The 117,158-nt window shown below is 39.9% G+C and overlaps 5 protein-coding genes across 21 annotated transcripts; 1 reads left to right on the top strand and 4 right to left on the bottom strand.

Moving 5' to 3' along the window:
• Window positions 1–377: 377 nt before the first annotated feature.
• On the bottom strand, window positions 378–25,981 carry GKAP1 (G kinase anchoring protein 1). 2 transcript variants are annotated; one of them, XM_075740332.1, is made up of 12 exons: window positions 25,786–25,981; window positions 19,514–19,777; window positions 17,234–17,377; window positions 11,303–11,380; window positions 9,586–9,709; window positions 8,485–8,507; window positions 7,612–7,764; window positions 7,111–7,212; window positions 5,138–5,201; window positions 3,621–3,691; window positions 2,631–2,708; window positions 378–686 (listed from the first exon to the last, which is right to left on the bottom strand). In XM_075740332.1, exons 2-12 carry the CDS (start codon window positions 19,724–19,726, stop codon window positions 639–641), a joined length of 1,098 nt encoding a protein of 365 aa, XP_075596447.1. In that variant the 5' UTR covers window positions 19,727–19,777; window positions 25,786–25,981; the 3' UTR covers window positions 378–638. The 2 variants fall into 2 exon arrangements, with proteins under 2 accessions (XP_075596447.1, XP_075596448.1); XM_075740333.1 differs by lacking the exon at window positions 25,786–25,981 and adding an exon at window positions 25,493–25,692.
• A 2,314-nt stretch (window positions 25,982–28,295) lies between these two features.
• KIF27 (kinesin family member 27) lies at window positions 28,296–61,857 on the bottom strand. Of its 3 annotated transcripts, XM_075740149.1 has the most exons (19): window positions 61,577–61,857; window positions 59,857–60,251; window positions 57,555–57,755; window positions 55,229–56,187; window positions 43,123–43,266; window positions 40,552–40,758; window positions 39,828–40,003; window positions 39,336–39,469; window positions 38,641–38,796; window positions 38,205–38,342; window positions 37,373–37,578; window positions 36,320–36,517; window positions 35,860–35,973; window positions 34,658–34,834; window positions 33,863–34,078; window positions 32,678–32,884; window positions 31,665–31,863; window positions 31,037–31,201; window positions 28,296–30,349 (listed from the first exon to the last, which is right to left on the bottom strand). In XM_075740149.1, exons 2-19 carry the CDS (start codon window positions 60,164–60,166, stop codon window positions 29,886–29,888), a joined length of 4,371 nt encoding a protein of 1,456 aa, XP_075596264.1. In that variant the 5' UTR covers window positions 60,167–60,251; window positions 61,577–61,857; the 3' UTR covers window positions 28,296–29,885. The 3 variants fall into 3 exon arrangements, with proteins under 3 accessions (XP_075596264.1, XP_075596262.1, XP_075596263.1); XM_075740147.1 differs by lacking the exon at window positions 38,205–38,342; XM_075740148.1 differs by lacking the exon at window positions 38,205–38,342 and having other exon boundaries at window positions 43,123–43,263.
• A 156-nt stretch (window positions 61,858–62,013) lies between these two features.
• Window positions 62,014–70,487, bottom strand: QNG1 (Q-nucleotide N-glycosylase 1). Of its 3 annotated transcripts, none has more exons than XM_075740367.1 (5): window positions 70,337–70,487; window positions 69,867–70,217; window positions 68,432–68,691; window positions 63,978–64,173; window positions 62,014–62,675 (listed from the first exon to the last, which is right to left on the bottom strand). In XM_075740367.1, the coding sequence occupies exons 2-5, from the start codon at window positions 70,201–70,203 to the stop codon at window positions 62,443–62,445; spliced, it is 1,026 nt and encodes a 341-aa protein (XP_075596482.1). In that variant the 5' UTR covers window positions 70,204–70,217; window positions 70,337–70,487; the 3' UTR covers window positions 62,014–62,442. The 3 variants fall into 3 exon arrangements, with proteins under 3 accessions (XP_075596482.1, XP_075596484.1, XP_075596483.1); XM_075740369.1 differs by having other exon boundaries at window positions 70,347–70,487; XM_075740368.1 differs by having other exon boundaries at window positions 70,352–70,484.
• A 1,037-nt stretch (window positions 70,488–71,524) lies between these two features.
• HNRNPK (heterogeneous nuclear ribonucleoprotein K) lies at window positions 71,525–91,235 on the bottom strand. 12 transcript variants are annotated; one of them, XM_075741158.1, is made up of 16 exons: window positions 91,103–91,235; window positions 88,275–88,353; window positions 88,095–88,170; window positions 87,176–87,273; window positions 85,771–85,827; window positions 84,238–84,281; window positions 83,272–83,344; window positions 82,589–82,702; window positions 81,771–81,899; window positions 81,051–81,358; window positions 80,654–80,708; window positions 77,178–77,228; window positions 74,396–74,417; window positions 74,236–74,318; window positions 73,592–73,761; window positions 71,525–72,803 (listed from the first exon to the last, which is right to left on the bottom strand). In XM_075741158.1, the coding sequence occupies exons 3-16, from the start codon at window positions 88,141–88,143 to the stop codon at window positions 72,770–72,772; spliced, it is 1,287 nt and encodes a 428-aa protein (XP_075597273.1). In that variant the 5' UTR covers window positions 88,144–88,170; window positions 88,275–88,353; window positions 91,103–91,235; the 3' UTR covers window positions 71,525–72,769. The 12 variants fall into 12 exon arrangements, with proteins under 12 accessions (XP_075597273.1, XP_075597268.1, XP_075597274.1 ...); XM_075741153.1 differs by having other exon boundaries at window positions 87,176–87,286; window positions 88,096–88,170; XM_075741159.1 differs by lacking the exon at window positions 91,103–91,235 and adding an exon at window positions 90,798–90,922.
• Window positions 91,236–91,285: 50 nt separating this feature from the next.
• RMI1 (RecQ mediated genome instability 1) lies at window positions 91,286–96,337 on the top strand. Its single transcript, XM_075741152.1, has 2 exons — window positions 91,286–91,428; window positions 93,552–96,337. The coding sequence occupies exon 2, from the start codon at window positions 93,580–93,582 to the stop codon at window positions 95,440–95,442; it is 1,863 nt and encodes a 620-aa protein (XP_075597267.1). The 5' UTR covers window positions 91,286–91,428; window positions 93,552–93,579; the 3' UTR covers window positions 95,443–96,337.
• The last annotated feature ends 20,821 nt before the right edge of the window (window positions 96,338–117,158 follow it).

The raw sequence follows: 117,158 nt of genomic DNA, 5'->3' as shown, positions 1-117,158 counted from the left end.
GCAGCCCAGGACATGGGCTGTGAGCCCACATTGCTGGGTCATGTTGAGTTTCTCATCAACTAACACCCCCAAGTCCTTCTTTGCAGCGCTGCTCTCAATCCTTTCATCCCCCAGTCTGTATTGATACAAGGGGGTTGTCCTGACCTAGATGCAGGACCTTGTACTCAGCCTTGTTGAAATAATGACTGTTGACTGTTTTTTTAAACAGATCTGGATTCAGCAACAGCAAGACGCTTTTGCATGAGCTCTCTCATTTTCAGTTTTGACTTGGTAAAACTTTGACCATTTGCATCCTAAAGCATTTGGATCTTGATAGTCATTAAATGAAGTCTTCTCAATTGAGAAATTCTGTGAAAGGAAGAATTCAAACAAAGAAATGGAAGAGTAAATTTTATTGATGATGAAAAACTAATTGCATTACACAGTTTCAGCTCTGCTTGAATACTAGTTTTCTAATTTTTCTGTAGCAGAAAGTGCAACAAATCAATTATTCAGACTTGAAACAAACTAGTAATTGTTAATTTCTCTTCAAAAACTGCATAGTTGAGCAGTTGTGCAACAAATACATAAATTTCTGCAAAACCCTGAAGAAAGATCTGATGGTAGTTTTTTTTCTTTGAATCTGGTAGCAGAGGACATCACCTGCACTGGTCAGATTCTGAGTGCCTTTTCCCTTTTTTCCCACTCTGTAAGAAAGAATTAAAACAAATGTTTAGTTAATATACTAGACATGACACTTTATATCTGCAGTTATTTTGTATATTAAAGTTATATAAATTAACAAGAAAAAACTCAGGAGTTAAGTTGCATACTTCTGTTAAATTATACAACTACTATGGGACACAAACTTGTCTTAACACGAAATATTGTTGTATAAATTAAAATAGTCAAGACACTTATACATAACTGAGATGTTACAGCTAGGGATAAAAACCACTCTCGCTTATTGCCTTTTTTGTTGCTTTTTGTTTCTTTGTTTTTAATCCACAGATTTTGGGGGTTTTTTTTTCAAAGGCATCCTTGTGTTTCAAAGCAGTATTCCATTAAAAAAAAGTGCCTTGTTAATCAAAGACAATGCCACAAAAAGTAGTAAAAGAAGAAGGGTTGTCCTAGTCAGCCTGTAATATTACAGGAGAGAATAATAAAAGCAGAAATAACAATGCCTGCAAGGCAGACGAAACAGCTTTCCTAAAATAAAACACACCCAAAAAAAGTAGTTAAAAAAAAGTAAAAACCCAACTGACCAAAAAAAAACCCAAACAACAAACCAGCCCTCAGGGTGATGAATTAAGCAGGAAATATAGCAAGATGTGAAAAGATAAAAACATTAGCCTGGTGTGGGCTAGTGGAAAGACAGCCACAGAATAAGTGATTTTGCATTAATTACTAAGCATATAACAAAGACCATTTTTTTGTAAATTTTTACTGTTACTCTTTTAATACTGTTTATTACAATTAACCACAAGATAAATTTATCTTATTCAAAAATTTATATTTACAGAGAAAAATACTTAACATGAGCAAAGGCATGGATGGGAGGGGAAAACAAACAGACTGAAGTTGTATGTCAGAACAGTGATGTGAATGACTGAATTTGAGAAAAGATTTACTTTAGTTTCAATTAGTAGTATGAGCACTCAGCTTGTCTGTAAGGGACTGAAGAAGCATTTATATTTGTCAACTACTGCCAGCCAATTTTAAGAAGGAACTTTATCACTTGCAGTAGAGTGACAAAGGGAAAAAGACAACACAAAAAGACAAGAGATTACATACAGAACCCCATGTCATGCTAGCCAAACAATTTAACGTAGTCAGAAAAGATCTGTTACTTCAGAAAGAGTAATTATGGCTTAATGAACCAGTTTTCACAACATTACAGTATTTCAATACAGACAATGTGTTGCAACTTGAAATAGGATAGCTTGCCAAAGACTACACAGCTACCTTATAAGTTTCCATTATATATTACAGGCTTTCCTGGTAACCTGCAAAAGGTCACAGTCAAAACAAAAAAAACCCCCACCAAAACAACAGCCAGAAAACCCAAATGTGACAAGTCACATACAAGTACTAATCCTTATCCGCAAAAACTGTCACACTTCAAAAGTCAGAATGTTAAGCAGCATACTGTTTATGCAAAAGTTAACTGAAATTCACTAGCATGAGTTGCATTAGCAGCCAAGTTGAACAAAACAGCATTTGCAGAGTCAGCAAGACACCAACCTTATCACTCATTTCCACACAACTTGTGAATCTCCTACAAAGATGTGGCCAGAGACAGAACTAAGATACAGAACCAAAGAAACAATGTGGCAAAAAAAGCCATGAAGTCTCCAGTTAGTCCAGTTACACACAGTTAGACAGTGAAACCAACCTGTTGCTTGAAGTATGTTTATTGACTACTTACTTCAGGAAGATTGAAAGTACAAAACAGGTGGTAGACTTCAACTTGCAAAAAATGTGCTGTAGTTTTGCTACTGTTTGGGGTTTTTTTGATTCTACAATATGAACCACTAATTTTTTTTGAACTGAAAAAATTAGAGCTAATAGATCAGTTCAGAGCACATTACCTCATGATAGTCTCAGCTACATCAAGAATGGGTAAACTTACAAACACAAAAAATAAGTACCTGGTATTTTGTTAATTCTGCCTGCAGCAGTTTCACTTTGGATCTTTCTTGCTCTAATGCAGCATGAAGTACAGTTACCTAAAAACATACAGAATATGAATTTATAAGATAGTCTTCCTGTCTGTGACTTTATCAAGTCAATGTTGTTCTCCATTACTACGGTGTTGGACAAACAGGTAATACATGCTGAGTTCAAGAGTGACTAGCACTATCTTTATGGATGATCTGAAAGTACAAGTAAAACATTATGTAATGACTTATTTCCCAAGCAAAATCTACTGGTTTACCTGTATAATGATATACAAAAGCTATAAAGTTACCAACTCTTTTGACTTTTGGACTCTGCATTAGTTTATTCCATAAAACACTTAACTGATGTAGTATTATGCAACACAGATAAGCCTATTACATCACCTTCAAAAAATAGTACTGTGTTATATGCAAGACATTTGGACACGTGAAGGGCTTAGAACTAATAGTTGCTGTGGACCAAAAAACAGCGTAAGAGTGTTGCACGACCTCTACTACAGTGACTGGACAACTGACATGTCTTAAGTAATTTGTAGCTCACTTGTGTTCATCAACTTGATACTAGAAATCAAAAAACCCCAAACAAAACAAAACAATACGAAGAAACCCCCACAACCAAAAACCAGACAGAAAAGAAGCATCTTCTGAAGCACCTTTCTGAGCTTCCTGGTTTCAGTTACCAAAGAATGATATTCCTAAGGTGCTGTTCAGGCCAAAATCATTTCAGGCATGCTGAGGTCTGCTGTCTTTCCAGAAACAGTTCTCAGTGAGTCACAGTGGACATTTACATAATACACATCCTCTGACACACATAGTGCAGGGCTAAGGATGAAATGTAACATTTTGCTTCAAACAAGTTTTTGTTTCAGCTTCCTCCCTCCCCCACCTCTATCACTGCCTTTAAATAAATAGCATCTTTGAAATAGCCATGAAATTTTACATTTAGAAATCCTTCCTTACCTGTACAGTCAATTCATTTTTGATAATTTGAGATTCATCAACCTGTAGGAGTATTTCTGCTTTGTCTTTCACTACAGAAAGAGAAACACACAGCATGAGGATCTTTCTAGATTTACAGGTCTTCATCTGCGATAGCACTGTGACCTCACTTTATTTCATTATTTTGTCACCTCTAAATAATGTCTTCTTCACTAAAAGAACAGTAGATGTTGTAAATCAAAGCCAACCATTAGCTATCAATGCCATTAGTCGCAGCTTGAAAAGTTCTGGAGATTAAACCTCAACCTTGCACTACTTACCCACACTTACCCCATAAGGAGCATGAATTTTAGAGATGTCCATTGTGAACAAACTCCATCATAAAAACCAATATTGGCAATGGATCAAGATTTTGGGATCATAAGTTTCACATACGAGCTCAGTCACAGCTATAGAAACTTCTATTTACTCAAATATGGAGATGTTTAACTAGTGTCTGTGAAATATCTGTGGATAACTTAGAATTCTCAATATGAAGAAATGAAGTTTTTTCAAGGCTCAATTCTGTCATGAACTTTCTTATCCCCAAAATACAGAATACTCAGTCTGTAGAAAAACACAAAATTGCTCATTTTATAGTATGTGACTATTCCACAAAGAAAAAACCTTCAGAACTTCACCTCCTTCCTCTCAAGATGAAAATATTTCATCTTGGCTCAGACACTGACCTGAAGTAATAAAGTTCCAAGTTAAAATTTGCAATGATCAATGACATTATGAACATTTGAACTAGTTTAGACATAGTTTTTGTAAACATACTTTAAAGAAAAAAGTTGAGCTCTTTTTTAGCTGAAAAATTAGCCCCGAAAAGAAACTACATTTCAGAGCTAAATTAAGAAATTGAAAAGCAAAGGCAATTTTGTAACAAAATTAGTGTGGCTAGCATCACAGACTCAAACAAATTCATCAATATTAGTAATATTAAAGGATAACTATGCATAACAAATATAAAGATACTAGGATATTTACATATATATTTTTTTTTCCCAAACTTTGACAACAAACCCTGAATCATAAATACTCTGAACAGTGTTCTAACAGAAGAAAATTACCACACAGTTGCATATATAATCCCATGGTTTAGCTATCCCTTCTCATTGTAGGGCAAAAGACTTGCTTTGATGTAGAATGATGTTTCTAACAGCTCAAAGCACAGCTTGCGAAGATGCAAGAATTGAACAGTTTCCTCAAGTGTGTCTAAACAGATGTTCTGATGGAAATCAGTCTAGAACATGTAGCTATCACTAGCAAAAGAAAGTCTAATTCAAAGAATCATTGTACCTAAAATGTAACTGAACAGTTGGTATTTTCAAAGAATGATCTCAACACTCAACTGATTATTTCATTATATAATAATGGAAATGCAATACTGCGTAGTCCACCAAATTCTGTAGTTCACTGGGGTCATTGCCAATTAATAGTTTCTTAGTTCTTTGTAGCTGTCACTGAGTCAAATCCTGATAAAACTCTTAACTTACTTTCACCTTCTTGCATCATCTTCAGAAGCTGTGCATTTCTTGCTTTTACTTCTTTATACTTTGCCTGTATTGAAGAGATTGAATTATTGCATCTATACTGTATTCTATAAACTAAGCATGACTTAGAGTTTAAAATGTTGACTTCTGCGGAGAATCTAATCACACACAGAATCATAGAATCATTTAGGTTGGAAGAGACTTTTAAGACCATCTATGCCTTAATTAAACCACAGCCAAGGTAAGGAATACATAACAGGAGAAGTGGATTAATAGCTGAGAGTCAAGAAAAAAAGGCAAACACAAGGTTTAGAGCAAGTTAAAGAAAGTTACATCCATGCATTGATAGTGCAGGAACCACCATTCGGGTCTGCCTGAACTATATAGGCCTGTTGCATCAAGGCCTTTGAGGTTCCTGCCCTGAAAAATTACAATTATAATGCACTTTCTAGATACCAAGATGATACAAATAGTTTGCTGTATTACTTGGCAAGTAGGACAAGACCCCACTGCTCTACAGGTTATTTTATTCAGCAGTTATTGTTATTGTGTTAGTTTCTTTCCTTTTCAACTCTTTTCTAGCTGATATCACCACACTTTCTTCCTAAGTCAGTCTTTTCCTTAATTGGCCACCAATGTCAATTCTAGCCATGTATCTTAACTGTAAACTTATTTTTCCTGTCACAAGTCTCTTCATACAGTTTGCTCTTGTAGGCTCTTGAAAAAAAGTTTCATTTCAGGCATACTTTTTCTGTAATAAAAAGCTACTGTTTTCCACTGAGTATCACACCAGTCCTTGAGGATAATTAACTCACGTTTAAGCCAGACCTTTCATGGCCACCTAAATTGTATTAAGGTCTTTGGACAAGTTCATAAAATTAAACAGCAGTATCATCATCCATCACTTCACTAGTATCCTTATGCATCGTGTTTATTCTGTCACATGTGATCAAGTGCTGATAGTGGTAAATATGAATGGGTTTATACTTTAAAGTTAAACGCACAGGGATTCCAACTTTAGTGAAAACAGCTGTTAACAAAGGTCATGTCTTTATTACTACAAGTAAAAGTACTTCTTTGAAGCATCAGAAAACTTGCCAACTGCCAACCTGCTCAGCCTACCTTAAGCAATGAATAAAAATAGTAATAATTTAAAATAATTCTATGCTGCTTTACTGTATTTTATTACAATGCCAGTTGCTCATGCACATTTTGCCCTTTTTGCTCTATTTACTATCCAGACAATGCTAACGCGGCCTGACAACAGGGAGACATAAATATTTTCCCTAGCTACTCCGTTATATAGCAATACCATGTAATTATTAATGAGCAAATATTTTTTTTTCCTGGTGTGTTTTAGCATACGGTGAATTTGATTTCCAATTTCACTTGTATGTAACAGGAAAATATATAACAAAATACAGGACTCCATTCTCGCTACACTGCAGCTTTAAAGGAACTTCTCTTAAAGAAATCAATGAATATTTTGTCAGGTTTAACCACTTCAAACATTGGACTGAATCTACAAAAAAATCACCAAAATATGTAGCTCTTAAATGCAAGAAAAGCTGAGTAGAATTTAACAAATAAATAAGTTGGAAAAGACCAAGAAAGGCTGACTTCCTGCTAAAAGCAGAGCTAACTTCCAAGGCAGATCAGATCACTCAAGATCTTGCTTAGTCTTAGATTACTTTTTTTTTTTTTACCACAAAAACAGCAATACTAGAAAACAAGTAGTGAGTGATATGTCAACTATGAAGTTTACTTCTGGATGCTTTGATTTGATTATTTTTAGATGCTTAACTTACTTACCAAGAATGAAGGAAAGTACTGAAGGAATAATTTGCTCTGTAAATACGTAACCTGGGGCCACTCTACAGCATCTCTACGAATTGGTCACATTTTAATAAATACTTTGTTTCAAATGTATCATTATGTAAAATTTTGTCTATCTGAAGGTATTATCAGCTACATACCTCCCACTGAGTTATTATATTCTTCAGTCGCTCAATTTCTGCATCTTTCTTTTCAAGCTCGAGCTTTAGTCGTGCTGTTTTTCCATCTTTCAAAACACTCTCCTATAAGCAAGAAAATATCACTTCTTAATAATTCAGTCATGTGAATTTGATTCTTGGGAAAGACAACTTACTTATTTGTTAAAGATGAGAAATTTTGATCAGAACTAAAGAGGTATATGTGAATAGATACCAAAAGGATAAGAAATGTAGTAATAAATACTGGCATTTTCTGTGGAGCAAAAAGTATTTCAATCACAAGTGTTTCGTGTTAAAAAAATTAAGTCATTTAAATACCTCTTCAGATAGATAAAAATATTACAGTGTTGTGGGTTTTTTAATTCTTTAAGATTATCATGCTTTTGATTTTTGCTTTCTTCTACTCAGGTGCTCCTTTCTGGTCATTGAACAAGCTTCATGGGGCAACCTTCTTCACTTCAGAATGACTGCTGTTTTACATGCCTGGTTGTGTTCATGAGATGGGCAATTATCTGCTTCACTGTAATCAGTGAGCTGGACTCTCCTTTTTTCTCTCTCCAGTATTCGGTGAACATCATCTTCAAGCCTGTTGAAAAATCCTCCATCACGCAGCGAAGACTGGGAAGAGTTCAGTTCCTGTCAAAAATAAGTACTATAACATATCTTCCTTTGCATGGAAGTTAACACTGAGCTAGAAATCAATATGTTTCAAAAACAGCTTAAGCCATGGAAAAGCATTACATCTAGATACTGTTTAATGTTGTACATCCTGAGAATACTGTAACTTCCACCCAGAGAATATGATACCAACTGAAGAGCTTAGAAATTAACTAACAGTTATCATTTAGTTGATGATGAGATTAAACAAAAGCATGGAGTTTAATAATTTTGCACTATGACAACATTAATTTATGTTTTGTTTCACTGTTAACTATTCTTCCTTCTAAGAGTTTTTGTATTTGTGGACTGCACCACAACATACTAGCATCACAATACTTTCTTATCTAATTTGCTTCTTTTTTTTTGTACTACAATTTGTATTTTTTAACATGCTTTTAAATCTGCAAGTTGCATCAAAGACTATCTGAAAACTAAAGAAGCAAGAGGTAGCTCTAAGAAAGCCAATACTAAGTTCTCAAGATAGAAGAACTGCAGACATACAGGTGTATTAAATCTGCATCTGTAAAAATTTTCCAAATGGAAATCAGTCAGTTTCAGAATGAAAATTGATTGTTGCTACATAAAGTGCCAAAATAATTACCTTCTAAACATAAGAGTTTTTGTTGTTGAGGTTGGGGTTTTTTGTTTGTTTTTTGGGGGTTTTTGTATTATTAAACTAGTTTGAATAAGACTTACCTCATGTTTTTTACCAAGGTTATCTGAAAAGAATAGAAAAAAAAAAAGACATCAGTAAGTTACTCAAATCTTACACAGCTGGCCATTGAAACAAGACATTTTGAAAAGCTTTGCAGGGGGAACCCAGCTATTGGAGTACTTCAACATTAACTCTCCTCTCAAAGTCACAATAAACGAAGTCATTACTAAAGCATTAGAAGTCAAGATTATAAACGATGTATTACATCAATCCCTGTATTTGCACCTTCTCCCCGGTATTTAAGACTATTTAACGAAAAGCAGCATCCCATATTCGTTTGCTTCAGTTAAAGTGGAAGGCAATGTCTTTGGTACAGACACTTAAGGAATTTGCTGGTTTGTTTCTTCTTACATCTATTTAGGCTTTTATAGCACGTATCTCACTGTATACCTGAATGCCTTCCATGCCTTCCAGATTGCTGTGCTTTCAATTTTTCCTTTATGCATGTTATTTAGAAATAACGTGCTTAATAAATATTGTAGATTTAGATAAAAAACATCCTTAGAAGAAAAACCTTAGAAAACAAATTACTTCCTTCCTTTTCTAGCACCTGCCTTGATTTCCTCACTAACATTCAGAACCTCTGCTCAATAGACAGAGATGAAGGAATTTTAAACATACAAATAATGCATATAATGAGTATATATAAGTTATTTCAATATTTACTCATCTTATTAGAAGTCAGTATCATGAAGACAGGCAAACAATTACTTGCTATTACCCAGGAAACAGAGACACTCAGTTACCTGAGGAGAGCAAACTTAGTAAAACAAAACAAAAAAACCTTTGATTTTTTTTAAAAAAAGTCACATTAAGAGTGTTTGAGTCCACCACCCACCCCAGGGATACTACATGAAATTATGTTTTCCTTAACCTCTTCTTTTGTTCCTGCTAATCTAACTAGCCCATTATTATATAATGAACACTTAGCTTTTAGACTCGGTAGGACACACTAACTGCAACTCATTCAGTGTTTGTTTAAACACAGTATTAATGAACAGAGATAGAAGGGCATTTTGCTGTTAGCACACACACTATGAAAATTCCAAGTAGAACAGCTCATATGGTATGATAAGGCATACCTATATTACTGTCTGACTGAAAGTCTTTCAGAGACACAGTGAGAGGTTTGTCTTTTCCTTGCTGGTTCTTTTTCTTATTCACAGACTTTGACTGAGATGAAGTATTTTCAACGTTTTCATATTCCTAGAAGAATAAAGTCCCACTGGTATAATTTTCTTCAATACCCAAATGTTTTTCCCTGAAGCTTTATATAGGAAAAAAAATAATGATAATGTACTAAAGGAGATTTTAGCCTTACAAGTAATTTGCAGGCTTCAGATTGGTTTAAAGAATGCACAAAATATCAGCAATTAAGCATTGATTCTGTTCTCTGAAGTAGAGCATTGCTCTTCACTAAACAGCAAATGAACTATCAGCCTAATACTTCCATAATCAGCTACATCAAATTTTATCCAGAAACTCATAAACTGTGAATATACTGTAGTCAAATTCAGGAAAGCAGAGTGCTACACAATGCAGGTTAGTACTTTCTTTAAGGAAAAAAAAAAAAAAAAAAAAAAGAAGAGATCTACTGTAGCTTCTTCTAATTCTCAAAATATGCTTAGTCATTCAGTAGAAGTCAGAAAGCTATTAGTGTGCAGCAATGCTCTACCAATTGACCTTACTCCTATTGAAATCAGACAGGCTGGTACATGATAGCTATTTGAAGCAGAGCCCCACCTCCCCACACATCTACATTAACATTAGAAATAAACTTAAATACTGATTAATTGAATATTTTAATTAAGATTTAAAATAATCTTAAGTGTTAAATAATCTTAAGAAAAAAACTGTTATCTAGAAAGCAAAGATGGAAATGGAGTGTTTTTCTTTCCATAGAAACAAGATTTGTTCAGTCTACTGTATATTTTGAATATCTAGTATATGTTTTAAATTATACAGAGATAATTCTAAAAAAGTCTACAAGTGATGCTACGCCACTATGCCTAAAGATTGTCTTCACTTTAAAAAAGAACTTTATTATGTCAGTTAAAAATTTATCGTTGGTTTTCAAAAACTACGGTACTCTCCCCCTCAAAAATTACTGTTATACAGAGATATTTGTACAATAGCGCATGTGCAATTTTTATTTATGATGCATAATTATATTTAAATTTACATATCTTCATAACATTTCATTGGCTCCTGATTTATTGCAAAAAAAGAAGCAACTTCTGTTTGAAAGAAAATTTTCATCTAAGCATACTTTTTCAGAACAATTCTTTAGTGTTCCTTAAGAACCACTCAGAAAAAAGCATCCTGGCCAGCTAAGAAAAAGTAAAGAGCTTATTAGAACTAAAATATTTACACTCAAACTAGCAAAAAGATGTTAGCAAAAGATGCCAATGATTCAACCATAACTAACACTTTAAGGCCTAAGGAGAAGTCAGTGCTTTGATTCTCTTATTCTTCAAATGTGCTGCATTTTTTCTGAGGAAGGTCAGGATCTCTTCTACTCTTAAAAAATTTCAGTGCTTTTATATGCCAGAAAATTGAAAAAGTAAAACTAATTTTCCACCTTCACAGGCCAATTAAAAAAAAACAAAACCAAAACACCCAATACTATTATATATGGTTTCTTTCAAATCCAGTATTTCTCTGAACTCTTAGGCATCTGAACAGTGTAAGCAAACAATTTACATGAAGAAAATGGTACTTTTAGGAGGGTTTCTTGCTTTTTAAACTTCAAGGGTCAAACTTCTACAGCTTTTACATTAGGATGAATCCTGCAAATACCTTTTTGTGCTCTTCGTATTCTAATTTGCTTAGCAGCAACGCTTTTTCAAGATCAGCTTCAAACATTTCAGATGTCAGCTGAAGAAACAAAATTAACATTTCATGTGATTAGGTTGTTAAAAAAACCACACAAAACCACTAAGGCCACACTAAAATTTCAGTTTCAATACACTTATCGCTACAATTGCCAAAAAGCTGTTTCACTGATGTGACATATGGCATTATTAACAGCTAGTATACCTTTTTGTACCGTAAGTAATAAAATACCTTGTTTCAGGAAACTTTGTGATGGATATAAGCTTACAATAAGTTGTGCACATCTTTATGTAATACAGTTATCACCTTGATGATTTGTTTACGTGAGATTTCTTTAAATTTTTTTTAGTCTGAAACATGAAAACCAGAGGATGTTAAAGATTGAAAATGGTTACTGCAGACCACCAGAAAGTCTAAGTGCTCATCCATTGCGTAGAAAAGATAGGTTAAGTACACTGTATTTTTTTTCTTAAAAGGAGAGCAGAACTAAGAAAGCCTGAATTATTTCAAGATGTTTTCTCTTCCTTTTCTCAGAAAACTTTTAGGAAGTTTGCATTTTGTGATCTCTAGTATAACAATAACCCTACCATAATTTATTTACCTAGCAGTCATTCAATTCAGGACAAGTCTGCATGTTTGAAGCTGGCTATACAAAGGTCGCTACTTCTAAGCGGCAGCAGAGTTGAGAGCTTTACATCTGAATAGTCTCAAAGCCAGTCATCTCCTCCATAGTTTCCCAAGCATGTTCAGTTCAGCTTCTATGCATAGCCTGACTGTCTCTGGATAGATAGCTATAGGCTCACTACCACTTAAACCTATCCAAAAATCTAGAAGCCATGGGTTCCTTTGCTTAGGTACTGGAAGTGCAAAACCAATAGGCAAGCTCCAGATTACACCTAATAGTTCTAAGAAATTAAGATCCATGCACAAAGCTCTTCCAGTGACTCTCTTAAAAGCTTTGCTGAATAAAGACTGTGTTATTTACATAACAGCTCCATAGTTAAGAAAAATGTTGACAATCCTTTAAAAGGGAAGTGCCAGGTAGTATGGTAATTCGGAGGGTAAATATGAAGAGAGGAACTTGTCATGAACTGGGAGATGCTCTTTGTGGAGCTGACCTCTGTGGAAGGAGGGAGACACGTTTTCTCACTCAGTGCTGAATATCACTACCCCTTGCAGTACACCATTTAAAATTTACCTCTTCATTGTCAATATTGTACTATGGGACAAGTGAAACTGTGGAATTGAGAGGCTAGGACTTCATGCCTTCTGAATATGAAGAATTCAAACTCATGTCTCCCCTCTCAGACAAGCACGTGCCATTTGCAGCTTGAACCTTCTTGTGAATCAGTCTCTCCAACTCAGAGAACAGATACTTTTATTAAATCTTAAAATACAGTCAGCATGACTTTATGAAAAAGCAACACAGGGACAGCAGAACAGTTAAAACCACTTATTGACATTTGATGCAGCCTTGACTAAACAAGGTAATCTGTCAAACCTTTCAATGCCATTTTGTTTGTTTTCAATGCCATTCTCAAGTCTGTTGAATCCATTTTGCAGCTGGTCCCCTGTCTTTCCCAGAACAAACCTACCTTCATTTCAAAAGAATACTTTACCTCCTCTTCCTCCTACAGGGACCTCCTGTAAGTTCTAAGGACCATCTCCTGCTAATCTTAAGTGTGGTGCTATTGTGGGCTTTAAGATAGTTTAACTGATACTTCCTTTAACCCATACCACACTAACATAAGCACGGCTTCTCTCTCTTTACCTTTTTCTCTGTATCTGTGTTTAGTAAACAACTTTTTCTTAAAAAGCTATACATAGACCCTATTGAGTGTATATTCCTGAAGGGGTGGTAATGATATGTCCTGGTTTCAGCTGAGATAATTTTCTTTTAGTAGCCAGTAGAGCGCTGTGTTTCATATTTAATATGAAAATAATGTTGATAACACACAACATCTGTTTTCAGTTGTGGCTGGGTAGTTGTACACCAAGTCAAGGACTTTCCAGCTTCCCACGCCCTCCCAGGTGCACAAGAAGCAGGGACAGTACAGCCAGGACAGCTGACCCAGACTGGCTAAAAGGATGTTCCCTACCATAGAACATCATGCTACGGATATAACTGGGGAAGTGAGCCGGGAGGTGGGATTGCTGCTGGGAAACAGACTTGGTATCAGGTTATTGTTTAGGTTTTTCTCCTTCTATTGTGGTGACCAATTACATTTGTGCATCACTTGGATTTTTATTATTATTACCATTGTTACTCTTTTCCTTTGTTATCCTATTAACCTGCCTTTATCTCAACCCACATGGGTTTTTTTCATTCTCCTCCTCTTTCCCTTGGGGTAAAGCCACAACATGAGATAAACTGGTACATGAGAAATTGCTGATAAGAACTTTAACACCCTCCATGTGAGGCTTCACTGTCTGTCAGAATTCAAGAAGAAATGGGCTGAGAGAGACAGGACCTTGCTGCTAAATGGCCGAGACACTGACTTGAGTAGGGTAATTGCTGCATACACGTGTACCACGCAACACCTCCCAATAAAAGTAAGGCAGCTTCAAGGGGATGAACAGTGCAGATGTAAATCACCCTGCAGCCATGTTTTTGGCACAGTCATAGGAAGGGAAAGAACAGCTTGGAGCCAGATTTTATTTCAAGTTACTTAAGAATTAAACTAAACAGAATCTAGACAAGTGCCTGCCCCACCTCCTCCTGGGTCATTTAGAGATACAACTGAGTGGTCCATGTTTTGAACAAGCGTGAGGAAAAACTACCTGCAGCCCTCAGTCATGTATCAGTTCTGACTCCATGTGCTCAGACCGATTAGACATTACTGCTCAGCAGATTTGCCTTTCAGATCTACTCCAAAGCATGTGCTTTTCTTCGCTCATTACTATGCTCAAAGCATCAAGTCTCTAATACTTGTACGTTGCATCTGTAATCAAATTTACCTTAAGATCACAATTCTTTAAATCAGAATTATCCATGGATTCTTCAAATTTTAGTCTTACAGAACATAACAAATAATAATTTAACAAGTGATAAGCAAACACTGTAACTCATTACTTAAAAAAGTAACCTTGTATGCATATCATGAAATGGAACTGTTACAACAATTTGAGCAACAAGATTACAGACAATAGAACAAGTTATTACCTAAACTGTTGGTGATAATATCAAACAGAAATAATGAAGCAAAGCTGTGGAGATTGAAGGCTCGTCGTTCTTTGTGTGACACTGGCCTTTAATGCCTAATTTTTATTTCAGGGTCACAAGTCCTCTACTGCTGTGTTAGTAGGCTACTGCAGAAATCAGCAGGAGCTTTTAGTAATTCTCCTTAAAAGCCTAAAAATTCATACACCATAATTAAAATAAATGCCTCACCATTTTCACTCGTGTCCTTTTTTCCCCTCTCATATAAGAAAAAACAAGAAAAAGCTAATTCAATGCCTGCCAGTGCTGTAATACATGGGCAGCATCTACAAACAGTGAAATAACAGTTTTAAAAAGAATTGTATTGATTATGCATATTTTATCCTAACAAGACATGCATCCATATTATATACTTTGAGCTATAGCAAACATTTTGATTGCTGTTCTAAGACACGAATCACAAGTAGCAATTTCTTTTTCCATCCATCAGATTCCAATATTCACATTTTTAAGAGTTTCCGGGTAAAGTTAAAAGTAAGTTTGAAGCAGTTTGGGCAATTCTTTGGCACTTTGAAGTCTAAAACCCAATGCTTTAAACCATTCATGAACCACAAATTTTCACTGTAACCTTTATGGTTTCCTCAAAACCTACAGCATCAAAGTCATACCAATAACTTGAAACAAAGTTTAATTATTTCATGTTTACAAAATATCAACACTGCACTCTAACAGTGATCACACCAGTGTCAACCATTTCACTAAATGTTTAGTGTAGCAAAAGAAGAGTTAACACAGGATTTGCTGGAAAAATATTCACAGTCCACACTGTACCTCCATTCTTTATGCTCAGCCCACTGTGACCACAGAAAGCTGTTCAGAACGTAGTTATGCTGCAAAACAGTCTATTCTTCAACCTCAAGAACTGTGACAGCATTTGGCTATTTCTTTTTCTCATAAAAATGGGAGAGAGATGTCTTTTGAACTATAACTATCGTATGTTACAATTATGGTAATTGCTTTAAAGTTATTTTTAAAATAAAAGAATCCTATGGTAACTTCACAGCCTATGTCAGTAAGATCAAAATTAATAAAAATTTATTGTTTATAACTGTGTTTACTTTCTCTGACCATTTCACCACCCAGTAATTACACTATACAATTATTTTTTACCTGAAATAATAGTTTCATACCACACAGAATAAAAAAACCAGCAAGCACTGAACAAAGCAAATCTGTACCTTAAAAAGAAATTCTGAAGTTAACTAGGTCTGGAAATTTTCAAGAGGATTATTAGGCCATTACTCTACTGCTAGGATAACCATCAAGAAGCCTGGAAAGTTAAGCACTTGGCTATACCCTGTTTAAGGAAGCACTATACCAAAGCAGTAGCAACACACAAAAATCAAGGACACTATCCAAATGTCAGTCTTTCATCAATATAGCTTTCTATATCATGTCTTAATTAGAACAAGCAGCAGTTCAATACCATCTTTTTTGGTGAGACTAAGTTGAAAATGTCTCTGTAAAATAAAATAACATCCCAGTAGATGCCACCATAGAAGTTCAACAGCTTCATGAAACACTTTTTAACTCCAGTTGGTGTCACTTATTAGTAATTTGCCTTGGAAAAGTTTTTGGAAAGTAAAATGCTCTGAAGGGCATCTTCAAGCATAACAAGACAGGTCAAAATATTATCCACAGTGAATGTGTACGTAGCAGAAAATTATGTAAAAGGAACCTAGAAAAAAGTGTACCAAAACGTTTCTTTAAGCACTATCTGAAAAAATGCACTAAACCAAATTCTTTCTTTGTTCATCTATGCTATTTTGGCCTAAAATAGTTAAAGTACTGCAAACAATTCATAACATTCATATACTTTAAAACACCATACAATAAACTCACTATACATTCTTCAGTGTCAAAAAGGAGTATTTTAAATGCTGAATTCAAGTCAAGAACCAAAAAGGCCGGTTTCAGCTGTAAGTACTGTTCCTAACTGACATCACAAGAACAGCAAACTATTGTATTTGTTCAAGGTGAAGATTATTTTACTGTTTTGGATTTAAGTGCATTTCAGTGTGTAGTTTCTGTTTGTGGTAGCTTTGGCAAGAAGAAACACAGCGAAAACATTTTATTTGCCTTCATACTGGCACAGTCTTTGCTTTATCTTTCTTTTAGCCTTCAAGTGTTAATGAATCCTACTAACAGTATTATTACCAAAACGATGTTCTAACATTAAAAAACAGAGGTTCCTACACTGATAGAACTACCCTAGTGTGCTAAGAGAGACAGTCAGCACTCAGAGTTCAAGTGCTCTTTGTTACTTAGAAACAAACCAGTTATTTCATGCCTAACAGAACTTACCAAGCCTGGCATACGATCCAGGCTGTATATCCATATATTGCTCCACCAAAATATCCCCAGCTTCGCTCCCACCACAGCATTTCACTATCCTTCCATGGTTGTATTTCTACTTGTTGTCCAAATGATAGAGATTCCTCTTACCACACTCCAGTAATCACAGTCCAGCTATGAGGTATGCAAAGAGCAGCATGTACTGGCTCTAAACTCTATTCGACAGAAGATCCGGCCTGAATTTCCACTGAAACCTTTCCTTCTGTATGGCAGTATTTTGTTGCTTACTCTCCAGCCATCTCTCTTTATCCATGAGACTTAACTTCATGGTGTAACATATTTTAGGAAAGCCAGAGACAACTAAATACAGTAAACTGTACCTGCTCATCTCTTTGTCTCCACTCCTGCCAATTTTCTTCCTGAGAGTCCTTCTGCAATGCAGTGTGCAGCTTTCGTTCATGCTGAGACAGACAGCTTCCATGTGAGGATTTCTGAGGAATCTTTTTAAAAGCAAGGTTTCTGAGCTGAAAAACAGTTATTTTTAACATTCATCAAAACATCGACGAGCATACAGAAACAGCCTTAATGCTAACAAAGGCATTCAGACACAAGTGCAAATAGACACGCATGTGCTTTACCTTCCTCTGTAGTTTGGGATACATGTTTGTTTAATCATTTGTGGTACACACTATAATGTAAATTATGGAAAACTGTGGATCGAAACACCACAGCCACATAACAAAACAATGAAAAAGCAAATATATTTTGCCGGCTGAAAGTACATTCAACAAATCTGAAAAGATAACTTTTTCCAACAGATTTCATGCTGGATCAGATATTACGGTGTGCTCACACCTGACTCAAATTAAATATAATGCCAAAGAAAACGTGGTATACACAGATTTGGCATCAGCAAACAGAGGAGCTAGAAGTTCAGGTAGAAAAAGAACAATGTAGACAGTCCTTACAGTTTGTCAACAATCTAAAGTTGGTGATGTTTTAAGAACATGCATTAAGAATTATTTTTAATCACTGCACCATACGGATACAACAGTGCCATCTTAAAAATACCTTACATAATTATAAAATTTGTTAGTGAACAAATAATCTGCAAATTTGGCAGCTGAAAGACATTCACTGCTCAAGCTTAAGCATTAACTGATACTCTAGTCCTTACCTGGAGTGAAAATAAAGGCACCGATCTACTATCAATTTAGAGACAGGGATTTCCTTAACATAAAGGCTCCCGGAAGGGAGAAAGAAGCTATTATCAGATGAAGAGAAACAAAGTACAATAACAGTGTTCTCCTTAATGTGTGTTTATCCAGTGCCATGACTCCTTCTTAAAATGGCAGCTCAATTTAGCTTAAAGTTACTTAAAATCAGGTAATAATGCAGATACTTCAGAATTGTTTTCCTTCCCCCTGCCCCCCCCCCCAAACAGTCCCTTGTCATACTGCCTTCTGCTTCGCTACTGTCTCTCTTGCTGCCTGCACCAGCACTACAATCCCTTGTTCCTTCTTCAGATTACAGTGCTGGCAAGAACACTGGTGCAGACCATTCTGATTTATAACTTCAGTGGAGTATAGCCATAGACATAGTATATGCTGGGGTGAAGAAAATGAGTCAGCCCTTACTTGCCTCTCTGCCGTCACAAGAATAAGTATCATTTCCATGCAAATGAATTTCTGTAGATATATGCGATGCTTATGCATACACGCAATTATTTTGATGGCGTTAAAAAGTTTTGATGATGTTAAGACAGATATAAAGAAACATCAGGGTATGCTTACTGAAAACTTAACCTTCAATATAAAAGAACAGCATCAAAGCTGGAAATAAAAAAATCACTTAGCATTACTGCAACTACTAAAATTTCAAAGATTTTTCAGGTTAATAGATACTAAAATAAAAGATGGGTTTGGGGGTTTTGTTTAACATATGAAATTTGGTAAGAGATGTGTACAGTTTCAGGCAAAAAGATTATCTCAGATTGGTTGTTCGACATAGCAATCTAGAATTCCAGTTCCCAGAATCTTGGAAGAAATCTTTCAGTTTCACATCTTAATTGCCATTTCATCTGAGGTTTAAGAATCCCAAAGCCAGAAAATCACCACTGTTCTTCACTCTGCCGGCCACCCCCCTGCCCTGCCGCTCCCAATTCACAGGGGGAAAAAAGGAATTAAGGGGCTGGAGTGATGGATAAATCTGAAAATTACAACTTAGGAAACCAGATTTTAAAGCTCTTCAGACAGAGTAGGTAGGCCTATCTCCTAAAAAGACTTGAAAACACCTCTGAATTTTAACATGCTGGCTGTTCAAATAGGCAACTAGAACTGACTACCTACAAACCTCTGAAAACAAGTTGTTTCTTATCAATCACTTTTTAGAAAGGTCATGCCCTTCATCAGAAATTTATTATTCAAGTGGTGCTATCAAAAAAGTGAAACCTAACAATTTATTCTCACTCAAAATTTTCAACTTGCATAGTAGGGAGTATCCTATGTTTATATAAGAATTCTTAATAAGGGAAAGAAAAAAATGTAGTCTCTGTCACTAAATAGCATTTGTTTCATTAAAAAAAAAAATAATGACTTGCCAGGGACAGCAAAAATTATTTATAAAAACCTCACTCACTACTGAAAACACAACTCCTTTACCTCATTGGCCTCACTCTGCTGCTGTTCTTTCTTTTTTCTCCTTTTCTTTCTTTTTTTCTCATTTGCAGATGATCTTCCCCCTGAAGCCTGAGATTTACTGGCACCTCGGCCACTTCGTCCTTTTCCAGGCTCCGAATCAGTGTCGCTTTCGACTTGCAGTAAAGCAAAACGAGATGCAGTGGTAGGAACCGAACTGATTACAGTAGATGCCATTGCCACATCGGAAATTCTACTGAGCTGGTTTCTTTTTAGTTATCAGGTTTCCTAGGAAATTAGTACAGAAATGAGAATGAAAACAGTGTTTGACCGAACAATCAGTAATTCATATCTGTTAGCTACAGGATTAGTATTAAAAAAATGCCAAAACTCAGTATTATTTCTATTTTTACTAAGCTGTATTATCTTAAGTATTCAAACGAGAATAACAAAAGGGAAGAACAATCTATAAACCAACAGTAATTTTAGGCTACTACTTTTGTTCCTGAGAGATTATGTTTGATGGAAAAAAACAAGTAGGAGGCTCTGAAACAAGTTGGCCTTCATGATCTGGGGACGAGGAAAAAAAAAAAATACAGTGTAGTGCTCCAAAACTGTTTCAGATTCCACCCCTTGAGCCTGACAAACATACAGTTTGAGAAAGAAAACAAGTAGGTATTATGCATATGCAGGCTCCAGTTTTGGGTAAACAGGCTTATTTCTTATTTTACAAGTAGTATCATTCTGTTCCCAAGCCACTGGAAATTCAACAAGCAGTTTTCTCCACAGCAAGGCAAGCCCAGCATTGTGGCTAGTACTGCTCTCAAACATTAGGCTCACCTGCTCTTACAGCACAACATACAGGATGAGGGGAGTGGGGAGGCAGAATTGGGAAACACACTTATGGCTTCTGTTGCCCCCTGTAGCTGCAATCAATGTGTATATCCCCATGATACCATTCCAAAGTACAAATCATTTGTCTAGTGTAAAAGTGAAATTTTTGGCATAAGAATATTTGGCTACTTGCAATTTTTCCATGCAAAGTTTAGTGAATTAAGAGAAGATTGAAAATGATGTTATTTCATCAGTGATAAGTTTCATAGAAAACATCTAGCTATGTACTACAATAAAGAGGTGCAGTGAAATAACACATTCTCTTTTGAAAGAAATCCTTACAGTTTGGCAAGTGTGAACATAAGCAGAATGTCTGCTTAGGTGGTCTACAAATGTGTTGCTTGTTAACTACTATTACAGAAGAACATGAGAATCCACAGAAATTTCAAGAGATTGTTTTTATCACTAAATTCCAGACTTTCTCAAGGGCAAACCTGTCTAAGTGCTCTACAGACACTCAGATGTATCAACACGAAACAATGTTATGTTAGAAGTGCTATGGTAAATGGTCACCATTGTGACCATTAACCAAAAGAATTATTACAAAGAAGTATTACATTTCATTTCTCAGAGGTGAATGAGAATCAGCAAGTAAGCTAATACTGTCCTTATTTAAGTTTACCAAAGACAAAGGCTACAATGAACAACATTCTTCTCATACAAAAGTTACCCTACTCTATTTTTCTCAAAAAAGGAGAATTAAGCTGATTGTATGAAGCTGGTTGTATCCTATAAACAAAACAAACTTGATATCAAATTGTGAATCTACCTGATGATGATGTTCAGACTCTCTGATGAGACCACAACTGCAGATCTAAAAAACCCACATCAGTCACATCTAAAACACCATAAGTAATTAGTACTTCTTACTCACTTTAAATTATTTAATAACAGCATAAGTTTGGATTTTTCTGGGTTTGTACACGTTTTTAAATGCATTTTAATACTCAGTCAAGTTGTGCTCTTACTACTTGAACATGCAGTAAGTTGAAACCTGAAACTGAGAGAAAAGATTAGATTCATCTTCACAGAAAAACAGCACCAGACAGAAGTGCTCAGTCATGCTGTAACACAAACTTACAATACTGGATAGTGCTCTTGGCACTACACCAGACTACAACAGTCCTAATGCTGCAAGTTTGTAAATTCTCTACTGTGTTTGGCTTAAAACAAATTAGTGCAGTACAGGATGACTCCAGAAATGCCAAAAGCTTGACATTTCTAGTCTCTATCTACTGTGAAATATTTGAGTTTTCATTCAAACAAACAGCACAACACAGTCTTTATTGTCAGCTGCTAATGGTGCAAAATACTTCTTTTTGCCCATACAATTTGAAAATATTTCATATTTTCAAGCTACAGTGATCTGTTGGAAACACAATTTTAGAGAAAACATCATCAAGATACAATTATTAGACACTTTAGAACAAGAGATAAAGAAAGATGAAAAGAGGTTGGACTCAGCCATAGCAGCTGAAGCTCTACATCACTATGAAATATGGCTGCAAACTCCTCTCTCGCTTTTCAACAAATACAACAAAAATACAACAGGTTTACTTTTCCTGTCTGACTGTAGTTGGCACGCAATCAAGTGCCCAGATGACAAGCATATTAGGCAAGTACTACTCATGGAATTCTGCTGTTATAATTCCCTGAAATACAACATGAAATAACATTAAATTAATTTATGGAAGTTTATTCCTCAATTATATTTGTTTCCACTGAATAGGAAAAAAAAATAATAAAAAAAAGATAGCAAAGAGCTTGTAGAGGAAACTGCAAATACATGAGATTATAGATTATTTTTCAGTTAAGTTTGGAAGACCAGTTACTATTGCTAACTCAGTTAGTAGGTCATTTCAATATAGCTATTTATATTAGAGCAGGATGTAATCATCCCACTTCTGCAACACTTAAGATGGATCCCAGTGATTCACAGAGGCCTACTGCCATGCCATGCTTCACATTTTAACACTGCAACTACAATTACGACAGCCAAATGATACCATGTACCTAATAGTTCAGTTCCAAGATTTTACTGCCCTCCCAACAGGAAACCAATGGACTGATCTCAAAAGCTTTCAGCTAAGCATAGGTGCTTGCCACCCCTTTCACAAGATTATTTTTTTTCCTTTAACAGAGAATTATAATTTGTATTGTTCTTTATTATTACAGGTGTGAACAGTCTTATAAAATTAAAGCACTGACATTCTTGAGCTTGAGGCTGTGCTCAAAGTGGCTTTTTGATCATGCAAAAACAGAATTCAAATACCATAGCGTGTTTTGTAATTCCATGGATCAAACTAGGATCTGAAAAATCATATCAACCTTTACAGTGGTTTCAGGAGTTTGGCAGTCTGAGAAGTGTTATGTATTCATAATAGTCAGATGGCCACAGCCTATCTACATGCAAGACAATTCCTCTCCTTACGATATGGAGTACAGCAAAAATCTCTAAGAGCAGTAAAAGGAAGCAAAGTGTGCTTGGGGCATCTACGGAGCTCATTAATATCTCAAGCAAGACTGCAACTTAAAGCCTAGCAAACAAACATCAGTACTTGGAGTTGTTTCCATGTGCGTCGTGCATTACAGCTAGTCATACGGTTCTGAGAAGACTTTCTCTAATGTACCAAGAAAGTTATTAACCCTCCATTTTTATGTTAATGAAAAGATCACTGATAATGCATTTCACAGGTGCGACATCACTATGGCATCGATACACAGATGGCAACAATAAATGACTCAGTTTTCAAAACTTTGTTTTATAAACTACTAGTTCAACTGTCTCTGCAATCTGTTTCAAACAATAAAGTTTGTGAGAAGAGTTCCTACAACGAAAATGACATATTATTCATACTGATGTATCAACAACATACAATAAGCATGATACACCACATAACTTCAAGGCAACATAAAAGGATTTGTTATAGCTAGCAAGTAGTCATTTTATTGACACTCTACTGATTCCTGGGTCATACTCATCTATAAATCATGTCAGCCTACATGAATGGATTATTTTGGAATTTGATACTAAATCAAGAGAAGTTGGTCCTATTTATGAAACATATAATGTATTACTTTAGCACATTTGATACAGTGATTTGTAAGCAAAAAGTGCTTAGTCTAAGTTCTTGATAAACAAGGAGACATATTTAAAAAGTTTAACTGTGACATGATTGAAAAGGTGTCTTTTTAACTGCAGTTCCTTGAAGTGTACTAAGTATATTCAGAAACAGAAGATCCATCAATGCCCTGAAGAGCTTCAGTCTTGTTTCAGACATGACATAACAAAGATTGCAGTAATAAAAGTAACACACTCATCTGGTGTTACCATAACTTGAAATCCCCTTTGCATCAGTTCCTTGCATTTACCCACCTGGTGCGGGTGAAATAGCTTTTGAAATACTGTTAAAGTTTTAAAAGCTCTACTGTAAACTGTCCAATACGCATACTAAGAAGAGTTTAGCACACATCCACAAGCTTATTTTGTTTGAGCATCAGCAGCTTCCTGGCCTGCGTGCAGCTTTGCACATGTGCATGAGTTACCATATAGCTGGCAAGCGTTCAAGCACCCCTAAGAAGTGAGCAGTACGTCACAATGTAGGAACCTCTGGTCTGATGCCAGTAGTACACCTTCAAGCACCTATGAAATAACCGCATAGCTTTAAATGTGAGGCTTTACTATGTCAAGGAAAACATGCTGAAAAGCCTAAAAATATAACCCGTTTCCTATTTAACCACTTTCATCGTCTAATAAACCACTAATAAAGATGCACATTTCAGAAAACTTTGATAACAGGGTATTGTCATGCTAAAGCTTCTTCCCAAATACAATCTACTTGTTCCTACCACTAAAATGTATATTTATGATAATCTACAATCAATATACATTCTTAGCAAACACCTGAAGCATTGACTGACTTCAGTACTTGCTTGTAAAACTGAAATAACACTGAAATACACAATATACATTTGTAAATGAAGGAACGTGTCCATTCCCTACTGGTGCTGATCAACCTTCATACCTTCTGCACATTACGTATTGATCTTTGCCTGTTTATACGTTTACCACAGCAAGCTCAATCTACTTTTCCTTATCGGTGAATTTACAGGAGGTCCTCTCAGTTGGACAAGCTCTCTCCATTCAAATTGCTTTTGTTTTATGCCATCTGATCAAAAGCTATAAAGCTGCATTAAACTGCTCTAAATCTTTAAAATTACCTAAAGTCAATTCATCAGCTTGTCAATTAGTTTCACAAGTAACTTCACAGCCAAAAAAAAAAAAAAAAAAACCCCAACAAAACCAAACCCCAAAACAAAACAAACAAAAAAAACTATTCATAAATCTACTTGAGAGTTGCAGCACTGGCATACACAGCAGCAATAAACCCTTGGCAGGTAAAGGGCCTTGCACAGTTTGAAAGGGGAATACGGTGAATTTACTACTGTGCTGCGGAAAAACTAATGGTTTTGAGGAACGGGGTTTAAAACATTTTTTTAAACTCAGGATTAAAATGTAAAAGTGACTAGGTAAGTCTGACTTTAGTTTGAGCACAGGGTGCTGAGAAAGTAATACCACCCCCCTAACCCCCTCCCCCCAAAGAAGAAAAAAAAGGGGGAAAAAAGAAGAAAAGAAGTAAACTAGTGAAGCTTTAAAGTTAGAACCTCTATCTAACAAACTTTGAAGTTTCACATTCAATTTACTGTGTGCGTGACTAATGCAACCAAAAATACTAGCATTCTTAGATACCAATACATATTAGTAATCTCAATTAACCAGCGATCAGTAAATACTACGTTCTAGCGACGTTTGGGCTTCTAATTACGACCAGCGCTTTTTTGCTGTAGCTGATTTTTTTTTTTTTTTAAGGAACGCATCTCTCACCAAAACACACAACCAGAAGCAGCAAGCCTTCCTTGTGCCACTGAAGATAACAAACGGGTAGAAAAAGTCACTTTTGGGGAAGAGGCGCCTGTACTCCCGAGGCAGGCAGACACGGCTCCGGCCCCCCCCCCCCCCCCCCCCCCCCCCCCCCCCCCCCCCACACCGTGAGTTTGCCCGACCCGCGCGCCCCGGCCGCTCCCGGCCAACCGCCCCGCGGCCGACACCTGCGCCACGCCGCCCTCCCGGCCCCGGAGCGCCGCTCTCCCGCCGGGGCACGGCGAGGCCCACGCAGAAGGGGCCGCTAGGAGGCACGGCTCCCGGCCCCGGGTGGACGCGCTGCCTCCCCGCCGCCACAGGCCCGCGGCCGCCCCCTTCCCACCGCGGGCAGCGCCGGGCAGAGCAGGGCGGCGCAGAGCCCCGACCGCCCCGGAAGGGAGAGCAGGTGGGAGCGGGGGGGGCAGCAGCCGAGAGACAGACGGACGGACGGAGGGGCGGGCGCCCCCCGCGGGACACTCACTCGGGTCGCGGCGGCAGGGAGGGAGGGAGGGAGGGAGGGAAGGAGAGCAGAGGAGAGCAGCCGCGCCGCGGCCCCTGGGCGGGCGGTTACAACGGGCCGGCGGGGGCGGGGCGCGCGCCGCAGCCGTAGCCGTAAGCACGCGCGCCGCTGGCCGGCGGGTTGATGTCCCTCGCCCCCTGGTTGGCTGGGTGCTGGGCACCGGGGCGCGCGCTGCGGATACGGGGTCCCGCCGGGATCAAAATAACTACTGGGCGCGGGTCGCCTACCCTCAGCCCCCCCCCCCGCCCCCGGGGCGGCCGCAGGGCCGGCACTGCCCGGCACGCACCGCCCGGCATGCACCGCGGGAGCGCCGCCGCCGGCCCCGGCGCCGCGTCGGAGGTCGAGGCGAGCTGGGACGCCAGCTGGTTCCGCTCACGGGGCCGCGCGAACCCTTGGCGTGCCCCGGGGCGGAGCTGTGTCCCCGCGGCTGTCGGTGCGCGGCCGCACGCCCCCTTCGAGGCCGCTGCGGGGGGGGTGGAGGGCGCTCCCCTGCCCGGGGGTCCGGGCCTGAGGGGGGGGCTTGCGCAGCAGGGATGGGGGCTGGGGGGGGTGCGGAGCCGGGACTCGGGGGGGCACGGCAGGAGGGCAAATGGCAGGGAAATGGGGTACGCGCCTCCATTCCCCGTTCGATCCTCGCAAAACATCTAACCTGCGTTAGCCGCGATGAAACGCCAAGGGTTTCTTCGAAGTGCTTCAGAGTACCGCCCTTCAGGGGCACTAACGGTCAGCTGGAGGGCCCGCGTTCGGGCTACGACCGAGACCAGAAAAGGCCAGAAGACCAGAACTGGTTCTGTACGGTAGTGAAGGTTTTTAAGCAGGAGCAAATCGCACCACTGCTCTTTGTGACCGTGGCATCCAGTCCAGCAAAAAAAACCCAAAACCAAACACAAAAATAACCCCCTCACCCTTGCCCTTTGTTCGTTTGCATTGATTCTTTCAGCTAGTGCGCTATCCGTGTGTTGCATCATTACAGATCATAGCATAAATAACCCAGGTAATGAGGCTGCCGTTTGCAGTATAACAAAGTTTCCTGTATTGTGTTTAGTGTTAGCTGTCAAGTAAAAGTTACGTAATACTAGAAATGCATAAAATGTGCATTTGTTGAAGTGATGTCCTGCAAATATATTTTTCTTACAAAATATTTTCAGATTCATTTGTAAAGCCCTACATAGAATAACCTGCTTAATCAGCATACCAACCTTAAAAATCAGAGCCGACACACTGTGTATCAGCTGTGCAATAAACGTGCATTCAAGCTGGAAACTTCCAATCCGTCAGACTGAAAATTGCTGTGCCAGGATAAAAGGTCCCTCACCACACACTCCCATAGTTGGGAGTTTCAATACCTGTTAAATCTCACCTTTCAGTTACTAAGAATGAAACTTCGTTTTGGTATAGATGGGGTAAAACTTCCAGCAACTTACTAAAAGCCAGATTTGCTTCTCAAAGGTGATGCAATTAATGTTTACACAAATCAGAGAACTGCAAACTACTTGCATGGGTAACTCTGCCATTAATGGGCAGTACTAAGCAAAGAGTAATGGAAAGGGCAGGAGTCTATTCTGGAAATGCAGCCATTACAGTGTTCAGATAATCGTAGTACAGAATTCAGATGAGAACTAAAGGTAGTTTATATTCACGGTTACTGGCAAGACAACAGAACAGATTATATACACAGGTTTTTTGTTGGGTTTTTTTAGTTAGTTTTAGCAGGACATAGCAGGAGAAAGACCTGTTAATAAGTGAAATATTGGCATGGTGGATCACTGCAAATTAGCTCCATATTGTTTTTACCCCCATATTGCACATCAGATAAATGTCATTGAAGGCCATAAATGCCAGTGAATAATATCAAGGAAGTAAAATAAAGAGAGTGATAATAAAACCCTATCAGATAAAGTCTTGGTTTTAATTAGCAGAAATAAGAGGAGCTACATATTGTCTGAAAGAGGTAAAACCATTGTGTTTGTTAGCTCTATTAGAGTTACATAAATGAGAACATAAATCACTGTTTACTTTTCCTTACTGATCTCGCCCATTTCTTTGCTTATGTTAGGTTCCTCTCTCGGTCAACAATTCTTCTACTTCTCCAAAGATCAGAAATGTATCTGATGTATTTATCTACATTTGGTGACATAGTAGTTATGTCTTGAAATGGGTATATATGGCATACAGAATCTAATGTTGGAATGACTGCTTATGCTGCAGTGTCACAGCTACAGAAACCTCCAGAGCACCAGCTGACATCTAGTGATTAAGCTGTACTTTCCTACATTTTCCCTTGCTTATCTCGCATCCATAAAGAAGAGGTTTTTCATTTGTGAAGACTTCAGAGAAGAGGAACTCATGTTTATTTATACAGTAGTATGAGGTGCATGATAATGCACAGTATTACCTTGTGAAGAAATGCCTTCAACAATTCCTTCACTTACGACTAAGATGTAGTAAATAAGTACACATTTGAAACTATATTCACTTGTTTCTGTTTATTGCTTTTTCACTGAAAACATTAAGTGAACAATATATACACTAATATTAAACTTAGCATTGGTTAAGGCTCAGTACTTCCATGACAGTAAAAACAATCAAGCCCAATCCAAAAACAATCAAGAAAGACCCAATCCTTATCTCAGAATTCAGCTGAACAATAGCTAATAATTAGGTATACTTGGAAAGATACAATCATTTAACATACTAAGTGGATTATCTATCTGATTAGAATGAAATATTTTGCAGTCTACTCAGAAAACTTAAAAATGTGCTGTAAGACAGTAGTTCCATTTAGCATGCTGTAATAGCATCTTCATAACATGGACAGATTTGAACTGTGCTTGCAGCACAGAAAAATGCCATTGTTTTATACGTATCGCCACACATCCTGTACGTAAGACCTTGCCTAGACAATAGCAGAAAGCAAAAATTCCTTTCCTAAGTACATCTAATAATCTAAGACAACATTTTCAAACATGACTGGCAGAAGTCACCACGACTAAAATAAAACTAACCTTACTTTCCATTCAGTACTGCCACTTTTTATGTAGGAGAGTTATGGTAAGAAGTGTTAATCTCATTTAAATACAGAATTCTGGATTCTGCCTTCAAGTTTGTGCAGCTGTTAAGCATATGCTTCTCAGTGACCACTTTCCTCTTACAAAAAAAGATTTACTTTTTATCCTGAATGCATTACCAACCACAGTATAGCAGCAAACTGAAAGATATGTGTAGTCTTTGCTCTGAAGCAGATATGGAATCCATAATAATAATTTCTCTGTGAAAGAACAGGACTAATTAGTATGAATAAAATAATATATTGGTCCATCTGGCTTACCTACAGGATGCTGAATTTGGTCCTCTGGGTTGTTTTTTTTTTTCCGTTTTAGAAGTACAGAAATAAATACCACACAGTGCAATTCTTTAAAAGCCCAACAAATCAAACCAGAAAGTGGAATAAGCAGTTCTCTTATTTTAATAAATAAGCCATAAAGAAGAAAAAGGAAAGTAAGTTATGTTCCTTTTCAGGGAAAAAATTATCATTAGGACCAATTTTGATCTCAAACATGGCTCATATAAAATGTTTTTAGATAAAAAGCCTAAAGAATCCAGTCATTATCAACACTAGGTGACAGTCTGGCAACTAAATTTTCTAGCTATATATCCAAATAAATTAAATACTTTGTTATTCTTTCTGACCCAAGAAAGTGAAGTACAATATTGTTCTAGGACACCTCAGTTACACACGTGCAGTGTACTTCACAGTGCAATTTTGAAAAAATATTTCTATTTTTGAAGTTAACTGCAAAAAAAACCCCAAAACAATATAAAATAATTTTGTCAGTGTTAAAAGGCCTTTGAATGAAAGTTCTTAGATATTGTATTAATTAAAATCCATCTCGGATTCACTGAAACTGTATGAACATAACACCTAATGACTTGAGAGTGAGCATCAGGAACTAGGGAACTTACTCATTTATCCATGGTTGATACTTCAGAAGACCATGAACAAAGAAATCTAATACAATTGCTTCAGCAGCAACAGCTATTAAAAATTCAATGAAGAGTAACTATGTCATAGTAACACTAGACTTTTTGTCCATTTCGATGGAATCTGGAGCAATAGAATTGACACCAGCTCCAAGGCTTGAGCGTCGCAAAGACAATTCAGAGGGAGGAATATGACGCAGCTCTCGGCGAGATAGTTTTACTGGAGTTACTCCTTGAAGCTGTGTTACGGTTTCTCTTCTCTGGATGACAGAAGGGAGCTGAAGATGAGATTTTGAAGGCTGAGCTTCATCTGTTCCTGTTTTGTCATCACTAGCGCTCGACAAACATTCTTTGTTGCACCCAAAGTCTGAAACATCTCCTCCAAGCTTGTACGAATCCTGCTGTACTCTTAAAATACCTGTTCTGTCTGTTTCTTTTGTTTTTCCTGGTCGACTATTGGTTTCAGGGTTAAGCATTGACTTGAATTCTTCAGAAGCAACTTCTGCTTCATCTTGACTGGATGCCTTGTCACCAGCACTGTTATCTAAAATTAAATTTATCAGGAGATAAATAGCTAAAAGTTACAACTCTTTTGAGTGCCTGCCATCAAGCAATATTAGTTAGTGACTATGGCTTTACAGCATCTGTAATTTGTAGTGTGAACTAGTAAAAAAATATCAGCACCTCATATTTTGTCCTTTCTGTTAAAAAGTTTGTCATCTACAAAATCATCAGAGGTGTTAGATGTTACTTTCCTCTGACAAGGTGCTGGTTATACAAGCCTCACCATTCTAACTTGCAATGTATCGCGGTAGGCAGTCTTAAAACAACTGACCCATATGAATATGAAGTTATTCATATATTCAAAACCAGTCAGCAATTACACTAGGACAACACACAAAACACATTATGCAAATTTTACTGTAATGCACACACAGGGGTTTTATTATTTTTAAAGTTCAGCAACAAATTATAAAATGTTTTTATTACATTGTATTGCAGCATGCCTCAAAATGTATTCAAAATAAAAAGTTAAACCACTGGTATACCACTGCTACAGCTACAAACCAGTGTTGTCTCTCCTTTGAAACTGGGGGAGAGGTGTACTATACTCCTAGAGAACAGTTAGTTTAGTAAAAATATGATTTTTATGTCTCTGATATACTTCTGTTCACTACCCTTCAAATGGTCTATCGACAATTGCATAAATATTTTAAGAAAATATACTTACATTTAGTGGATGCCAATAATTGATGAGATGATTCTCCAAAGAGGCCCTTCAATTTCTTCTTCAGCTCTCTGCTGGTTTTCTTATAGAAAAATAAGTCTTTTTCTAGTTGCTGGAGTTTTACTTCATACCCTTTCAAGGTTTCAGCGATACCTTCACTATCTTGTTCTAGGACAAGTAAAACTAGTTTAAGAACCAAATATCTCTAGGCCAAAAATCAAGATGCCCAGCTAGAAAGAATACATCTTGTACCTTGCTGACAGTTTGCCTGCAGGGTGTACATTTTAACTAGTGTGACACAGGATAAAAAAGGCCATGCCAAACCCGCTTGTCAGTTTTGATAGGAGTATTTAGAAGATTAAGATCAGCAGGACCGGTATCTTTCAACTTTCCAGTAACAGCAAATTTAATACGAAAGTACAACAATTCTGATACTGCTTTAAAAACATATTCAGTTTTCCATTCATACAGACACCATGTGTCTGTTCCTCAGCATCCTGCACAACATCAGAATTAGTAACAGCCAAAATATCTCTCTGAACCTTATTTTTTTTTTTTTCAGTTGCAATATAGTAATTGTCAGTAGTGCCTGACAGTACTTGCTGTACAATCTCCCCCAAGAAGCAAATACCTTTGAAATGATGCAGTATTAACTGTAGTTTTTTCTCATGTTCTTTGTGCTGTAGGGTCAGCTGTCTGTCACACTGCAACTTGACATGTTCAAGTGCAGATTCTAATTCACGTATTAGGTTTTCCTGCTCTATGACCTTCATTTCCTGTTCTTCAATCTGCAGTTGTAATTTACGTTCAGACTGACGTAGGCCAACAATCTAAGAAAGAAATACACTTCTTTTGATTTATCAAACCATTTTAATAAAAGCTTTTACCCTTCTGCTTGATGGATTAAAGCATACTAAAGCAATGGTCTTCACAACCATAAGCTTATAATGGAAACAGACTTGGCCCCTGATACAAGTTCACACTTTAGAAATGAGCTCTGTACATTTTGATCACATGGACTAGTGGATTTTTTTTAATACCCTGTGCAGAATTTAAACTAAAGCAACAGTGGTTTCCCAATTCTGGAAAACTCCCAACTTGCATCCCACAGACAAATTGTTCACAAAATCACCCATGGTTCACCCAAGGTCACAAAGGCACACCATGTCCTAATGCATTTCATTCCAGATGTCAGTATGATTCTTCAGGATCTGGCTGTACACACTACAGGCAGTGTATACAAAAAGAGTTTATATTAGATTTAGGAAAAAAAATAGGAATACTAGCCTGAGCTTTATGAAGCCTGCAGTTGGGAAGAATTTCAATACAACACCACTATTTAATTAAGTTGCTGCTCCAAAAGTTAGCAACACAGCACTGGAAAGGGGCAAGGAAATTTCCAGATTTGCAGCACTTTTTAAGCTAATGACCCCAAAACAACATATACATAGTTAACATGCAAGTATCCTATTTAGGGTAATGTGAAATTTAAAAATACTTGAATTAATAGCAGATCTATGTAACCTGAAAAGTTTTTCACCAAAAGCTTGTTAAATTTATTTTTATTTCTTGACACCATTTCACTTCATTATCTAGAATAGTAACAAAAATAGGATAAAATATTATTCATTAGCCACAACAAACCTTGCTGAAATATTTGAAGAGGATAGCTCTGAGCTCAGCAGCAGACAGGGAAACTAGTTTTCCTATTACATTATTTTCGCTCTGTGAAAGAATCTGAGAAGATGACCTAAGCAAGTGCTGGCGATTCTGAATACTCTCATTCTTGTAATCAATAGCAGCCTCCAGGGCTTCAATTCCTTCTTCCAGCTGGAAAAGGACATGTTCTTCCTACAGAGAAACACAAGTGACATCTTTAAAAAAAACTGTAGAATTAATCTTTCTATACATAAGACATCTTTAACTTCATTCTCAAGAGTAAAACTAAACTTAAGGGCATGACAAACTAGTCATAGTACAGAGAATGGAATGGGAAAAATAAAGAGGTAAGAGTACAAAGTACCCCTTCCATGATACAGAGGTCGATCAAATGTTTCGTAACAAAAACAGAAGTCATGTTTTCCTTTTTATCCTTTCCTCATCGTTTTCCTTTTTATCCTTTCCTCATCATTCCCACAGTTTGACTTCTGCTATTATTTTTTTGGTTATGCTAGTTTTCTGTTGGACTAATGAATGAATCAGGTCAGTAAGGAGTTTGGTGACCATAACTTTTGTAGGGAAGTGGCAGAAATGCATGGCCTGAAGCACTGCAGAAGATTTTGAGCAGTGAGGCAACACATACTGCTTCTCAAGACCTAAAACTAATCTGTGATTTTGTATGAATTTATTGTATCTTCAGTGTAATTATACTGATCAACTCATACATGAACCATCAAGGTAACAGGACTTATTTTTGCTGTAAAAATATGAAGGCTTTCAGGTGAAGTTTACTTTTTCACAGAATGCTATGAAAAAAAATCAAGGGGAATCACTATGCGAGTAAATTGCCTTGTTCTATGTCCGGACATTAAAATATCTGCCTATGATAAACTGATGAACCTCTAGTTTCCTTATTCCTGATTATGTGATCCTTAGGCTAGTGGAGTTTGACAAGGCTGAATTACGTCCCTCGGAATATCAACTGTGTTCACTGGTATGTAAGTAGTGCTATCATAGAAGTATTTTAACATTCCTATTTACAAAAGTACCCAACCTCTGTTCCTGGGTTCTAGCTTATCTAATATTTGGACACATTTTAGGTTCTGACTGGAACACTTTATTATACAACACTACATAAAGCTTATATTAATCTTAGAGGTGCTTACTTACTTCGGTTGACAACACTTTACCATCTTTCAGTTTCTCGTCCACACTATTTCTTCTTCTGAGCAGCTGATCCCTTTCTGCCTGGAGAACCTGAATTTTTTCCAAAATGTCCGTCTTATCTTCAGTGGTGCTGCCCTGAAGCTGCATACCTTTATCACACAGTTCCTGATCCAGCATACTTAAGCGAGTAGACAATTTCATACTATCTTTGTTTAAAGCCTAAAAAAACCACAGGAACCAAAGATACAAAACTGAGAGACAGTTCTGCAGTGAAAGACTTGCCTGCTTCTTGCAATGGGACCCCATTTATTTTGAGTAGACAGCTACCATAAAATTTATTAGTTACTCAAAAAGATGAAAGAAAACAAAAACGCTCAACATGTAGTTTTCTACATACTAAAAATTAAAGGCACTAGCCATTATAAGTGACAATGATACTTCAATTTCTATTCACCTTTGCTACTGAAAAGTCAATAATGTGAAACATTTCCCTGTCATGTTCTCTAGTTTGCAAAAGGACTGAGTCATCTTTTGATACCATATTATTTAATGCTCTGCAATAACAGAACTACACAATTTTTTTGTTTCTATGTTGGAATTTTGGGGAGAAAAAATGAATAAAAATTATTATTCTGTGTTATTTACATTGTAAAAGTTGATTTGCTCAAGCCACACAATAACTTCATGGCAGTGGTAGAGACACAGGTCACATGGCTTGAGCCTCTTTGCTATCTACCTGCCCTCCTCAGTCTTTCAGTCAGCACTGTAACGGTGGTTTCATGTTTTTTCTTAAATCACCTGGCTAGATCTCAGTTTCTTGATTTCCAGGTGGCTTTTCTCTTTCAATAACGCTTCTTTTTTTGCTACAATGGCTTCTCTTTTCTTTAAATCTTCTTCTAGTTCTGCTAACTGTTGGTGCTGTTGGAGAATTCTTTCCATTTCTTCATCCAGCCATTTCTTTTGCTCTTCTAGTTTCTAAAGTTTAAATAGAGATCCAGAGAGCATTAACCAGGACTTTTTGGGTCAGAATTTTATTACTGGGGGTGTGTGTGTGTGTGTGTGTTGGGTTTTTTTTTTAATAACTGATAAAACTGTAGAAGAAATTGACATTTCTAATGTTAACATTAATTCTGCAACACAATCTTGACTCAGAATAATACAGAAATTGGATGGTCTTAAAAATAGGCTCAGTAATGTTACATTGTTACATCTTGTATAAACATATTTGTATCAGATGCCTTTAATGAAATGTATTCTTTTTCTAAGAACAGTTGTATAAATAGATGTCTTCCATATAATCACAGCAACTGGGTTTGGAAGGTACCACAAGAATTCAGCTAGCCCATCCTCACTGCATTATAGTTGCCCAAGACCAGCTATTTGTGGAAAAACATTAAGTGATAAGAAATTATGATGTTGGAAAGAAGAAAGACAGTAAATGAGAGCTCTGTTTGTCAAAGTTTGTCAGTGGATATATTCCTGGTAAGGCTAAAAAGTTGCCTTTATTTAACTTTTAAAATTTCTTTTCACCTCTAAAGACCTTGGGTAACTCATGAAATTGTCATGTTCCAATATCCACATCTGAAATAATGTAGGTGGCACTACTGCATAGGACACCTACTTTTCTAACCCTGTTAAGAATAATTAAAACCATAGACCTCTGTCATTTACATCAGAGGAGAAAACAAAAAACCAAGCAAATCATGGAACATTTATAACAGAGCTCATCAGGATCACCCTCAAACCTACCGGACAACAAAACCTCAGGTCTCTGAATCAGCGTCTTTGACAAATCATAGAAAGGACATTGGAGCCTCTCCTTTCCTTCATTCAAAAAGAGTACAAGAGCTGCTAGACTATAATCCCAATTTCTGCTACAGCAAACGAGAAGACAAAACTATGATGGAGTACTCTTCTGCTGAACACTTTACAAACATGACTAGGGATGAAGAAAGAAAACTTTTTTCAGGGTCCACACAGATTTTGAATAGATTAGCTACCTGTAGCTTCTGTGAAGTTCCCACTGAGTTATTTTTCTTCTTTTTAAATGCAGCAATCTCTTTATCCTTAAGTTTAAGGATCTTCTGTTGTTGCTCCATCTTTAGTTGAAGTTCCTAAAACAAAAAAACGCATTCTTCCTGCCTCAGTCTGTTTTAAAAATGCATTTAAAGTCAGAGTCCAGCAAGTATATAATCTACAATACCAACCCTAAATTTACATGCAAAATTGCAATTCAGAGCTAGACACCAAGTAATAAAATTTAAAAAAAAAAGCTGAAGAGAAAGGCAAACTTCAGATTTCTGTGAAAATGTTTATAGACAATTTCTTCAGTGCATTTGTCAAGACAGACATTACTTAAAACTATGGAAAGCCAGGCAGTATAGTTTACTGTCTTTGGGGAAGCAGAAGTAAAATTGGCTCATCTAATTCTTTGTCATAAAGAAACAGGAAGAATCCTACTTTAATTTGTTGCTGGTCCCGCTGAATCTCTGCTTCTAGTTGCTTCTTTTTTTCGCTCTCCTCACACAGTCTCTTCTGTAGCTGGGTCTGCTGATGCTTCATTTGAGCCACATTCTGCTCAAGTTCTGTTGCTTGTCTCTCACTTTGGTTAGATAAGGAAGCCAGATTCTTAGTGTCTTGCTGCTTCTTCTGTAAGGCCTGAATGTTCACAACAAATATCAGCTTAATAGCAGGAAAACTTGAAACTAAAATATGACTCAACTTCATCCTTTATTTCACTGAATTCTTAGATTCAGACTTACTAACTTCTGCTCAAACAATCACTCTTTATTTCTGTGGTTTCTGAGCTATATGGTAAAGTTGGCACAGGCAGAATTAATCTCAAGCAACATAAAAAGTTAAAGATACAGTTCATGCCTGGCAATACAATGAAAGCAGTAAAATCTAACAGAAATCACAGCTCTGGAAAATGCGCAGAGACGTAATGGCGCCAGAATGCTGGTCCTGAACTCAAGTCAATAATCCAGCTACCGCTTTCTGTATGGTGCTTGTCTGACCGAGAAGCACAGAGCACCTAAGCTGGCCCTACACAGAATTTAAACTTAGGTATTGCAGAACTTAAAACTAGGTCACTGCCAAACAAATATGACTGTATTTGGCCTGGTCTTGCAAACCATCACAGTGATTTGCTTAAAGCTGGAATTTATATAGCATTTTCATAAAACATCAATTTTATTTATGGCAGGTAATAAACTTGTAATAGTCTCCTTGTGTAGATTCTTTTTATGGTACAACATATGATGATGTATGAGCATCTCATATGACCCACTTCTTTCCTGGTTTCTTATCTACCAAGAAAATACTGTATGTATCTAACCACATCTATGTTAAATAGCATTCTGAGTATAATAGTACTGAGTTTCTCATTAGCTACTTCAATCCAACCAGCTTCCAATGTGTAAAACTGGTGAGAGTTTTACAAGCAGAGTGTTAAGGTTCAAAGGTTATAGTGAGGCTGAGATTTGCAAATCTTAATGGTCAGATCAGAAATACCTGCATTTTCAATTTAGCTGCATCCATCTTCTTCCGGAACTCTTTCTGCAATTTGGCTTTTTCAGGAATGTCTCTCAGTTCCTTACTCTCCAGCTCCTGAAGTCGCTTTTGTGTTTCAGCCAGTTCCATTTTGGCCTGCTCAGATTCTTGCTCCAGTTTAGTTATCTTCAAAGAATATTGCCTACTTACAGACTCAGCATCCTTACCTTAAAGACACCATATCCAAATAGTGTAAAAACAGCAGGATAATCAGTTGAAATGTGATACTTAATTCTGTAGTTGAATCATTACTTACTTCATTCTGCCTAAACCAATAATTTCTGAAACATTTTCCAACATTAAAGGAACATACAGTTCCTTTTTTAACTCTGAAAGAAAGGAAGGAGTCTTAAATCTGAATCCTTCATGAGTCACCTGATGTCACCAAATAAAGTGCCATTTGCATGCCAGATAAAGTGAAATTCTTCTGCCTACTGTAGTTTTTGCCAAAATGGCCTTCTTGTATTTCAAGAGAAATTTTGCTTTTTCCAGAAGAATATGCCATTTATTTATTACTCAACTTCCAGTTTAATAATCGGTAAACAACTTTGGATTGTGTTTCTACTCTCTGACTTGCCCTGTTTGGGCAATCTTCCCCAAAGTACTGTTTCTAGGGGCAAGGAATCTTTCTCAGTGCCAAAAGACAACACAAGAGAAGGTATGCACAGAAGAGTGTGACTGAAGGGGTTGGTTGAGCAAAGGGATCCTTACTGTCATCAAAGGGCTAGTTTCTGACAGGCATATATACACCAGGATAGATGTGTAAGGGATGTAGGCTAACAGGGACACTGACCTTTTCCCTCATTCACTTCTGACTCCTGCTTCTCTACTGCAATGCTGGGAATGCTTACATTCCCAGCACAGTGATGTATCTTCTCTCCTATCCCAGACACCATGTGACAAATACATGTCCACGAAGAGATCAGTAGCACTGAGCATACATGAAAAATTACACTATTGGTGGATAAAAGCAATAATCAGCAAAGCACAAAAAATATTTAACAAATACATCTGCGTATCATAGCAGAGTAGGCTGTAATCAAAATTCAAAGCCTTTAGTGCAATCATAGCAAGTAATAAATGAAAGTTATGAATCTTTAAGTTATTAAAAGTATTCTTGCATCAGCTAATTACACAAAAACAAAGACATGCAGGACTTCAGAAGTTTTGTGCCTTTTCTGTTCTTTCTGAACACCTTCATTCTAATGTTCCCTACAGCAGCCAGTTACCTGTTCTTACTAATTCCTTAATAAGTTCCTCTTTCATTTTGATATTAAGTGCAAGTTCTCTCATTTTTTGCTTGGCCTCAGTGAGTCTCAACTCTGAATTCTTTAACTTCTGCATGTTAAAAACATGACTTTTCTGGAGGCTGTCAATCTCTTCACCTTGAAAGAAAACAAAGCAATATGGAGATAAAAAACCTGGAGTACACTCTGTATCCGAAAGATAGTACTCTGGAACATTGTATGTGTGGAGTTCTTCTCTACGAGGTAAAAGAATCAAAAGGGGAGAACAATGCAGAGTCTTTTCCCTGCCATGTGTCTAAACAGGAAAAAAAAGGATGGTATGCAGTAGCATTTCAAGACCCTAAGTGGGAGGAAAAATATTCCTGAAACATTTCAGTGCATGTCTCGTAAGATAATAGCACCTATTTTCTTTCAGTGAAGCGGTACTAAAGATGTATATCTAACCAGCTTTTTGATATGTGAAGTGCTGTCTGGCTAACAAGTATTACTTAAACATTAAGGTCACTGACATCAGAGAGGGTAAGAAGAGAACCTTGAAAGCCTACCTTGAACTATAACCCAAAAAAATATTTGTATCAAACCCACATATTTTGCTGGGAAAATAATTACATGTGCTAAAGACATTCTTGCATATTCTGATACTATAATAAGATTTGTTCTCATTACTTCCATTTTACCTGTGGTTGTGTCAGTCTGTTGCACAGATTTGTTGGATAAACCAGACTTGTTTACTTGACACTTCATGTCATTTAGATCAGGAAGAAAGCACAGAGAAGCCTGTTTTCGTGTCCATGTTCGGTTTATGGAATGCCTAAGGAAGAATGAAAAATATGCTACATTCCAAACACACAGGGGTAATTTTCCTTTAAGCTTCAGGCAAAGTACATGATCTTAACAGAGAAGAATCCCAAACTCACGTAAGCACTTTTATTTTCTTTCCCATCTACTCCCCATTGCCCTAACCCCTGATCTTCATGGTACATTCTGGCCCCAAGAAAAGGATTATGCAATGTTTATTAAATCAAAAACCTATGTTTATTAAACTTGTTTTGTAATGTGACCATAAGTAACATCACAAATAGTCTCATATTATGGCAGGATTAGGCAGTAATACTACCCTTGCTATACATTCATCTGCAATTAAAATTAAAGAATAATAAAAAACTTACTTAAATGAGGTGTTCTTTTTTCTGCCCATATTTTCCTCCTCTTCATCGCTGTGATCAGAGAGATGGCAGTGAAGGACTTTATCCTGATCTTCTATGTTGCTCAGTATCATCTGGCTGCGAGCACGGAATTCTGCCATTACCCGAGCCAGGGAGAAGGCAGGGGGGCTGGTATACACCTGTCAAAAAGTACACAGAAAAAGTGATAGGTAAAACCACTTGCAACAATTTAGCAATTCTTTAATGATATTTAAAAAATATTTCAATTTTAAAGTCTGCCATCACCTGAGTTTGCAAGCAAAATTGTAATTATAAGAACTCTGACTGCCTTTGTAACAAAATGTTTTGAGAGACCTTAGAGCACTTGTTCCAAATATGAAAGAAGGCATTGTTAGCAACTCATTATCCCATGTATTCAATATATTGGTAAGAATAATCATTCATTTTTGATAATGCTTCATATCTGAACCCTCAAAAACACCAGGAAAACACCAGAAAAGACTACAGGTTTAGCATTTGTAAGGGATAATTTTAAGACTGAACATTTTGGACAATTGTGGCATAGCATACGTCACAAGACATTAAAAAGTAGTTTTTCAGAGTCTTCAGTGGGAAGCTAAACAGCATCTGAGAAAGCCACTATAATTTGTCATGTCAAGTCTAATAATTGAATTATAACCAGTACAAAGTAAAGAGGAAAAAAAAGTAACATTAAGGTACACCTTACCTTTCGGGTCTCTGTCTGTGAAGGTGGGTGATGAGACGGTAGCAGACTCTTTGTGAGTGGGACACTGTATGGCCGCCTTGCAGATGCCACAACAGCTGGCCCATCTCCACAAGCACTTGAGAAGTCCGAAGTTTTCATATCTGTAAACTTCTCTAACTTTTCTTTTAGCTGATCAATAAGCATTTGCTGTTCCACCACTTTCTCATTCTCATGGGCAGGGGGGGGGAAACCAAAGCAAAACTGTTATTGATCATGAGCTCTGTATCATATTCACAATTTCTAAATTCCTTACAAAGGTCAAGAATCTTGTAAATCATTCACTGACACTAAAATCTTCTGCAGTGCACAAATTCTGCAACAAACTGAAAATTCTATGACATATCATCAATCTAACACACACACACCCCAAGTCCAATAAATTTTAGACACATTTTTGTCCAGAAAGACCCATCCCAGGTAAGTTACGTTAGCTTATCTAGGCATCAAGTGAGAAGTAGGTGACATTCTTATAAGCCTGTGCTTGCTTTATATGTGTGTTTATGGAGAAATAAAATGGGAATTCAACAAAAATGTTCAAAGGAAACACATGGTCTGAGTCTAATTAATTAAACATGTATACAGGCTTCCTCTTCCTCTTTGAGCAGTTCCACTTTAAAGATTATTTGTATTGATAAACATGTACATGATCCCAGGGTCCCTTGTACAGACTGTTTCTTTTTCTTCTACCCAGCCTCAACTTTGTTGGTAAAGCTAGTTTGGAGAACTTACTTATCTGCTTCTCCTACAGCAGTCTCTGTACACTGTTCAAAACTACTTATCTTACCTGATTCATCCATAAGGCCAAGATTATATCCATTTTCAACTCCCTCTACTCCTTTCAATTGTTTTCAAAGTACCTTTAAAATCTGGCCTAGTAACAACAGGAAAGTTGAAGAATAGCTAGTGATAGTCAACTAAAAGTATTCAATGAAAGATATTTTGCATTCTCCTACTTTGAATAATGTATTTCTATTCATTGTTTATATCTTGTTTTCTTAGACTGCAAGTTCCTTCCAAACACACATAGACAATACCTTGCAAATTGACATTTTGTTGGAACACAATATGTAATATTCCCGTGTCACAGGAAATAAGAATAGACAAATACCGTATTTGTTATGATTTTGGAAGCAGTAGAGGCCAACTGATCCACCCTGAAGCTATTATTTAACCCTTTTAAGACTCTTTGCCCCGATACTCTTGTACATACAACCACACAGTGCAACACCTGTTACATAAATACATGTGTATAAACATTTAATATCTATCTAGTACCTGCTACTCTTAAAGCTCTTATTCTATCATGTATCACTAAACTACAGATTCCTATGAATACAACTTAAAATATTTGACAGAAGTGTTTGATTTTCATTATTCTACCTATTTTATATGCTTTTAAATGAAAGTGGCAGTTGAGTGGATTAAGTACCAAAATGGTGGCTGAGAGCTCTCAAGCTTCTCTCCTGTTTCTAACACTGTAATGATCTTTTACCTACATTGTGACTGCTTCTGTTCATTACCTCTACCTTGTATCCTCCAGAATTTATATAACCATTATCTCAGTGTAATAAGTTGGCAGCATGCTGTACAGGTTAAAAAAAAAAAACAAAAACAAAAAATCAATCTAGCCAGAGATGACAGAAAAGAAAGAAAGTGACAGAGGGAAGAAAAAGATGATGACTAGTATACTTACCTTTCATTCATTAACTCTCCCCAAGCCATCGGCAAAGAAGAGAAAAAAGGAGAAAAAGTAGAATAAGGAGACGAGTACTAGCTAGCCATGTTTATGCTTTTCTCTTTTTAAAAGTCAGACAATAATTTATATATCATCCATGTGACAGGCAACACCAAGAGAATATTAACTATTCTATTTGTGGTCTCCTGGATCTTGAATGTTATACACTTACTACCTATCATAATTTCATTAGCAAGCACAAGATTTAGAGAAGGAAGGAGGTAAGCAGTGTTTCCACTATGTCACTCAGTTTTCTCTAATAGTAAATGCTCAGAAAATTAGGATGAAATTCTGCCTTATAAAGTCAAAAGGGAACATACTCAAATTCTTAATAAAGCTATAACAAAGTATGTTTCTATACAACTTTTCAATTAAAGCATTCTATAGGATCTTTATAGCCTTTTTTAGATTCTAAAGAATCTTTAAAGGTCTTTGAAATCCAAACTCATTAATTGTCCTGAAACTACTTAGCAATAATAGACATCTGGGGAGAGGGGTGTGTGTTATGCTTTAGGAAGCATGGAGAGGGTGACTGATTCACATCATGTTATACAGGAAGGCTTTGGCACAGCCAGGCTGACATACAAACTTCAGGAATCGCACTACTGTGCTTCATCCACTAGATGAACTCAAATCATTAAGTCACACAGCTGTACTTCAAACAAAATGCCCATAAGAGTGACAGGCAGTTGTGTCCAAAAAAATCCTGAGGGACCTGTCTTGAAATAATGAACTCATTCATAGTGGATGGATGGTTCAATAGAGTTACATGGTAATGTGTACCAGAGGAAAAATACCTGTAATCTATGTGTTTCTTGAGCCTCCTTTAAAGATTCTAGTTGTTCTTCATTTTCCTGTAATAGTGCCTTTATCTGATTCTGCAGTATCTGCAGTTCATGATCCTTCTGGCTAAATACTTCTTCATCCATAACTAGAGCCTGCTAGGTAATAAAAGAAAATTTCAGCTAGGGAAAGGGGGACATTATTATTCTTACAGTTGGAAAATGAAAAAAAAAAACCAAACCAATAACCCCCCCCAACCTAAACCTCATTTGTTACAACATGCAATCAGAACTGCAAAGTTTTGAGGTATGTATGGCAAATTGTCTAAGTAGTTATCTGTGGTTTCTATCAGCTATTTCTTCACTTCTGTTTCATCTATTCATTTTCTTTTGACAAGTTTCTTTCTTCCAAAGGGAATAATGTACCCATAACTAAAGCTACCTTATTGAAGTAGATATCTAAATCAAATTATTCTCTTTGGGGTGCTGTGAGATATAGCCACAAGATCTCAGCATCAAGTACAAGATTAATACCCTTCTCAAATGAAAAAAATAAGGACAGCTGTCCTTATTCTGCAACTCAGACAACAGCCTAAAGATTAAAGAAACCATAAGAATGCTTCTTCAGATGTTCTTGTGGATAAATAATGCAATACCAATTGAGGGAGACTTCCAAATGTTGTTACTCTTCCAGAAAGCCTGTAGAAGGCAAATATGAAGTATGGAAACATCATGTCTTATTGGTCTAAAACTGGATACTTCTAGCTTACCTGCATCCTTCTTCCAAGAAAAGACAACTTTTAAGAATGCACTCAAGTATCTGATGTCTCTTTAGAGAATGCAACTTTTTCCAAAGTCTATGTACCAATGCAAATGTTTCTACTAAACATAGTTGACAAGTGTATCCTGTCCCTCACTAGTGCTGTACCATTATGCAGAGTTGAGCCAACTACAGAAAAAAAGAAGCTTGCACAGATGGTAGCATGGTGACAGAGCGGGGCAGGATGAAGTGATAGAAAACTAAGTGACATATTGTCCATATTGTATTAAACATGCATAACTAAAATCAGAATGTATTTGCTCAGTTGTATTGGGTGTAGGTGTCAAGGGTTTGGTGGGGGGGACTGCAGGGGTGGTGTATGTGAAGAGACCAGGGTTTCCCCATGCTGGGACACAGCTGGTTCCAGGCAACTCCAGTGGACCCACCACAGGGAACAGCTGAGCCCCTCAGCCAACGTGGTGGTGCCTCTGTGATAATATATTTAAGAAAGGGCACAAAATGCCAGACAGGCAGAAGAGGAGGGAACCAAAAGAGTAAGAAAGAGCAGAGGCAACACCAGCAGGAGGAGAAGGAGCAGGTGCTTCATGGTGGAGCAGCAGATACCCACACTGCAGCCTAGGGACAACCCACACTGGAGCAGATGGATATTCCTGAAGGAACTGCTGCCCATGCAGAGCTCATGCTGAACAAAGGAAAGGTGTGAGGAGGAAAGAGCAGCAGAAAGAAACCACTATGTACTGACCATAAACCATCCCCCTATGTCCCTGCACCACTCAGCAATGAGGGAGAGGAGTATGGATTAAAGGAGTGAAGATAAGCGTGGAAAATGAGGGGAGGAAAGGTGTTGGTTTAGTGTTTGCCTTTTTGTTCCCCGCTAGCCAAATAAGTAATTAATTATTATTTTTTAATTGGCAATAAATTAAAGAATTTTTCCCCAATTCAAGACTGTTTTTTAATTGGTAAGTAATCTCCCTGTCTTCATCTCAACCCACAAGCCTTCTCATCCCTGTTCTTCCTATTTTCTCTCCCCAAGTCCTGCCAATGGAGGGGTGAATGAGTGGCTGGGTGGGATTTTGGTTGTTAGCTATGGGTAACCCACTATGCCAGTAATTTTATTTTGTGTAAGACAGCGTTATCCAGGTAAGCATAGCTGTTAGCAAAGAAATATGTATGTACATGCAAGAATAGGTTCACTATTAGCTATTAAATCTGTCCATATGGAAGCCCTGCTCTAGAGTGTGTACTGTCTCATTTATTTTAGCCTCTCCCTAACCATCTCCTCCTGGTTGTGGATGGCATACTCACCTGGGGAAATTTAAGTTTAAACTCAGCTCTTGTACTATTTTGAATCTGGGAAACAGGGGTTTAAAATAAGCTACAGAAGAAAATCCAGTTGTAAGAAAAAAGCTGTGATTTGGATTGATTGAGAACAAAGAAAACTATTATCTGCTGTCTGAGAAAGAGCTAATCCGGCATGATAGGATCCTCATGGAATATCTGCATGCTAAGAATCCCATATCTTGTTTTGAAATTCTTACCTCAACTGTAAAAAACTTATGGGTCAAGATAGAAAAAGTTCAGTAAGTGAAGGTGAAGTGGAAGAAGAGGGAAAGAAAACAAGAGAAGTAATGCAAAACCAATCACTCACTGCCTCCCACAAGTAGACTGATGCCCAGCCAGCTCCTGACCAAAAGACAGCAAACGTACCTAAGCTCTCCTCCTCTCCCTTCTTATTGCTGAGCACATCATATGGCGTGAAATATGATTTTGGTTGTTTTGGATCTTTGGATTGGTTGTGTCCCCCTTGCCCCCAGATGCAACCCCCAGTCTATTCACTGGAGTGGCAGAGGGAGAAACAGAGACAGCCTTGACACTGTGCAAACACTGTTCAGCAAGACCTAAAACACTGGTCACATTTGTATTGGTCACAAATCTAAAATACAGCACTCTATAAGCTGCTGTGGAGAAAATTAACTCCATTCCAGCCAGGCTCAGTACAACCTCCACTCCATATTCCATACCATTTTTGTCATGTTCAAGTCCCACACTATCCAATACAACCTCATTAATCATCCCTTCCTTCTTGTCCTTTGATTTATACACAGATATCATTCTCTTAGACTACGGGCCATTCCTGTAAAATATCTGTAAAATGTTCCTAAAATGTCCACTGAGTTCATTTAGTCCATGACTTGGGTTCCATCTGTTATGGTGGTCAGTTAGGACAGGAGAGGCATGTTGTGTTGAGTTACGGGACACTGAAACCAGCTCAGGCTGGGTAACTGCTGCCTTGCTTGGCTTTTTGCAAGGCTTGTTCTCTGTTGGTTTAGGTGATTCCTGCTGTAGTACTTCCTAAAATATACAACTCAAATTGTGGGTTATTTTTCCCCAAGGTTAAATCTCTTGAGGTACACATCAGATTTCGCCATCCTCCCACACCAAGTGTTCCTGGGTCTTGAGCAAAAGCAGTCCCACAAACAGGTTTGCCTTTTCCCAAGGGAGGAACAACCCATGCTGTTTTTCCCAGCCAGTTCCCTACATGTACTACAGGGACCTTATCTCCTTCGACAATACATAGGGGTTTTGTTTGGGCAGGTCCAGGTTGGTTAGCTAATCTGCTGGTATTAATTAGCCAAGTGGCTTCTGCTAAATTTGTATCCCACTGCTGACATGTCCCAGTGCCCCTTGCTTTCCGTATAGTCTTTAACAGTCCATTGTACTGTTAGATCTTTCCAGAGGCTGGTGCGTGATAGGAAATGTGACACACCTGATCAATGCCATATTTCTTGGACAGGTGCTTATGAGATTGTTTCAGAAATGAGTCCCATTGTCTGACCCAATTCTTCCTGGGGTGTCATGTCACCACAGAACTTGCTTCTCAAAGCCCAGGACAGTGTTTTGGACAGTGGTATGGGTACCATATGATGTTTCAGGTGGTGGTATGGGTACCATACTGGCCACTTTTCTTGTTCTGCAATAGCTAGGGCGAGTTGGATGGCTTTCACTTCTGCACATTGACTTGATTCACACTTCCCTTCAGCAGTTTCTGCAAATTGTCATGTGGGACTCCACACAGCAAGTTTTCCACCTCCAATGGTTTCCCCACAGCAGTTTTCCACCTCCAGTGGTTTCCCACAATATGACAGGACCTATCAATAAACAGAGCATATTGTTTATTATTTTCTGCTATTTTATTATACAGTGAGGCCTCTTTGGCATGAATCACTTCCTCGGGCAATGCTCCAAAATCTCTGCTTTCTGGCCAGTCAATGATCTCTTCCAGGATTCCAGGGCAGCTGGGGTTCCCCATTCAGGCTCATGGTGTGATTAGCACTACCCATTTACTCCATATAGCATTGGTTGTGTGATGGGTAGAAGGAATGTTTCCTTTGAACATCCAATGCAATATAGGCAATCATGGTGCCAAGGGAAGCTGAGCTTCAGTATGAACTACTTCTGAAGCATCCTGAACCCCTTCATATGCTGCTAGTGTCTTCTTTTCAGCTGGGGTGTAGTGGGCCTCAGGTGCTCTACACTCACAGCTTCAGAACTCTAGAGGTTGACCTTGGATCTTTCCAGGTGCTTTCTGCCAGAGGCTCCAGCTGAGGCCATGCTCCCTGGTGGCAGTGTAAAGCAAATTTCTGACATTTGATCCTCTCTGGACTGGCCCAAGGGCTACCGCATGACCAATTTCCTGACTGATCTGTTCAAATGCTTGTTGCTGCTTGGGAACCCAGTTGAAATAGTTCTTCTTTCAGGTCACTCAACAGAGAGGACTTACAAGTTGACTATAACCTGGAATATGCATTCTCCAGAATCCCACAAAGCCTAGCAATGCCTGGGTTTCCTTTTTGTTAACTACTGGGAACATGGCTGTTATCTTATTCATCACATCTGCTAGGATGTGATGACACCCTCTTGCCATTTTATTCCCAAAAACTAGATTTCTTGTAAAGGTCATTTGACCTTGTTTTGGTTTATGGCAAAACCAGCTTTCAGAATCATAGAATCATAGAATGGTTCGGGTTGGAAGGGACCTTAAAGATCATCTAGTTGCAACCCCCCTGCCATGGGCAGGTACACCCTCCACTAGACCAGGTTGCCCAAAGCCTCATCCAAACTGGTCTTAAACACTTCCAGGGATGGGGCATCCACAGCTTCTCTGGGCAACCTGTTCCAGTGCCTCACCACCCTAACAGTAAAGAATTTCTTCCTAACATCTAAGCTAAATTGACCCTCCTTCAGCTTAAACACATTTCCCCTGTCCTGTCACTACACTCCCTGATAAACAGTCCCTCACCATCTTTCCTGTAAGCCCCCTTCAGAAACTGGTAAGCTGCAATTAGATGTCCCTGGAGCCTTCTCTTCTCCAGGCTGAACAATCCCAACTGTCTCAGCCTGTCCTCATAGCAGAGGTGCTCCATCCCTCCAATCAGCTTCGTGGCCCTCCTCTGGACTTACTCCAACAGCTCCATGTCTCTCCTGTACTGGGGCCCCCAGAGCTGGATGCAGTACTCCAGGTGGGGGTCTCACAAGAGCGGAGTAGAGGGGCAGGATCACCTCCCTCGAACTGCTGGTCACGCTGCTTTTGATGCAGCCCAGGACACAGTTGGCTTTCTGGGCTACAAGTGCACACTGCCGGCTCATGTTGAGCTTCTCATCAATCAATACCCCCAAGTCCTTCTCCTCGGGGCTGCTTTCAATCCATTCCTCACCCGGCCTATAGTCGTGCTTGGGATTGCACTGACCCACATGCAGGACCTTGCACTTGGCGTTGCTGAACTTCATGCTGTTCACATGGCCCCACCTCTCAAGCCTGTCAAGGTCCCTCTGGATGGCATCCCTTCCCTCCAGCGTGTTGACCACACCACACAGCTTGGTGTCGTCGGCAAACTTGCTGAGGGTGCACTCGATCCCACTGTCCTTGTCGCTGACAAAGATGTTGAACAGTGCCGGTCCCAGTACCGACCCCTGAGGAACACCACTCGTCACTGTTTTCCACTTGGACACTGAGCCGTTGACCGCAACTCTTTGAGTGCAACCATCCAGCCAATTCCTTATCCACCGAGTGGTCCATCCATCGAATCCATGTCTCTCCAATTTAGACACAAGGATGTCATGCAGGACAGTGTCAAATGCTTAGCACAAGTCCAAGCAGATGACATCAGTTGCCCTTCCCTTATTCACCGATGCTGTAACCCCATCGTAGAAGGCCACCAAGTTTGTCAAGCACGGTTTACCCCTAGTGAAGCCATGTTGGCTGTCACCAGTCACCTCCTTATTTACCATGTGCCTGAGCACAGTCTCCAGGAGGGTGTGCTCCATAATCTTGCCAGGCACGGAGGTGAGACTGACCAGCCTGTAGTTCCCTGTGTCGTCCTTTTTACCCTTCTTAAAAATGGGGGTTATGTTCCCCCTCTCCCAGTCAGCGGGATCTTCGTCGGACTGCCAGGACTTCTCAGATATGATGGAGAGTGGCTTAGCAATTTTGTCCACCAGTTCCCTCAGGACCCACAGATGCATGTCATCAGGTCCCATGGATTTATGCACCTTCAGGTTCCTTAGATATTCTCGAACCCGATCTTCTCCTACAGTGGGCGGTTCTGCATTCTCCCAGTCCCTGCCTTCTGTGACCTGGGCAGCGTGGCTCAAGCGTTTGCCAGTGAAGACTGAGGCAAAGAAGTCATTGAGTACCTCAGCCTTGTCCATATCCTGGGTAACCAGGTCACCCGTTTCATTCTGGAGGGGACCCACATTTTCCCTCGTCCTCCTTTTCTCACTGACATACCTATAGAAGCTTTTCTTGTTGTCCTTGACATCCCTGGCCAGACCAATTTCTGTCAGGGCTTTGGCTTTCCTAACCTGGTCCCTGGCTGCTCGGACAGTTTCTCTGTATTCTTCCCAGGCTACCTGCCCTTGCTTCCACCCTCTGTAGGCTTCCTTTTTGTGTTTGACTTTGCCCAGGAGCTCCTTGTTCATCCATGGGGACCTCTTGGTGGTTTTGCCTGACTTGCTCTTTGATGGGATGCATCGCTCCTGAGCCTGGCAGAGGTGACCCTTGAATATTAGCCAGCTGTCTTGGGCCCCTCATCCTTCCAGGGCTTTGTCCCATGGTACTTTACCAAGCAGATCCCTGAAGAGGCCAAAGTCTGCTCTCCTGAAGTCCAGGATAGTGAGCTTGCTGCACGCCCTCCTTGCTGCCCTGAGGATCCTGAATTCCATCATTTTGTGGTCACTGCAGTCAAGGTTGCCCTTGAGCTTGATGTCCCCTACCAGTCCCTCCTTATTGGTGAGAATAAGGTCCAGCATGGCACCTCTCCTCGTGGGCTCCTCTATCCCTTGGAGCAGAAATTTGTAAGAAAAATCTGGATTTTCTTCTCCCTTTCTCAAACACTTCTTCAGCTGTGTTGCCCCACACAGTGATCTTCTAACATCTAATTGGATTCTTCTTCTGTGTCCAGGCAGGTAGGCTCTTATCTTGTTGACTTGCAGTTTCCGCAGTTTTCCCTGAAGGCTGGAGCCTCCTTATGTTCTGGTTTATACTCCTTATACACCTGCCCTTGCTGGTGGAACATGGAGAACTGAAGACTCCCAGACTTGGAAAAACACTACCAAGACACTAGAGTGATATCAAAATACTTTCCCATACTAAAAGACTAAACACAGCACTGTACTAGCTGTTAGGAAAACTACTAGGAAAATTCCTGAGAAAAATAGCTCTATTGTGGCCTAAGGGCTTCAGCGAATCTAGCCATGCATGCTAAGTAAAGCTAAGCAAACAGCACAAATCACACTCCATTATATTCCTAAGTAATTTATTCTAATTACAACCTACTTATTTACATTAAACAATTAATATCCCTCAACACTGGCATCATGAAGACTTGGGGGGGGACGGCTCCTATGACTGGAGTGCTGGGATGGAAGGAGACAGATTCTTTAGGAAGGATGGGTCAGGATTTAAAGCAAGGGCAGGGACAGGGGACATTATAGCAGGGGGCTGTTACAGGCCACCTGACCAGGAAGACTGAGCAGATGACGCCCTCTATAGCCAGACAGGAGCAGGCTCACATTCACAAGCCCTGGTCCTCATGAGGGACTTCGACCACCCCAACATCTGTTGGAGGGACGACACAGTGTAAGTATAAGCAATCCAGGAGGCTCCTGGAATGTGTTGATGATAACTTTCCTCTCCAAGTGATACAGGAGCCAACGAGGAGAGGTGCCATGCTAGACCTTGTTCTCACCAAGAAGAGGGGCCGGTGGGGAACATGAAGCTCAAGGGCAGCCTTGGCTGCAGTGACCATGAAATGGTGCAGTTCAAGATCCTTAGGACAGAGAGGCGGGCACACAGCAAGCTCAATATCCTGGACTTCAGGAGAGCAGGCTTTGGGCTTTTCAGGGATCTGCTTGGTAGAGTACCATGGGACAAAGCCCTGGAGGGAAGAGAGGCCCAGGAAAGCTGATTAGTATTCAAGGATCACCTCCTCCAAGCTCAGGAGCGATGCATCCCAGCAAAGAGGAAGTAGGGCAAAAACGCCTGGAGGCCTGCATGGATGAACAAGGAGCTCTTGGACAAACTCAAACACAAAAAGGAAGCCTACAGAGGGTGGAAGCAAGGGCAGGTAGCCTGGGAGCAATACAGAGAAAGTGTCCAAGCAGACAGGGGTCACGTTAGAAAAGCTGAAGCCCTGATAGCATTACATCTGGCCAGGGATGTCAAGGGCAACAAGAAAAGCTTCTATAGGTATGTCAGTGATAAAAGGAAGACTAGGGAAAATGTGGGTCCCCTCTAGAAGGAAACAGGAGACCTGGTTACCTGGGATATGGAGAAGACTGAGATACTCAATGACTTTTTTGCCTCAGTTTTCATCGGCGAGTGCTTGAGCCACACTGCCCAGGTCACAGTAGGCAAAGGAAGGGACTGGGAGAATGAAGAACCACCCACTGCAGGAGAAGATCAGGTTCAAGTCCATCTAAGGAACCTGAAGGTGCATAAATCCATGAGACCTGATGAGATGCATCTGTAGGCCCTGAGGGAACTGGCGGACAAAATTGCTAAGCCACAGTCCATCATATCTGAGAAGTCCTGGCAGTGTGGTGAAGGTCCACTAACTGGAAAAGGGGAAACATAACCCCCATTTTTAAAAAGGGAAAAAAGGAAGACCTGGGGAACTACAAGCTGGTCAGTCTCACGTCTGAGCCCAGCAAGATCATGGAGCAGACCCTCCTGGAACCTATGCTCAGGCACATGGAAAATAAGGAGATGACTGGTGACAACCAACATGACTTCACTAAGGGCAAATTGTGCCTGACAAATTTGGTGGCCTTCTACGATGGGGTTCCAGTTTTGGTGGATAAGGGAAGAGCAACTGACAACATCTACCTGGACTTGTGCAAAGCATTTGACACTATCCCGCATGACATCCTTGTTTCTAAATTGAAGAGACATGGATTTCATGGGTGGACCACTCAGTGGATAAAGAATTGGCTGGACAGTCACCCTCAAAGAGTGTGACTCTCACACAACGGATCCATGTCCAAGTGGAGACGAGTGATGAGTGGCGGTCCTCTGGGGTCGGTATTGGGACGGGGCACTGCTTAACAGCTTTGTCAGTGACATGGACAGTGGGATTAAGTGCACCCTTAGCAAGTTTGCCAACACCACCAAGCTGTGTTGTGTGGTCAACATGCTGGAGGGAAGGGATGCCATCCAGAGGGACTTTGACAGGCTTGAGAGGTGGGGCCATGTGAACAGCATGAAGTTCAGCAAGGTCAAGTGCAATGTCCTGCACATGGGTCAGGGCAATCCTGACCACAACTACAGGCTGGGTGGAGAACAGATTGAGAGCAGTCCTGAGGAGAAGGACTTGGAGGTGTTAGCGGACAAGAAGCTCAACATGAGCCGGCAATGTGTGCATGCAGCCCAGAAAGCCAACTGTATCCTGGGTCGCATCAAAAGAAGCGTGACCAGCAGGTTGAGGGAGGTGATCCTGCCCCTCTACTCCACTCTCATGAGACACCACCTGGAGTACTGCGTCCAGATCTGAGGCCCCCAGTACAAGAAAGACATGGAGCTGTTGGAGCGAGTCCAGAGGAAGGCCATGAAATGATCAGAGGGCTGGAGCACCTCTCCTGTGAAGACAGGCTGAGAAAGTTGGGGTTGTTCAGCCTGAAGAAGAGAAGGCTCTGATGAGACCTTCCAATACCTAAAGGGGGCCTGCAAGAAAGCTGGAGAGGGGCTGTTTACATGGGCATGTAGTGATAGGACAAGGGTTAATGATCTTAAGCTGAAGGAGGGTAGATTTAGATTAGATATTAGCAAAAAATTCTTTACTGTGAGGGTAGTTTCCACCTCTTATGATTTCTATCTCTTTCCTCCCCTGTCCTCCTGTAGAATAGACTGCCTCTTCTGATTCTTCCTCTCTGCTCCTCTCAAGAGCAGCTGCTTCTTCTCTTAGTAGCTAAATTGAGCTCTGCTTCCACTGTTTCTTCATGAGTACAGGAGCTATGGATTTGGTCTCTGATTTACCGTTTCAGTTTGTGTCGCCTCAGAGCACGAGACCTTGTCAGTGCCCTTTTGTGGGCTCTTAGATCAGGAGACCCTCTTACATCTCTGAGGGCACTGGACAGTAGCTTCATAGGCATGGGTCAGGTCCCAACACAGCTTTAGAATTCACTGTATTTCACCTCCCCTCCTTGGGGGTATGGTGTTTTTGTCTGATGGGTTTACAAGCCTATTCAGGTGTGAAATCCCAAGCTATCAGAAGCAGTAACAGCCCTATGCACCTGCCCAGCTCCTCCCATACACCCTACCACCCCAGGGATCAATTGCCTTAGAGCATGTATGGCATCCCCAATTAGTTGTTTAACCTTACAAACAATAATGAAAATCAGGGTCACAACACACACCAGTATGAACGGTCTGATTACATGAGGATGTTGAAGGAACTGAGAAGCCATTACATCAAAGGCTATAAAAACCTATCCTGGAGGAAAGGAAGGGATAGGTGCCATTCTTTCCTCTTTCCACAAAATGTCTCTCAGAGGACAAAAAGGGAAAGGTATAGTTGCTGGTTTTGTCCATGAAATGGTTCTAGAGTACTGGGACACCAGCCCAGAGCCAAATACCAGATTAGGCTGAAAGCCAGTGATTTTATCATAGCTCTCCAAAGCAAAGAAAAATAAAATGATAAACAACACACTAAACAGCAAAATCCAAAAACAGTCATTAATAATTCTTGGAGTCTGATGTATAGCTAGAAAGGAATCAAGCATCAGAATATTTGAGGAAACACATAAGTCAGCACCCAAAGTAAATATGCTAGCGTCATGATCTGCAACAGCCACTCAAATAACAACTAAAGAGGTATAACAGCTAGAAGTTTAATCTGGCACTCTCTAATCAAATCTGTTATTAACTTGAAGGCCTTGAGCTCCATCTTGGGCACCAAAAAAGACTGTTGTGGGTTAACTCCAGTAGGCAGCTAACACACACAACCACTCACTGACTTCCCCCCTCAATCCCAGTGGGATGGGGGAAGAGCAAAGGAAGACTAAAAGCAAGAAAACTTGTAGGTCAAGATAGAAATTGTTCAATTAGTGAAGGTGAAGTGGAAGAAGAGAGAAAGAAAATTAAAAAAACCCAAATGATGCAAAGGCAGTCACTCACCACCTCCAAGGCTGACTGATGTCCAGCCAGTTCCCAGGCAAAATATGGCTAACCTCCCCAAAATTCCTCCTCTGCCTTTTAATTGCTGAGTATGATGTTATATGGCATGAAATATCTCTTTGGTTAATTTAGGTCATCTGTTTGGTTGTGTGTGTGTCCCCCCAACTTTTTGTGGGGGACATAGGCAAAAACAAAGAAATGCTGACGTTGTGCAAGCGCTGTTCAGTAAGACTTAAAACATTAGTGTGTTGCAGTGCAAGTTGTTGTTTGTGCAGTCACAAATCTAAAACACAGCACCTTATGAGCTGCTATGAAAAAAATTAACACAATTCCAGACAGACTTAGCACACTAGCACAGCCAAAACCAAAAATCTAACAGATAAAACAGCTCAGTCTCATTAGAATCATCTTGAACCTGACTAGCCAAAATATAACATTACATTACCTATCTCTATCATGAAGATGATTGCCTATTCAATCATCCATTAAAAACAAGCTATGTCCCAGGGATTGGACAAACAAAATTATACAAGATTGTGAATTAAACTTAAATTGTTAAATTAAGTACAGGTAAGTGTAACAGTTTTACATCTTTCAAAATTGAATCCAAGTTTTAGCAAACTGCTGTTTCACATAGTTATTTAAATAATCAATATAAAATTAAATACCTGGCATTTCTTTAGTTCCCTCTTTAGCTGAAGAATTGTGATGTGATGTGGCTCTTGGCTGGTCCCAGTCTCTGTGTTAGTTTCCTGCATGGTGAGAGCTTCCTTCCTCACTTCCTGTACCATAGTGATCCAGCTCTGCAACCTGTCCCGCTGACTTCTTTTTAAGGTAATATCATCATTCAAATCAACCAGAAATGGGAAGGCTTCATCTACACAATTTCTATAACTGAAACATTGAACCTGAAGCCGGGTAAGCTGCTCTTCAAGTGAACTGATACGAGTTCTTTCTTGATTTAAGTCGTGTGAACACTGATTACTCACTTGCTGGTTCTGCAGAGCTTCTCGAAGCAATCTGATTTCAAGTTCCATTTCATCAATCCGGTCTTGATCAGGGTTGTAATTTACAACTGGTTTATTTCTAATGTTTTTTGCTCTGTTGGCATATTTGAGGGAATTTAAGGATTCATCAAAGTCTGATGAGGATGGACTTATACACGTTATCATCACAGTCTTGGCATTTCCTCCAAGGGAGTCTTTCAGAATACGAGTGATTTTAGCATCCCTGTATGGAATATGTACGCTTTTCCTTTTTGGGTCTCCAAGGGCACTGATGACATTTCCCAAGGCCAACAGACCACTATTGATCTGAATTGATTCTTTGAAGCGTTCACCAGTATTTCCAGTCTTTGTCACCCTCTCTGATCCTGCCAAATCCACAAAATGAAACTTTGAAGCGATCATCTGGACTGATTTCCAAGATGAATCCTGTGCAGCGTCAGTATTTCTCTGAGACTCTGCAGACTGTTTCTGACAAATACTGATGGTAAAAATGGCATGAGATCGACTAGAGTGCTCATTCATTTGTGTTGTGCCTGTGTGACGAGCTGCATTGCCACTTTCCAACAGGCTTATCACTTCATCTGCACATTCTACTTGGAATTCCTTAGCACCGACAATCACTTCAAACACCAAACCAAAAAAAGTAAGAATAATTCAATTAATTCTAAGCTCTTCAGCAAAAGTTTACAGCAATTAGGAATAGTCAAACTATAAACACAAATTAGAGAAATATACAAGCCTGCATTATTATGAGGCCATAGAATACAGCTGTAGAAAAATAAGACATAGGTATGTGAAAACCATGAGGTACAACACTTCTGAAACCTGCAGATATTTAATATATGAGTATATAGTGACATAGCATTTGAAACAATATCTTAAACACGATACATAGCTTTACTTATTTACACATTGCTATATTCAGTTTGCAATCCAGTGCCATCTAGAAAAAATATGAGCAAGGTGAACTCTAAGGATATTTTGCCAGTTTAAAAAAAAAAAGACTAAAAATAAAAGAAGTTTGTAGCAGAAATTATTCCTATCCTATGGTAAGAATAGAATTTCTGTTCTATATAGCTTAGGTAGTTGGGCCTTTTGGACAGGTATCTATTAGTAATCTAATAATGTGGAAGTGTACTTCTACCAAGTACTCCTACCAAAGCACTCCTACCAAGCATATTTTTTGTCCTTTGTTTTAACGAAGATGGAAAATGTCCTAGCACAACCAACTGAAGCTGACTCGAACTGTACTAAAGAAGAGAAACACTTAAAAAATATTGTGGGGTCCTTATGAAGCAATGACAGTCTGCACGATTTGTGCTAAATTAGTGCCTTCTTCCAGCTACGGACAAGAAAACCATGCCAGCTCAATGCAACAATGTATTAATATTAGAGCAAACACAACAATTAGACTATTAAAAACAAACAAACAAACAAAACCAACCAAACAAACCCAAACAGATGATACAATTTCAAAATAAAATATCTCTGCAGTGGATTCTTTAGCATTTTCATGTAGTGGACAACAGAACTACCGTATTAAGTTTTAATTTCAAAGCCTCCAACAAATATTAGATGCTACTCTTAATTAAATGTTTTCTTCTACTCATTTCATAATGAATGGAGGGCAGATATTTACGGTATAAGTGGCTTAACAATTATCATTCTGAAGTAAGTAGCAAAGGTTTAACCTTGAAATACTTATTCAAGTGAATAATGCCACACTATTGTGTTTCTAGACAGAATCTGCAGAAGCAATAACCGTATTTCTACTTTAACATTTGTTGCCATTTCTGATGGAACATCTATATCATTCACAGGCATCTAAGCCCAAAACTGATTCAAATCAGCTAAACTGAGTTTATATTCTGAAAACGTAACTTTTTTTTCTAGTATTAGTAATGAATAAGCTCTTTCAAGAGAAGACAAGAATAACTTGGCACACAACTGAAACCAAACATACCAAATTTTAGAGCTGAAATCCTACCTGTATTTCCCTTTTCATCTTCTCGGATATGTAATTCTTTCACAGATGTCTCCAACTCTAATAAATCTCGAAGTTCTTCCTTGTAAACCTCTATATAAGATACTTTCACATGGAAGTCGATGTTACGGTTTTCAGAAATATGCTGAAATAATTCCTGAATAGCCCGTGGGATTATGCCCTTTTCATTCTCTGCAATTGATGCTAAAATATAAGCAAAGATGTCACAGAAGCTTGCAGTCATTCTGCTGCATAAATTACAAAGACTGAAGATTGAGAGAAGTCTGTGAGAGTTGCTACTCATACTGAGGAATGTGAAGAGTGCAGTGTTCCCAAGGATTTTTATAAATATTTGGTTTTCTGGGGTTCAGAATATTTGTTTGCATCCATTAATAGGATTCAAAGTTAAGTTCTAAGTCACAGAATGTTATAGTGGTGAAAGTTATGAAAAATATGGAGTCTACTTTAAATCTGTACTCCTAGGAGTACAGATTTCATCTCTATTCCTATTAATTATGGTTGGCAATGACATCTCAAGGGTTTGAGAAACTATAAATTCCACTAAAATAGAGCAAAGACCATTAGGAACTTGGTGAGACAAGATTTATGACCAATGTTAACAGTAATTTCCTATTTTTTCAAAGTAGATATGGAACACTAATGCCAAACTCTGGTTTTTTTTGGGGGGGGGTGTGTTAATTTTCAACATAGGACAATGCTTCCATAAATAATTTGTGTTCTTCATTCAAGCATATGGAAACTAACTCTTTGTCTATGAGAGGATCCCAAGAATCTTTTTTACTAAAAAAACCAAAAAAGTTGCTCACATCTAAGTATAAATTCAGTAAAAATACATATAAACCCAAAATTGCTGAGCTATGAACAACCTTAGATTGTGACATCCACTACCTAAAGAATTTGGCTGGCAACGGTACTTACAAAAACATTAAACAACTACTACAAGAGGAAAGACAAATGGAGTTACAACAGTAAGCAGAATTAAGAGGCCAAGTGAATGAGGTTCAACAAGGCTCACTGCTGGGTCCTGCACTTGGGTCACAACAACCCCATGCAACGCTACAGGCTTGCGGAACAGTGGCTGGAAAGCTGCCTGGTGGAAAAGGACCTGGGGGTGTTGGTCAGCAGCCACCTGAATATGAGCCTGCAGTGTGCCCAGGTGGCCAAGAAGGCCAACAGCATCCTGGCTTGTATCAGAATCAGTGTGGCCAGCAGGACTAGGGAAGTGATCGTCTCCCTATACTCAGCACTGGTGAGGCCACACCTCAAGTACTGTGTTCAGTTTTGGGCCCCTCACTACAACAAAGACATTGAGGTGCTGGAGCGTGTCCAAAGAAGGGCAATGAAGCTGGTGAGGGGTCTAGAGTACAAGTCTTATGAGGAGCGGCTGAGGGAACTGGGGTTGTTTAGCCTGGAGAAAAGGAGGCTGAGGGGAGACCTTCTCGCTCTCTACAACTGCCTGAAAGAAGGTCGTAGCCACATAGGGGTCAGTCTCTTGTCCCAAGTAACAAGTGATAGGACAAGAGGAAGTGGCCTCAAGTTGTGCCAGGGGAGGTGTAGATGATTGGATATTTAGAAAAAATTCTTCACCAAAAGGGTTGTCAATCATTGGAACAGGCTGCCCAGGGAAGTGGTTGAGTCACGACCCCTGGAGGTATTTAAAAGACGTGTAGATGTGGTGCTTAGGGACATGGTGTAGTGGTGGGCTTGGCAGTGCTAGGTTAATGGTTGGATTCAATGATCTTAAAGGTCTTTTCCAACCTAAACCATTCTGTGATTCTATGATTCTAAATAAAGGGAAGATTTCAATACCTACCAAGAGAGATAGAACAATCTATTTATATCCATTTGGAAGTCTTAAATCATAAATTTCTATGATGTCATAGAAATGTCTCTCAAAAAAAAAAGAAAGTAAATATTGAGCAAGCAAACAATTAATTGCCTAATGCAGACACTTTCAAGGTAAGATATATGTAACAAGAATTTCCAAAGCACTGCATTTCAGGAAGAAATTTTAGTTCAAGTGGCATGTTAAAATGGGGAATGAGAAAGAGCACTTTATAAATTAGGGGGTTTTAGACATTTTTGGTATAGTGTAATTTATGGAGAATTTGTTTTTAGAACAGTTTAATTATCACATAAACTTTGGAAGTATTTTTTTACTATATCTTTTTTTCAGTAGCCTTTAAAAATTCTGCAGCATTATCTGCTATATATTAAATATTTAACTTGCACAAATACATTGTTCACCAGCTCAAAAAAAACCAACAAATTTTCTACAACCTACCAATGTGACCACCTCCAATGGTGTAAGTCTTCCCAGAACCTGTCTGTCCATATGCAAACACTGTAGCATTGTATCCTTCAGTCAAAGACACTAGAAGAGGCTTAATGCAAACGGTATAAACTTCTTCTTGGGTCGAGTTTTTGCCAAATACAAAATCAAAAGTGAAGACACGGTCTTTCCCAATTATAATTTGTTGTGTATTTGGGACTAATCTCACACAGACTTGGTGGTTATGAAGTACTTCTTTAGAAAGCAGGGGTCTGATTCGAACTGCAACTTTAACTGGGATCTCCTCCATGCCAGACTCCATCCCTGTGCTCCCCACTCGGTATTCACATAGTCAACAAGAAATCTGTTACCACTCCTGTGTTCACCTCATTCACAGCTGTCTGCAACTAAGAAAGAAAGTTTTCCACGTTATATAATAAATAAGAATTAATTTCCTGCTGCAGTACTAAGTTGACATTTCCTAAAGAATACATACGCACCATTAAACTCTTGAAAAGTACATGATATGGGAGCTTGCCTCTATTAATTTCCAAGCTAGCAGACTTAACCTTAGGTCTGAAAGTTGCCCAATTGTCTATTTGAACGTAATGCAGCCATACCACTCAACGATATCACAAGAGCTTGTTAATAAACACTGTTGATAAAGCATATGCTTACAATGAATCCTCTCATTTTCCTTTTCCTGCATTCATCTGATTCTAATCTGCATGTTTAAGCACATATGTAATTATTTTTTATTAATTCTATATTTTAGCAACCATGGTTCCTTATACTGCTCCCTGCATATTCATTCCTACAACATAAGCACTGTACAGTAGCACAATGGTAAATATCAAGGAATAGCCTTTCTTTACAGCTGTCTTTCATGAACATTCAAAAATCCTCACAGGTACCAAATGCTGATGGATCCCAAACATATCTTTTTCTTTTTTTTTTTTTCCCTAAGAATCTTTGCAGTGCAAGGGAAAGTTTACTGAACTTCCTACTTGCTAAACTCCCACACATTGCCTTTAAGAAAGCTGTATTATGAAACTGGCAAAATTCATCAGCTAGGCCCCCAAAAATCAAGTCTGTTGAAAACAAACAGGTTTAAACAGTTGTCTTGTGGTTGCAAAGAGAAGAGCTTTCGCATTTCATTTTATTCGATTTAGTTTGAGAACTGGGTCATCCAGAGTTGAGAAACTATCTGAAGTTGAAAAAAAAGACAAGCCCCATTTTATTAACTGAGCAGAAGTAAAACAAATAAACAAAGCATGAGATCAAAATTAGACTCATATCATAAAGGACATGGCAATCAGAAACAACTATATAGACTTGCTTACTACAGATTCAAAACATATTTTGATCAATTTCTGGTTTTATTTATCCAGGTGCATTATTTTTACCCCCTAGCAAGTACTGCTTTAAAGTGCTGACATTCCCCCCTCCCCTGTAAAATTATATTAAAAAAAAAATTAATCCGAGTCACAACAGAAAAAAAAAAATAAAAAAAAGAGAGGGAAATCTTGTTCACTATTTCATAAAAGACCATGGGCCTATGAAATAGTTCCATGCCAGAGCCACAGAAATACTCTGGTGTCAATACGCTGTATGCTCTTGGTTGGCAGAAGCAAAGACAGTGGAAGGCTTTTTGCTGGCAGAAGTATTTTGAGAGCAGGCCAGTACATTTTCCACGTTTACCATGTCTCGAAGTGCGCCTTTTACTCCAAACCTGGAAGAAGCCGGGAACGTGATCACGCCTGGGTCTCGGAGTCGCCCGGGGCCGCCCAATCCAGGCACCCGGCCTAGCGGGACCGTGGACTCCCGCTACGGTCCGGCGTGGTCCGCCGTCCTGCGCCCCGCCAGGCCGTCCCCCGGCTCCCGCACCGCCGGCCGCTGACAGAGGGGCAGAGCGGGGAGGTCGGCGGGCCGCGGCGGAGCCAGGCGGGGCGGCGGCGGCCGGTCTGTACCCGTTGTTTACGGCGCCTCGCTAGGCAACGGCGGCAACGGCCGGCGGCGGCGGCGGCGGGGCCCGCGGCGCACAGCGCCCCCTGGCGGCGGGAGGAGGGCGGGGAAGGGGCGGGCCCGCAGGTAGGGGCACGCCCCCGCGTGGCTGACGCCGGCGTTGCCTCACGCTCTGCACACTAATGAAAACGCGTACGCGGCCCGTGCGGTTTATGTCACAGCACTGTTTATTTAATGAACACAATAGTTGAGCTGTTGTCAAGCGCGGCCATGACAGGCGAGTGTTTGCTGAATACAAGGGACAGACGAGGCAGTTGCAGGCATGGCACGCCTGCCTGGAGGGCGAAGGTAGGCCCCTACGCACGCATACGTGTGCAAATACATGTACGTACACAAATACAGGAGTATTCGTAAGCCTTGAATTAACGTGACTTCTTTGGCAAAGTTCACACTGTTAATTCCAGTCATGCCAAGTGAGATATTCAGAGAAAAAACAGCAAGCTGTTAGCACATCATCAGAAAATGAGCATTTGATTTTGCTAGTGCCCAATTAATACATGACAAACCACCATGTCAAAAGCGTAACTGCAATTTAGAAGACAGCTGTTGTATTGATGCGTTATCAGACTGGCCTTAGTAATATATACACCGTACTCGGTGAAACGGAGTATCTTTCATCTCTTCCCTGTGATCCCTGGCATAGTCCCAAAGATAATAATCGAGTAAAACCGCATTGATCTTTTCACGCATGTCCTGACCCTTCTTCTCATAGAGCTCCAGCAGGTGCTTGCAAATCAACGCGCAACACCAAATAGAACAGCCACGGATCTCCACCTCCTCTTTATCTCCAGACTGGAAAACTGTTCCTGCAGGACACAAGAGAAAGCAATCCAATTATGTCGAAGAGACAGAAGCCCCAGGATAGCCTGAATTCCTCAATTTGCCTTTTTTTTCTTTTCTTTTTTACCCGCAACATTCTAAGACTGCAGTTTTAAGGCCTTACAACTGCTAACACTGTTGCTATGCATTTTCTAAGATTGCTTTAATCTCACTACATGCACTTATAAGTTTACCCCCATTCAATTAAAACATCCAGTATTCCAAAGAACAGCTGTTTTAAGAAAAGAGCAGGTGTTTGGGTTATACTGTACATTACATTACTATTTCTTTGCTTGTGGAGACAAAAAGGATAGTCAAACATAATTCCAAGACAGCGTTATCCTGGCAGAAAATATACTAAGATTTAAAAAGAAAAAAAAAAGCCCCCCCCAACCAAAAAAAATCTTAAAACCATATATATATATATAAAAAAAAAATCTATGGATTCATTTGTTTGAATGACTTGAATGGGAATGTCCTTACTAGGATCCATGGAAAAGATAAATTATCTACATGATCTATTTAACATATACATACAGGCACACAGAGATACACAGCTATTCTATTAAGATCCATGGATGACTGCATTCATCCATTTATCCTACTGTGTAATTTAAAATTGCATCATAGCAGTCCTACCTCCAAATACAGTAATTCTATAGTGGAAAAGGGATTAGTTTATGTTTTTATTCACTGAAGTTCATGGTTAATAAGTGCTGGAAAATGGAACCATGCTTAAAAATTAGATTCTAGTCTTATTCAATTAACTTCATTTAAAGCAATTTTTTTTAATGGATGCTTATAATATTACCTTGCTTGCCACAAGCAGTTCAGTACAGATAACGAGGCATCCTCATGCTCTTACATCATCTCTAAATTAACAAAGAAATCGTTGCTTCTTTTATCTAAACCTCAAAAATCACAACTATACTCATGCTGAAACGTGGTTTTGGCAACAGCAGCCCTTCAGAAACTTGGAGATCAACTGGCTTAGGGTGTCTTTAATCCTTCCCTTACCAATGTTTAATCCAAGGAACTGCTAGATCTTTATGAAAACATAACCTTAAGATCTCATTCAACATCACTGTTAGAGAGTAAGTTCCGTCCTGTTACCTCATCACTACATAAGAAGTCCTTGTTCCCTGGAGGAAAAAAAAAAAACAAACAAAAACCAAACCAAAACACATACACATAACCCTTACATGGGCAAACCACTCCATCTTAGAAGTAGTTTTAGTCTACAATGGCAAGAGGTAAGATTATGTGGTATTAGTAAGGAAGGAACAAACCTTCACGTAGTTTCTTCATCAGTTCTTCAGAATACTTCATGGCTTTTAAGTGAACAAGAACTTGAGGAATTCTGTAGTCAGCAAATATAGTCAGAGTAGAAATATCATCAAAAGAGCCATCTCCTTTGCCTTCTAATACACTCCATGTATCAGCCACAAGTATTTGTGCCCGTTTGTAGAAAGACACCTTTTTTTTCTGATGAAAGAATTTACAAATTATTTAAGTGCCTGAAACAGCAATAAATATAGCAAATGACATGTACAGAGAGAGACAGGCAAGAGTGACATTGTTCTATGAAATAAACTACCATTTGGTTAAGGAGACATAGTAGTTAACTAAAACAGCATAAAAATGCAACATAAACAGCTTAAAATCTAAACAATATTGAACCACAAACAAGTATCATATGGAATGCTAATAAATAAATTGAAATAAAAGAAAAACATAATAAAAGTCACTGCAGTGGAGTAAAAATTGTTTAGACTCCACGTGGATCTCAGAACACATTAATACTGGTTTACTTCCACTTGGCAAACACTGTAGTTGGAGTCCAGCAACTTTAATTCTTAATTCTTTCAGAAACCCTAGAGTTCATCCAACCTTTTATTTCGAGGAGAGAAGCGTAAAAGGCCTGTATTGGATTAGACAATTAAAACATTTCATTAATCAATTTATCCGTATGTTAAGGAAATAAAATTCTAGTGAAAACTTCAATGAATGCTCCTGTGTTGTGTAGTGTATCTTGCTGGTTAAAGAGGAGAGAGGAAAATTAATTCCAACAGAAGGTGTATTCACAAATACAAGATTTTCTTAGATACTATCATGGTTCTATATTTGTCAAAACTTTTTTGCTGGTGCTAATCCTGCAAAAATGTTTATGCTTTTGTGACTACTCACAAGGGGAAAAACTAAAGACAGGCTACGATCTGTATGCTGTTGAGGTTTTCACTCTATGACGAACACAGTGTGTGAATGTAAATCCACATCTTGAAGAAAAAGAGGTATTGGTGGGTTATTGTTTTTTCCTCCCTTTATAGCTAGATGAGATTTTCAACTTTTGACGTGCGCCAAACAACAGTATGTAACTGGAATGTTTAATCTGAAGTACAAGTAGGTGGGGATTCAACTTACTTCCAGTTTTATTCTGCCACCCTTCATATCACCACAATTTAGAAAAGGCATTTTAAGCTACTTTAATTTTACTTTATTGCTAAGATGCTACTATTCCTGACAGCAAAGCATATTTTTGTCATTAAATGCTATTCTCCAGAAACATTGAGAACAAGATCTCCATTTCACAGAACAACTTCTGCAAACATCCTGAAAACTGCTTCCTTCCCTGTGCTTCCTTCTATACTTGTCATAGATGCACAAACTTACTTCTAGAGAACATACATAATTTCATACGTTAAATAAAAAAACACCACTTGAAACATCACAACAGCAAGTAAATAATTAATAGACCAAATCCCATCATATCTCCTACTGCCCCAAAGCTAATGGACATCGCTCTTTTAATAGCATTAAGATCTTTTCAGTATAGTAAAAACCTGATCTTCTTTAGCACCGCACTATTTTGCAAGAGCAGAGGAAGGAAGAATTCAAATGCAACTTTTCATCTCATGTTGCAATTTAATTTGGAAGAAAGATACTGTCCGGGCCTTAGCACTGAGCAGATGAATTAATAATTTGTTTCAATTATTGCTAATTTTTGTGCTGCACAAAACTTCTGAAGTTTATGTACAATTCTCAATATGGAAAAGAATATTAAACATTTCTAGTAATTTTTCCCACCATTCTTTTCAACAGACAGCAAGGAAAGCATTAGGTGGATGATACTATGTCTCAAAGATAGTATGAATTGTCCAAAACCAGAACATTTTACCAGATGGCAATACACTTTTTTTTTCTCTGCAACACCCTCGCTTTGAAGGAAAAGCTACTTGTGTCTCCTCTCCACTACAATGAGCCAGTATCAAGAGATACAACTAATTATGACCAACGATATTAAAAGAAGAAACTGTATTGTGTTGGCAAAGAGCAAAATGGGATAGCACAGCTACTTAAAAAAGCAAATAGGAAGATCATGCGAATTTTACAACCTCGGTCTTAGGTGATGGGAAATAAAAGGTAAATACACACAGCGTCAATGACTAGAAGCTCAGAAAGGACTCCATTGTGTCTGCATCAGAACATGAAAGCCCTGATATGCGAGTATAACATAGTCCAATATTTAAACTTCCACCAGAATTCAAATTCAACACAGCATCTAAATATGAACTATCTACCCAAGGACAAAAAGGGGATTTTGGTTTACACTTCACTTTTCAGAAGCAAGAGAACATTGGCAATTTCTAAAATTACATTGAGGACTGTGTAATTATGAAAAAATACTTTGTGTATGTGTTTGGAAAAACATAGCCAAAGAACTGTGTTAATTTTAGAAGATCACCTAGAAGGTCAGAACACAGAGCTGCAGTAGTCTATGACAGTATGATTCTACTGTAGAATAATTTATTTTATGATCGTATGTGTTTCTCTTATGGAGAGTTACTGAAAAACACTGGTTTGCTATTGGATGTCTCACCATCTTTTCAGTTCCCTCCTAACCCTTTATTGAAGGCAAAGTCTTACTTGTGAGAGCGATAGAAATGATGTTGATATTGTGATCCATGGCACCTCACATTAGGTCCTAACACTGATTATTTAAAAAAAAAAAAAAAAAAAGAACAAGTAGGGTGTAAACTTGGTCTACATTATTTCACCCACCTTCAAAATACACATCTTGCTTAGTGAAAGCAGAAAAACAGCTTCGATATTCATGCAACAGGCTTTACTACTATGTCAGTGCTTACGGTCTGGGATCATTTTTGGAACATCTTTTCATTCTGTGGTCTGCTGCTGCTTTTAGGGAGGCTTGCTTTATAAAGCACTCAGCATCATCTCATGAAAGACATTACGTCAATGAATACAGTCACTATAAAGATAAGAAAATACTCTATTTATCACTTTACTTGGAAAATATTTCCTTTTTGATCATAAAAATCGCCCAAAAATTACTTTATATGTAAAAAAAATCCCAATAAATTAAACGAGTAGCTTCAAAGATTAGTTAGAAAGAACCTCTTGATTTTTCATGCAAACATATCTTACTTCGTAGCAGGACACAAAAGAAAATAAAATCATGCCACCTACTGAAGGGTAGATTTAAGTGATAAATGCAATAGGTTGAAAGCTCCAGTGACTGGTGTTCCGGGAAGTTACCTTGAAAAGACTGCACAGACTATTAGTATAGATTGCACTGTCACTAGAATAAAGTCTTTTGGACATAATGATGTAACAGTTCAATACTACTGCAGATGGAACTGAGCATAGGAGCAGCTACATGTCACTGATGCTAAATAAAGATCATGCCTGTATAGGCAAAACCAGAGACACAGACAATACCAGATAGTCTTTGTTTACTTCCCATCAGTTTGTCTCAGGAAAACGGTTCCAAAAAGCTTCAGTACATTGTCAACCCTGACAAAACTATGGGTTTATTCTGGCCTGTAGTCATTTGTGCAATGCCTGTTGCATTAACAACAATTATAGCGTGGATTCCCAGTTGTTGTACATTTTCACAGTTCTACCAGAGTTTCGTTTCCTTCATAAGCTGTGGAGATCCTCAAGGTAAAAGAAGATAGATGGGGGGGCAGGGAGGGTTGGTAGCAATTCAAGGCGGGGGGGGGAAGGGAAAAAATATCCTGATTTTTCAAGCAGAAATTATCTCAAATATTATGCATTTGTAAGGACTACAAAGGAGTCGTGATCTAACTGGGAACTTGGAGTGTATCAAAATAAATTACAACAAAGTGATGAAGACAGAGACAGCGTATGAAAAAAATGGCTCTCCTCTGGGGAAAAAGGTGACTCTTGCCATACATTCCTGACTAGTTAAGAACTTAAGAAAAATCAAGATTCTTTACTGTTAATAAATTGCGTGATTTTGTTTTCAGAGGTTTAGACTGATAGAGAAATGAAATCTCAATTATTTTACCCCATCTTAACAAAGAAAGTATACTGTGGCGCAAGAGTATTATTTAAAAAACCTTATTCCCTGTCCGTATGACTCATAGCAATTTACATAATTAAGATCAACTGCTCTAAAGTCTTATTTTCCTTTCATTATACAGACCAGTATCTTCACTGATTTGAGGCAAAAATATTTAAATAATAGTAATTTTCCTTCTTATTTCTCTTGAATTTTACTTTTGAATACACTGAGTTCCACAGAAACATTTCTGTTCATTTTCCATTTCCCGGATTAAAAACCCCAACAATTCACAAATATTAGACCAATTCTGAACTATCCTCTCAGAAAAATTTACATAGACAAGAGTTATCTTTCAAAGTCACAATGAGTAAAGAGTAAATTCTTATCACAAGAAAGTAAATGTTAGAACTACCTTACCTCAAATACAGCTTCATCTCTGTAAGAAGGAAAATTTTCCAGTATTAGATGTAGTAGTTTCTGAGCATTTTTCTCACTCATTTTAACACAGGTGAGGAAAGAGCCTCCAAACTTCTCTAAAAGAACTGTTCCACTTTCATTCAGCACCTGATGTCTTTCTTCAATCAAAGGTATGGGCACTTCTGTGTCAGAGCGAAACACATGCCTAACTTGGTCAAGCGTCATGGTGGCAAAATACGATGCACTGGTAATAGGTATTCCTTCAGAAAAGTAAAAATAAGATGTTTAGGCTACAATAACATATCCTAAAACCTAGTGGCCTGCTATACAGATGAAAGCATTTATACGTCAAGATCTAAAGAGTCTATCAACTCTTAAGATCAACTGAGTGTTCAGTGATAACCTCACTCACACAGCTGCTTGAAACTAAATTTCTGTTCGCACACAGTGCTTCCTTCTACAGGTAAGAATTTCCAACATGCAACCACGAAACCTTTCTCAGTTTTATATGTAGTTTTCCCCCAACTGCTTAGTCTTCATCTTTGAGCGTGGTGCTTACGTAGCACACTGGCAAGCACAGTTAGCGAGTATAGTCGGCACGGGCCTGTGGAGATCCTCAAGGTAAAAGAAGATAGATGGGGGGGCAGGGAGGGTTGGTAGCAATTCAAGGGGGGGGGGGGGGAAGGGAAAAAATATCCTGATTTTTCAAGCAGAAATTATCTCAAATATTATGCATTTGTAAGGACTACAAAGGAGTCATGATCTAACTGGGCACTCCCTTAGGTCCCAATCATAGCGTGCATTTGCAAAAAGTATCTTAACACAAATCTTCCCTTAATTTACAAACGAATACATAGGAAATTAATTAGGACTTCCATCTATACGTAGAAATAGGTTTGTTTTTTTTCTGATGACAGCAACAAGCGTGAGCACTAGAACACCGGTGTCGGAGGCATACGGGTTTTCAGGCTCCTGGAGCCGCTTTGGTACTAGATTAGTCCAGGGGATTCTCAGTGTAAGCCTCGTTTTCTCTTTTGTCATGGAAATACACGATTTGTCTTCAGAACACACGTGAAACAACAGAAGTTCACTACAGAAATTCCTTAAAGTCTTTTCAATGGAAAAGAGATAACCCGATTAGACCCACCATCTACGCAGCTTCAGCACAAGGCACTGTTAAAGCCCTCACAGTCAACCTCCCCCAGGCTCTACGGGGCGGCCTGCGCACGGGGATTTACCGAAACGGCAAGCGAGAGTTTGCAGAAACAGCGCCCGTTTCTGAGGCGGCGCTTTCATCTTACGCTCATCGCTCGGTTTCTAACGGCCACCACCCCCCGGCTCCTCAGCGGAGCCCGCACCCGCCGGGCGAGGCGAAGCGAGGCGCTGCCCGGTGCCCGCGGCCGGCGGGAGCCCCGGTCCGCTGCCGCTCACTAACCGTCGTCAAGGGCCCTGTTGACGGCAGCGCAGAGGGACCAGTAGCCGCTGTACGTTTTACCCTTGTACTTCACCAGATACTTCTGCTCTTCCTGCTCGGACCAGAAGGAGAAGTTGAGGGTGTCCACCAGGAACACCCAGTTCACCGCCTCCTCGCTGGCGGCCCGCGGGTTCAGCTCATGGAGGCTCTTCCACCCCGCCAGCCCGAACTCCGCCGCCGAGGCTTTGTCAAACAAACTCTCCGCCACCCGCCGCACCCCCTCCTCGTCCACGGAGACATCTTTGCTGTTGCCGGCTATAAACTTGGCGGACTCCAGCGGGGACGGGAACACCTCCATACTCGGCCGCCTCTCTGGGTACAGTAAACACGGACGCTTTCAAAGCCAGCCCCTCCGTCGTGCCCCCGCCCCTCCCAGCCCGCGGAGCACCGACGGGCAGCGGCTCGGCAACAAGGCACCCCGCCGCCCGCACCCCAGCGCACCTCACGCCTTCAGGCTGCAGCGGAGCTCTCAGTCCCGCAGCCGGTCCTGGATCAGCAGCTGCGTGAAGCGCCGCAGCGATTCCCACTTGCAGCGGCCGCGGCCGCCCCTCACGTCCGGACCCGCGTTGCCGCCGCCGCCGCCGCGCAGGCGCCCGGGGCAGCCGAGGCGGGGCGGGGCTTGAGCCGTGCAGCGCGGCGGGCCTCCCGCATCCACGGCCCGTGGCCGTGCCGCCAGACGTGACCCGCGGCCCCTCTCCTTCCAGACTCACGGCAGGGCGTAGGGACAGGCGCCCCCCTCAAGGCCGAGGCCTCCCACCCAGCCGGTTCCCGCGCGGCGAGGCAGCCTTTAAAGAGGAGCCCCGCGTGGGGCACGCCGGTTCAGCCCGCGCGGCGGAGCTGGTCCTCAGCCCCGGGTACGGTAAGGCCGGACGCGCTACTGGCACCCCCAGCACTGCCCCCCGCCGCCTCAGGCGGGCGGCTTCTGGGGGCAGGGAGGGCAGAGCGGAGACCCGGGGGAGGGATGCGCGCTGACCCCGAGGCCGGCGGGAACCCCCGCGGCGCACCCAGAGTCACGAACGGTTATGCTAAGAACCGCCCCCCCCCCCCAAAAAAAAATCCTGCCACGCTGGAGCAGTGCACATGCTCGGCTTCTTGGAAATGAAGTTTTCCACAAGATCGTATCGCTGAAAGAAGGCAAACAAAAAGCATTCGCATCTTAACAGTTGTGGAGCTTTCCTCCCCATTTAAAGCCAAAACCAAACCACCACCCCCAGTTCCACCCTCTAGCACCCACACAAGCTGGAGGCGCACAGGAAAATTCGGCGCCAGTATTTTAGTTCGCTTTGCCTTGATTGCGCATTTCTCCTCCTAAGTCACGTTGAGCCTCCCCCGAGTGGGAGCCAGTGTTACGGACAGGCACACCTAGCTGCTGAGCCAAACGCTGCCCTCCTTCCCGCGGACAAGTACGGCGCTGGCAGGTTTTTTTCTCTTTAGAGGTTTGATTATAGCTCTGCCAAGGAGGTAGCCTTAACGCAGGAGCTCTGGGCTCCTCGCCTTTCCCTAGGGCAGGAATTACCCCAGAACATTTAAAAAAGCAAAGTGAAATCAATGCTCTACATCCCAAGGAAAAAAACCCAAACAACAGTGAAAGAATCCACACTTAGTCCAGACCCATCATATCCGTATGTGCAACAGACTAGCATTTTTAAATCTGTTTTTATTCAGGAAGTGAAATTAAAACTTGTAAACTATAAATACAAATGCCAAAGTATTACATGAGATACCCAGAGGCTTTATATTTTTTAATTTCTCACAAATAATTCCCATGGAATTCAACATACAACAAGGAAACCAAGTTTAAGTTTTGCATACAATGAAAAAACAAATTACAGTTAGATACCGTCAATTTGCCAATTTATAAGAATTTCTACCTCATACAAATAAAAGCTCAGAAAACAACTATAATTCGTTCAGTAATGGTACAGCAATGTCATTTCTAACAGTGTTATCTGCATTAAGCAAGCTGTCTATAACCAGGTGTACTTTACCACTGTTTACTCAGTGACATCACGAAGTTTTTAAATATTTTATTTATATACTGTCACCAATATATATATGTACTGCAAAGAGGGCCAAACACTTGCAAAAATGTCAAGTTTTACACAACATTTGCATGAATATTTCTGCACTTTTTTTTCCCCAAACAGCAAAGCAGAGTCACTTTTTTCACATAGTTTCTTTAATTTGTTAAAAAAAAAAACAAAAAACAACCCAAACCCCACATAACTCCATCTATATCAAAGAAGCAGAAGAGCAAGCTTAACAGCAACTTTCCTTTATGCATTTTCTTGGGGGGGAGGGGGGGGGCAAAAAAAAAAAGGTATTTCCATTTTAGTATTACCTTATGTATATCTGAAGAAAAATGACCACCAAGAATAGGTTCACTAAATTTATTTAAAAATCATGAAATGTTTCTTACAAAAGAGCATTACATTCTGCACACTGCTCTCAAAGTATGCCAGGGACATAGGGACTACCACCATTCTCCCCTCTTCAAAAAAAAATACAGTGTACATAGAGCAGGGTGTTCACAACAATTACAGAAAAACATTACAATTTACCACCAACAATGAACAAAAATATAATTCACTCTGCTGCTGCTTCAAAATTTCAATGTTAGTCTCGTGCGCCCTTCCCCCACCCCCCCATGTATTTGTAAGGAACTAAAACATTACATCTGGTGGACAGCAAAGATTCCACTACACCTCAAATGCAGAACACCTATGAAGCAGAGGAATGTTGGCTTTTTAAACAGAAGCAGATAAAAAAAAAAAGGGTGCAGGACTCCTTCAGTTCTTCACTAGTCTTAGAAAAACTTTCCAGAATACTGCTTCACACTATAAAAAAGAAAAAATAATCTTGCATTAGAATCCTTCAACATCTGCATACTGCTTCACACTATAAAAGAAAAAGAAAAAAGCATGTATTAGAATGATGGACTGTACATCTTGCATCAACATTCACAATGACATTCTTAGAGCAGATTATATTACAAATTCCTAATATATTTAAGTGAATAATTTTAAAATATTAATGGCTAATAATTATAGATGTATTAATATATTTTAGGCATATTTAAATATTAGTAATCTAAAGCCAAACATTCAAGTTAAAACATTAAAATCTGCTTTGTCAGGCAACACACTAATAAAGCAAAACTAAGCAAATTAAATCTGATGCTGTTAATATTTGGCAGAAAAGACAAAGTAATGTCAGCAAGGTGTGAAATGCTGCATAACAGCATTAAATCGATTTCAACTTGTCCTGCAGAGGCATGATCTGTGCCATATGGCAGACTGTGATTTGTTGTCAATTTAGTTATCTAAAAACAACAAAATCACTAGTCTTCCACACAGAACTAGACCAACATCCACTGAAATCTTCTACATTTTCTACAGGCTCTATGTAATTTATTACAAGTAGTTTTTTTTGCAGCAGTTTTCACCAGAGAAATGAGTGGACTGCTTGGTTAAGGCGTCTTCCAGCAAGATTAGTTTTGAGGGTGTCTTCATTTTAATTAGAATGGTGAAGAGAATCAAGGCAGAACTACCACTGGAGAAGTTAGGTTCAAATAGTTACTTAACACCTGCCTTCTAAAAACTGTATCACAGAGAAGAGCAGCTTTAAAACGTACAAATCAGTCAGTTTAAAGTTGACAGTGGGGAAAACAATAAACTTTAACTTGCCTGTTCTGCAGTAAATACTGTGCATTTTGTATCTGGTCCTGTGTTCCTGTAATAGTTATTATCCGATCTTCTGAGCCTTCTAATGGTTCATCAATTTTGATCGAAGCTCCTGACTCATGACGTATTTGTTTGATCCTCTGGCCTCCCTTTCCAATAATAGATCCTGCCAACTAGGGGAGAAAGCAAACATTCATTTCCTGATGCAACTTTCCATCTAAAAACAGTTACAAAAATCACAGCACCGTTTGTGTGGCTTCCCAAGTTTAAAGAGTTGCAATGGAAGCTTACTTCTTTACAGCTTCAAAGCATCCCCTGCAATATTAATTGTATAAACACAGGTGGGATAGAACTGGGAGAACCAATTGCTCATTTGCAAAAAAAACCCCCAAAACCACCAAGTTACACAGACTATATCTATAACTGAGTATTAGCAATTAATAAAATTGTTTAGTGTGTCTCTAAAGTGAAGACACCCAAATAATAGATTTTTGGTGATTCAGGAACACTTGTTTTAAAAAACATTAGAAGTAATTATCAAGCACCCTAAATACTCCTGGATTTACTTAAATAGTCTGAGAATAGGCTGTGATTTTTTTTTATTTTTTTTTAAGAGAAAACAGACACTGAAAGTCAACTTTACTTACATCTTTGGGAATCGTTACTTGTGTTGTGATGATGGGTCCACCAAGATCTCCATATGAACCACGCCCCCCTGCATAAGAATAGTCTGATTTAAATGTATGCATCAAGTCCTTTAATAACTACATAATGAAGTACATGTAAAGGTTTTATATAAATACTTACCATATCCAGAGCCACCCTCAAACTGTAAGAGAAAGAGAAAAAAAATAGTGAATAGCCATGCTTCATCAACATGTTTTCATCTTAAGTATCATATTGTTAACTTTGAGCCTATTTTATGCAAAAATCTCAACCCCCAACCTCACTATAAATGTAACAGTGTTGTGCTGTCAAAGGTGTACTAAGGCAGAGAGGGCAGACCAGAAACAAAAGGGGTGGGTGGGGGAACTTTCAACAACCTCTTATCCTGCCCTATCAAAACCTCTAGGACTAAGGCAGAAAATGACTTAAAGAATCCAGCTATACCGGTTTACCGAGCAGCCTCACTAATTCAGCTGCTGGTAGACAGCTCTCTATGCTGACCTACTCCTGACCCTTGAACTAAACTAACATTCAAATCACAAGATCAGAGTACGGCCTTATCAATGCTACCAATACAGCTCAGGAGAGACTCAAGTCTCCAGTTTTGGGACAAAAATTTTATCCAGTGACTGTCAATCCTCCTACTTCAGGAAAAAAACCCACAAAGGTCTTAAGAATAGCTCCGTAACTTGTTTCTCGATTCAGACTATGCTACAATCCTTTCTATCTTAGAACAGACCATCATGACATTAATTACTTCTGTTCTACTGAAACTACCAAATCCAGATCACTGCAATGAGCACTCCTGGCCTGCATTTTTAGGATTTGTACACCAGTATTTGACATCAAGTGCTTCATTTCATCTAATGACTTCTAAGTGCACAAAACCTCATTTTTTGTACTTTCTTATAGAAGCAGAGAATAAATATGCACAGTTCTCCAGAGTTCAACTTCTGGGAAACTGCTGGGGTGGCCTCTACGTGAAGAGGCCGGGGCCGTCCCTGTGCCAGACAAAGTCAGTCAGCTCTAGCCAACATCAAAATGGACCCACTGCTGCCTAAAGTTGAGACCATCAGCAAAGCTGGTGGCACCTCTGTGATAACATTTAAGTAAAAAAAAAAAAAAAACAGTGCGCACCAGTTGTGAGAGATAAGCGAGGGGGGGAAAAGTGAGGGAAACAACCTTACAGACACCACAGTGAAAGAGGAGGGCGAAGAGGTGCTCCTGGTGCTGGAATGGAGATTCTCCTGTAGCCCATGGGAGAACCATGCTGGAGCAGATAGACACACTGCAGCCCATGGAGGATCCTATGCAGGGAGGAGGCAGACATGCCCTGAAGGCAGCTGCAGCCTGTAGAGAGCCCATGCAGGTACAGGCACCTGGCAGGACCTGCGGCCTGTCGGACACGCACACTGGAGCGGTATGTTCCTGAAGGACTGTACCCCGTGAAGAGGACACAGGCTGGAGCAGTTCTTGAAGAACTGCAGTCCATTGGAAAGACTCACATTTAAGCAGTTGGTGAACAACTGAATCCCATGGGAGAGATCTCACATTGGAGCAGGGGAACAATGTGAGGCAAAAGCAAAAAAGTGTGATGAGCTGACTGCAACCCACCATTCCCCCTGCACCACTCATGGAGTCAGGAACAAAGAAATGAAGTTAAAGCCTGGGAAGAAGTGAAGGGCAGGGGAAAGGTGTTTTTAGTTTTCCTCTTTCTCACCATGCTACTCTATTTTTAAGTAGCAACAAATTTATCTTCCCCAAGTCGAACGTTTTACCCATCATAGCAATTAGCCAGCAATCCCTCTGATCCCTCTGTCTTCATCCTGAGCCCCAAGCTTTTCCATCTTACTTTCTCCCCTCATCCTGCTGAGGAGGGGGAGTGAGGACAGCTAGGTGGGCATCTAGGAGTCAGTCAAGTTCAACCAACCACAACTACTTACTTGTTCAAAGAAGTTGTAACCAACAAGTTTTTCCAAAATACTATTTACTGGCTACCTTTTTAGAAGATCAAAATGGAAGCTACTCAGACCAAAGACTTGAGCTTATCCACTGTCTCTAAGCAACCTATATTGTTTTATTGTGTTACTTAGCAACACAGATTGCAATACAAAATAATAAAGCTTCTAGTGGAGTCCAAAACACAAGAGAATAAAGGACTCTGCTTAAGATTTAACTCAGAGGCTAATCAGCAGTATACTGCACACACACAGAGGTACTCCTGTTGGTATGTGCCCCAGGATCCCTTTTTGGACTAATCTGTTCTAATGAACAATCCTTTCCATGATAATTTCTGCCTCTTCAGACTACAGGACAGCAAATAAACTTCACAGAAGATGAGTTACGCAATTACATTTGCTGTGTTCATGTAAGCTAAGAGCTGATGTTTAGTATTTGGCAGTACTTTGCCATCTTCTAGACAGCATGACACCTGATGAACCCTGTAACTTCCCTTCACAAAAGCTATCTGATCAAATAGTGTATTTTCAAACACATTGATAAGTAAAACATAATAGGTTATCCACAAATATCAGAAGCTGCTTTTAATATTTGCTGTTTGAAATATGAGAAAACATAGCATTATGGAGTTAATACAAAATATATATCCTAAATGTATGCATCTACAGTGCATCAGTTATGGAGAAAGTTACTACTTCCAAAATGAAAATAGGATGTAAAAGGGGCAAAAAAAGGTACAGAATAGCTCCTCTCTTTTGGCTGTGCTGCTGCATACTTCTACATTTCTATTAACATTACCGGCATGCACAAAACACAGTGTTTAGACAAACTGCCAATAAATTCTTTGTCAGGACAGCTTTAAGATTTTCAAGTTGCCACTCACTATGCTCAAGATCAAGAAATTCCCATTATCACTTAACCTGTTCAATAAAGCAATTTTCAAAAAAAGGTTGAGCACACTCACCAACTCTGGTGGCTGCATGTCATCACAGGCATCCACATGACATTGCATCATCTTCCAGACATCATGTAATAGGAGGAAAAGAGGAAAGAAATTAAATTAAGTCCACATCATGCAGACTTACAGGTAACTTTGCAAGCAAATACAATACATACTGGTACAAAAAAGCATTCACACTACAACAAAGACTTAAGTAGCATGTGGTTTAGACCACTTTCAAGACTCACTTCCTTTTAATTTCACTTTGAGGGAACTGTAAGTGGTCACACTTTTTTTTTCCCCCCTCTTTCTGTGGTCCAAACAGATTTTCCTCTAACAAAGAGGGTCAGATAGCTAATGGCAGAGCACAGCTTGAACAAATTGTTGGTTTTTTCTGTTTTTTTTTTTTTTTTTTCTATTAAAACACCTTCAAGTGCTAATATATATTAAGTCTTATTTCCACAATCCTTTAGAAAATGATGGTTTAGTAAGGTTGAAACAAGTAACTGTCAGTGATTATCTCTATGCCAACAGCAGGTCAAGCAGGAAGGACACTGCTTCTCATGTTCTACTAATTCATTTCCATATACCTCACAAACCAAATAACTTGAATAACAATCTACTGCTATCTAACTACATTAGGAATTAATTATCATTTTAAAACATGATATATAGTGTTTCTTTCTTTCAGAATTCTACAGTTTCAGCAACTGGCGTTCATTTGTGCACTCTAAAACCAACTTCTCAAACAGGGTATCTTAACATACATGACAGAATGTTACATTATACAGACTCATTTGTGCTAGTGACTACTGGTACTAGAATATAAACCAGATGATGCACTGGCTGGATAAGGCAAAGAGCTTAACTTTACATCAAATGAAAGAAAATGCATGTGGTCCTAACTGATGTAAAATTCTTTTATCATTATTTTCTGTTTTTAACAAAGTGAAATTTCGTAACTTTCTTCTGGCATCTGCATAGATAAACAGAAGAGTTGCCATACATTCTTCCTTTACTGATTTTTACATGCTTTTTAATGTCAAATCTCTTAAATATGAGGAATGTTTTATATTTTTAAGTGTATGTGCCTTTATTCAATTGTTTATATGTCAAGACATATGTGTATGTACACATATGTAAGTTTAAAATAAAAAAGATCAAGCATGAGGAAGCATTTACAAAAGCGTATTAGAAGTCTGAAGACACTCACAGAAGTCTGTGAAGAGACAGGCCACTTAACAGGAGACATTCTGATTTAACTATTAACTCAGTTTTTAAAATTTTTAGTGCTTTGAAAATGTTTGTATCTGCTCAGTTAATTAAAAAAGAGGTGAGGGGATAAAATGGGCTTTATATGCTTGTCCACTTTATTTTCCACCCCTCCCACTGGTATCTGTATGCATTTATGTAGCTGAAAGACCCCTGAGGATGAGGGTGTTAAAAAAAGAAATACTGGAAATAGCATTCAGGTTTTTTCAACTGTCAAAATAGCCCTTATGGTCCACAGGCATTTGATTTGGAATAGTTACACCCTGAAATATATAGCTCTTAAGAAAGAAACAATGTAAGCCTGTCCTTAAGGAAAAAGATTCAGAACAGAGATTATAAACCAAGTGAACTCTCAACAGCAGTGCATAAATAAACTACAACTGTAAGCCAGGTTAACAGGCAAGAATCTTCCTAAGTGGGTGACTCTGCACTGGGAATTAACGTATCTTTTAAAATCAAAGTGGTTTTTTTACTCATCTCAGCATTTACAAGACTGCTCTTACTGTCCCTGTCTCTGGAATTCCAGAAAATTGACAGCTCAGCATCCAGTTTTAAAGGTCTTGAACTACTGAATTTTTCTGCCTTTAGTGGCAAAGAGAACTGTCAACAACAAAAAAATATTTCTGTACATTCAACATTTCCATGGTTTTGGAGATGTTCATCTGAGAAAAGCATCTATTCTTGCCTTTTATTGCGTCTACATAAAATACAATGTATGTAAAAGAGCACTTCTGCTGAGAGTAGCCTTTCCCTTGGATTACTTGGCTCACAAGCCATAATGACGTTGGTTTACTCTAGGTTTAGGTGTTTTTGCTAGAGAATGGTTTCTCTATGAAAAGAAGGGTATCGTAGGAAGACCTTACATTTCTGGCATGACATTTCCAGCTCCAGCCTCACAAACCACATGAAGACTTCCTAACTGCTTACGTAATTTAGGACACTAGGATCATGGTTAACTAAAACTAGAAATTTAATATAATTTTTGGTGGGAAGCAGTCCTCACTTTAGGTAGGCTATGGTATCTGGTCATGAAGGAGCCAAAGCCATGAGCAGCTTCACTGTGAAGTAAAATTGCTTTTTGGAACAAAAAAAAAAAATGGAGAAAGATGGATGACTCCACTTACTTGTAGAAACTCATGTCAAGAAAGCAAAGCTCAACCTGATAAAAGTCAGGCTAAACAGAAGTCAAAACGGATTTTCTGTTCTAGCTGGAATGGAGTAAAAATAAAACACACTACTGCCCAAGAGTCAAGCTAAGTAAGACTGTGCTAACCAGATACCTGAAGAAGGGCAGGCTGCTCAATTTATATGCTCTAGCACTGGCTTTATTAGCCGCAAAAACCGAGCTTTGAAAACATGTAATACAAATAAGGAATCTTGGAGGTGTACTTCTCAATTCTTCCACTTTCTTAACATGTGGAGTAGCTGGGGTAACACTTCTTTTTTTTTTTGTAACTGCATGTAAGTCTTTCCTTTTAATATTTCTAGTAAGCATGTGACATTCTTGCAATATCTACTTCTAACTCTTACTCCCAAGAAGGAGGAAATATGTAAAGCCCATTTCATAGCTCTTCTCCACTCCGTTCTCTTCCATTCATTTAAAAGAAACAAAAAAAATCTTGTCTCGCCTGTCATCTTAATGAAGGTGCCAAATAAAGCCAGAAGAGAAAAGAAGATTGTTACTATAGAGATTTACTTCCCAGACACATGATTTTTCTTCCCAGGAAAGAGGAATCATAGAATGGTACAATAGCAGATGACTGCTGGGAAGTTGCATTTCAGAACACAGTATGGAAGAATAAGCCTTTTTCTAAGCTTACATGTAAACTATGAGTTTTTTTTTTCCCTCAGCAAGTATTAGCATTAATATGGTTGAATGTACCTAATTTAATTTAGGATACAACCCAGCAGTAGCCCTAGCTCCAAAACACATAGATCTATCTAAAATCTAAAAGACAGCCATGCAAGAAAACCTGCAGGGTACAGCAGAGTCAAACTTTCTGCATCATTTTTGATGCCAGGGAAGAAAGAAAACATCGTATCTTAAATACCACTTACACTCCAAACATTGTTCTACAGGAGGTACCATTTGTATGGACATTTTGGTTGTATCATCAAAACCATACATGCCTCACACTTAAGTGCACGTGTTCAGCAATAGTATCTTCGTACAGTCAGTGTGCTAACTGTTCTTACAAAACAGAACAAGGCAAATCTTAAACTCGTACCATGCCATCGTAACGGTCTCCCGGTCTGCCCCTTCGGTCATAGGACATAAGATCTCTAAAATGAAAAAAGCAGCAGTACGTGAGTTGTTATAAACTAATGTATCTATTCCAATTTAAAATTTCATATTCATGGTTCACATACAACTTAATTTCAAACTACCTTAGCCAAGTACTGAATGACATAAAAGTCTCAGCACTACTGACTACAGTCCTGGTAGATTACTACAGCACAGCAAATAATTCCAGTACTTTTCAAAATACTCTGGTCTGATACACATTCAATTCTGCATAATCACTACCAACAGGGACGCATGGAAAACACACTGGAAAGATGAACATGATTCAGCAAATTGTACACAATCTGAGTTTTGTATAATGCATTTACGCAACAACTTACCCGCCACGAGGAGGTGGTGGTGGTGGAAGAGGAAGATTACGAGCTCTGCTGCCACCTCTACCGCCACGACCTGGTGGAGGAGGTGGAGGTCCTCTGCGAGGGCTCATATCATCATAATCTCTTCTCGAGGGAGGCATAGGTCGTCCACCACGACCAGGGGGCATTCGATCAAAACCTCCTCTTCCACGCATCGGAAAGCCTACTGGACGTCCCCTTCTATCATCAAACATCATTGTGAAGCCACCATAGTCATATGTTTCATCATAGAAATTGGGATCATAAGGCTGGGCCCGTCCTTTAATTGGAGACTAAAACAACAAAAAAAATCCCCCCCAACCCAATTAGGACTATTACAATTGGCATATTTAATTAAATTAACATATTAAATGTATAAATATGAACTTATGCATTTGGAACATGTTTTTGATTTCATAATAAAATAAATTTGTCTCAATTCCTCTTCAATTTTCGCATCTTAATGATATGCAAAGCATGAATAATGACCCACTAATACCAAAAATTGTTTCCCTCCCCCATAAGCTGCACCCCAATTTTAGAAAATGGAAGTAATTTCAAAAGGTGTTAACAATCACTTTGTTACTGGGAAAACAGGACATACTGAATTCAAAACAGAAATTGAAAAATACTGTTTTTCATCCAATTGATGCCTAACATTCATGAATGCCAATGAAAGAATATAATAAATTTAATAAACATTACCTCAGAGATAAGATCCAAGATAATCTTGATACATTCAACAACTCTATCAGGTTTTCCACCAATAAGCACTACTCTGTCAGTAGAATGAGGACAACACTCTTGGAAGAGCTTAATGGTGGTCTGAGTGTTCTGTTGAAGAAAAAAAAAATCCAAGTTTGTCTAATATAAGTATTTTAAACAACTTTATAAATCCATTAAAACATTTTTAAAGAAACAATCTAAAAGACAATTAAATTCCCAGCAACTTTACGTGCATGCTTGGTTCCAAGTTCTCATAACAAATTTAATTTTAGGATTACTTTTTTTTTTTTTTTTTTTTAAGATCTGTGCTGACATAGTTTTGTATGAAGAGGAGAAAAGTTCTGTTTTCTCCTCTTTCAATTATGGCTTCTCTATACCATCATTTCATTGAACACTAGCAAAAGGACCACATATCCATTATGAGCTTTCAGGTTGTATTAACCTTCACATCCGGAAAACATGCTTTGGATGCAAGACAGCAATGTTGCTAGCATTACGTCTAATCATCTTGCCTTTCTCAACCCATGCAAACAGGTATCGGTTTATATCTGAACTGACCTGAAACTGCCTGACACAATGCCAAGAAAGGATAGCAAACAGAGGTGATTTACTTTCATAGAGACGCATTAGCTTTTTAAAATCTCATTCCGTCACTGGACGAAAACAATGGTCTTCAAGGAAGTAGAATTTTAAAAAAATAAATTATAAAAATAACTTACACTTGCCCCCTACGTACACAAAACACTAAGTGGTTTATTGAACAAAATCCAAATCTCAGAAGAACAGGAAACAAGTACCTCTCTGAGTTCTTTAATTTTAGCACCCTTGACGCCAATAATTCCTCCTGCCAAACTTTGGTGAATAAGAAGTCTTAATTCGCAGTCAAAGTCGCTGCCTTTGTAGTGTTGATACTGTAAGAAAGATGCATACAAACAAAAGAATAAAAATATTAGTCACATAAAAATTTAAAGTATTTGGGGTTTTGTTTTTTCTCAAACACAATGGTATGACTTGATTTATTGCTGAATTGTAATCCTGTATTTGCTGTGATAGGATCACAAGTATTTAAGCATCTCACCTCAACATAAACTGATGTCAAATCAGTTTTCCTTGTTTCTTACATTGCACAACATTGTATAAAGATTTAAGAAGATATCGAACAGTGCAACACTCTTACTTACAAAGCCAATGCAGGACACAAATTACAACTACTTCCAAAATGGGGACTAACCAAGTTAGGAACAAGTATTTTAAAAGGGGGGAAGCTGTTCAAAGCATTAATTTAATAAATTGTGACTGACTCTGCGCTCTACCAAAAAAATGCCAACATGTAGTTTGAGAGTCATAACCCTTCTTTAAGAGGATTTTGGGTTTTATTTTCTAATTTAATGTATTTAAAAAGTGGTAAATCATCTAGAACCACTTTGTTTCAAAAGCTAATCTTTTACCTCCAAAAAGAAACAAAAGTTAACAGACGTACCTCTTCTAAAGTAGGGATAATCTTCTTCAAGATTTCTCCAATTGTCTCTATATCTGCGCTTATACTCAGGATGCTGTTGGAGGCCATAATGCCAGACAATATGGAAAAGGTGGAAAAGAAGAAGTAAATTTTTTTCATCATCATACCCAAAACTCCAAGATTTACTAGACAGAAGAGCTTACAATTAATATTCCCCATTTAAAGTAAACCTGTTTGCTCAATTTACAACACATGCATCTTTGTTTATGCCCAATATATATGCATGATAAATTTAAGATTAGGTAGGTCTTGCAGAGAGAGAGAAAGAAAGACAGAATGGGCTTTGGAAGGGCTCAGATTAAGTGGGCAAGAAATTGACGCAGAACTGAAAGTAGAAGTGAATATTCATGTTCCCCGCCACCACTAATTTAGGATACCCTCGCTATTACATTGGTAAAACTGGCACACCTTCTCATAGAAAAAGTGGGGATATGCAAGTGGCGAACATTGTATCTGGAGTAAGGTTATGAGACCAGTTAGAAATCAGATTACTAATGGGCTCTCCAAGAAAACAAGTACAAATGCAAAACAAAAAAAAGACAAAACAAATGAGAAGTGAAGGAAAGTGAACCAGAGTTAGCATTTCATCAGAAATAATTATGAACAAGTAATGTTGAGGGGAGCAAGGTGGGCCACAAAGACAGAGCGAGAGACTGTTTTGAAACAATTTGATTTACAATGCAGCGAATATGCAACACTTGAAGCTGTGCTCCTTCCATTGAAATAAAATTAGTGGATTGTTTGGGTGGGCAACTCACGTAAAAGTTCAGTGACAAAAAGACTTAATGGGGAAAATAAGACAGAAAACTTGAAAAAAAACAATACACCGTCTATAAGGGGATACTATTTAATTATATCAAAGGCAGGTAATAAAATACATTTCTCTCTTTCTAATCAGGCAGTGAGGCATAAACTGTTGGGACATACCGCTCGGGGCCACTGCTGTCTGGGACTGAAACACTGGCATTGTACTGCATTGGTCATTGGCGTTCGTGGATGTTGGCATTGGGCATGGGTATTCAATCGGAAGTTGTCAAGTATGGTACCCGTTTGGCAACGAGCACATTTTTGGGCATAGCCAACCAGGGTTTTCACATGGGCGTTCAGGGGCGGATGGGCCAACGTCATGGTGGGCAACGCAGGGGCAAGTCGATCCAGTACATGGGCAACGGAGATATATGGCCAAAAAAACAAGGAGAGGGAAAAGGGGGAAAAGCAATAAATTTTAATTTAATACAAACTATACTCATTACTCTCAATTAATGAAACAAGCTTAAGTTGTTCTGAAGACTAACACAATAACGGATTGCTACACCGACTGTGGCTTAACAGTATGGATCTTAAAAATGAGTCACTTGATCTGACTGAACTACTTTTTACTTTTAGCATATGATGTTTCAGTAGCAGGCTGGCTCATGAGGGTAGACACAAAACCTGTCAAGATTGATATTACTAGAACTTTGGGCAAATCGGGAAAGTTAGTTTTGTAGACCAATCTAAATTATCTGGACTTCGGTGACGTATTGATTTACTTTAAAAAAAAAAAGGAAAAAAGAAAAATCACAAAAAACACCCTAAAAAAAAAAAAACAGCTAGCTGCCAAAGTTAGTGAGCATATGTATGATTCCTGACCATTTCAACTTAAACCTCAATTCTAGCTGCGGTAGTTTATCAACTTAGTTGGAAATGACTTGTAATGATCTATTGCCAAATCTTGCGTTGAACAGAGTCTTGATCAGAAAAACTGTTGAAATTGTAGTTGAAGTACAGGAGTGTAAACAAATGGAATTTAAGAAGCGTTGCCAAGTTTTATAAATACACAACATTAATACCGAGCATGTGTCTAATCACAAGAGTCAACCCACTGTAGTATGTGAATAGCCAAGTAAGTCATGACCATTTAAAAATGCTTCCGAGTAACAAGAGTAGAATGTTCCTTTGCTATTTGATATTTAAATCAAGCAACCTCAACATTAATGCTTTTGTGCTCCGTGTGCAAGCTGTTAACGAACAGATGGACATTTTGCTTGTTTGCTTTTTTAAAGGAAGTTAAAGAATTCCTCTATCACTGGGTTAAGCCAGCCACCTGCAATGGTTTGAGTAGTACTATAATTGATTCACACATATGGGAAATGGTACAATTAAGGGGTTTAAGTTTTGTCAATATTTCTAATTAGGATGTTAACTCACTTGAAGTGTGTAATTTAGTGGAATCCTATTCAAAAGTGAAGAGATTTAATATAAACCTCTCCTCCCACATGAGTCAAGCTGGGTTTTAATTACAATAGAAATTGAAAAACTAAGTTATCTACTCTAACAATCATTACAAATGGCTTGTAACTAGACTATTGATGTCTGGAGTTGAATTGCTCCCATTTCTAGAAATGCACGCAATCAAGCTTTCGACGCAGTGCTCTGAAAGAATTGGTGTTAAATTAGTTCAAACTCATATATACTCACGTCTGTACGAAGTGCCTTAATATTTTTGCCACCTTTTCCAATCACTGCTCCAGCATTCTGGAAAATAGTTTTCATAAGTTATGTTACCAATAAAGCACTGACTACATTTTTAAACTCAAGACTAAGAATGGTAAACCTATTTTTGCATTACTCTGTTGGCCCAGGGGGTTAGGACAGGCGGGCAGAGCTTTTGAAAGGTTCAAATCAAATTGAAACAAACTAATACAGTTTGTTCATGGAAAAAAATGACCACCATCTCTTACCACTGAACTTAGGAAAGAGAAGGACAGTCTATTTTGTAACTAATACTTTAATTCCAAATGGCAGTTTCTAGGCAATTCTGCCTGCGTTAAAGCAATCTCATAGACTATAGCTCATGTCCATGATTTTCCTAATTTATTTGATCAACTTTTTTTTTTTTTTTTTTTAAGGAACATGTCTGCAAATTCCACTTTTGCACTCCAAACATATCTGATAATTTCAGGTGCTAATTTTGGTCTATACCTTTGTAACTTAACTGACTTCTTAAAGCAGTATATTCTGAAAGAGGTTAAAGCCAATGTTAACAGTAACTTCAAGTTTCTAACATCAACAGGAATAAGCCAGCAGATAGTCAAGAACAGTAATGGCAAAACTGTATTTTTACCAGGTTACTTCAAGGATTACATACAAAAGTATTGCTTTTATTTTTATTACAGTATGCTAGCAGCAACATTTTGTGGTACCCCATGTAACTTGACTATTGGTCAGAAACACCACATAGAGTTGAAGTAACGTTCCCCCGTGCCAACACAAAAGACTGAGATACTTCAGAAAGTGCAAATCATTCATAACAGCTGGAAACACCAGAAGAAATTCATACATAGCAACTGTACTGTAACTATTTACACTTGTCAATGAAACCACTGCAATCCCTGAAGCATTACTCCCACATTTCTTCCTGTTAATCTATCTGAACAGGTTTAGTAGATCTGTTTGGGAGAGTTACTAAAATCCTAAGGAAGTTCTTGTCTTACCTCTCATATGTAATTTACAATCATTAGCTCATCATTCTCTAAACTGCTTCCTTTCCAAAGGCTAATACACACTCATTCCCCTCGAAACAACCTTCCACTCAAATATAAAAACACTTTGTAATTTCTATTGCTCTACTTTTTCAGCAAATACATCTTGTAAAAATAACTGTATTGATCCTTAGGGACTTACCCTTTAAAAGAACCACTGAAGATAATTCCATTGCAATACATTTCTACTACCATTCACGCATACATAAAATTATTCCTAATGAGTTATCACATAATAAACAAAGTATATATTCTTTCTAAACATATATCCCACCATACACTTTGTCACCACTCTATTGAGCAACGCTGTAAGCAAAACCATTAACAATGAAAAAGCATACTTTGCTCTGAAGCAGGATGCGTAATTCAACCATCTCATCTGTGTTCCGAGATCTTTTGAAGGCCTGCTCTTCCTCCATATCTTCAGCAGGACGTTTGCCTGTAGAGAGGTCCATAGGAGGGAAACACAAACATTTATTTAACTTTCTAAGTCATAATAAAATGGAACACATACTAAATTTATGCTCTGTATTCTTAACACATTCTTTCCTATTAGCCCAACACCAATTACTGATGCCTACTCTGAGCTTCTATAGTGTGCAAACAGGTCTTTACTTTGTCAGCTTACCTATCAATGAACTACTGAAAATCCATTTAAAAATCTATGAACCATAGTTTAAAGTAGAATGTTGCACACAGCCCATGAGAAATTCATGACACTCTGTTTAAGTAGTGCAGCATCACCCACTTGTCCAACACTGAAATACTGGTGGAATAGTAGTAAAATAGCGCTTCAAATACTGTTTGGAAAAAATTGACATGAATCAGCAACACTAATGCACTAATTTCCTCAGTATGCTCAAGAAGTTTTTCAAGAAGCTCTTTAGAGGTATTTCATGTATTTACACTCTTGCACGTAAAAATTGCATTAAACAAAATGCAACTAATGGATATGCCTGATAGTATTCTTACATATTCACACCCTCCATACGAGTACTGAATATTTAACTATGAAATATTTTCAAATCCCTAGTCATAACTTTCAGTTACTTATCCCATGTCTAAAACATGCCCACAGAAAGATTATGCATTTACACCTCACAGTGTGTGCAATGATATGGTCTAATTAAAATATTTAATGCAGAATGCAAAAACTACTGATACAAACATTTGATACAGTCAAAGCATTGCAAAATATTTAGAAACACTGAAATTTAAGGAGGTTCTTTGTAAAAAGAAATAGTCCTTTAAAAAATTTACCATTTGTCTCTGTGTTGGCAAAGGTCTCTTCCTGTTGTTCAGTCTCCATTGCCTTCTTTTCTTAGGGAGGCAAAACCTGTTGAAGAAAAAAACCGTTGGTACATCTATTTTGTGAAAGTGCAAACTGTACATCATGCTAAAGGGAAAAAGCAAAAATAAGTGCCTCCTGCTAGAACTTACCGCTATTATATATCCTTGCAGAAAAAAACTCAAGTATTCTGGGCGGGATCAAAATCCAACAGCCTATTGCTTCAAGAGCCTATGAAAACAGCATATATCAGTTGTGACCTTGCTCACTTACAGCTCTGGTTCTCACTATAGCCTAAAACTAAAGGTTTGACCAGAGTTTTTGCTGCAAAGTTTTTCTTTATGAAAGAGAAAGCATACCCAGGCCAAGTACACCACTAAGGAGAGATACAAGTCTGTAAACTTATAGATAAACAATTATGGTCTTAATTATAGTTTTTGGGCACCTGCTAGTTTTAAATTACTACATTTACTAAAAATTATTTTCAGATATTTGAAGTGAACATGCATCCAGCTCCTATTTTCACCATGTTATACGACATGTGCCTTGGATTTACTTTTTAAAGGACACCACGTAACAATCTGTTCCTGCTGTTTAGTTCTAAATAATTTAAACTAAAAAAGTCCTATTATGGTAATTGTCAATATTAGTTTTATAAATTCGCTACCAACTTACTAGCAGGCATTTTAGCATGCCTTCCGCTCAAGTATAATAGATGAACAAAAGACAAATTACACCTAGCCACACTGGAAAAATTTTTTAAAAAATACCACTCTCTGTAGTTACATATAATCCCATGCACACACAACCAAAAGCCTCAAAAGCTCCTAAACTTCATTACCATCTTCTGACATAGCTATCTCATTTATGACCTGCATTCGTTAAGTGCATCTTAGAATAGAAATAATTTTGCAACTTACTCTCTTCAAAAATGTGTTTCTACAGATCACAGCCAAGCAATCAAGTATTTCCATCTTATATTTCATTAATTTCCCTTGCCTCAACAAATGGTACCCACTCATTCTGGTATCCATGAAGGAAAAGAAAATGAGGTGCATCTAACTTTTTACACATACTCTCAGGCAGCTGTTAGTTTGTAATTGTTGCCCTGCTTGTACAGGCTAACAGCAAGCACTGCCTTCCCAGCACACACCGGTCTTTCCAGGCACTTAAAAGTGAGCTAACAGACACACACAAATTTAATGACGGCGAAATCTCAACCAAACGTTGCCAAAACGCTGTTATGTGGAGGGGAGGAGAGTAGGGAGGGGCCGGGCGGATTTTTACGGCGTTTAAATAGCCCTTTCGGACCCCAGTTATACTATTTCCAACCATGCCAAGAATTTTAGGGCTGCGGGGAATGAACTGCAATATACCGTTCAGGGCTTAGTCTCCTCTAGTCGAGTGCATTCACCCGCCTAGCCAAACCTCCCTAGCCGCGTGTATGTAAGGGGCTCTCAGTTACCGCGATCTGCTGGGTAAATCGAGTTCGCGGGGTTAAATTGACTAATACCATGTTTTTATGAACACTGAAAGGATAAAGCGGCAGAAGGCAACTACTACAGAGCTAAGACAAGAGCTGGGAAAGGCCGACCCGCCTCAGCCCCGCTCCTTCCCGTGCGCAGCGGCTCTTCCCGCCCGCCTCTGGGTCCTTCTCTGCGGCCCCGGCACCCACCGCGCCGCAGGCCGCCTGCACGGCCTTCACTGCCTGCCTGCCGCGGCGGCGGCGAGCCCGGCTGGCTCTCGGGCGGCGGCGTTACGTAACTCCCCCTGCCTCACCTCCCCGGCGGCAGGGGCCAGCAGAAATGGCGGCCGCTGTAATGGCGCCTGCCCGCTGCTAGGCGGAGCCGGCAGCGGAAAAGCCACCACCACCACGCGGTCGCAGGGAGATTTACCCCCCTCTGCCCAGAGAGACACAAAGGAGGCTTCCGGTGGCCCGAGACGCAGCGCAGCCGGTGGAGCAGGACACCCTCGCCGCCAAAGGGGCTTCGCCGCCGCCGCCGCCGCGACCGCCCTCCGAAAGAGGCGGCCGCGACACGGGCGGCTCCCCAGTCGGCTTTCCACGGCCGCCTCCGCACAGGCCGCGGCCGAGAGCGCCCTCCCCGCCGCCCGCCATAATTTCCGACAACTCGCCGCGGGCACAAAGTTACCAAGGGCGGGCGCAGGCAGGCGGCCGCTCCCCCGCCCTTACAGAGCACCCGCTAAAGCTGTCGGCCTCCACCGCACCGCCCCTCCGGGAGCCACGCTGGCTGGGCCACAGGGCCCACGGCCGCCCGCACTGACAGTGGCCACCCTTCTCGCCTTCCTCTCGGGGCGGGAGAGGTCCCTGAGACCCGCAGACTGTCCTCTGCCGCCTGAGGGGCCACCCCCAGCATCAGCTGAGACGGCGACACCCCGCTCTCCTCCTTCGCCACACAGCGCTCATCCCGTTCCACCACCGTCCCTGCAGGAGCCCACGGGGGCTCTAGCTTCCGAGGGTTCAGGACTCGCGACATGGGAGGCGCAGGCCTCCCGCATCGCTGTGTCACGAAACGGCGCCGACGGGGACACGATGGCAGCTCTGCTGGCCCCAGCAAGGCCTAGCCTGGTTTAGTCTGGGCCTGGGCCCCCCCAGCGCGTGAGCAGCGCCCCCTCCTCTCCGGCCCCAGCTACACGTCGCCGCGGGCTGCGCGTACCTGCGCCCGCCGCCGGCCCCACCGCGTACGGGAGAGAAAAGGGAGCAGCCCCCACCGCCAACGCGCACATCCACCAGCGCCACCAGGCGATTGGCCCCGCCGCCTCACCCCTGCGCGGGCCCGCTGCCGCCCAATTGGGTAAGGCCGCTGTCCGTCAGGGAGGGAGGCGGCCTGCCGCTCCGCCCCGCCCTCCGTGAGGGCCAAAGCAAGACAGGCCCGCCGACCGGGAAGGAGGGCACCGCCACCCGCCATCCGCTATCCACCCCACACCGTCGTGCCGTGCCGCGGCCGGTTAGCCCTTTTACCTGCCCGGTGGGAGCCGCGGTGGAAGCGGTGCAGGGAGCCAGGGGCGGCAAAGGAGAGCGAGAGCGACCTCGGCCGTGGGAAGAGAAAATGGCGTCTGCCAAAACCCCGCCTTGTGCTCGCTGCCCGGCGCCGGGGAGGCGGGGCTCTCGCGATGCTTAAAGCGCGCGCGACGCACGCCTCTTATTGGCTGCTGGGGCGCGCGGGGGTTTTGGGGGGCTGCGCGCGGACAACAGGCGTGCCCTCTGCCCCCAGCCCGCGGTCGTGGGAGCCGGGGCCGCCCCGCCGGTACCGCCTGTCCCCCTCTCCCCCTCTCCCCAACCCCCCGGTAAGTGCGAGTGGCTCAGCTGCGGGTGGGGCGGGGTGGGGGCGAGGGGCTCGGCCTCTGCGAGGGGCTGCGGGGTGCGACATACCCCCCACCCCGCACCCTGCCTTGCCTCACTCCCTCACCGTCCCTCAGCGCCCGTCAGGACCCAGGCCTGCGGAGGCAGCGCCGCGCCAGTGACAGACTGGCGGTTTGGTTTTGTTAAGTAACTGCACGGTGTCTTCTGGGTGGTGGAGCTTTGAGGAGAAATTGGAGGCTGGGTGGGTTTTCTTCGCTGCAGGTTGTAGTGGCAAAAAAACAAACAACAGCCTAACAAAACCCAAACCCAACAAAACGTGGTTTTTCTTAACTATTCTTATGGTAACTTTTGTTTTCATTGCGCTCTGTAGGGAGGGTGAGCTCCTTGGTCATCCTTTCGAAGTGGTTAAACAGGATCCACACGCAGTTAGGCAGCCTAGTATCTTTTTAATATTTGTATCAACAGTCTGGATGCAGGAGTTGAATACACCGTTAGTAAGTGTGCTGATGAGTCTCTTGAGGGACAGGGGGACTTGTAGAGGGATCTAGCTAGATTGGAGCATTGGGCAATGATTAATAGGACGAAATTTAAAAAGTCCAAATGCTAGATTCTGCATCTGGGATGGAGTGATGCTGGGCACAAATATAAATTGGGACAGGAGTGGCTGGAGAGCAGGCCCGGTCAACAGCAGGCTCAATGTGAGTCAGCAGTGTGCCCTGGCAGCCAAGAGAGCAAACTGCACCATGGGGTGCATCAAACAGCATGACCAGCCGGTCAAAAGAGGTGACTATTCCCACTCTATTTAGTATTGGTGTGGCCTCACCTCAAGTATTGTGTGCAGTTCTGGGCCTCACCACTTAAGAAGGATGTGAAGGTCCTTGAATGTGTCCAGAGGAGGGCAACACAGCTGGTGGAAGGGCTGGAAGGCATGTCCTGTGAGGAGCAGCTGAGGACTCTGGGTCTGTCTAGTTTGGAGAGAAGGAGGCTGAGGGGTGACCTCATGGCTCTCTGCAGCTTCCTGAGGAGGGGAAGTGGGGAGGGAGGTGCTGAGCTCTTCTCCCTGGGATCCAGAGACAGGATCTGTGGGAATGGTTCAAAGCTGCACCAGGGGAGGTTTAGACTGGACATTTGGAATCATTTCTTTACCGAGAGGGTGGTGAAAGACTGGGACAGGCTTCCCAGAGAGGTGGTGGATGCCCCAGGCCTGTCAGTGTTTAAGAAGCATTTGGACAATGGCTTTAACAACGTGCTTTATCTTTTGGTCAGCCCTGAAGTGGTCAGGTAGTTGGACTAGATGACTGTTTTAAGTCACTTCCAATTGAAATTATTCTATTCTGTTCCATTCCATTTGTGCATAGCTACTTCCTAAAATATCAAAAAGCTAGAACTCATTAGCTACTGATGTTCCTGAGATGATGACTGCTAAGATAGGGTGCTATTGCAGTCAAACCCTGGACTGGGTTTCTATATAATGAAGTTTCAAGCTAGCTTTCTCTTGTCAGTTACAAAGCTTTCATCCAGTTACAGTGTAAAAGCTGCGTCTGTTATACAGGTGCTGACAGATCCCAGCTTGTTTCTGTTGTAGATGGGGTCTCTGACTTCTGTTTGTAACAGTGCTGATGAAATGGGAGAATAACTCCTCAGGTCAATTTCTAAAGTAAACTGAGTGTTAACAGCAGCATCCACAGAAATAAAACAAAACGACAAGTAGAGGACATTATATATAACAACCTACTTCTGTGTTTTTTTGGCCATTCCTTTTTCATCCATAACCAAAGGATTTCACTTGTATGTTTCTAATTAAATCAACAGAAAAGGAGAAGTCACCAAGCAGGGTTGCTTGTAGAAGTCTCCATACTTTCCTGATACTCTGTGATGAGTAAACTGCGCATACTTTTTATGCTAATTGAAACTTTAAATATTTGAAATGCATGCTTATTTTTAGTATCTGTATAACTGGTTTTAATTTAAATTGCTTCTATTTGTTACACTTAGAATAGCTGAACTTTGAATTGAGAGTAAATTTCTATATAATCTGACCAAGAGACATGTCATAACTTTAGCTATTGTCAGAAGAGTAAATATGTCTTTTTGGATTTTGTTCTAGGGAATTCACTCTCTTAACTTGAAAGAAAATGTCTACTTCTAACATTGCAGCAAGAGTGGAAACTTGGCTTTCATCCACGTGGCATGTTAAAGTTCCTCTGACATGGCTGGAAGCATGTATTAGTTGGATCCAGGAAGAAAATAGTGGTAGTGACTTAAGTCAAGCTCAGATTAACAGGCAGGTATTTGAGCAATGGCTTCTTACCGACCTAAGAGATTTAGAGTATCCAATTTTGCCTGACTGCATTTTAGATGCTCCCAAAGGAGAGTTGTCAGGTTTCTACTCCATACAGATTGATTCACTCATTGATGTTAGCCAGCCAGCGTATTTGCAGTTGCAGAAGTTAAGAGGGAAAAATACTGTAAATGAAGAAGTAACAGCCAGTACTCAGGCGTTCCAGAAGCCCTGGGAAGCAAAACCTACTCGAATGCTGATGCTGCAACTAACTGATGGGATACATCAAATTCAGGGCATGGAGTATCAACCAGTGCCTGTCCTCCACAGTAATCTTCCTCCTGGCACAAAAATCACTGTACAGGGTATCATTGCATATCGTCTGGGAGTCCTTCTGCTTAAACCAGAAAATGTGAAACTGTTGGGGGGTGAAGTGGATGCTCTTCTGGAGGAGTATTCTCAGGAAAGAGTCCTTGCTAGATTAATTGGAGAAACTGAAAACCCTAATTCAGTTGGACAAGCTGGTCACCACCAAATTGTTTCAAGGCCCGTGGATGAATTAGAACAAACTCTAGGCCCTTCGGATGAAGAGCTTTTAGCCAGTCTTGATGAAAATAATGAATTTACTTTAAACAACAAAACATCTTTAGAAAGTGGATACTGCAGTAGAAGCAACAATTTTAGTACAGCCTCAGGTTCACTGACTGCACACAATGGAAATGTTTTGCTATGGGAATCTGGAAGTCCTTTGCCTCATTCAGATGAACAAGTTTCACCTCCCATAGCATATGCTGATGGCTTTTTTAATGACTTTCCTTTAGAAGATGACTTTCTTCTAGAAGAAGAGATGCAAAGAGACGAAGTGCCGCCAGTGAACGTGAACAGAAACATAGGTTTAATTACTGAGACACTTCCACATACCTCTAAAAGCTCCTGCAATTTATCTTTAAATGGCATTTGTGAAAAAGATGATGTGAATGAAAGAGATAAGTCTGTAGAGACTACCAGTAAGCAAAAGACTTTTGGAGGAACAGTATTTGATGGAAATGGAAATAGTACGAGTAGCTTTTCACAGCACAAGAGCACACACCAGACCTGCAGTTCTGCAGATTTTTCTTTGGAAAATCTTGCTGAAGAAAGGCAGAATGATACGGACCTAGATGAGAGCAGAAGTAAATCCCAGCACACTTCTGATAGCAGGCTGTTAAATGATGATCCTGTATTTTTCTCAAAAACAAATCCAGAAGCAGAGTCATGGACCTTTCCTTGCAGAGCGGAAGAGGCACATTTAGATTTAGATTCTCCACCTTTCACATATATTTCCCTTCTCCTTGCAAAAAAACTAGAAACTGTTACAATTCTGAAAGTTAAGTGTTTTATTGTTACTCTCACTGGAAACCTCACAAGCAGCAATGGGTCTTGGGGTATAAAGGCAAAAATTTCTGATGGTTCAGCTTATCTTGAAGTAGATTTTGCTGATGATATTCTAACAAGTTTGATTGGCTTTTCAGTGGCTGAAATGAATAAGATGAAAAAGGATCCAGCTTTACATCTGAAGCTTAAGGATGGTTTAGAGAAATGTCAAAAGCAACTGATAGATCTCTGTTGTTTGATGACTATAGAGTTTAATCCACTTCAGTCTAAAGCCACTGTATTAATTCTCCAGGATGCTGATGCAAGGCATCTAGAACAATTGAAGAAACGTTTGAATAAATAAAGTGTGCAAACTTGCAGACTGTATTAGGAAACATTTAAGTCAGATATCCCCTGAAGGACTGTTGAAACTTACATTTTAAAGTTAAGTGGTATGTCTTTTCACTTATCAGAAAAAATAATGGAAAAGTGAAAGGAGGAGATGACTTGTTGGAGCGAAACTTAGCAGTTTCTTATGGTGATAGTATTGAAATAAGCTTTCAAGTATTTCTGTCTTAATTTAAAATATTTGTGTATCATTTTCATTCTGCAAAATCCTTTGTGTCCTTGACTGGTGATCTGGCGTAGCAGAATTTGTCATTAAATGGTTAACAACGAACAAACAATCTCATTATTATACTTTTTCAAGGATGATTACTTACCTGATTTATAGAAGACTATCAGTCTTTTCTTGGAGGAAAGCGGTTGAGTAAATTTAAACAAAGAATTATTGTTTCAGTGAAGTCACTTCTGACTATGCCAGCCAGAAAACTTGAATACATATTCAGTGTACAAGAACCTGAAGTGTAAAGAAATGAAATATTTTCTTCTAAATGTTCAGGAGTGGGGAGAAAAAAAAACCCCAAGCCTATACATAAATAAGATTAAAAGCTGTGCATTTAGAAAAATCAAACAAAACAAAACGCCAAATATTTAAACGTTTTTATAAACAGAAAAGAATTATTATATGGGGAATCTATGTTTTGTCATGTAATGTTAATAATTGCTAATAGTTTTGAATCCACAGACAACCTTTTTCATTAACTCTTATGATTACTTGTCTAACCTTTTCACATAGTCAAATAGTTGTGCTACAGACCTGTTGTGTATGTATGTGTATATGTCTTAATTTTGATTACTTTTTTAATTTCTGCTTTTAGAATATGTAAAAATAAACATTAAAGTTTTCATTTAAACTTCGGTAGAAGCTGTTGAGTCATTTCAGAAGAAAAATATACACCTTGTTGAGTGTATAGAGTATCAGAAATGATTTGATTGGGGTTTTTTGTTCTTCCTTTTCCTTCTTCCCATCCTTTTCTCTTGTTTTTTGTTTTTTTTTCTTTGAAATTAGAATAATTAAAATTCTGCCGGGGTAGTGGATCAACGACAGGAGAAGTCTGCACAGTGTTGATAGTGTTTGCAAAGAATGTAAAATTGGTAGCCAGGAGAGAGATTTTTCAATTGGACTGCCAGTATCTTTTTTTTCAGAGCCTTTTCTTTCTCTGAACACTGTCTGTTAGACTGTTGGGAATTGCTGTGAGAGACTGTCAGTATTGCCCTACTGCCCTGTCCCCGATTGAGAAGCATCCTTTGAGACTCTAGGTGACTTAAGGAAAACTAGAGGTAATTTGCTAAGTAAGGTAAAAGTGGAAGAGGGGGACTCTTAACCTTTTTCAGGCTCAAGGCATGAGCTTTTTTAGGCTTTATTTTATATAGCTTAGAAATGTATAAATTCCTGTGTCCCTTTCCTTCCTCTCCACCCTTTTCCCTCCTCAGTGTGAAGAGAACCTGAGCAAACCATAACACTGAGTCATCTTTGGATTTATTTTCTGAGGTTCTTGGGAATTGTGCATCATTTAGAAATGTAAGAGCAAAAATTTTTGCCTGTGTGGAAACTATATAGCTGGATTTTTAGTTACAGTTTCAGAAAAATTGCTTGTTAGTAGGAAACTGCCCATCTCGTGTAATCCCTGTAAAAGGTAATACAGCTGACTGTAAACCCCTAGTGCAGTTTTATGGAAAAAGTTCTTTTATGATGAGTTATAGAAACTTCCTTTGAAGTTTTGGCCGTATGGCTAGCAGTCTGTCATGGTTTAACCTCCACTGGCAGCTAAGCCCCACGCAGCCACCAGCTCAGTCCCCCCCACAGCAGAATGGGGGAGACAATCAGAAGAGTAAAGGTGAGAAAACCTGTGGGTTGGGATAAAGTTGTTTTAATAGGTAAAGCAAAGGCCACACGTGCAAGCAAAGCAAGACAAGGAATTCATTCCCCACTCCCCACGGGCAGGCAGGTGTTCAGCCATCTCCAGGACAGCAGGGCTCCATCACACCTAATGGTGATTTGGGAAGACAACCACCACCACTCCAAATGTTGCCCCCCCCTTCTTCCTCTTCCCTCAGCCCCTTATATGCTGACCATGATGTCATATGATATGGAATATCCCTGTGGTCAGTTGGGGTCAGCTGTCCCATCTGCGTCCCCTCCCAGCTCCTTGTGCACCCCCAGCCTCCTTGCTGGTGGGGCCATGTGAGGAGCAGAAAAGGCCTTGGCTCTGTGTAAGCACTGCTCAGCAGTAATGAAAACACCCCTGTGTTATCAACACTGTTTTCAGCATAAATCCAAACCACAGCCCCATACTGTGAAGAAAGTTAACTCTAACTCAGCCAAAACCAGCAGAGTCTTTAAAGTTCAGGCTAAATGAATAATTTACAGACTTTATTCTACTTGCATAAAGCAAGAGGAATGTCATTCAAAGTGCGGAATCAAATTAAGTGTTTTCTTTGTTTCAGCTGATGAAGTCACATCTACCCCTCTTTTTCTGCATTTGTGTTAAGGTTTAGTCATCTGCTAAAAGAAGTTCATGCATCTTCTATCTTCTTCCACCACCACCATCATTGCCGCCCCCTGCCTTAAAGGCATCATTATTTATCTGACTTTTCCTGGAATGCTACTCCTGTCCCTGTTCTCCAGTGCAAGCAAGATGGTAAATCTCAGTGCTACTAGCTGTTTAGAGCTTGACTGCTCTGTAGATATTTCAGTACAATTTTCTGGCATATAATGATTACAGACCTGTGTTTAAGCTTTTGGTATTAATGAAAAGTAATGTATAGTTTTTCAGACAAGAAAAGGAATGAAATAAAGTGATTTTGAGAAAACATGCTGAGTTAAGAGCAGTATGTCAAACAGAAAATGGCATATGTGGCTGTCTGTACTGGTCATTGATTCGTGCCTTATCCACTTAATTTGCTCTCAGAACCAACTTTTCTATTACCAGTCTTAACACTTGTGCTGTTTATATGTATTGAGTGTGTACGTTGCCTCAGTGTGCCAGCCAGTGGTGGATGTTGCAGTTCTTCACGTAATCAAAGTTCTTACAGGCTGAATTCAGAGAACAGCCTGCAACCTCAAGTGACCATGGTAGTGATCTGGAGCAGAAATATGGCCACACTCCTGCTGGGGAGTGACACAGAATTCCTCTACGAGCTGCTGAAGGCAATTGTCATAGCAGCTGCTCTCACAAGTTACATATAGCCTTCTAGCAGAAAGCAGTTCCTGCTCTTTCTGTCTTCTCTTCTCCATGCTGTTTTACAAACTCGCTTTTTCTTGCTAACATTCTTTCAGCCGCTTAAGTAGACTTCTGCGCCTGTGGTGTATCTGACTGCATGCAGTTTGAGAAGATGTATTCTTCAGGAAGGTTTTCATATTAATGGGAAAAATAAACTGCATTTCTTACATTGCTGATCACAATGGAAATTTTCAACTAATTCAGTTTTAAAGTATGAAACCTATCATGTTCTCATAGAATGACTTTGATGTTATTATATTAATGATGAAAGTTTGCTCTCCCTGCTTTTCTTACAGTTATTAAAGAAAATGAAAATAAATTGGCTATGATGGTGTCAGGTACCTGCATCACAATATCCCATTTAAAAGCTCTGTCACTAAGGCAAGCTAGTAGAAGAAACAAAGTTCTCGGGAACATTTGCTGCGCCCTACTTCCTTTAAAGGTATTCACTCTCAAACTGTAGAACAAGGCAGTGGCTAAACTGAAGAATGTGGCAGGTTTCCAAATAAACTAGGCTGGCAAGAACAGCTTGAGGACTAGCCTAATCCTACTGGATACTGGTTTGGCCACAACGATGCATATCATTATAAGCCAGCAACTTCCTTCTTGTTGAATGAAGGCAGTGTCCCAAGGAAGAAACAGCCAGCTGAGATAATGTCATTTTAAAGTATCCGTTAGGAATGTTAAGCAATTTCTTAAAGGCTGTGCTGTACTGCTCCAGTAGTGTGATTGCATACTAGAAGCGTTATGTATTCCAGGCCATATCAGTAGAAGTTTTCACAGTAGCTGAATATGGTACATGATTAGATAGAATGGTAAATATAACATTTGGTTGTAAATATAAAGCCCTATTTCTTAATGTCTTGCTGTAACAATGTCAAGTATTTCTGTTTAGAATAAAAAGATAAAAACTTTAGGCTTTTTGTTATAGGAAGGGAAGAGTCATTTATAGAATCACGGAATCATAGAATGGTTTGGGTTGGAAAGGACCTCAGCCTGCCATGGGCAGGGGTACACCCTCCACTAGACCAGGTTGGCAAAGCCCCATCCAACCTGGCCTTGAACACTCCCAGGGATGTGGCTGCCACAACCTCTCTGGGCAACCTGCTCCAGTGCCTCACCACCCTCACAGTAAAGAATTTATTTCTAACATCTAATCTAAATCGACCCTTCTTCAGCTTAAACCCATTACCCCTTGTCCTGTCGCTACACTCCCTGATAAACAGTCCCTCACCAGCTTTCCTGTAGGCCCCTTCAGGTACTGGAAGGCTGCAGTAAGTTGTCCCTGGAGCCTTCTCTTCTCCAGGCTGAACAACCCCAACTGTCTCAGCCTGTCTTCATAGGAGAGGTGCTCCAGCCCTTTGATCACCTTTGTAGCCCTCCTCTGGACTTGCTCCAACAGCTCCATGTCTTGACACGATACTCCAGGAGAGGTCTCATGAGAGCAGAGTAGAGGGGTGGAATCACCTCCCTCGACTTGCTGGTCACGCTGCTTTTGATGCAGCCCAGGACACAGTTGGCTTTCTGGGCTACAAGCACACATTGCTGGCTCATGTTGAGCTTCTTGTCCACCAACACCCCAAAGTCCTTCTCCTCAGGGCTGCTCTCAATCCATTCTCCGCCCAGCTTGTAGTTGTGATTGGGATTGTGCTGACCCATGTGCAGGACGTTGCACTTGGCCTTGTTGAACTTCATGACATTCGCATGGCCCACCTCTCAAGCCTGTCAAAGTCCCTCTGGATGGCATCCCTTCCCTCCAGTGTGTCGACCACACCACACAGCTTGGTGTCGAGAGTACACTTGATCCCAACTGTCCATGTCACCGACAAAGATGTTAAACAGCACCCATCCTAATACTGACTCCTAAGGAACACCAGTCGTCACTGTTCTCCACTTGGACATTGAGCCACTGACTGCAACTCTTTGAGTGCAACCATCCAGCCAATCCACCAAATGGTCCATCTATCAAATCTATGTCTCTCCAATTTAGAGAGAAGGATGTCATGTGGGACAGTGTCAAATGCTTTGCACAGGTCCAGGTAGATGTTGTCAGTTGCTCTTTCCTTATCCACCAACACTGGAACCCTGTTGTAGAATGCTGCCAAATTTGTCAGGCCACCAAATTTGCCCTCAGTGAAGCCATGTTGGCTGTCACCAATCACCTCCTTATTTTCCATGTGCCAGGAGGATCTGCTCCATGATCTTGCCAGGCAAAGAGGTGAGACTGACCGGCCTGTAGTTCCCCAGGTCTTCCTTTATTCCCTTTTTTAAAAATGGGGGTTATGTTTCCCCTTTTCCAGTCAGTGGGAACTTCACCAGACTGCCATGACTTCTCAAAGATGACGAACAGTGTCTTTGCTACTTCATCTGCCAGTTCCCTCAGGACCCACGGATGCATCTCATCAGGTCCCATGGGCTTGTGCACCTTCAGATTCCTTAGATATTCTCGAGCCTGATCTTCTCTGAACCTGACCTTCAGTGGTTCTGCATTCTCCCAGTCCCTGCCTTTGCCTTCTGTGACCTGGGCAGTGTGGCTAGAGCACTTGCTGGTGAACACTAAGGCAAAAAAGTCATTGAGTACTTCAGCCTTCTCTGTATCCTGGGTAAATCAGGTCTCCTGTTTACTTCTAGAGAGGGCCCATGTTTTCCCTTGTCTTCCTTTTATCACTGACATTCCTACAGAAACTTTTCTTTCCCTTGACATCCCTGGCCAGACTAATTTCTATCAGGGCTTTGGCTTTCCTAACGTGATCCCTGGCTGTTTGGACAGTTTCTCTGTATTGCTCCCAGGCTACCTGCCCTTGCTTCCACCCTCTGTAGGCTTCCTTTTTGTGTTTGAGTTTTTCCAGGAGCTCCTTGTTCATTCATGCAGGCCTCCTGGTGGTTTTGCCTGACTTACAGTACAGTACAGTACTTGTGAGTTTTCTGGTGGTAAGCAAACTTAAGTATATTTACCTGGGAGGAAAGGTCAAAAGGTTTCTAAAGTGTAAATAGTACGTCTCGTTTCAGATCTGATTCTCTTGTCCTAGAAGGAGCAGAATGCCAACAGTAATGACAGCAAATGAGAGGTTAAGGGCAGCCTGACATTGCAACTCTTTTTTATTCAACAGAAGAGGTAGAAGTTTCCTACAAATCAGCTTCCCATCTAAATGTATTTGTATCAGTATCAGTGTGTCACTTTTAAATCTTTTTTCCTTAAGGATTTTTTTCCCTGTTTACACAGGGTTTTCTAACAGTGAAAAGTTGCAGTGTTTTGCTGTCAGAATTTGTCCTGCTTCTGATTCTTAGCCTTGTCTTGAGGCTGAACAAACCTGGTCCTCTCATCCTCTCTGGGGGGTGATGGCATGTGCTTCCACTCCCTGACCACTTTGGCAGCCATCTGCTGGTCACCTGCTTCACTATGTCAGTGGCTTTCTTCTGCTAGGGAACTCTAAATAGGACATGGTGCTCCACATGCAGTCTCACAAGTGCTGAAAGAAGAAGGCAACTTGCTTTCTTGGACCTGCTTGCTGCTCTGATACACCCTGGTATGTGGCTGGTGGTCACCGCTGCAAGGTCACACTGCTGACTTACGTTCAACCTGTCCACCAGGGCACACAGGTCTTACCCTGTAAAGCTTCCTAACTGGTTGGCCCCCAACCCGTACTGCTGTGCGTGGTTATTTCTGCTAAGTTGAAGGACTTTACATTTGCCTTCGTTGATCTTAAGGAGGTTTCTATCAGTCCCCTTGTCCCGCCCATACAGTACTGGTTCTCTAGCACTGACTGCTTTCCTTTTCTTCCCCCTGCCTCTCCTTGCCATGTCTAGTAGCTCCTTCTCTGCTTGCCCTTTATCTACGCAATCAGAAACCTCTTCCTAGAGGGAATCAGGCTGGGCAGACGTGACTTGCTATTGGTAGACCTGTGCTGGCTGTTCCCAACCACCCTCTCCTTCATGTGCCTAGGTATGCATTCAGGGAGGGTCTGCTCTAACCTGGCACTGCGGTCAGGCTGCCCACTCGGTAGTTCCCTGCATCCTTCCTGAAGATGGATGTGAGAATTGCCTTTTTCCAGTCTTCAGGAACCTCCTGATTCCTGTGGCCTTTGCAATATCATAGAGAATGGTCTTGTGGTGACATGAGCCAGTGCCCTCAGCAGCACCCTGTCTGGTCCCAGGGAGAGTTGTGTGTGTCTGCAGGGTAAAGCACTCCATTTTCACTAGGAGATGCTGGTACATATGACCTCAGTAAGAAAGACACTCAGACTCTGTAAAGTACCATTTAAAATGCTAGTTATTAGAGCTGACACTCTTGGATAAAGGCAAGGCCACGCAAGTGGCATAATCTGGTACAAAGCAGGAGCTGCCCACCAGCTCCTCTGGCACCATCTGCTGCCTGAGCTTCTCCTGCAGCCATGGCATTTGTGCAGCCCAACACATCCTGAAGATCCCGCCGGGTATGCCCAGCAGAGGCCTGTGCCGCTCAGGTTAACCACGGTGTGGGTCACTGACCCACAGTGTGTCATGGTCTTCTGGTCAGGATCGCTGCATTCCCTGTCCCGTCCCCTGCAGTGGGTTGTACTACCTTTCTGCAGGTCCTGTTAGTAGGCTCGGGGAAATGGGAGTCCAGAAAGCAGACCTTAACTGGGGAAAACTGAGGCAAAAAAAAGCATCGAGTACTTCAGTCTCCCCCATGTTCCCTCTCTCACTCAACAGTGAGCCCCATTTTCATCAGTCTTCCTTCTGCTCCTGATGTACTCACAGAAGCCCTGTTTGTTGTCCTTCTCCTTCCTATAGAGTCCCTATATTCTTCCTGAATTTCCCTCTGTGTACTTGCTTTTTCCACATCTCAGCTCAATCAGGGGTTGCTGGCCCATCCATGCTGGCGCCCTGCCGCACCAGCTTGGTTTTCTGCACTGTCCAGTGTTTCTGTGCTTCAAAGATTTTATCCTGAAAAGCAACACATTGCCCTGGACCTTTCTGCCTTCCTGGGCCATCTCCCATTGATCCAAGCAGATCCCTAAATAAGCTGCAGTCAGATCTCCTGAAGCTCAGAGATGTTATTGAATTTGCTTCTCTGAGTATTTAAAACAACACAATGTCAAGATCACTGCATCCAGAACTGCCCTCAATCTTTCCATCTTTAGGTCTGTCTTGTTTATGAGTGGCAGGTCCCGAAGAGCTTTTGCTGTTACCTGCTCGTGGACCAATCACCTGCTTCTTTTGATATCTGTATTGCCTGCATAAGCTGTAAGTTATTTAGGAGAAGGACTGTATCATAGGCTTCATATTGTAATAAAAGTCACAGTTAATGCTGGCTTTAAAATAGTTTGATGGAAGAACTTAACTTGTTTGACTGGATAATATTACTTAAAAAGAAATGAAAATGTACAGCCTATTGTTTTATGGCAGATTAATATGAAAAAATCTGACTTTTACACTATTTTCAAGGATAAAACTGTCATTGATTTCAACAAAATTCCATTAATATGAAAAAGGGCAAAATGTAGGCTTCCTGAATACCATTTGTATCAGTAATACAGCATGAACCAGAGAGGTGAACAGAGTTGGATGAATTGAGAGAGACATTCATAGAAGGAGTTACAGATTTGAAACCATTCAGGAAGGATATTTCCCTATTTCCTGAGGGAGCTCTCACATGGTCATTGTGCTAAAGAAATATGCCTCAGTTCTGTGGCTACTCAAAGAACAGCAGAAATTTTAATCCAGCTAGCTGAAAGCATCTGATTTTCAGCTCTGTTAGGCACCTTATCTGTAGGTGGAGATCAGAGCTGGAAGACATTCAGTACTTAATGCTTCTTATTAGCTAAATGAGTATCTCCCTGCCCAGTGATTTAGCCTTCTTAGAAGCACTTAACTGAACAGACTGAACAGGAAGCCTAGACAGTTAACCTGGCTGGTATGGACCACCCTGACACGTTAAGCAACTTCTTTGTGTTTGCATCCTTGGAAGTGTCGAATTTTGTCCTTGGATGGGAAGAGCCCAGAGGGAGAAAAAAAAGCAGATTATGGTTTCTGTATAAAGAGTCAAGGGCTTTCTTTAATGATGTTGATAATTACACGACAAGTATGAGGCAATGGCAGCATTAACTTGCAGCAGGTCACAGTTTGATCTCACTTATAAAGTACTGACAGAATCACAACCTTCCCAAAGCGTTCTTCTGGATTAAAAAAAACCAACAACTTTAAAAGCTAAGGTGAAAATATGCATATGTTCAAAGAATCTGTGATGGAAAAGAGTGTGATTTACGTTAATTAAGGGGAAATGTTTTATTCCACTAACAGCATTTAGGACATAAATGTAATTACAAGCTAAATATTCACAACTGACTCTTCTGCATTTAGAACAATTTCTTTTAATATTTACAATTACAGTACAATTATCATTTAACAGATGTGTACTATATATAAATTATGGACAAGCACTGTTGCTATTAAACCACAAATCTGGCATTTATTGTAAAGAAAAACAGACTTAACAGCCCAAGAACTCACTACCTAAGCACATGCCCCCTGGTACCAGCTATTAGTGTAATTGCCCTCATAGAGTTCCTCCAAACTAGAAAATGCCATTAAACAGAAAGTGTAAATAAGGATCTACTTGTAATTTAAAACATTCAAATAATCATTCAATAGATACATTTTTGTGAAAAAACATATGTATTGCCTGGAACCTTTTACTTACAGATAGGTTACTCGAATGCAAATATTGATGAAAAATGCCCTTGAGCTGCCAAGACTATGCTGCCAAGCATATGTGCAGCAAGGGCCTATATAAAATAAATGTTACTTTAAAATGTCACTTTAAAATATATGTTGAAGTATGCAAGAACACTGAAATAAGTTCTACTTTTTGTTTCACAAGTAGTCAGATACAAAGTTAACAGGCATCAGCTGTTAAATACTATAATGTGATCACATTTGATAGTCCAGGCAAAGCCAAAATAGGAGAATAGATGTCTTACCTATAGGGTCTGTTGCTCTCCATGAAAGCACATGAGGTTGATGCTGTATGATGTTTTTAATAACCACTTTAGCTTTTATTTATGATCTTATGTTCTAACATCAGTGCTGTAGAAACTTTTTTAATGTAAAATGAGACAGAATGGAGGCATGTTCTAATCTGCTGTCAGCTAAGATTTTTGTGTTGGTCTGATATTGAGAAATTGTGTGTCTGCATTTCTGACTTCATCTTGGGACTGTAAGAGATTGTTAGAGGAGGAGAACTGGTTAGTGGAAAACGTAGGGGTCGCTAATGAGAAAGTCATGTATTTTGAAGGAAGTGTATTTTAGCAAGATGTTTCCTTACTTAAGTAGAGAAAAAAGCTAAAGATTAAATAAAACAACTATAAAAACCAAGCATCTTTTGCTGGTTTTAATTTGATTTCGTTTCTCTAGAAAAATATATTTAAACTAAGGTTGCTGTTCTAGGCAAGGAAGCAATGTTCTTTACACCTATGGTGTATTTGACATTGTGCTGGTGGTGTGCACAGAGCAATCAGCAGGAAGACTTTTATTGAACCCTCTCATAGCAGAACTCATCTACAAGAAGTACTCCTTAATATTTCCCATAGTACTTATAAACTTTGTGTGTCAAAACTTAATGCTGCTGTGGTATGGCGGGTTTTTTTGACAGCACTTTCCCATCCAGCATATTGTTGGCAGCAAAATCTTGTGTGTTTGTTCTACAGAAGAAGCCTGCAAACCATTCAGATGCCTGGAGTAACCTGATGCCTTTCAGGCACAGAAAATTAATTTGTGTGGGTTTTATGGGTTACGGGTTAATGCAACTACATTACTTGTGATGCAATTGACACAGACTGACAATCGTTGGACATTGTGTTATTGGAATAAAGATGCTTAAACTGGTATAATTTCTGTCAGTTTGCAGAAGCTGTGTGGTAATCCCAGTTAATAAAATAAGTGTCCATATTGTGCCTTGACATTTAGATGGAATTTGGCTGACTGAAAAAAATTAAGGACCCGATCATTTCTATGGTAGTTCTGCATTTGCTTTAGATCTGTGTGGACCAGCTTGCCCATTAAAAGAAGATATTAGACCTTTCCTACCCTTGTTTTCATGCTTGCACACCATCTTTTTTTGTGCTGGCTTAAAAACATCAAAAACATCACCAAATTCTCTGTAGTTGCTGGGTTGGATTTTAGCTTGAATCAGTTCCCTGAGGTGCAAAGGAGGAAATGGTGCAGGGGTGGAAAGAAGCAGGGGGAGGGTCATGGAGAGCTGCATATGCCGGTTTAATGCGTGTGAAACCCCAGCTGCAGGCACAGTTCTGCTGGTGGATAGCAACAGGCATCCTTTGGAACCAGCAGGAGGAAAATAGGATGGAAATATAGGAAGAAGCCAAGAAAAGAGCAGAAGGGAAGGAAGCTAAGAAGTTGAGCTCTGAATATCACAATGAGAAAAAGCTTGCTGTACTATGTCCTCTGTTTTCTTCTGTGAATCGAACAATGGCTTTGTTAGAAGAAGTAAAGAATAATAAACAAAGGAGGAGGGTAAAAGGGAAATTCAAAGCTATCTGGGACATTGAAAAGGAGTAAGTGATTGCAGAAAACCCAATTCAACTGCAGGAGAAGCCAAAAATGAGAAACATACATATTTATACTGATTAAAGATACCAGTGAAGGTATGCAAAGTAATTGGAAGAATTGGCTTAATTTGAGTGGCTTTAGTATCTACACTGTATTTCCTGTTGGGATTTTCCTAGTCAAAAGAGAAAGGAAGGCACAGTGAATAATTTTCTTCTCATAAGTATTTCATTGAACTTTAATTTCTTATGTCTAGAAGTTTTAAAATATAAACTGTGATTCCATGAATAAGTGCACAAATAATAATGTCTTTATCTCTCTGAGAGGTAGTAACTTATTACTATATTCTTTAAATAGTGTTGAATGATGATGGTAACTTCATTTTTCAAGGCAGAATTTGGGAGGCTGTGCAATGCAGGCATTACTCAAGCAAAAGGAATTGTAAGTTTAGGGGGGGGTCCCAAGGAAAAAAAGTAGTGTGTCTCAGTGTATTTTGAACCCAATTCTACCCCATCCTGTTGACTCACTGCACTAAATTAAACTCAGTGAGTACAGGGTCAATCATAGCAGTTTGCCCATCTCTGCATCGGTTAGGAGCATAGCTTTCTTCTAGGTACTAATATCCCAAATCCTGTAAGTTGCGTAAGTAAAGAACCAGCTGGTTCTATTTGGTCTGCTCCTTAAGTCATTAGAAGATGGAAAACCATACTGAATTTTGTAGCATTATTTACAACGGTGAAGGGTGGGGGGGATGCTTGATGCTGAGTTTTCCCCTGATGCTTTTTAAACGATGCGATACATTTATCTGTTCTTTATTTCTCTAAGTATCTTCTCCAGCTGTGCAGTTATAATTCAGCAGTATCATGTACTGTCACTTCTGCATTAGTAAATACCTAGGACCTGCTGAGTAATTATGAAAAAACCTCATAATGAAATGCAGCAAAGGGTTCTAATTAAATTTTAAAGTTGCTTAACAACTATTTTACTTTAAATGAGAATATTCCGCTCATGTGTCCTAATGGGTTCTCAGAATACATTGCTAAAAATATGTAAAAGTGACATGTAAACACAAAATGTGATTTTCTACACCTCCAGTGTGTGGAAAGCCATTTATAAACAAAATAAACTAATACACAAGAATTAAAATGTTAACTTATGTTGGAATACTAGGGCAACTACATTAAATTTTTAGTAAATATTTCTATAAACTAAAATACAGGAAACCTGTAAAGGTTGACATCAACAACCCATGTAATTCAGTATTTTTTCCCTGAGAATGTCTAGTACTGGGTGGGGAGGGCAGCATGGCAAGTATACAGTGCTACCTCCCTGATTCTTTCAGCAGTTTCAGGCTTGTGGATCCTCTCAGCCAGAGATTGTACCTTTGCACTAGATAGTCCCTGGTAAAAATCAAGAAAATCAGAAGGTTTGGTGAATATAGAATGTTGGCTAAAAATATGATTCTTGTATACCATCTCTGATTCAGGGATGCAAAACTTATATTCAAAGAACAAATATTTTGTAATATGAGATGTATTCCTAGTTTGATTGCATTGCTACCCCTTTCTGTTACAACACAGGCCTTATATAGGATAATCTGTTTTAAAAAATCTGCTATATGCACAGTCACTAATAGAAGAACAATTAATGTGATAATCTCCATATCACTAGTATTCCCTAAACTGTAAAAGCAACCCCCAAAAACACTCAACAAAAACCTCCACACAAGTTAATCTAAGCATGAAAACCAACTAATTTAAAACACTAACTGAACATTTATAAGCACCATTAGATTAATCATCATAATATGAATTAATAATTGGTTGGAATTCAGAGAAATGCTACATAAAATGATAATGATAATATTATTTTGAAAGATCTGTTTGAGAACTGTTGACTTCAGTGAGGGTAGATAGAACCATTGTAAGGAAAATCTTCGTTAGGTTAGAGAAATCGATGCACAGAACTAGTTATGTTGCTAAGAACAAGTATCTCAATCACACAGAAACCTTGCCAATAATTTAATCCTATCTTCCAGCTTCTTACTTTCCTGTTGTACATACTGCTCATACTTTTTTCCTCTAATCTTCCTGTTTCATTTTCTTGAATGATAAGTTCATTCAGATTTGTACTATTTTTTAAACTATGTATTTATTAACTAAAGTGTCTAATATTGTCAGTCCTGCTCTTTCTTTGGACTTTCTAAGTATATCCTAGCACAAAACATAAACCAATATTTTACTTAGAATCATAGAATCACAGAATCATTTAGGTTAGAAAAGACCTTTAAGATCATTGAATCCAACCATTCACCTTGCACTGGTAAGTCCACCACTACACCATGTCCCTAAGCACCACATCTACTCGTCCTTTAAATACCTCCAGGGATGGTGACTCAACCACTTCCCCGGGGCAGCCTGTTCCAATGATTGACAACCCTTTTGGTGAAGAATTTTTTCCAAATATCCAATCTAAACCTCCCCTGGCACAACTTGAGGCCATTTCCTCTTGTCCTATCACTTGTTACTTGGGACAAGAGACTGACCCCTATGTGGCTACGACCTTCTTTCAGGTAGTTGTAGAGAGCGAGAAGGTCTCCCCTCAGCCTCCTTTTCTCCAGGCTAAACAACCCAAGTTCCCTCAGCCGCTCCTCATAAGACTTGTACTCTAGACCCTTCACCAGCTTCATTGCCCTTCTTTGGACATGCTCCAGCACCTCAATGTCTTTCTTGTAGTGAGGGGCCCAAAACTGAACACACTACTTGAGGTGTGGCCTCACCAGTGCTGAGTACAAGGGGACGATCACTTCCCTAGTCCTGCTGGCCACACTGATTCTGATACAAGCCAGGATGCTGTTGGCCTTCTTGGCCACCTGGGCACACTGCTGGCTCAGATTTAGCTGTCTGTCAGCCAACCCACCCAGGTCCTTTTCTGCCGGGCAGCTTTCCAGCCACTGTTCTCCAAGCCTGTAGCGTTGCATGGGGTTGTTGTGACCCAAGTGCAGGACCCGGCAATAAGCCCTGTTGAACTTCATTCAGTTGACCTCAGCCCATCAATCCAGCCTGTCCAGATCCCTCAGTTAAGCCTTCCCACCCTCAAGTAAATCAACACTCCCAGCCAACTTGGTGTTGTCTTCAATCTTAGTGAGAGTGCACCAGATCTCCTTGTCCAAATCATTGATAAAGATATTAAAGAGAACTGGCCCCAGTACTGAGCCCTGGGGAACACCACTTGTGAACAGCTACCAACTGGATTTAATTCCATTCACCACAACTCTTTGGGCCTGGCCATCCAGCCAGTTTTTCACCCAGCAAAGTGTACTCCCATGCAAGCCATGATCAGCCGGTTTCTCCAGGACAATGCTGTGTGAAATAGTGTCAAAGTCTTTACTAAATTCTAGGTAGACAACATCCACAGCCTTTCCTCATCCACTAAGCAGGTCACCTTGTCATAGAAGGACATCAGGTTAATCAAGCAGGACCTGCCTTTCGTGAACCAATGCCAACTGGGTCTTATGACGTGGTTGTCCTATACATATCATGTGGTGGCACTCAAGATGATCTGCTCCATGACCTTCCCTGGCATCAAGGTCAGACTGACAGGCCTGTAGTTCCCTGGATCCTCCTTCCAGCCATTCCTGTAGATGGATGTCACATTGGCTAACTACCAGTCAACTGGGACCTCCCCAGTTAGCCAGGGCTGCTGATAAATGATGGAAAGTGGCTTGGTGAGCACTTCTGCCAGCTCCCTCAGTACCCTTGGGGGGGATCCCATTTGGCCCCATAGACACATGTGTGCCTAAGTGGTGTAGCAGGTCCCTAACCATTCCCCCTTAGATCATGGGGGCTTCATGCTGATCCCCGTTCCTGTCTTCCAGGTCAACACGCTGGGCACCCCAGGCAACTTATTGTTGCCTCCAATGTCTGCCCTTTCAGATACAGGAAATCAAGTAGAATAAATTCTTTGGTCAGAAAAAGCTGATCTTCTGTCCTTTGGTTTACAATGCTGAAGACAATTGAGGCTGCTAATTTCACAAAATGGAGATTATGAGAATGCAGCAGTTTTGCATCATCTTCTCTCCTTGTTCCAGGCTTTTGAATGATGAATAAGAAGACAATGGGAAGACAATAGTGGGAGTATGAATTTCTGCTCCAAGAAGCATGAGACTAGCATAACTATTTTTTATTTTACATTTCAAAAATATGAAGACTTTTTTGTTTACTTCCTGATATTTGAGCCTGAGGCTGCATAGTCTCAAACTTTTCTCCACACTCTTCTCCAACATGAAGGATTCTCATTTTTATATGATTTCAAGTAACCACATAACAACTGGAATGGAGGCAGCTTTGTTGTCTCACTCTACTATACCCCCTATTTTTGTAGATACTCTATTAAAAGATCTCTGATGGTAAGCACTTCACACACACACACACTCCCATTTGGAGGCTTTCTGTTTTAACTGTACTGCACATTGTGTGCTGCCTCTCAAAACTGAAATGTCTGATGAGGACTTTCTCTATAATTGCAGCCACTGGCTGCCAGTGGCACTCTGGCATTTAGCACATCAGATAAGAGGAGAGGATTTTTTTCCTGCCCTGCAGACCTCAATGTCTGTGAGAGACAAAGGGGCAAATGCAGCAGAGACGACTGAGTTTTCAGAAAACACGAAGTAAGGAAAAGGCAGAGGCTAGAGGAAGCAAATCATGAAAGATGCAGTAAATAATAGTTTCGTAAAAGGTTGTCCAGGGACAGAGGACAGTGCTGAGTTTCTGAGTATCTGAGCAGAAGAACAGGAAGCAAAATTTACGGAGATTCATGTAAGAGGGAGGGAAGGGTCAGATAGGTAGAGAAAAAGGAAATTTGAGTATGTGGAGGAGTGCAGAGGCAGAAGAATAGGACAGCTAAAGTGAGAAACTTGAATACGTGTGAGAAAGGGTCTGAGCATGAAGTGTAAGATGATGGTATATGGGCAGAAGCTGAAAGTTGAGACAGTGGAAACTTATAGAGCTGGGAAAAAAAGAAGCTTGATCGTATGACAGAAAGAGACAGGCAGTCAGACTGGGGATATAGTGCCTATGAGCACAAAGATAAGAGAGGTGGGATCATACCAGCTACTATTTCTAAAACATTCTTCAAGTCACTGCCAAAATAGTATGATTTTTTCTGTCATCCTCTTCTCAGAAATTACTTTACTATTTCTGCTAAAATTTCTCTGAGTTTAGCCTTGGGCAGGAATCTAGGGTGAGGCTAGAACATTTTAAGTATGATTTAAAGTGACCTATGCAAATTGGACATATAGTTTAAAAACAACCAACAATGAAATTGAGTCAGAACAAATACAAGTACAAGGTATTACATGTGAGGAGGAGCAACAGATTAGTCAAATTAAGTATGGGCAGTAACTGGTTAGGCAGCAGCTCCTCAGGAAGGGAGTTAGGGGGTATAGTGGACCACAGAGTGGGTGAGCCTTAGTCTCTTGTGACTCTGAAAATGACAGATGTTGGACAGGAAAATATGAAAAAGGTTAAAATCTGAAAGATGCATGTGGTAGGCTAACCCTGGTGGGCAGCTAAGCCCCACACAGACACTCACTCCCTTCCCAACAGTGGGATGAGGGAGAGAATCAAAGGGTAAAAGAGAAAACCTGCGGTTGAGATCACATCTTAGTAAGTAAAGCAAAAACCGTCTGCAAGCAAAACAAAATACGGGATTCATTCCCCACTTCCCACGGGCAGGCAGGTGTTCAGCCATCTCCAGGACAGCAGGGCTCCGTCACGCGTAACAGTGACTTGGGAAGGCAGATATCATAATGCCAAATGTCCCCCCTTCCTCATTCTTTCCCCCAACTTTTATTGCTGAGCATTACACCATGTAGTATAGGATAAGCCCCTGCTCAGTTGGGATCAGCTGTCCTGGCTGTGTCCCCTCCCAATCTCTTGTGCACCCCCAGCCTACTCACCGGTGGGGCAGCATCAGAAACAGAGAAGACCCTGATGCTGCTCAGCAACTGCTCAGCAATAACTAAAACATTCCTGTCTTATCTACACTGGTTTGGTCACAATTCTGAAACATAGCACCATATGAGGGGCTACAAAGAAAATTAACTGCATCCCAGCCAAAACCAGTCCAACACATGAGGTAATTCTCTGGTCAGCACTGCTAGGTCTGTGCAGGTTTACCCTGTGCAGATTGAGGAACTTACACTTCACAGAAGATGTGAACCAAATGGGAAAAATCCTGAGAAGTGGCAAGAATGATCATCAGTGGCGAAAACATGTGTGGTGAGGACGGGTTGAAAGAAATCAGGTTTTTTTACTTGAGATAAGATTGGAGGGAGCAATGGAGAAACACAGTAGTCTTCAAATATGTGTAAGATTTTTACATTAGATGATTACACACTGAAATAAATGAATCTGTTCTCTGTGTCTGCAGTAGGACAAGAAGTAACGGGCTTAAATTACTGCAGAAAAGATTCAGATTAGACAGGAGGAAAATATTCTTAAAGGTGGTATGTGCAGGGACCTCAAATAAATCTGTTATGAACCTGGGGAGGTGGTGGGCTCCATGGCTGGGAGGCCTTAGACCAGATCAGTTGGGAAAGCCTTGAACATTGCTATACGGCTTGGAGCTACAGAACAGAGGTAGATGCCTTCAAATGTATTTTTCTATGACTGTAAAATTATAAGCAGCTGTGAAGTTTTTTAGGATTAAAATATAGAGTGCTTTTCTGTTGAAGGGTACCAATGCTTGAGATATTCCTAAAGCTGTCCCAGGGATGGATACAGTTATACCTAGAAAAAGTGGACTTACCTAAAAGGTTTGGTTTTATCCTAACAAAAGTGGACCATGATCTGCAAATGTGCCATCTTTGCTTATCCCCAGCTGCATACTTTCTGCATCTATCACTTAGAATCATCAATGCCATTTTGCCAGTGGAGCCCTATTTATGCTAGGGACTTCTGCAAGCACAATTCCTGTCACTCAGCAATCATACCACTTCACATATAGCAGGCATCTTTGATATAAACCGGGCTTATTTAGGTAGTTTTAGCTTTAGGATTGCTACCTGTGCAATATGTTAACAAGAAATGGTAAAGAAGATATTGTAGCAGAAAAGGAAACCTTTGTGATATCCACAACTGAATCTGCAAAGAAGCTAACTGCTGATGACTACCTCCAGTATGAGAAAACTGGAGGTTTTCCAGTTTTCAAAATCATAATCTGATTTTAAAACTCTATATATCTTATTTTGCTTATATTATCCACACTGTGCAAGTCTGAAACCTTGCTTATCAGAATCCCTTTTGCACCTTAAAAGCAAAGTTTGTTCTTGCTTAAGATTTTTACATTAATGCTAACTAAATATGCTTGCCTGCTTCCCTTCCCAGTTTTACTGATATAAATCAGTTTTAAATCTAACAAAGACAGTGAAATTATGCTGCTACAACAGAGTTTAAGAAAAAAAAAAATCACTCAATATTTTAGGACTTTCCCTACTCAGTATCAAATACTTGCTAGGAAGCATCTCAGAAAAGAGCAAAAGAGAAGACCCTTTAGAAGGAATTCACAGGCAGAAAATTATACCTATCTTGTCCAGATCCCACTTTATTATTACATGGTGGAGCTGAACCTGCAGCTGTGCTTCCAGGTAACTTGTGGATGTTGACTGTAACAGCCTTTGCTGATTCAGTTCCTGCTGTTCAAATAGGACATCATCGCCCATTTTTCACTTGTTCCTTGCTTTCCCTTGGAAGAGGTCATGAGCTGTGTATGATTTGGAGAAGTCATATTCTTTTGAAGATTGAGTTACTTAGGTCATTTTATCTAAGTCTTCAGTAAATCTCAGTAAATCCTGTACCTGTAGTGGGATTACCAGTGCACACAGCAAAAGGACTGCTGTCCCTGTTTCAAGATGCTAATTATTTTAAAAGCAGTATGCCCTATCTTTATCAGTATGTGCAATATGTTCATTAAAATATGCCTTTGTAAAAAACATATTTACTAAATCCTTTCTTTTTCCCAAACATCCCAACCAGGTCATTGTGAGGCCTGTTTTAAAACCCCAGGTGCTGCTTGAAAATACAACAGAAATGTATCCATGCTAGCCTTGCTGTTACAGTATCTAAATAATACATTCAAATCAATATTTAGACAAGTAGCATATTTAGATATTTAACATTTGTTTTGGATTACTGCAGTTAGTGTTGTTAATACAGATTTCAGGAAGTGGCAGGTTTCTCTAATTATGTTTTAAAGTACAGCATTATCAATGAAAATGTTGTTAGCTGTATTAATGTGTTATGAGCAGCGCAGATGTCATTACAAAAAATAAGCTGGCATTTCCAGTTCTTCTGTTTTCTCTGTACAGACCTTTTGTACCCTGCAGCAACAGCTGTAACAGTTTTTCAGATTTTGGGGGCCTCTGTGTGTGATGCAGAATTAGAGCAGTCATTCCTGAATCATTCCTTTAATTTAGTCTTGCTATAACATAGGAAATGTTTTGGGGTAACAGTGTCACAACACCTTGCACTTATTTAGTATATTTCATCTGAAGATCAGAAAACACTGTATAAAAGTATTTCAGTCTGTTAGGAAACTCTCTATAACCTGACACTGTCAATGATGTTATTTGCTTTTATTCTGAAATAATGAAGAATACTTTCTTCAAACATGTTTGCATTTTCTTTCTAGGTATTTATGCAAATAACTTTTGAAAGATGTTCTTATTTCAAAAAAGAAACTTAGAAGCATTGCACAGAACCAACTTCTAGTCCCAGAGTTGTTTTTACTTATGTTATTATTTTTAATGCAGTTCCAGCAATTAATAGAAATGGTCCTTAGAGGAGACACCTGGTACATAAAGCTAATTATTCGGTGTATTCTGACTTGCTATAATGGGTGGAGCTAAGGATACACCTTTTTTCTCTCCAACAACAATATATTATCTATTTTTATGTGAACGGTACTAAAAAAAGAACCTTGTCTTGATTTAAACAGGAGTCTGTCCATTTTCTGTTTCAAAAAAACCCCCAAAAAATTCTTAAAATAAACTTTGCAGTAGCCAGGATGACCGCAGAGTAAGTAGTCAGAAGACAATAGTCACTAGATTCTTGTGACAGAGAAAATAGAGGAAATGCCCTTTTCTCCTCCTGAGGATGGGAGTTTATTAGACCTTTTAGCAAATAATTTGGTTTTACAATACATTACCAGGAATTAGTGAGATTGGTTATGTCTCTAATGATGGGTTTTTTTAAAATGTCCTTAGTCTACTTTGAAAAATTTTGAAGTGGACCTTTATTATGGTTACAAAATTGTATAAAAGAGCATTGCACTCTTAAAATGAGGGTCACAGGTGGAATGTAGCAAGGCTAATATGAAAGGTAATGGAAAAATGCACTACTTGTGTTCGCTACTTAAATAACGTGATTGGGTAAATGGATTTCTCTACTTCCTAGGAGTGTGCTTCTACATTAGTCTAGCAGCAATTAGAGAGAAGAGGTTGCTCTGCAAATTGGCTCCATGAACTATGTAGTTCATCTTTTTATTGTGTAAAACATAAAAAATTGCTCCTAATCAATCCACTTCAACTTTTAGTCTAAAAATTATTTATCGTGCCTTTCAGCCTAGACCACTTCTGAAATGTTTTCCTGAAATTAACTAAAAGGAGGTGGTATTTGTATCAGTAAGCAGATTATGATTACATGAAGTAAATCTCTACTGTGGTAGCAACAAAGAGATTGCATGATTACCAAAGAGTTTTTAACAAATTGATTAATGCTTTTAGAATAATTAGTCCACATTTCAGATGTAATAGTGCTCTCTTATTTAATAAATAAAAGATGCATTGCTTGATAACAATAATACTAAAATAGCTCATCTTTTGAAAAAGAAAATAAATTATTTCAAACTT

This window comes from Balearica regulorum, chromosome Z (assembly GCF_011004875.1).
Source record: "Balearica regulorum gibbericeps isolate bBalReg1 chromosome Z, bBalReg1.pri, whole genome shotgun sequence".
Classification (NCBI taxonomy): domain Eukaryota; kingdom Metazoa; phylum Chordata; class Aves; order Gruiformes; family Gruidae; genus Balearica; species Balearica regulorum.
The sequence above is the reverse complement of the archived record's forward strand: the minus strand, read 5'-3'. Positions and strand labels throughout refer to the sequence as shown.

Bases quoted from the DNA above. Each gene is read 5' to 3' on its own strand.
- RMI1 (XM_075741152.1), top strand. From the start codon at position 93,580: ATGTCTACTTCTAACATTGCAGCAAGAGTGGAAACTTGGCTTTCATCC.
- QNG1 (XM_075740367.1), bottom strand. From the start codon at position 70,203: ATGGAGGTGTTCCCGTCCCCGCTGGAGTCCGCCAAGTTTATAGCCGGC. The intron at 68,692-69,866 runs GTTAGTGAGCGG...ACTTTTCTGAAG, and splicing joins CAACAGGGCCCTTGACGACG to GAATACCTATTACCAGTGCA. The intron at 64,174-68,431 runs GTAAGGTAGTTC...TTCTTTCATCAG, and splicing joins GAGATGAAGCTGTATTTGAG to AAAAAAAAGGTGTCTTTCTA.
- HNRNPK (XM_075741153.1), bottom strand. From the start codon at position 88,143: ATGGAGACTGAACAACAGGAAGAGACCTTTGCCAACACAGAGACAAAT. The intron at 73,762-74,235 runs GTAAGTAAAGTT...TTTCTCCCCTAG, and splicing joins AAGTAACGATTCCCAAAGAT to TTGGCAGGATCTATTATTGG. The intron at 72,804-73,591 runs GCAAGTTAAAGT...TTTCTTTTATAG, and splicing joins CAGTATTTACTGCAGAACAG to TGTGAAGCAGTATGCAGATG.
- KIF27 (XM_075740149.1), bottom strand. From the start codon at position 60,166: ATGGAGTCTGGCATGGAGGAGATCCCAGTTAAAGTTGCAGTTCGAATC. The intron at 56,188-57,554 runs GTAGGATTTCAG...TGGTGTTTGAAG, and splicing joins AGATGAAAAGGGAAATACAG to TGATTGTCGGTGCTAAGGAA. The intron at 35,974-36,319 runs GTAGGATTCTTC...TTTTTGTTTTAG, and splicing joins GGGACCAGCAACAAATTAAA to GAACTTCAACTAAAGATGGA.
- GKAP1 (XM_075740332.1), bottom strand. From the start codon at position 19,726: ATGGCATCTACTGTAATCAGTTCGGTTCCTACCACTGCATCTCGTTTT. The intron at 9,710-11,302 runs GTATTTGCAGGA...TTATTCTTCTAG, and splicing joins AATACGAAGAGCACAAAAAG to GAATATGAAAACGTTGAAAA. The intron at 5,202-7,110 runs GTATGTAGCTGA...TCTTCAATACAG, and splicing joins ATATAATAACTCAGTGGGAG to GCAAAGTATAAAGAAGTAAA.